This window comes from Mesoplodon densirostris, chromosome 10, assembly GCF_025265405.1.
Source record: "Mesoplodon densirostris isolate mMesDen1 chromosome 10, mMesDen1 primary haplotype, whole genome shotgun sequence".
In the NCBI taxonomy this organism is placed as follows: Eukaryota; Metazoa; Chordata; class Mammalia; order Artiodactyla; family Ziphiidae; genus Mesoplodon; species Mesoplodon densirostris.
In genome coordinates, this window is record NC_082670.1 from 67,409,643 (window position 1) to 67,544,647 (window position 135,005).

Genomic DNA, 135,005 nt, shown 5'->3' on the forward strand with positions numbered 1-135,005 from the left:
GTCATTATCTACCCTCAAAGGCTGGGTGAAAGCCTGGGGTACCCTGGGACCGATGCCCCTCTGGGGCTCAGGCTGCTCGTATTCCAACAACAGAGAGAGAGGGGTTTTTTTGCTTCAAAAGACAGCTGACATTTAACTTGCCCCCTGAAGTGCCAGGTGGTGGGCCAGGCCCCTTAGGCCAGGCCCCTTATGTTTATATTATCTATGGAATCATCCCAACCACCTGGGAGGCTTCCCCTCCATGCTGTAGTGAAGGGAGTAAAGGTCAAAGGGGAAAGGTGAAAACACCTGCCAGGTTTCAAACCAAGTCTGTCTAGGCCCGTCGGAAGGATTCGCAGAAGCCGCCTGCTTTGTGTGGCTGCTTTTCTGTCTCGGGCATCTGCTTTGCCAGTCCATCCTGGCCAGTCCTGGTCTCTGGGGGAGACAAACTTGTTCCAGATGGGGTGATGTGTTAGGGCTGATGGATTCTTCTGGGAGGCTTTTGTAGAGTTCAGGGTGTGGCCAAAGGGGGATATGCCCACCATGTCACGTGTCTTTGCTTAGGTGAAGGTGGTGGTCGGCAGCCCCCGCACACTGTCGTAGGCAAGTACCACCTGCTAGTGAAAAGTGGAAACAAACATATCTTCAAGTCTGAAGAAAACATGTTGTACCCAGGTTTCTTTTCAACCCATGGTGTGAGGGTAACGCGAAACTCAGGTCAGCTGGGGAAATGTGTCAGGTGAGACTCATGGGAGGAGGCAAGAAGCAGCGCCTACTGTATGCCTCACGTGGTCCGTGAGCTTTGCTTACCATCCAGGTGCTTTCAAACTAGGTGAAGGGACCAGACCCAGGGACAGATCATGGGTGGCTTTGGAGCAGCCCCTCTGTGGCTGAGCTCCTTGGCCATTTCACTTCTCCCCTGCCTGACCCCCACCATCTGGCTTTGGCCTCCACCACTGTACGGAGGCTGCCCTTGTTGGGGGCGTCACCCCAGCTTCCTACTTGCCTTCTCCGGGCGCAGGGCCTGAATCCTGACAGGTGTTTCCTTCCTCCTGAAAACTCTCTGCTCTTTTGGGTCTCCCCTCTCCCCTCCAGGTTTTCATCGGCCCAACCCCTTCTTACCTGCGGCTCCATGGGAGCCTTCGCGCAAAGTGCACTGGAGGGCATTCCTCCCCCACCAGCACCAGCCCTCTATCCCGTGGCTGCTAGGCAGGGCATCTCGACACAGCTTCACATGTGCTCATTGGTTACCAGACCTTCTCCACACCCGCACTGCTACAGCCACCTTGAAGTTAAAAACTCAAGTGTACAAGCTAGAAACCAGGGAGCTGGTTTAGTTATTTATTTATTTAGTGTTTGGAAATGATTTCAAGCTGCAGAAAAGTAGGCAAAAATGGTATAAAGAACATCCATATGCCCTTTATCCAGATCCACTGTGAACATTTTGCCCTATTTTCTTCATCATTTTCTCTCTCTTCCTCTCTCTCCACACACACACACACCCACACCCACACTTTATTCTTGAACCATGTTGCAACCATTGTTGCTCTTTACCCAAAAATATTTCAGTGTGTACTTCCTAATAGGAAGATTCTCTTGCTACACAGCTGTTATTAACTTCAGTAATTCAGTGTTGACATAACACTGTATCTAATCTACTTACTGGAATTCCAACTTAGTCAGTTGATGCAATCATGTTCTTTATAACATTTTTTTCCCTCCAGTACAGGATCCAGTCCAGGGTCACATACTGTGTTCAGCTGTCCTGTCTCTTTACCTCCTTTAATCTGGAACTGTTCCTCAGCCTTAGTCTTTTTTGACATGGACATTTTTGACTAATAGACTCCCTTGGCCCCCCCCTTTTTTTTCACTAGAACATTCCTCATTTGGGGTTTATCTGATGATTCATGATCTTTATTTTTTTGTTTTCATTTAATTAATTTGTTTGTTTGTTTAATTAATATTTATTTTTGGCCGCGCTGCACGGCTTGCAGGATCTTAGCTCCATGACCAGGGATCGAACCTGTGCCCCCTGAAGTGGAAGCGAGGAGTCCTAACCACCAGACCACCAGGGAAGTCCCGATGATTCATGATCTTTAGATTCGGGTTATGCCTCCCTGCCTGGAATATTACATAGGTGAAGCTGTGTCCTCAGGACATCACATCTGGTGGCACACAGTGTCCACCTGCCCCTCATTGGGGATGTTAAATTTGATCATTTGGTCAAAGTGTTGTGCAATTTCCCTGCTGTATAATTACTATTGTTTCCTTTGTTACTAATAAGTAGTCCTTGTCTTGTGGCAACACTTTCAAGCCATGCAAATATCCTGGTCCTCATGAAAATGCTCCCCCGCCTAGATTTACCAACCACTGACAGTTCATGCCTGAACCAACCTTCTCTATGATGGTTGCACAGTGATTTTCCAACTCCAGCTCTCCCTCCACACTTACCTTCTGGGCCCTGGTATTCTCCTGTAAGCAAAGCCCTCCCTTCACCAATCTGTCTATCATCTGTCTATCTGTCTGTCTGTCTAATCAATCATCTATCCATCTATGAAACAATCTATCTGTATGGACTCAGAGATCTCATTTGTTCCCAGTGGTTTACAATCATTCCTGTTCTTAATTATGTTTATGCTCAGACTGTCCCACGTTTGCCCAGTGGAAGTCCCGCACAGCTGGTCAGGAAGCGAGCATCTTTTTGATACCCGTCTTAGCTCTTGCCTCCCATGTCTTACCCCCCAACACACACTGTTTCAAACCCCTCGTGTAGACTTTGCGGGACCTCCCACCCCACCTCTCCCCCAGGCCAGGCAGCTTCCTCCTGTGACAGGTCTGCCTTTGTCCAGGGCGTGGATGATAACCCCATGTGCATGTGTGCCCTTGCTTCAGAGGATGTGGTTTTCACGGCTGATGAGACAGAGTGAAATGACGACCGTTACATCTGTTGTGTCAACTCTGTCAAAGAAAAGTCCTGGAACTTTGGTCAGGTGATGAATTGGTCATCCTATGGCTGGGCCAGGCCCCACCTTTTTAGTTAGGTAGTAGCCAGTAAAGGTTATGCAGAAACGTTTCTGAGCCTCGTGCCAAACCCCAACTCTATACATGTGATACTTGCCTAGAGGGGGTAACCCTCCCCCCCAGAACATGCAGACAGGTGGCAGAATCAGAGCTGGGCCTAGGGCCTTTCCCATCCTCCTCTACTCTCTGCCACCCCCCACCCCCACTTCTCAGTGTATTTATCAAAGAACAAACCACCTAACAATTCACAAGGAAGCTCCATTACAAGTGAAATATTGACAAAGATAAAGAACTTCTAGAACTTTTTTTTTTTTTGGCCACCCCTCACGGCTTGCAGGATCTTAGTTCCCTAACCAGGACTGAACTCGGGCCTGTGGCAGTGAAAGCACAAAGTCCTAACCACTGGACCAGAAGGGAATTCCAAGAACTTCTAAAACTTGAGAGAGATTATCTAGAAGACTTTGGTCTGGAGGCCTCTGCTCAGTGGAAGAATGAATGTCTCTGTGCAGCCATGAGGCAGAACAACAGTGTGGAAGGAGGAAGGGCTCCATGGCTCTAAATGCACAAATCCAGTGGCGAGGACTTATGGCACCAGAAACTTCCAGCCTTTCGTCTCACCACCTTTTGCAACAAAAAAACTTCTCGAAAATGCCATACTCTACACAACTGCTTGGCTGCCCCTCCCCTCCCTGGGTCTGGATGCCTAGGATAGGATGGAAATGGGGACAACAAAGGGGAGACTCCCATGAGTGAGGCCTGCTGTGTGCACTCTGCAAGGTGCTTCACAAGCATCCTCTTGTGAATCCATCCCTGGGGGGCAGTTACCATCACTACTTACAGGTGAGGGGGTGGAGGGAAACAAAATGGGAGGAAGTGGTTAGCACAGGAAGTGGGGAGCAGGTAGCGAGTTGATGGGGGAGCAGTCACCAGAGGAAGGAAACAGACAGAATGAGGAACACAGCAGGGTGGGGAAGAAGGGATCACCTGAATCCTAGGTAATTGTCCCTCTGAGAAAATCAAGGGGTAACTTTAACAACCTCAAAGAATTATGACCATGGAACTTTCCCAGACTCTTTCTGAAGAATGAAGGTTATTAGCTATTCCTTCTATTTTGGTAGTTTCCCTCTCAGATTACAAAAATAACACAGGTATTTCAACTCTGTAAATATATTAAAACCATTGAATCATCCAGCTTAAAGGGTTGATTTTATGGGCTGTAAACTATATCTCGATAAAGTGGTTTAAAATAAATATATCAATAGAATTCAAAAGGTAACACATATGTTTATCAGAGAAGACCTAGAAGGCTTAGAAGATACAGAGACATGGAAAGAAATGAAATCATAATCTCCTCCCTCAGTGATAAATACTTCATGTTCTAGTGTGTGTCATTCTTTTTCTATTACTAATTCATGCTTACAGAGTTGAGATAATGTTATATGTGCACAACTTTATAGTCTATTTTGTTTATCTTGATCACAAAGGGATTTTCTCTGTGATATTAAAAACTCTGCTGGCACGTCTTTATGATGGCTGTGTAATATTCCACCCCATGGCTCTGTGGGTTTACTTAACGGCTGCCTTGGGTATAGACCGTTAAGTGGTTTCTGGTTTTCCATGCTGTGGGAGACTTCTTTGTGAGCCTGTGGGTAGAGTTCCTTGCCGGGAGATGGGTGGTCCCACAGGGTCGTTGTGAAGTGCAAATTAGGGAGTATGTGGGAACTCCCCCGTGGTCCAGTGGTTAGGACTCCACGCTTTCCCAGGGCGTGGGGTCAATCCTTGGTCAGGGAACTAAGATCCTGCAAGCCTGGCGGTGCAGCAAAAAAAAAAAAAAAAAAAAAAAATTAGGGAGTATGTGTTAAGTTTCTGACATGGAACAAACACTTGTTAATGGCCTCTTTCCTCATTTCCCAAAACAACTGCTGCATTTGTCTGTCAAGCCAGAGCCTCCTGGAGACCATGGAGCTGAAGCACCCCACCGCCAGGGTCCAGGACCCTGTGTGCTCTGGTAGGTGTGGGAGGCCTAGTCATGGCCTCCATCTCCCCTGTGTGGACGTGCCGTTCGGTGCCCTGCCCTTTCTCTCCCAAAGCCTGCTCTGGGGAAAGCAGTGGCAGGGGGCCCCTTGATTCCTAGAGACATCCCCTCATCTTGCCCATCAAGTACACATAGGGATGGACACGACCCCTAGTTCCAGCCTCTCCTCCTCCAGGAAGATCTCTGGCTGTGAAGTCAAGGCTTGGTCACCGCTGTTGGTCACACAGGTCTCAGATCAGAAGCCTCCTCTTCAGGGAGATTTTTCCTGGCTCCCCGGCCAAAGGAGCCTGCTGCTGTCACATCCACCTGCTGTCTTTTCTTCATAGCACTTGTCATTCCTGAAAGTGTTCGTGTATTCCGCGTTTACTGTCTGACCCCCAGTACCCGCCCCCCAGTACCACTTCCCAGACCAGAACATGAGCACCTGTTCCTGTGGGGACCAGGATCCCCAGCTCTTACAGGGATCCCACTTGTTTGAACTATAGCAGCTCTGAGAGTCCTTCATAAGTTTTTAATCCAAATAATAATAAATCATAAATAATATTACAAAGAATACATACATTGAATCCCAGTATAAAAAATTCTGATAATACAGAAGCCTGTAGAGTAATTTTGCCCCAAATTTGATGCTGTCTTATACTGTTTACCAATTGCTCAGCAGTTATTAGGTTTTTTCCCCCCGGGGCTGAACTGTAAGCTCTTTAAACTACACCTCAGTGCTAGGCCTGATTGACTATTCAAAGCTATCAAGAGATCTACATCTGCTGAAGTCTATTTTGAGTGCAGGTTTTCCTCAGACCTGAGTGCAGAGCCCCAGCCCTGCCACTTGGAGGCTGACCCCAAGGCTTGACCTCTCCAAGCCTCAGCTTCAGCATCTGCAAATGGTATTCACATGGAATTCACTCTTCCTGCCTGCAGGCTGGGCTCCAGTTGGGTAAGCAACTTATTCCAGTTCCTTTGGGAGGTTCCTGGGTTTAGGACTGAGAGTCCGTGTCCCAGGAAACTCCTCAGTCCTGGGCCAGCAGGATGACCGGCACCCCTGTCCACCTTGCCCAGAGCAACTGTTCTCAGATGGTTTGGTCTCAGGTCCCTTTTACACTCTTACAAATTATTGAGACCCCAAATCACTTGTGTTTATGACTTCTTTTTTTAAGGGAACTTTATTTTATTTTACTTTTCTTTGGCTGTGTGGGGTCTTCGTTGCTGCACTTGGGCTTTCTCTAGTTGCGGTGAGCGGGGGTGGGGTACTCTTCGTTGTAGTGCACGGGCTTCTCATTGCAGTGGCTTCTTGTTGCAGAGCATGGGCTCTAGGTGCGCGGGCTTCAGTAGTTGTGGCTCATGGGCTCTAGAGCACAGGCTCAGTAGTTGTGGCTCACGGGCTTAGTTGCTCTGCAGCATGTGGGATCTTCCTGGACCAGGACTCAAACCCATGTCCCCTGCATTGGCAGGCGGATTCTTAACCACTGTGCCACCAGGGAAGTCTCACGACGTTTCTTTCTGCAAATATTTACCATTTTAGAAATTTAAACTGGGAAGTTTAAAATATATTTATTTAACTGATTCTAAAAGAATAATAATAAATTCAACACGTTAACATAAATAACACATTTTTGTGAAAAATAACTATTTTTGGAAGCCTAAAATATGTCAGGAGAGTGGCATTGTTTTACATTGTTCTAAATCTCTTTAATGTCTGGCTTAATAGAAATCAGCTGGATTTCCCTACCTGCTTCTGTATTCAATCTGTCCAGGGGCATTGTTTTAGTTGCAATATAGGAAGAAAATCTGACTTCCCCCAGATACGTAGATGGAAAAGGCAGGCATATCTCCATAGCCTTTTCAGATGATGGTGGATAGTTTTCTTTGATTCTACACCCATGTGTAACAACTGGTGGTTTTGTAAGGTTGATCACTGTGTAGAATCTGAAACCATGTCAATCAACTTTTCATCTTCGGTCTGTGTGGGAGAGAATGAGAGGGAGAAACACAAATAACACCTGGGGTTTATTGTGCAAATCGTTTTGGTCACAGACCTCGGGACAACCCGGCAAGCAACCCGGGAACACTCTCCAAGGCCCAAAGAGAGAGACAGGAGCCATGGGGCTGCTCTTGCCACCTGGGTGGTGGGCAGCTGTGTTCATCTCTAGGTGAGTCTTAAATGCCCCCTTTGTGGGGTGGCTGTGACTGTGTACCTGACCCAGGGGGATGCCCCCTCCATGGTCGGGGCTCCCACTCCCTCCTGGCCTGCCTGGTAGTTCCAAGTAAGTGACTGGTATTGTACCCATGGGGCCCTCTCGCTGGCCCTCAGGGGCCCAGGCACAGAGTGCACGGTGCCCATGGAAGGATACGCCTGCTCCTGTCCCTTTACCACCAGGCCGAGTTCTCCAGCCCAGGGCGGTGGGGTGGAGTGTGAGGAAGGAGAGGAAAGGGGACTGGGCCGCCAGCAGGCGAAGCTTGTACTGGTCTTGCTCTAGTTCTCAGGGGTGTGGGTGGACTTGCACCCTCTTTCCAAGCTCTGTGACCCTGGCAAGGCTCTGAGCTTCTCTGGGTTCCTGTCGGCTCATCCTTGGGTTAATATGAGGACTCAGTAACATGTAACAAGTATGTGTTATGCCTGACACGTGTGGGCCTGTTTGTACCTATTCCCAGGTGGGGTTTTTTGTGTGTGTGTGGTACGCCGGCCTCTCACTGTTGTGGCCTCTCCCGTGGCAGAGCACAGGCTCCGGACGCGCAGGCTCAGTGGCCATGGCTTACGGGCCCAGCCGCTCCGCGGCGTGCGGGATCCTCCCAGACCGGGGCACGAACCTGTGTCCCCCGCATCGGCAGGCAGACTCTCAACCACTGTGCCACCAGGGAAGCCCCCCAGGTGATTCTTATGTGTTGGAGTTTGGGAAGCAGTGGGCTAAGCCACTGCTTATTTTGAGGACACCAGCCCAGAGACATGGGGCAGGCGGCCCAAGGTTGCACAGCAAGGTGGTGGTTGAGTCAGCAACACTGACTCCCAGGGCAGTGCTCCCTCCCGACATCCGGGCACCTCTTTAGCCTGTGACCCAAGCTTGAGCACCCAGACCTCCCAGGTGTTGCAGCAGTCACTTCTGAGGTTAGGTTAGAAAAGATTCCATCACATGTGAGGGAATCTCAGGACCCAAGCTGACTTTGGAGGCCTCTGCTGTAGGCCTGACAACTTTTCCCCTCCCGGGTCCCTGGTTAATATTGCTCCTTCACCCCTAGAAATATGTTGCTGTCTGTGGGCCTGCAGGAGCTACTGTGAATCTGTGGCCACAAGGCAGGGCTTCTGGTCAGGGCTGCCTGACTAGCACTCCCACCCTGAGCAGGGGAACTGGATGGGCAGTTAGCGCATTGGTTAGCTGCTGCCATGTAACACGTTACCCCCAAATGTAGGGCCGTAACACAACAAATACTTATCATCTTGCAGAGTCTGCAGGTCAGGAATCCAGGCATGATGCTCTAGCTCAGGGTCCTTCAAAGACTGCAGGCCTCTTGGGGCTCTTGACTGGGTTGTGGGCAGGTGCCCACATGTGGCTGCTGGCAGTCTCAGGGCAGGGACATCAGTTCCTCACCATGTGGGCCCCTCCACAGGGCTGCTCACACCAGGTAGCTGACTACTGTCAGAGCCAGTGAGCGAGAGAGGGAGACCTTAGGATGGAAGCTGCAGCCTCTTTGTAACCTCATCTCAGAAGTGACATCCCCTCACTTTGCCGTGCTCTGTTGTCTAGAAGTGAGTCACTGGGTCCAGTCCACATTCTGGGAGAGGGGCTTCTGCAGGGAGGAGGAGGGCATTACTGGGGGCCCTCCTAGAAGCTGCCTACCACATCTGGGAAGAGGAATTCGCTTTGTTCCATAGGAAATACAACACCACCCATTAGGATTTTTGAAAGAATGAACATCTTTGGAGCCCAGCATCACTCCCCATCCCTCCCCGCCACCCATTGCTCTGTGGATGCGTGGGTCCAGGGGGCACTGACAGGCCGGGGCCACTAGTTGGGACAGGAGGAAAACATAAACATGTCATCTGCAGAACAACCCTAAAGGTAGGTGTTCTAATGATTACCATTTTACAGAGGAGGAAACTGAGGCACAGAGAGGTCAGCATGTGCCTCAGGTCAGCTGGGTGGTATGCTCCTTGGCCCTTTGTCCTGGTCCAACTGCACCCTCCCCATGTTCTCAGATGCTCTGTGGGGCCACACTGGGGGCTGTGTGGCCAGGCTGGGCTCGGCTGCCAACACCTTGTTCCGCTGGGGGTGGGCACTGACCATCCCCCCTCGGGAAACCAGGGGCCAAAGGGAGAAGTACCAAGGGTGGGGCTGATCACCCCTGCCTGGTGTCATCTCAGAGCTGAGAGCATTGGGCATCCCAGCACGCAGCAAGACCGCCTACGATTCAGCCCATGACACTGAAAACAGCCTCACGGTAGACACCTACCTGAATGAGACAGGCGAGCCATCTCTAGCGTGACTGAGATTCCATCTGACATGTCTCTGCCCATCAGAGTGTATTCTTGTTGGTTTTGTGTCAGTCTTTCTTTAAGTAGTGCTTTTAGGCCTGGGGAGAGGCAGGCAGGCCTTGCACCTCTTTTTAAAAATGTCCTCATTGAGGTTTCTGTATTATCTGACCAGCCGATTCAACTTGCTATGACCTTCAGTGCTTCCCAGTGCTCCGCAAATGAAATAGCAGTTCCTCAGCCTGGGATTCCAGCTCCTGCAGAGTCAGCCTCCAGTTCCTTTCCTGACTTTACACCCCAACTGTGCTGCTCCCTCTTCCCTTAAATGGCTTCCCCCCTCCAGACCTCTGCCTCTGCTTTCCCCATCTGCTACTTTCTTTTCTGAGGTCTCTGCTATCCACTTGCCCCTTGCCCCCCGCCCCCTAACGTGTGTTGTTTTGTTTGTTTGCTGTTGCTGTTTGTTTAGTAACTTTCTTGACAGAGTTCTGCAAAGTCTGTATTCTTTGTTGTACGTGGCCACTGAAGTCTCTGCTCAGTGTGCTTAGTGGTCAGCTAATGACTGGACAGGAATTTCCATAAACGTCTTGGATTGGTAAGTCTCCTAGCTTTTGCCAAGGGGCTCTGTGTAAAGTTGGGGTACACCCCCAAGTTGGGGTCCCCTGCATCGGCAGGCGGACTCCCAACCACTGCGCCACCAAGGAAGCCCCTGAGGTGCCTTTTAACGTGTGTTCTAGCTTTGCCTGGCTGACCTGCCTTTTAATTGGCTCTGACGGTATTTCTAGCTAATATATCTGCACTGCCAAAGGCATGGAGAAACCACAGGGTGTTGGTGGGGAGTGAGAACTGTTTCGGAAGAGCTAGATATTTGGATGAATGTTACAAATGAGGTGAAGCCTGATACATGCAAAACATGATGTAAGCCCAGGGAATCCCTGGGTGGAGGAGGGGCACCAGGCCTGAGGTGTGGGTCCGAGGAAGAGGGCTCAGCCGGGGCCAGGTGGGGGAAGTGGTTACACCAGTGTCAGGTGTTCTGGCCAGATGAGAGGTAGGGGCACTCTGAGGGAAGAACAGAGCTTAGCTTCAGTTCTGCTTCTTTCTCTGGGCTGCTCTGTGAGGCAACTTGACTGACAGGCCCCTTTTGGGACTTGGGGTCTTGTCTGTGAGGAGGTATGATATCCAAGGGTATGGAAGGGAGCCTTGGTGTGGTGGGCAGGAGCCTGTGTATTAACCCTGGAGCTTGGGAAGGGCATCTATGGGAATCCTCCCTCACAAATGTCCCTTGTTTAAAGGGCCTTTCTGGGGAAGCCTCCTTGCACCCGTCTGTCTTGCTAGATGGGGCATCTTAGAACCACAGGCTGCAGGTGGGGCTGGGTGGTGCAGGACGGTCCTTAGTTTGGTGAAGAGGGATCCTGCTTAGGGCTGCAAAGAGGCCAAGATACAGGACAGGCTTGAACTCTGGTTGGCATGGGATGACATGTCTTGAGTTCCTTAAAAGAGAGTCTGACAAAGCTCAGGATGTCAGGTTATTTATACATATACATGATTGTTGGCAACACCAGAAGCTAAAGAAAGGCATGGAACAGATTCTCCCCTAAAGCCTTCAGACACACACACACACACACACATTTTCCTGGCTTGATATAACTCATCATTTTGGTTCTATTTCTCTGCTTTAACTTACCATGAAAACATGTACCTGACTCACACATCTTCTCCCCCTCTTCTCATCCCCGCCCCACCACATCTGCCTGATGCAGTCAGAGCTGGAAGAGCCCCTGGAAGCTGGTTTAACCACCTTGCTTTACATTGGAGAATACTGAGGCCCAAAGAGGCAGTGAAGTCATCTAAAGCGTCAGAGCTGCGTCCCAGATCTGGTAAGTGCCATACCAGGGCCAGTTTATTCTAACTAGCCAGGGGACTGGCCTTCAGCAAGCCTCAGAAACTGAACCTCAGTTTCCTCATCTATAAAATGGGGATAATAATACCTGTTCACCGCACGGCACATCTGTGAAAGTCAAATGGGCCAAACAGCAAGAGGAAAATGGGTAGAGAATGGCCTGAGTGCCTAAGAGGACCCAGGTCTGTCTGGCTCCAGAGGTCATGCTTGTTTCTGGCCCTTTGTCTTCCCCCAGGGTGATGGTGAGTGAAGAGGAAGCCTATAGACCCAGGGGTCACAGGCTCAAACTGGCCAGACCAGTTGGCGGTAACAATGGGGACAGTGGGGTGTCATGGACAAACAGGAACAGGGAGGACCGTGGTAAACAGGAGTGGGTGCTGCCACTCAGCTCATCTAACTGAGATTGTGTAGGAACGTGGGGCCTACACTTCCGGATCTTCTGACCTTTCAGAATAAGCTAGAGGAGTGTGTGTGTTCTTCTACAGTGTAAAGCTCCTGGGTCTTAAAATGCGGCAATTAATTCAAGTTGTAAAAATCACTGTGTGGATCAGACACAGCAAGTCAGAGGTTAAACCTGTCCTTAGCTTGTCAGTTTATAAACAGTGCTGCCAACAGCTGAGATGCTACTGGCACCCCTGCCCCGCCCTGGTGCCATGTTCCAGCCCTGACAGGCTGCATCTGACTCTCCAGCATGGGTTTAATCATCAGTATTCATCAAAAGCTCCCTAGGTGCTTCTCACAGCACCCAGCATGGATGCCTACTGTGCTGTGTCCAGGAATGGCCAGAACCCTTCAAGGAGGCTGAGCTGAGGTTGCGACTCCTGGTTTCTCACACAACTTACCTCCCCTCTCCTGCAGCATCCTCAGCTGAATGCATGTCTGTGTGTCTGAATTTTCCAGGACGGTGAAGCCAGGTGAGACCATTAGATTCCAAATAAAAGGCATCCCAACAACAGCTGGACTTGAGAAATTTATCAAGTTTAATTCCAATCAGGTGAAAGAGGTTCATGCTGAGAAGACTCTTCTCATCACAACTAGCCTTTGCCTGATGCCTTGGAAAGAGGCAGCAGCTGTGACCGGCTCTAAGCCTTGGCTGAGCGTTTCAGCGTTTCCTGCTTTGGGATTAGCGTTCAGATAATTAGATTTTATTACTCATTAGATTTCAGATGATTAGACTTGATTACTCATATGAGGGCAAATTCAAGAGCCAGCTGGGTGAAAGTTAGCGTTCAAAGGCCAACACAAATCACAGGCAGCAGGACCCACTAGGCCAGGTCATGTGGAATCACAGGGTAGACTGTTGACAGCTAGAAACGCCCAGCCTGGGCCACAGAACCTCACCTCCCTGCCTTGAGTCATGGCCTCAAAGAGCAGGGCCACCACTATCTGCAGTCAGAACCAAAGGCGTCCACAGCCACAGAGTCCCTCCCTGGAGACACAGGCTATCAGAAGCTGCTGCCCACTTGCCCTGTGAGGAGGGACCACCCCTTCAGCCCCAGAGTGCATCAGCCCTTGGAAGCACCAGCCAAGTAGAGTCTTCTGCCAGAACTGGGCTGGGCCTGCTGGAAATACATTCTCTCCTCGCTATTGTCTGCCTGAAATCCCACCCCTCTTCCTTCCCTGAGGGGGGCCTACCTGAGGAAGAGCAGGTAGACAGGGCCTTTCCCTCGGATCTCTGCACACACTGGGCCTGGGCCTGGGCCTGGGCCTGCCTGCCAAACCAGAAGCAGGACTGAGGGCCAGGTGCTGTCTGTTCACCTTTGACTTTCGACAACTTCAGGCAACTTGAAACTATGGCACCTAAAACCCAACTTCACAGCCCCTATGCTTCCCCATGGTTGGTGAGCCTTCGAGGCACCTGTAGTGTAGTAGGCACGTCCAGTCTTCCATGCGGAAGGAGCCCCAGCCCCTTGGTGGTGGTGGATGACCCAGTGGTCCCTCCTACTTGATGACTGATGGTGCTGGTAAGTTAAAATCAGGAACCTTCAAGGGGGCCAATGCGGGGGTGGGGGGGGGTGAGGGAGGGAGGGAGGAAGATGGTGAACGGCCCCACCTCTCCTGGTGAGGGAGCCTGCCTACCTGCTCCCTCCATACAGCCCCTGAACCTTCTCCAAGGAAGCCACAGCCTCCTCACCTGGTCCCATCCAGACATTTCACTCTCACTCTAACACCTGAAACATCCCCCTCCTCCAGGCAGCATTGGGAGTGATCGGAGAGCACCCCTCCCCCTCATACCAGGCAGGCCCATCCCAGACCCTTACCCTGCTGAGCACTCTCAGCTCACATGCGGTGAGGACAGCCAGCCCTGTGCTCCCCGGACATGCTGCTGGACCCCAGGTCCCCTTTTCAGGAAAGCCTTCCCTTGGGAACCATCTTGGATGTGGCCCTAGATGTGGTCTGTGAATTTGCTGATCCTGTTGCTTCAGTTCCTTTCTCTCATGGCCAAGGAGGTAAGATCCATCCCTCTGTACCTCCCATTCACTCCCCCATCCCCAGGAATAAAGCTGCCTTTGTGACCCTGTGGGCCTCCACCTCGGGGTGCAGAGGGGGCAGGCCAGCCAGAGGGGTCCTGACTTGGACCAGACCCAGGAAAAGAAGGGTGTTAAACAAGGGTGCCCCTTCCTGACCTTTGGGGTAAAGAAGACATCCCAAGGGGTGCCCCACGTCTGCCTTGTTCACCACCTCATCTCACAAGTGCTGGTGGCCCCATAGGGCTGGCCTAGAAGCAGAGTTGTGGGCAGCAGCACAGGGACCCACCAGAGATGCCCTCTCTGGTAGAGTGTGTGTGTGTGCGCGCGCGTGTGTGTGCGTGTGTGTGTGTGCCCATTCTTTCAGAGAGACATGATGGGCACTGTCTTGGGAGAACTGGCCTAAAACAGTCAGGCCAGATTTCTGGTCAGTTCGGCCCATGTGGGTGGTTAGACTCTCTCCAGGACGGACAGTTAATGCAGTTCTCATAGGGGAGGTCAGAGTTCCGGTAGCTCTAAACAGGTTCTTCCTCCCGACCTTCCAGTAGGAATGGACCGATTTTTAGCTACAAGGCAGGACACCTCCGAGCTGACTCAGGGATTCTAGTATCTATAGAACAGGAGCTAAGTTTGGGTGTTACTGTCATAACTCAGGATTGCTTCCAACCTGGGCTCATCCCGTGTGTGTGTGTATAGCCTGCTGTTGGAGTCCTCTCCCAAACCAAGCCTGAGCCCTGAAGGTAGCTGAGCCCGCCATGCCTTTCTTCTAGTTTAGGCAGGCACCAGGGGGAAGCCCTTTCGGGGGAGTGACCAGGATCCTTTCAGCCTTTCCAGGTCCATCTCTTCTGATGCCAGTGTCCCACCCCAGGTTCCCAAGGCCAGCCCTGCTCTGTTCTTCCATCACAACCTCACAGCCTTAGTTCTCAAAAGCCAGGAGCCTGGGCCCCAACCTTCTCAAGAGAAGACAGATATCCCAAGAAAGGACAGAGGCCAGTTCTTTTCTGCCCCCAGGCTGCCCTATTCAGAGCTTCCTTTGCTGGGTGAGGCTGCACAGGCTGTGAAGGGTGCCCAGCCTCGGAGAATGGTTCCTGACAATCCCTCATGGGCAGATGAGCTCAGAGCAAGTTTCTCGTCTTCCTCTGTCACCCCTAGTCCACCCCCATCCCCGACCTGGTCCAACGTGGGGAGAGGGAGGACGGGTCAGAGGACGGCAAGGCCAAGGGGGTGGTGTGAAGGGAGCAGTGGGTGCAGGGGAGCAAGTGGTGCGCAGGAGCCCTGTGGCCACGATGCCGGCACGTAGGGTGATGCGGCTGCCTGGTGCCTGGCCCTCTCCCCACAGTATCATTCATCTATCACCTCCACAGAGTCCTCGTCCTTCCTCTGCTCTGACTGCTCCTCTGTTGTTTCTGTGTTCTCAGTGTCTGACAGCGATGCCACCTGTCGCACCCAGTCACCGTCACTGAGAGGCTTTGGATGACGCGGTCCGGAGAAGGGGTTGAACCAGTTCAGGGAAAAGTCCCCACCAAAGGTCTCTTTGACTGACTTCCAGCTGCCTGTGTGTTCCCTGGGCTGGTGCTTTCGTTTGAGGCGTTCAATGCCCTGGAGGGACAATGGGATAAAGAGGGTCAGCGTGGGACAGCCGTGCGCCATCTAACACACCCCAGGTCCCGGCACAGCAGAGCACCAAGGCCCAGAGCCAGGGGCTCCCAGAGGGTGGGGAGGGGCTCGGAGCAGCACAGCAAGCAGGGCCTGTGTTTCCCACCAACTGCCCTCCTTTCCTTCCACAGGAGCAAGGGTGCCCGGCCAGCTGCTGCGCAGTGACCAGGCTGCCCAGTGGCTAAGGGCCAAGGAGTAACATCTCAGGCCTCTGCAGGCATGAGCTGGGCCACCTGTCCGGAGACCACCCAGAAAGACGACCCCTCCCCAAGTATCCTGGGCCACTCCCCCTACAGCAGGCGCAGCAAACCCAGCACGAAGGAGGATGATGGGGTTAAGGGGGAGAGCAGGAGACACACGAAACGTGAGGTGAGGAAGCAAAGCTGTGCACAGCGAGTGCCAACATGCAGCGGGCAGCTGGAGGGTGCACGGGGCCGCTGCGAGGGGGCAAAGGCTGGCGTCGAACCTGCACATGCAGTAGACATGCCCTGTGGCCTCTCCTGAGCTGCCCACTCACCTGCCTCTGGGTGTCGGCTGCGCCAGGCCACAGAAGAGGGTGTTGGGAAGGGGGAGAAGCCAAAGGAGTTAAAGGCACAGCCAGGCCAGCTCTCCAGGCCCACCACACCCTCTGCAGAGGCTTTACCCCCACTGGGGCGCTGCCTCCTCCATCTCTTCTGGAAGCCAAGGAGATTTGTCGTGGGCTTCCCAGGCACAGGTACTGCTCACTGACAGCACTTTCCACCTTGGAATGACCTCTGAGTACCTAGTTCTAGGTTTTCTCTTCTTTTCCACACAAGATCCTTACATAACCAGCATAATTCTTTCTGTTGTGCAGAAGGAGAAACTGAGATACACGTACAGACTGAGATCTGGCCACACCTGGGCCAGTTCCTCTCCACCACTCTTTCTTCCCACACCATCTCAGAGGTTTAAGTTTCTTGGCTTTTGGAAAAATGGTAGGTTAAAGAACTTGATCTCAAAGTACCTCCTCATAAGATACTTCCTAATTACCGAGGGTAAAACAGTACCTTTACAGTAAGGAAACTTCGCAGATATAACTTTAACCAAATTGAAGTTAACATCACCAATAATGAAATGTATCAACATCACGTGCCCTCGGATATGGTGCCCCAAGAAGGACAGAACATCACTTCACTGGTTTTCCTGCCCAAAAGGCATAATCTCAATCTAATTATGAGAAAACATCAAACAAATGCAGATGTCAGGATATTCTACAGAATATCTTCAACAGGATAATAATCTTCAACAGGATCAAAGTCTGATGAAATTGTTTTGGAACCAGACAGAAGTGGTGGTTGTACAATATTATGAACGTACTAAATGCCACTGAACCACACACTTTAAAATGGTTGCTTTTATGTGATGTGACTTTAACCTCAACTAGAAAGAGGATCAGGGCCTCCCTGGTGGCGCAAGTGGTTGAGAGTCCGCCTGCCGATGCAGGGGATACGGGTTCGTGCCCCGGTCTGGGAGGATCCCATATGCCGCGGAGCGGCTGGGCCCGTGAGCCATGGCCGCTGAGCCTGCGCGTCCGGAGCCTGTGCTCCGCAACGGGGGAGGCCACAACAGTGAGAGGCCCGCATACCGCAAAAAAAAAAAAAAAAAAAAAAAAAGAGGATCAGGTTCATGAAAGACAGAGAAAGACTGAAGAGGAACTAAATACACAGGACAAATGATGCAATGTGGCATCCTGGAACAGAGAACGATACTAGTGGGACAACTGGAGAACTCTCAATAAAGTATATAGATTAGTTAATGGTATTGTATCAGTAAATTTCCAGGTTTTTATATTTGTGTTATGGTTTTATAAAATGTTTACATTTGGAAAGACTGATTGAAAGGCATATGGGGGCTCTTTGTACTATTTTTACTATTTTGTTTTGTTAAGTCTGAAATTATTTCTCAATATAAAGCTAAGAAAAATCTGAGACACGATTTATGCAATACAATCTTGAACACGGATTAATAATGAGAAGTTGGAAACAATCAAAATGTCCAATAACGATGGCTAAGTAAATTATTCTATAAAGCAGAACACTATGCAGTTATTAAAAGTGGCATCAACGACAAGGGCCTAATTTTCAAAATATACAAACAGCTCATACAACTCAACCACAAAAAACAAATAACCCAATCGAAAAATTGGCAGAAGGCCTAAATAGACATTCCTCCAAAGAAGACATATAGATGGCCAGTAGGCACATGAAAAGATGCTCATCATCGCTAATTATTAGAAAAATGAAAATAAAAACTGCAGTGAGGTACCACTTCACACTGGTCAGAATGGCCATCATCAAAAAGTCTACAAACAATAAATGCTGGAGAGAGTGTGGAGAAAAGGGAATCCTCTTACACTGCTGGTGGGAATATAAATTGGTATGGAAAACGTACCAATGCCTGCTATGGAAAACAGTATGCAGGTTCCTCAAATAACTAAAAATGGAGTTGCCATATGATCCAGCAATCCCACTCCTGGGCATATACCCAGACAAAATTATAATTTGAAAAGATACATGAACCCCTATATTCAAAGAAGCACTATTTACAATAGCCAAGACATGGAAACAACCTAAATGTCCATCAACAGATGAATGGATAAAGAAGATGTGGTGGGGAGATATACACATACACACACACACACACACATATACATACACACAATGGAATACTACTCAGCCATATAAAAGAATGAAATAATGCCATTTGCAGCTACATGGATGGACCTAGACAAATACCATATAGTATCACTTAAATGTATCACTATAACACAAATGAACATATCTAAGAAACAGAAACAGACTCACAGACACAGAGAACAGACTTGTGGTTGACAAGGGGGAGGGGAGGTGGGAGAGGGAAGGATTGGGAGTTTGGGATTAGTAGATGCAAACTATTATATATAGAATGGATAAACAACAAAGTCCTATTGTGTAGCACAGGGAACTATATTCAATATCCTATGATAAATCACAATGGAAAGGAATGAGAAAAAGAATATATATATATATGTATAACTGAATCACTTTGCTGAACAGCATAAATTAACACATCATTGTAAGTCAACTATACTTCAATAAAATTTTTTTAAAAAGTGGCATCAATACAGTTTTACATACACTGGAAAGTCCTGTCCACGTGGTGACAAGGGAAGAAAGCAAAGTTGCACCTGACATCATTGTGGAACCTGGGATTTGGGGATAGGATTTTATTTTTTTAAAATTAATTAATTAATCAGCTGAGTTGGGTCTTTGTTGCTGCGCGCGGGCTTTCTCTAGTTGCAGCAAGTGGGGGCTACTCTTCATTGCAGCATGTAGGCTTCTCATTGCAGTGGCTTCTCTTGTTGCGAAGCACGGGCTCTAGGCACCCAGGCTTCAATAGTTGCAGCACATGGGCTCAGTAGTTGTGGCACATAGGCTCTAGAGCGCAGGCTCAGTAGTTATGGCACAGGGGCTTAGTTGCTCCACGGCATGTGGGATCTTCCCAGACCAGGGCTCGAACCTGTGTCCCTTGCATTGGCAGGCAGGTTCTTAACCATTGCACCACCAGGGAAGTCCTGGGGATGGGATTTTAGGTTTGATTTATCTCTGTAGACTTCCCACATGTTCCAAGTTTTCACCAAGAAGCAGGTGTGACTTTTATAATCAGAACAGAAAAGCTGTTTCAGAAAATGGACCTTATTGACACAACTCTTGAGGGAACCTCACGTGGGTCTGGGGCACAGGATGCTGTGCTATTCACGGTCTGACCCCTCACCAGGCCTCCCTCCTTGGCAGGAGCAGCAATGGCCAGCTGAGTGACTGGCTTTGGGGATTCTGGGTTCCCTTCCTGGTTGATCATTCGCAGCGTGTTGAGAGAGGCATTCTAACCATGACTGCAGGGGTGCTGGGATATGGCCACATGGCAGACCAGGCTACAGAGGGGACACCCAGAAATGACAGACTGGCTGGGTCTGCACTGACTGAGCTCACTCAAAGCCGTGACTGTGGGTCCTTACAACCACCCTGAGAGGAGGAGGGTGTTAGTACTAACACTCGTTATAGGGGAAGACGGGTTCTGAGAGGCTGTGACAGCGGCTGAAGCTCATCCTGCTGGTTGTGCCTCAGAACCAGGATGAGAACTGGTGTGTTCTCTCTGCCCAATGCATTTTCAATCCTACTGCAAATCCTCACTCAAAGGCAGAGAAAAGCTGCAGAGGGAAATGAAGCAAAAGAGCCCACAGGACAACACAGATGGAAAGATATATCATGTTCTTATATTGGAAGAATTAATATTGTTAAAATGACCGCACTACCCAAGACAATCTACAGATTCAACGGAATCCCTATCAAAATACCAATGGCATTTTTCACAGAACTAGAACAAATAATTTTTAAATTTCTATGGAACCACTAAAGACCCAGAATAGCCAAAACAATCATGAGAAAGAAGAACAGAGCTGGAGGAATCATGCTCCCTAACTTCAGACTATACTACAAAGCTATAGTAATCAAAACAGTATGGTACTGGCACAAAAAACAAACAGATCAATGGAACAGAATAGAGAGCCCAGAAATAAACCCACACATTTTTGGAAAAATAATCCAAAACAAAGGAGGCAAGAATATACAATGGAGAAAGGATAGTCTCTTCAATAAGTGGTGCTGGTAAAACTGGACAGCCACCCATAAAAGAATGAAATTAGAACATTCGCTAACACCATATACAAAATACACTCAAAATAAATTAAAGACCTAAATGTAAGACCAGAAACCATAAAACTCCTAGAGGAAAACATAGGCAGAACACTCTGTGCCATAAATCGTAGCAATAAAATTTTGGATCTGTCTCCTAGAGCAAAGGAAATAAAAGCAAAAATAAACAAGTGAGACCTAATTAACCTTAAACACTTTTGCATACCAAAGGAAACCATCGACAAAACAAAGATGATCTACAGAATGGGAGAAAATATTTTCAAATTATATGACCGATGAAGGGTTAATATTCAAAATATATAAACAGCTCATACAGGGCCTCCCTGGTGGCGCAAGTGGTTGAGAGTCCGCCTGCCGATGCAGGGGATACGGGTTCGTGCCCCGGTCTGGGAGGATCCCATATGCCGCGGAGCGGCTTGGCCCGTGAGCCATGGCCGCTGAGCCTGCGCGTCCGGAGCCTGCGCGTCCAGAGCCTGTGCTCCGCAGCGGGGGAGGCCACAACAGTGAGAGGCCCGCATACCGAAAAATAACAACAACAAAAAAAAAACAAACAGCTCATACAACTCAGTATCAACAAACAAACAAACAAGCTGCTTAAAAAATGGGCAGAAGACCTGAATAGACAGATCTCCAAAGAGGACATGCAGATGACCAACAGGCATGTGAAAAGATGCTCAACATCACTAATCATCAGAGAAATGCAAATCAAAACTACAGTATCTGGGCCTCCCTGGTGGCGCAAGTGGTTGAGAGTCCGCCTGCCGATGCAGGGGATACGGGTTCGTGCCCCGGTCTGGGAGGATCCCGTGTGCCGCGGAGCGGCTGGGCCCGTGAGCCATGGCCGCTGAGCCTGTGCGTCCGGAGCCTGTGCTCCGCAACGGGGGAGGCCACAACAGTGAGAGGCCCGCATACCGCAAAAAAAAAAAAAAAAAAAAAACTACAGTATCACCTGTAAGAATGGCTATCATCGAAAACAGTACAGATAACAAATGTTAACAAGGATGTGGAGAAAAGGGAACACTTATGCACTGTTGGTGGGAATGTAAACTGGTGAAACCACTGTGGAAGACAGTATGGAGGTTTCTCAAAAAACAAAAAATATAACTACCATATGACCCAGCAATTCCACTCCTGGATATATATCGGAAAGAAACAAAAACATTGATTCAAAAAGTTACCGCAATGTTCAAAGCAGTGCTATTTACAATAGCCAAGACATGGAAGCAACCTAAATGTACGTCAACAGGTGAATGGATAAAGAAGATGTGGTATATATATACAATGGAATATTACTCAGCCATAAAGAAAAGAACTTTTGCCATTTGCAACAACATGGATGGGTATTATGCTAAGTGAAATAAGTCAGACAGAGAAAGACAAATACTGTATGATATCACCTCTATGTGGAATCTAAAAAATACAAAAAACCAGTGAGTAAAACAAAAAAGAAGCAGACTCACAGATATAGAGAACAAATTAGTGGTTGCCAGTCGGGAGAGGCAAAAGATGAGGGGCGATATAGGAGTAAGTTATTAAAGGTACAAACTGTTCTGTATAAAATAAGCTACAAGGATATATTGTACAACATAGGGAATATAGCCAATATTTTATAATAATTATAAATGGAGTATAACCTTTAAAATTTTTCAATCAAATATTGTAACATATAATATTGTACATCAACCATACTTCAATAAAAAAAATTTTTTTAATTAAAAAAAAAAAAGAGAGCCCACAGGATGATGATTTTCCCCTGTGGTGGCGTGTTCCCAGAAGAGCACTCTTGGTCTCTACTCAACCTCCTCAGCAAGCTCGTAAAAATGTTCCAGATGGAGCCTGGCCTGCCCACCAGATGAACCTCCTCAGCAGTTAAGTAAACATCCAGGAGTGTCAGCTCTGGGTCTGAAGAGGAGAAAATATTCCAAACGAATCTGATGCATAAGAAAGGCTGAGGGTCTGGACCCTCAGGTTCAGGAGGAGCCAGTGGGGTTTCTTTTTCCTGGTAGGACTCAATTTTGAGTTCTGTGTGGATATAAAGGCATCCTGAAGGCAGAGTTCTTAAGCTGGAGGCTTGCGGAGGCAGCAATGATACCCACTTTAGGCTCATGCAGACAAGAATGGTTGATCCCCGGTAAGTGGGCAACAGCCTAAACCAGCACCTCTTGCAGGGAGTGTGTGACTTGGGCCTTTTGGGCCTGGTCTCCCTGGTTGACACATGAGCTGTGATCTATAAACAAACTCACGAATGCCCCAAAATGAATGTACCAGGACTACGGCTCCCCAGGAGGCAGAGACCCAGGCACATGCTCTGTAAGGACTCAGCTAAGGCCCACGGAGCAAGAGCAGGAGGTCCCCCTGCTCCCTGCATCTCAGACGTAGAAAGTCGGAGGTGCTGCAGCTTATGCAAATGTGTCCTCCTCAGAGATGGCCAGACAACTCTCTCCTCATCAGTGGTTTCACATCTTTTTAGTGCAGCCCACAATAGGAAATACTCTTCTGTTGCATACGAGCACGCACGCGCACACCCCCCCCCCCCGAAGTTTCATGAAACAATACGTATTTTACAAGGTGTAATGCATTATTTTTTATTTCTTTAAAAAAATTCTGTTGCAAACCAATACACTGATCTCACACATCATGAACAGTTGTGCACATGGTCTGAAAGTACAGCTTCAACATAGCTAACATTCCCTAAAGCCATACAACGTGCCAGACACCATCCTAACATTTACATTCATTTCTCTCTTTGAATCGTCACACCAATTTTGTGATTTAGATTATCTCCCTGATTTTACAGACGAGAAAACTGAAGCTTAAGTAAATTACTGCCTAAGGTCACACAGGAAGGAAGTAGCTGAGCAGGGATTTGAACCAAAGACTGAGGCCAGGACCCAGGGCCCCATCACCCCATGACCTCAGCTGCAGAAATTCAGGGCATCCTTTATGTCCATGTCAGAGCACGTGTCTTCCCCCCGAAGGTTTTTGCAAACACTATTCTGCAACGCTTTTCATAATTCCTTGGATCGGCGTCATCAGCTCCCGTGCGCGCAGATGAGGGATCCCTGGGACTCACTCTTTGAGTGAGCTTTGCTAGGGTAATCACGAGGCTCAAGTCATTAATGATTTTTTCTTGAGGAAGCGGGGTGGGGGAATGAAGTCTTTGGTTTGGGAGAGTAGACTCGTCAGTGGCTTGTTTTTGTTTCACTGCGAATCCTTTATCCTTTGTTAGGTGATTCTCAGGCAGATATGTATTTAAAAGATACAAGAAAAAGCAACATGGGTGTTGAGGTCCATAGATGGAAACCAAAGGCCAGGACATTCATGTGCGTGGTCGCGCAAGGCTCTAATCACTCACTGGCCGCCGCTCCCACTGGGAGGACACTGGCTTCACTCTGTCTCATCTCCTTTTGGGATGGTTCTTCACCCAAAGGGGCCCTAGGTCCAGAAACCAGTTGGTCAGATAAGATGTGCAGAAAGATTGCTGGACAGACTAACAGTTTGGCTCTCCTTCAAACAAATATTTTCCTTGTTTTCTCAGCATTTATTGGCTGGGGAGGCCGCTGGTTATGAGGGAAGAGGGGCTCACAGTGGGCACAGCCCACCCAGCACCACACTGAGCCCCGCAGCACACAGGATCGCTTAATCAGCAGGGCTTTGTGCAACCCCTGCAAGCCCCAAGTGGATCCTCAGACTTGAACGTGTCACCATCAACTGGAGGGCTGTGAAAATCCAGATCACTGCCGCCCCACCCCCTCAGAGTTTCTGATTCAGCAGGTCTGGAATGGAGCCTGAGAATCTTCGTCTCTAATAAGTCCCCAGGTGATGAGGATGTTGCTGGTCTATGGACCACACTTTGAGGTGCACTGCCTCAGTACATCCTCAGCAAGATTCGCAAGAGGGAATCTAGTAAAATCTTCTTCTCTTCACGTATCTTTTTTTTTTTTTTTTTTTTTGCGGTATGTGGGCCTCTCACTGTTGTGGCCTCTCCCATTGCGGAGCTCACGCTCCGGACGCGCAGGCTCAGCAGCCATGGCTCACGGGCCTAGTTGCTCCGCGGCATGTGGGATCTTCCCGGACCGGGGCACGAACCCGTGTCCCCTGCATCGGCAGGCGGACTCTCAACCACTGCGCCACCAGGGAAGCCCTCTTCACGTATCTTTGACAACTAAGGTCCCCTTTAAGGTTGGAACCCCTCACTTCTACTGGCTGGCTCACCCTGGAGGCTTATGCACTACAAGTTTTGAAGTGAGAAAAACGTAAAACCCATTGGCCTAGCTGGGAGAGCCCAGCCCAGTCTGGGGTTTCTGTGTGATGCCAACCTCAAGTAAGTGTTTAATAGACATTGCTTAACCTATCTCATCAGGAAGGTGGCTTGTTTGTTTGTTAATTTATTTATGGCTGTGTTGGGTCTTCATTTCTGTGCGAGGGCTTTCTCTAGTTGCGGCGAGCGGGGTCCCCTCTTCATCGCGGTGCACGGGCCTCTCACTGTCGCGGCCTCTCTTGTTGAGGAACACAGGCTCCAGATGTGCAGGCTCAGTAGTTGTGGCTCACGGGCCTAGTTGCTCCGCGGCATGTGGGATCCTCCCAGACCAGGGCTCGAACCCATGTCCCCTGCATTGGCAGGCAAACTCTCAACCACTGCGCCACCAGGGAAGCCCCCAGGAAGGTGGATTTTAAAAGCTGGTAACTCAACATGCCTCGCTTTGGGTTCTTCCAAGGAAAAAGTATTACAAAGATGAAATGGTATGATTAAAAGAAGACGTAGCACATACATTTCTACCCGAATCCATTTTGTGCATGACGTCACCAAGCCCATGCAAACCTGCATAGATTTGTTTGCTCCTAAGCCTTCTGCATGGTCAGTCTGGTTGCTACGAACACAAACAGGAAGTTGACAGGCAGGAAGGAGTCACCTAATCCAACTGGCCAAGTCACCTTCCTCTTTATTTTTCCTTTCCACTCCTCAGAGCCCACATTCTGAAAGACTGTGGCTACTACTGTTTCATTTTCTCACGCACACACCATTCAGTGCTGTCAGGATTCCTGTGCCGAAGCAAAAGGCTAGGTCTGCCTTTGTGTAGAGGTGTCCTCCTTCACCAGACGTCTGGGAATACTGAGGAGGGCTCAGGGATGCCTGTTTCTTCCTGTCACTATGCTGCAGAGGACAGCCACATTCCTTAGTCATTGTGCTCCTGGCAAAACGTTCTCCATCTCAACAAGATGAAATAGGAAGAACACAGAGAATTTGGGGCTATTCCTATGTTCTGAGTACAGCATTTCACTCTAGCTTGAGAACTGGGGAAAATTCATTCTTTCAGACAAAGGGCTCATAAAAACCCAGACAGAATCATACAGGACGTCGGAAGGAGGCTCTCCCTCTGGGAAAGATATACGTGGTATGCTTAGGTACAAATGATGAGTTTCTATTTTTAGGATTTGAAAAAAATTCAATACATCTTCAGCACTATCTACTGTATTCCTTAGAAATTCCATGGGAGGAAGAACCAACTTGGGTCACTTTAAAAAATGCCCTTGAAGATGGGGTATTTTGAGGCATACAAATACTTAAAAATATTCCCTGAGTCCTACTCTCCCTTCTGAAAGCACATGGGAAACAAATGCTATAAAGTAGATTTAAAAGCAGCATTAAAAAAAAAAGCCCAGATCGAAGCCTTGACCATGGCGTAAATAGCACAGCAGAGGCAGGTCGAAGTTAACTGACCTAGGAAAGGTCACAGGGTTCCTTGGTTAAACATCCGAGGCGTGGTGAAGAGCTCCTCAAAGCGATGTCCCAGGGCGTGTGTGGAAGCTTCCAGTGATTTCCTCTGGCTCGACTTATGCTTTCTGCTGGGTGGGCAGAAGAAAATGGGTCTCTCTCCCAGGCCCAACCCTAGAAGCAAACTCCACAGACATGATGAGTTTTTCTGTAGCAACTGGGAGCCCACAAGCGTAAGAGAAGGGACTCAGGCAGCAGAAAGAGCCAGAGGAGAGAGGCCTGGTGGGGGCACCTTGTCCAAGACGGGGCTGTAAATGTCCTTTAGTGGCGACGCAATAGAAACCTCATTCAAGAGAGAGAGCATGCATACATGTCCTTTAAAAGCAATGAAAGAAATGCCCAAACATAGCACACTCACGTTGACTGGACAATCGGCTCTCCCTGAGGGGTAACACTGTGAGGGAAGGGAGCTCAGCCAGAACAGGTTTTGGAAAAATTTTATTGCATTTTGTTTCCATGTGGAAGCACTGACAGAATTGAAAAGAGGCAGCATGTTCCACTTACTTTTCTGAAAGATCATATATTAGCTAGATGAAGTCTCTCCCCACCCAGGGCTGATTTAATAAACCTCACCCCAAACCCACCCCGAGCAAAAGATAAAAAAAGGTTTGTGGTGATCGCTTCAAAAAACAAATCCATGTTGAGATGGTATTCGGATTTGCGACCTCTGCATTTGATGCGTACTCCCTGTCCCCTCACCTCCCGCCACTGTCTTCAGGCCCTTCCTCCTTCAAAGGAGACTCAACACACAAGTATGCAAATGGAAAAGCTACTCAGTTTCGGCGCCACAGGCTTAGGTGTGTCTGCCGATTCCAGTGGATGGATGGCCATCTCTCAACTTTAAAATGTTTGGCTGTAATGTTGCCCTTGCATCACGGTCAGCCCATGCAGGATAATGGTCTCCCAGGTTAAAATACAGACAAGACGTGGGTATGTGCACATTTATGGGTCTAAAATGTCAGAAAGTAAACCCACTGCAGGGATTTACAAAATGAGGAAGAAGGGGTTGACAGTGGAGCTGAGGCTGTTTCACTTGGCAATAACACTGCTTAACCGACACCTCGCTAGGAGAGGGAGGGAGGTGGGGAGGTCAGAGAAGAAGCAAACGTTAACTAGGGAAATGTAGCTCGCCTGAAGCTGGGTCATTTTCTTCTTCTTTTGATTGTATAAGGCATTTGGAACTGGAAAAACTTCTTCACATTCTTCCAAATACTCAGAGTTGGAATATAACTGGTGATTCAGAATACAAATAAGACCCCTTTCATCTCCATCCCCCACCCCACAAGTCATTCTACACACCCAGAGCCCATAAAGTACAAGGCAGGCAATTGATTTTGTGAATTAGGAGGCGAATCGTGTTCATATGGGGGATGAGGCCACTGTGTCAAGGACCCTTTTAAGGGCTCCAGCCCTGATCCTGGCCCTCTCAGGTCACAAGGAGTAAGCATCCATCTTCGGTGAGGTTTTAACTCCCATTTGGGTGCTCGCCACTGCCTCCTGGGCAGTGGGAGGTCATGGGCCCTCCTGGTTCTCCTATGAGTCCCAAACAGGTGTCCGGGCCGGTCCATCCACGCACAAGCGTCACGACTCAGTTAGTACAAGGGGGCATGGCCTGGAGACAGCGCCCTCCACATTAGTCATGCCAGACAGACAGCAGAGAGGAAACCAGAGATCAGAGAAGTGATTTTAAAAAGGAAAAAAGAAAAGCAGCTTCGGTCACCAAAAAAATAGAAAGGATGATCTTTTAAAAATAAAACATGGGGACATTTTTTTTCTCTGCAATGTTCAGCCATTTTACTTGAGACATTAAAAAAAATGTTTTAGAGTAGTTGTTTGGCTTTTTCGGTTTAAACGTTCATGAGAACAGATTGGATGGTAGTGCTGGGATGTGGTTTGTGTCTGAGTGGCAATGCTGGTCAGGGGTCCTTCAGACCACATACTGGTACGGGTCTGCCTTCCCTTGGTCTGGCGTGGCAAAGGGGCTGGCCCAGCCTAGAGAAAAGGGGTGGCCAAAAACAGCTTTCATGTTCATCCATTTTGTTTTTTTAGCCCATCTTCTCTCTTCCTTTTTCAATTGTTCTATTCCCTGAAAACAAGAACAATCATACTTTCAGTCAAGCACTTTACTGCTGTGGTTTTGGGGGAGAGATATCCATTAGCTCGAGGTGAATGGAGTAAATGCTTCCTTTTTAAAGCCATGAAGCTTATCTACATAGTACATTTTTCTTCTCTTTCTCTCATAAAAAGTGCTAAAGAAAAAATTCATAATTTTTTGGGGGGGTGGGCATATAGGCACGCATGTATAAGTCCCTCCAGGAAGGAAGGGACAAATGAGCAAAGTCAGCAGGCCCCTAAGCCACTGTTCCTAGTTGTGCAATCCAGTGTTTTGTTAAGTGAGTCCTTGTTGGGTCTACAGAGGTGCTTCAGGCCTGGTTCTGAGCTGTGTGTGTGGGAGCAATGTGAAGGCTGGGGCGCAGGAAGCCTCAGCTGGCGGGGAGCTTGAGATCATGATAGCCAAGGACGGCCGTTAATTTGGGATCGGTTCATGGTAAGTCTGAAGCTACTATGACCACTTTGCAGACAAAAAAAAGAACCAGGTCAAAGGACCAGCTCTGGTGCTGTTAGGCCCCCCAGCCTGAGAGGCCAAGGAGCCCCCTGCTTAGCGGGACTGGCGAGGCACAGTGGAGGAGGTGGAACAGGAGGGAGAGGTCACCACAGAGGAGGAAGGAGAGGGATTAGTATAGGTTAGAAGGGCCGCACGGACAGACCGCTCAGCCTCAGCCTCAGTCCCGGCCAAGGCCTTCCTGTGCTCCTTTGGGGAGAAGTGTGACCCAAGGCCACCTCAGCAGTTGTCACAGAGCCCGCACGACCCCCTGGCCAAGTCTCGCAAGAAAAATGTGGCCTGGGGGAGCAGGCTGATCCCTCCCTTTTCCCTTCTCCTGAAGGAGGTGGTCAGCGGGTGGGGCTGGAGGACAGGGGAGAAGCAGCCTGGCAGGAGCCTGGCCAGGGGTCTGTCTGCTGTGGTCTCTGTGAGGTGGAGGAGCAGGGGTGGGGCCTGAGGGGACAGCCCAGTCTGAGTCTGGGCAGTGGGAGGTCATGGGCCCTCCTGGCTCTCCTATGCGTCCCAAACAGGTGTCCGTTGGACACCTAGGTTCACAGCCTAGGGCCCTGGGACAATACAGGCCAAGGGCAAGTTGCCCTTTCCCATGAGCTGCAGGCCCTTGGCTTCTTTCTCCTTTCCTTTCAGTGTGACTCTCTTTAGGAATACCCTTGAGGGGGAAGAGCAACTAGGACCAGGGCCATGAGAGTTTTCCCTCCAGCTCCCCCAGACCATGGCTTGCGTGGCCTGGGGGGTGTCCCAACAGCGGGTAGGGCCAGATAGTCACCTCTGGGTTCCCTGCAGGTCTTACGCAGAGAAGTCTGTCACATTTACTGCATGGATACACAGCTGGATCTACACCATTGGCTACTATTTTTGCAGACACTCTTTTATAATGATGTGAATGCTTATAAAAGAGAAAAGGTGCTGAGAGGCACCCAACCTTCTAAACCATGGGGAATTGCCGCAGATCCAAATGGTGGTGCCTTGGCAGCCGGCAGCATCGTCCTTCTCTACATGCTGAATTTCCACACCCACAGGAATGGGGCCTCAGCAGCAGCAACAACTGAGTCTTCCTACGAGCCTCCATCTAAGGCTGACTATCCAATCGGCCAAAGTTCCCCCAAAGAACCCTAGACGATTGTTGAGAGCTGCTACCTGAAGGGGACCTTGGGAAGCCAGGACGGACTCATGACCTCACCCCAGAGCTAAGGGCTGCCCCTTCCTCCTGGGGCCCCTTACCCAGACCCCAAACCCGAACAGGGAAGAAATGCCCACATCACAGCCACGGACTGACCACCTGGAGGCTTCTGGACACCTTAGGAAGGTTGAGAGGTAATGGCAGTGGCACCAGGGGTATGGGCTCCAGCTTGGCCGAGCCAGCAGCTTTGAAGCTCCCAGAGAAGGAGCTGTGAGCAGGGCGTAAGGTGGGGGCAGGTAGAAGGCAGCAGACGAGGACCAGGGCCGGGCCTTGCTGCCCACTGCTCTGGGGGCCCAAGCTGGGCTGTCTCCTGACTCTACCCTCAGGACCTGTTCGTGAAGGCACCTTCTCTGGGAAGGCGACCCTGTCTGTGCCACCTGGGTGAGGGTGCCCTTTGTCCACCACCTGTCTCCAAGCCTGTGGCCACTGGATGGGAAGGGCATCCCAGTGCCTAGCAGAATGCCCGACCCAGAGCCGTGTACAAGACAGAACCATCACGGGAAGGTGGAAGGGCTCGTAACAAAAGGGAACCCTTGGCCGAGGCTGCGGGGCCCCATTCCTGGTGTGATGTGAGTGCCAGTCCCAAGTGGGGAGGAAGAAGATCCCGAGTCACTGCAAATGGAGGAATGTGCCCTGCACACCCAGGGCCTGGCCGCTGGGCTCCCAGGTCTGGCCTGCAAGCAGCCCTCCCCCGACCCCAGCTGTGGAGGTAGGCGGTGAGCAGGCTGCCCGCTTGCTTACCGTCTCATCCGTGCAGATGGAGTGCACCTGGGTCCCAAACATGACTGATGTGAAAATGAGGAAGAGCAGCCCCTCGAAGCACAGGAGGATGAGGAGGATCACTGTGGTGGGTGGCGAGAAGGAGCTGCACTCTGAAAGAGAAGGGACACGTGGGGCTCAGGGCTGCCCCTCGCCACCCCCAGGGCTCCTCTCTGGCTTCGAGGCCGTGGCAGGGGCCATCCTCTCCCACACCTGGCCGCACCAGCTCTCCCTCAGGAAAGCCCTCCTCAGGAGGCTGGACCTTGCCGGCTTCCCCTCCCTCACACACACCACTCCCTGCTCTCCGTCCCTCTTCCCGGACAGCACGGGTGTCTGCATCCTGGTGCCAAGCACAGTACCCAGCACAGTCTGGAAGGACCAGAAAGGACTCAGAGCTGAGGCACGAAGGCCTGATAACACCACAGGGAGACCCTCCTCTCCTCAGAGAGCAAAACGCAGGTTGCACAGGTGGAGGGGCCTCAGTCCAGGCCAGGTTTGGCCGTGGGTTTTCTGGGCATTCCTGTGCCTCTATCTGCTCATGGGTGAGAGGAAAAGGCAGGTCTGGAGGATCACTCAGTGGCTGTGGGATCTAAAGCTCGGCAGGGGGCAGTCTAAGTGCTGGGGCTTGGCCTGACCCAGTAAGCCCCACGGGGAAGGCCCGCTCTCAGGAGCATCTGCGTCCCTGAGACAGTCAGTCCTGAAGCTGGGGAGCTGACACAAGAGCCACCTGGCCCAGAGCAGACACTTTCACTCCCCTGGCCCCTACTACGACCCCATCCTGACCTGGGTGTGACCCGAGGCAAGTCCTTGTCCCTCTCCGGGCCTCTACTCCCTCCACTGGAGAGCAGTGAGGTTTGACCACATGTGTGGTTTTGTTTTAGGCAGCAGAATCCTTTGTCTGAGCAGAGTCTAAGTCAGAAACCCAGCCCACTGAAAAGCAGAGGTGCTGAGGGAGATGGTGGGGGGTGAGCAGGCAGAGGACCCCTTCTCTGGCTCTTCACCATCAAGGCAGCTTCTCAGGAGAGCCCTGGACCACCTTGGGAGACGGGGGCCCCACTTGTGGCACTGGTCCAGGCCCCTTGGTTGGCACTCACTACCCAAGGACTCCTGCCCTTGCCAACGGCTGCCGGGCCTGTCACACCCGGGCCGTGGCCCATGTTTCTGGCTCTTCCAGTGCTCTGCCTGTTGTCCTGACAAGGGGTCTGATCCTGCAGGGCAGAGCTGGGCTCCACTGGGCTTTGGGAATTCAGGGAGTAAGTGCCCCCTCCAAGCTGCCCTGCTAGCTCCCTCACAGGAATGTTAGAAGAGGAAAAGGACATAAATCTGGAATGAGCTTAGAGACACACCAGCACTGAATGGGTGGCAGGGTAAGAGCATCTTGTCTAAATGCCTTATCTCCCCACATTCTCCTCAGAACTTAACACCTCCACATGACTTCCCTTCTTGGTTCCTTGCTGGGCAGGGTGTGGTTAGGGTGGCCCAGCAGCCTGACGGGCTGGCCCTGGGTGGCCACAGCTGGGGCAGGTACCTGCCTGGCTTCTGGGCTGGTCAGGGTGGTGGGCAGGACAAGGCAGACAGGGTGGGCATGGATCCTGTACCAACTCCTGACTATGAGCTCTCACTAACAGCCTGACCTTCCCCTCTCTAGCTTGGGCTGGAACTGTGGCAGTCACGAAAATGGGGAGACATGGTGTTATGGACTAATTGTGAACCGCCCCCTGAAATTCACATGCCGAGGCCCTAACCCCCAAAGTGATATTATTTGGAGCCAGGGCCCTTGGGAGGTAATGAGGGTTGGAAGAGGTCATGAGGGTAGGGCCCTCGTGATAGAATTAGTGATCTTATGAAAAGCGACACCAGAGAGCTTGCTTTTCTCTCTCTGCCATGTGAGGACACAAGAGGAGAGGGCCGTCCGCAAGCCAGGAAAAGGGTCCTCACCAGGAATGGAATTGGTTGGTACCGTGATCTTGGACTTTCTAGCCTCCCAGACTGTAAGGAATAAATGTTTAAGCTTCCCAGTCTATGGTGTCTTGTTATGGCAGCCTGAGGTGACTAATACCCATGCGGTTTCTCTTCCCCTAGATGAGGTCAAGCCAGGCAGAGATGGGGGCAGGACCGGGGAGATACACTAAGTCCCCTACATACGAACCTTCAAGTTGTGAACTTTCAGAGATGTGAACGTGTGTTCGCATGTCCAATTACGTTAGTTGGATTATGTTAGTTGGGTACCTAGGCTAACCTTGTTGGACTTTACGAACAAATTGGACTTATGAAAGCGCTCTCAGAATGGAACTTGTTCATATGTAGCGGACTTACTGTAGAAGGGGGGCAGATGCAAACTACAGAGGCAGGGAAAGCCTCTTAATATCTGGTTGGGAGCTAAAGATACTGTCCTTTTCACAGCCTCACAAGTTCTGGGGGAAATAATAGCAAGAAAAAGCCTAAGAAGTCAGTGTGTGCAGGAAGAGCAAAGCTCCTAAAAAATGATGAAATGAAGAGGGGAACCAATCAATGGAAAAAGAATGAAAATACGATGTTTCTGCTCAAGATGTGTCTCACATATGTATGTGTGAAAGATGGAGCCCAGCAGGTGGTCTCTCTTAATTCCTCCAGTATCTGTAGTAGTCTTCCCCTTATCCTTGGTTTTGCTTTCTGCAGTTTCATTTACCTGTAGTCAACCTCAGTGCAAAATCTTAAATGGAAAATTCCAGAAATAAACAATCCATAGGTTTTAAAGTACAAACTGTTCTGAGTGGCGTAATGAAATCTCACGCCATCTTGCTCTGTCCACCTGGGACGTGAACCATTGCTTTGTCCGGCATGTCCATGCTGTAATATGCTACCTACTACCTCGGTTACCAAATCAACTACCGTGGTATCACAGTGCTTGTGTTCAAGTAACCCTTATTCTACTTAATAATGGCCCCAAAATGCAACAGCAGTGATGCTGGCAATTCAGATACTCTCTTACTGTGCCTAATTTATAAATTAAACTTCATCATAGGTATGTATGTATAGGAAATAACATGGTATATATAGGGTTCTGTACTATCTGAGGTTTCAGGCATTCCACTGGGAGTCTTGGAACATATCCCCTGCAGATAAGGGGGGACTACTGTATTAAAAATTGTTTTCTTATAACTTATTTTTATTCTTCTTTAAAAAAATTTAAATTTTATTTATTTTTTCAGCATCTATATTTTTCCCTCAGGATTTATGCAATCTTGTGGTTGGAGTTCCTTCCTCAGCATTTGCACATTTAAATGAGATACTTCAAAAGCAGGAAGAATTTGTCTACAATCTTAACGTAAATTGGTGATTAAGCAGTTAAAAAAACAACCACCACAAAAAAAAAAAAAAAATTAACAAAAACCATCCATGTCCTAGCCAGAAAGTTAAAAATGGATTTCTGCAAGGTTGGAATAAAATGACCTTCAATTAAAGCTCCTCACTTAAAGACATGGAAGCAAAAGCTCTCTCTGCAGGCACAGCTCCACTCCAGGGAATGCACCGCCCTGCTGGGGGCCTGCATTTTCCCTGGGCCCACTCAGGCTAGAGGGTCTGTCCAACTCACTACCTTACCTGTGGAACTGACTTTAAGGGGATGCTTTTTTTCATGAAGAGATATTCGGGCCTCTGCTGTTTCTTCCCTGATAGGTCCATAGGCTTGCAGGAGATCTAATAAAATGAGGTTGGCCCCTGGCACCAGGATAGAAACAGAGAGCCCACCCTGCTTGGGTCACGCACCCCCCTGCATTAAGGTGGGAAGCCCTGGCACATACTCACTTGTCCAATCTTCTTCAAAGCAATGCAGGAAGTGGAATCCCACCATGATGAGGGCGTGCAAGGAAATGAGAGCTATGTACATCTGAAACAGGAAAGCAGTGCAGACGCCATTGTTGTGAGAACCTTCTGGCCGTGCAGGCTCCCGGGACGGGGTGCTCGGAACCTCCCATTCAGGAACACTTAGGCTGAGGACTGAGCAGGAGGGGGGCCAGAGAGGCATCTGGTGATTTCCCCACTGGTCCCCCACCCCCAGCCCTGGGTCTGAGGTGAGCGGCCATTCACTGGGAGCGTGTGGGACAAGAACAGAAACAAGCACGTGTCACCAGGTGTGACCTGGGCTGCCCTGGGGGCTCCAGGCCGGCTGCTGCTCCTCACTTGAAAGGTCAGGGCGCTGACTGCCATTGGCCCCTCCAGCCCTCAGGCCAGATACACTCTGCCTACCTGCAGCTGAGGGAGGGTTGCCGCCTTCTTTAACTACTTAGGTTGGACACTAGGCATGGAGGCCCAGAACAAGGCCCTTGCTTATAGCTAATCAACTTAGGTCAATTTTCTAGATGCTCAAGTGAAGGGCACAGGAACGGGCACTTGCTGAACCAAGGAGAGCTCTGGCAGAAAGGTGGAGGTCTGTGTGGCCAGGCACTATTCTGAACAGCAGCAAAGAACACTGTGAGTGCTGACAATTTTCGAAGGAACAGAGCTCTCCATTGCTTCACAGAGGGTGGGGCAGAATTCGGAAGCTGACTTACTGTAAACAGGACGAAGTACTTCTGGTTGTTCTCGCCAACACAGTTATTGACCCAGGGACAGTGGTGGTCCATCTTCCGAATGCACCGCTTACAAACACTGAAAGAGCCGCAAGGCAGATCTTTAGGGGGGTCCTCACGGAGGCGGGAGGGTCGAGGGGACTCAAAACCCATGCTGCTGCACCACTCCCGGCAAGGGGCCTCTAGGGCGCCACCCAATGTTTTGCTGCATGTGTGTTGCAAGGGGCTTGGAAGGCAGGGCCAGGACCTCCAGGATCACAATCATTCCAAACAAGGGACAGTTATCCACCTCCAAGGCCTCTTATCTTGTTTCACATAAAAACAGGCTGGAACTGACATGGCTGAGAAAGAGACTGCTCTCCTGAGGTAACAGTGGGCTGAGAATTTGGTTTACTGAGAGGACACAAAGAAGAAGCACTTTCAAAAACTTGACAGGATGAGATGGGATACAGCTGCTCCTAATTTCCCCCCAAAGACCAAAAACCTGACCAGGGAACCTCCCAGCGTGTGGCTGACAGAGAGAGTGCTAGAAGAGTTCAGAGTGGGGTCACGAGTGGTTCCTCACATGGCGGCAGGAAGTCCCCCTCTAAGGACCTTTCAACTCTAAGATAATAATATCCACTTAGCCCAAAACAGCAGAAAAGTCATTTGAGCTTAAGTGTTGATCAGAAATCCCACTAATTTGCAAATTACTAACTTGTTCTGGGATAATTTTTGGACTGAGACTGTTTGAAGCTTTGTTATTTGATAGCAAATGCCTTCCCCACCCCTTTTTGGACCATACAAGTAAGAATCTGAAACAAGAGCACAAGGCTAATGGAGCCTCAAAAGCAACTCCTCCCAAAGCTCAAGTCCAGGAAGACCCATTTGCCAATAGATGGGCTCATCAAAAATTGTTTCTTTATCAGTTCATTAAAATAGGCTCCCTAACATTTATCTTGGGGGCAGTATTTGTTCAAAACAGTTTGAAATACTATAAATACAAGCCTGGAAATAATAGAATTATATATAATTCTGACAGTCCCTTAGTTTACACCAGCTTTTCTTTCTAGTAGTTTCCATAACCAACTTTATCTCAGGTTCTTACTAAGGTGGGCTATGGTGGGTGGACCCTGGGGGAAGGGTTGGCTCAGGAGCCTGCTGAAGAGAAGGCTGCCTCGTGCTCACACACAGTGCTGGCTGAGCTCTGGCTGACCAACAGACAGGGCAGGGATGGTGCAGAAGGAGCTGTTCTGGCCATGGAGGCGAGCTGTTCCTAGACCGCAGGCCAGGAAGCACAGACCACTCTGAAGGAGGGTTCACCTGCACCCCAAGGGGGAGGCGTGGGCTTTTCTAAGCATGGCATGAGCTCTGGTGGCAAGGCAGACCTGGGTCCCCCCCTGCCCCCCACAGGACATGAGTACCGTTATAAGAGAAAGTGAGAACAGATGCTGGCTCAGGCGAGGGGTGGGGTCATTCTGGTCTCCACCCTTATTCTTCCCACAGCTTCAAGGGGTCATGATAACACAGGTGTATGGGGAATGGGCACATTTCAGAGATGCTGAGCCAGCTCCAGAAATCTCCTTGGGAGCCAGAAAGGCGGGGTAAGAAAAGGACGCATGAAAGGGGCATGGAGGGCAATAAAGAGAAGGCCAGGTACCAGCAACTCCACTACTTGATCAATCAATCTCTCTCTCACTCTGTGTATGTTACCAATTTGAATGAATGAATGAAAGAATAGGTAACACTTGTTCCCAGTGTACAGTCTTGAAAGTATAGACAAGTAGGCAGTAAAGCTCCCTGCGTTCTGGGCCTCAGCCAACACATTCCCACCATGGAACCACCCCTGTAGCCCATGTCTTGTATGTCCTTCCTCAGCTCTGGGGTTTCTTAATCCCCTCCCTGTCTGGGGAACTCCTGAGAGTAACCACCTCCCTGCTCTGGACTCTTGAGCAGTTTTTCTTCCACTTGTACTTCTTTGTAAAAGGGGTTTCAGGTGGGTGCTCTGAGGCAGTGTTTGCTCAGCAGCAGAGAGGTGCCAAATGGCCTGACATCCTCTGAAAGCTGTCTAAGAGATTAAGCAAATCTGTCCTCTGCTCTCCCCTCCCAGCCTCTCTGAAGAGGCCAGGTGTGAACCCTGGGAAGCTGGGTTTCACAATGGGCTGTTTCACTGGGCAGCCAAATTAGAACACTACTCATCCTTCTGGGAGCAGGCAGGAGTACAGCCCACTGAGAGCTGCAAAAGTTGTCCAGAGTGTTGGTCTCTGAGTTTCCTATTTGCAAAGACAGGAAATGCCAAGATGGCGCCTCTCCCTCCAGCTTAGAGTTGTTCAGAAGCGGGCTCCTGGGGCAGGTGGTAGTGCACGTGGGTGGTGGAGGTCCGTCCACGCATGTGGCAGGAGGCGCTGTTTAGAGGCTAACTGACCCACGGCTCACAAAACACCCAGCCTGAACGGCTCTGGGGCTGCGGCCAGGAGAACACCAAGGGCAAGGCCTGGTCCCTCAGTGGGCCAAGTGAAGGATGCTCCAGGCCCACGGGGTGACTGCCCACACCTGCCTGGCTATTTCATCTCAGGCACCAGCCCTCAGGGGGAGGAAGAAAAAATGTGAGCTTTCCACAACCCCTGACACCCCACTGGGAACCAGGCACCTCAGAGTCAGTCTTCTTCCCAGTCCCCACAGCACAGTGGGCTCACTGGTGTCCCCTCCCTAGACGCAGCCGGACAGCTCAAGCACAGCAGCCAGGGAAGGCTCCCAGAGGGCCCTTTCTCCACTCTTGCCTCCTGGCGAAATCCACCTTCCCTGGGCTCCTGCCTGCACTCCTCTCTTGCACCAACTCCAGTGTCTCCTGTGTGAGACGCTGTGGACACAGACATGTCCTAAGCATTCAATGGCAGTTGCTGAAAAGACCAAATGTCCTCAATGGAGGTATCTGGGGTGTTCCTACCTTCAGGGTTTCACAGGCCCCTCCCATTTTTGTTTGTTTGTTTGTTTTTTAATTTATTTTTGGCTGTGCGTGGGCTTTCTCTAGTTGCGGCAAGTAGGGGCTACTCTTTGCTGCGGCGTGTGGGCTTCTCATTGCGGTGGCTTCTCTTGTTGCAGAGCACGGACTCTAGGTGCGTGGGCTTCAGTAGTTGTGGCACGTGGACTTCAGTAGTTGCGGCACGTGAGCCCTAGAGCATGCAGGCTTCAGTAGTTGTGGCACACAGGCTCAGTAGTTGTGGCTCACGGGTTCTAGAGCACAGGGTCAGCAGTTGTGGCGCACAGGCTTAGCTGCTCCGCAGCATGTGGAATCTTCCCAGACCAGGGCTTGAACCCGTGTCCCCTGCATTGGCAGGAGGATTCTTAACCACTGCGCCACCAGGGAAGTCTCCCTCCCCCCCGCCCCCGCCTTTTTAAATCCTGGTTTTACAAGAGGGAGGATGCTTCTCTCCTTTTCCTCCAGGTTCCCTACCATTTTCAGTCCCCAGAGCACTTCCTTCGCAAGCTTGGAAGAGCCCAACAAGCTCACCGGATTGTGTGTATTCAGGTTCCCTGGGACTCATGTTCCCTCTCCAGGGAGGTACAAGGGCCCTTCCTTGGCACTCAGCCCCCAAGGAGCAGGCTGAGGTCCTCTTGCCCACCCTAAGTGATGGCCCTGTGACTCTCCCTACAGCGGCACCCACCAAACTGTATCACGGCAGACAAGTGCATCTGCCCTGCCTGGGCGGGAGGCCCCTGGATCAGGGGCATGTCCCATCCACCACTACAGCCCAAAGCCAAGGCTGGGGTCCCGCTTTAGCAAGGGTTGGAGGACTGAAGGCTCTGACACTATAGATGGGGAACTGGGCTCCACCACCTCAGGCTGGGATGCCACAGTAGAGGAAGAGAAAAAAACATAGCAAGGAGGTACCAAGGGGACCATGCTCCCCATATAGGTTTTCATCTCACACCTCATTCACTATGATTAAAATTATAAGCAAAAAAGGCATCTATAACATTCTGGCCCCAGCTCAGACAATGTGGGGTAAGGCAGTGCCCAAACAGGGTAAGGCCAGTGGAAAGAACACTTCTCTCAGATCACCACTTCGGGCTCTGGGCAAAGAAACTTAGCTTCTCCAAACCACCCTCTGTAGAACTAGCCCTGCTCTCTCAGGGTTAGAGATGATGTGTGTAAAATGCTTTAAAAGCAATGCTAGTGCAGTATAAATTTATCAGTAACTGACAAACAAGCTGGCAGGGGCCCTAAGCAGTCCCCAACTGTCTCATCTCAGTGTGTGTGTGTTTGTTGGGAGGTGGGGAGGGGTGTGAGGCTTTGCCAAGGTCAGAGGTCTCCACCGCCTGTGCAAGAAGAACCTAACACATAAGCCTAACACCTTGGCTGTCCCCGTTAGCATGACCCACCCACCCCAAGAATTTCCACAGGCTTCCATGATCCTCAATGCCAGGATGAAAGGAGCCTGCTTGGAAGGAAGACCCAGCCACGTACCACCAGGCTGGAAGGAACACCTACAAGTGCAAGGTCAGGGAATATTTGTGGTACCCATCAGAGCTCAGGGAAAAGTTTTAAATTCCATGACACTACTGGGAGGAGAGGAAGCAAAGAGCTGGGCACAGACACATGCCCCTTCACCTGAGCAGGAAGACTGACACCAACTTTCTCTAGCAGGGCAGCAGGCCCCTTGGCTCACCCAGTCACAAACCCAGCTCTGTTTGGTGTGCTGGGGATTCTGCTTATCCAAAACTATGGGTCCCCAGATGGCCTGGGTCACCACAAGCCATCACAAAGGAGCAGGTGTCAGCATACATTTCCTGACACAGGAACAGGCGACGCACAGGCATCCTCACTCAAGTTCATCTGAATCAGCAGCTCTTGTTTTGTTCAAGCTGATTTGTTTATTAGCACTCAAGAATACCTCCCTTGGATCATCCTGGGGAGAGAGGTGAGGAGGAGGTGGTGAGGAAGATGCCAGGCGGCGGAGGTTGCCAAGGGCTCAGGGAGGAAAGAGAAAAGAACCACTGTGGTCACCCAAGTTCTTTCTATGAAGTTCACACTTCCCTGTTTCTGGTTCAGCCTATGTAAACCCAGCACATCCCCAACGCTCACACATTCCTCCACTAACAGATAGATATTCATACTTAATCCTCACAAGCTAAGGAGGAACAACCCATTTTACAAAGGAGAAAGCTGAGGCTCTGAGAGATGTGGTGTCTGGCCCACAGTCTCCAGTGTGGCAGGGACAGCGCTGCCTTTCCAATGCTGACCTCTCCAACTTCAAGGCAGGAGCCTGCTCCACCACCCTGGAGGAATGTGCCCGGAGGAATCACATCACCCAGGGGATGAAAAGAGCTGGCTTCCCGAGCCTCGGGGTGGTAGGAAAAGGCTAGACTGATGCCTCCATCTCAGGCACAAGAAGAAAGCTTTGAATTAGTTTCTAATACAGATTTCAGAAACAAGCTGACCCAGACACAGAAAACCCCACAGGAGATGGCAGTTCCCATGGTCCCTGCCCAAGCTCCTTGGCCCTCACCCTTGAGAAGTGGCAACTCGCTGGGGAGGTCTCCAGATCGCTCTCTCAGACAGACAGAAAAAGATACAGAAAAATATGCATATGGTTATATCAAGTTACACAAGTCATCCCAAACTAGAGTTCTAGTGGAAAGAGCCCCAGACTTGGAGCCAGACACACCGGGAACCAATCCTGTCTCTCGTAGTCACTGGCTGTATGACCCTGGAGCAGCCACTTAACCGCCTTGAGCCTTAATTCCTCATCTAGGGAGGCTCATGACTATGGCAGAGCTATCTCTGGGGGTGACCATGGGGATGACGATGATGAGACAGGGTGGGCTGAGGTGCCTGAGACACAGCAGGTATTGGGAGCTGACCGTGGCATCTGGATGTTGAGACCGACTGCCCTCCTCCAAAAGGTGGGCAGTGCGGTCCGCACAGAAAAGCCACCTTTCAGCCACTCGGACCTCGCACAAAACCCAGATGCTTCCACAGCCTCAGGATAACGATACCTCCTGACATTAGGAGCCAGTTCATTCCTCCACAGCCCCTCCCCACCCTGAACACACGCTAGTGTGAAAAAGGGACTAAGCGACAGGTTCGTTATTTCTGTAATTTAGCATTTAAAGTTCTCATCATGATGAAGTGCAATATTTAGCTGGAGGTTTTTTTTGTCGAGAAGACTCAAAACAACAAAGAATTCTGAAAACCAAAAGGGGAAAACCACCACAGATAAAACAGGGAAATGGCTTTTTTGGCTGAACTCTACAACTGTCGGACCTCTAGAAGTTTTGTTTTAAAGAAAAGTCTTTCTTTTCTTTCAAGGACAACCCCTTCATTTCCCTATAAAATTTAAGTGAAATTGCACCTGCCCCCTAAATGTGTCAGGGGCTAGACATTCACAGAATGATTTCCTAAAGCTTTGTCTCACTTGCCCTTAATAAAGTAATAAAGCTGTGCGGTAGGAAGAGCAGGACTCCCCTCCATTTTACAGATTTGGAGACAAGGGTGGAGACAGGCAAGGGCCTGGGCAGGGCCCTCCGGCAAGTGTGGCGGAGCCAAGTGTCCTGAGCCCGAACCAAACACCCTTTCCTACCCTTGCCCTCCTGTGCAGGTGGGGATGGAGAGTCAATGTGGACACTCCGTGCCTAGAGCAGGGCACGTTCAGAAGTCCTGTTGCTGATGGCACCCGTGGAGGGAGGGCGAGGGCGGGGGCGCAGGGGGTGAGGAGGGGAGCCCAGGCGGGGGCAGTGTACCTGCAGTGGTGGGCTCGGTCAGGCTTGATGCTGCAGCATTTGGGACACTTGTACACCACCTGCCCAGGCTTCAGCTGTAAACTCTCGATGAATTCTTTAGTGGCATTTCCTTTGGGCACCGCCCCCTGTAAGAAAGAGGGGTGTCAGGGTCAGGCTAGGGGTTCCCTCAGTTCTGACACTCCACAGAGGCGATGGTCATTTGAAAGCAGCAATTCCACACACGGGGACAGGATATTTTCATCCCAACGACATGTGGGTTCTGTTCAGAGTTACGCCAATACCAATAATAAGTTATTGACAAAGAATTTCCCCAAAGAAAAGTGAATGATTTTCTACACTGGACAGTTACATTGTTCCCGATGATCTTCCATTTTCATTTTACTAACATGGTTCTCATTGAATGCATCCTTTCCTATGTAAATATTACAGTGAGGATTTGACTCATCAACTACTATTTTGATTTACATTAGATTTCCCAGTGACAGTTTCGGTCTTTGTGAATTTTCATTGGTGAGCATCACATTTAATAGTCCAGTTTTCCCAGGTCATAATTCACAGCTCTGAATGTTATTGGATTCTGTTTAAACTGGAATCAAGTTTTATTTTATTTTTTACCAGTACTATTGTTATGGATTGGTAATCTGTGTTTAGTTCTTATGAATCCACAAGCAACTATGAGCCACTGCCCTAAGATATTCAAGTGCTCTCCACACCAAGATGCTGAAAACCAGACGTGACTCAGGATAATGATCACCTCTGTGGTGGTGAGGAGGCTGGGAGTGGAATGAAGTGGGGGTGGAGGGGGATGGGGCATATAAAGAGGCTAACCTGTCTTTGTAACGTTTTTGTTTTTGTTTTGTTTTGGGTTTTTTTGTGGTACGCGGGCCTCTCACTGCTGTGGCCTCTCCCGTTGCGGAGCACAGGCTCTGGACGCGCAGGCTCAGCGGCCATGGCTCACAGGCCCAGCCGCTCCACAGCATGTGGGATCTTCCCGGACCGGGGCACGAACCCGTGTCCCCTGCATCGGCAGGCGGACTTTCAACCACTGCGCCACCAGGGAAGCCCTCACTGAATTTTTAGTTCACGGTTCTCTGGCACCTGTTGCCTCCATACCACAGAACTGCTCCCACTAGGTCAACAAGCAACTCCCTGTGGCCAAATCCAAAGGTCAGTTCCCAGCCCTCATCTTGCTTGGGTCTCCTCACGCCCACCACTGCCTCCTCCTGTCACTCTCTTGTGACTGCTCCATGCCCTCTTGGTCTCCACCTGCCTCTAGGGCTATGCCTCTCTCACTCTCCTGCCCATCCTGGACATGGGTGATCCTTGGGGCTCCACTACTAGCCCTCTTCCCTGTTCATCCTGCATTCCCCAGACACTCTTCCTCTATCACCAGCTCCAGCTCAGACCTCTTTTGGGGATGAAGATGTTTCTACCTGGTTGTTCAAAAGGCATTAAAACAAAATAAAACAAACCCCCAAAATTCAACTTGGTAGAACTGAACCCATTACTTTCTCCACAAACTGTACTTCCTATTCTCCCCTCCCTGGCTCATGAGACATCATCTACCCGGTCACCTGGGGTGGAAACCCAGTAGTCATCTCCAGCTCTCCTAACCCTCTGCCCCACACTCCCACCCACTCCACCAACTTAATATGGCCCCAAATGATGCCTTGAATCCAATGTTCTCCCCTCCATGCCACTCTCACAGCCTTAGTTGAGCCCCATCATCGTGTGCCCCAGACACTACAGTCCCCCAGGACTTCCTGCCTCCAGTCTATCCCTGTATCCTGCAGCCTCACCTCTATCCTTTCTCCCCACTATTTTCCAGAGTAAACTTTCTCAAATGTGAATCTGATCACGTTATTCCCCTTGCCTAAAAGCCTTCCCCGGCTCCCTAGAGCCTTCACATGGTACAGAGTCCAAGCTCCTGGGCAGGGCTCAGGCAAGGCCACCAAGATCCAGCCCTGAACCACCCTTCCAGTGTCACCTCCCTCCCCTGACAGTCCCACCCTGTGGACTACCTGGAGTTTCCCAGAGGCTCTGTGCTCTCCAAGTCTTCCTCTTGTGCTCTTAGGGACCCATATGAGCACCTCCCCTCCAGCCTGTCAGGCACATCCTTGTCTCCTGCACCTACAACAAACCCACTCAGGGATCACATCCTCTGCCTTCTTTCTAATGGCCCCAGGCTACACCCAAGACAGAACCCATCACTCGGTCTTTGTGCTAGATAGCTTGTGTTTGTCTTATAACACGTATCATTTAAGTATACACTGATCTCTCCTACATGATTGTAAGTTCCTGGAGGACAGAGACAATGTCTTTAATTTGTAGCCCAATGAATTGCCCAGGGCCTGGCATGGAGCAAGTCTTCAATAAATCCAAGCTGAATAACAGTGATGATACAACAGACATTTATTGATTGCTTATACGCCAGGCACAGTTCCAAGGGCTTTACTGTACTTTGTCAATTAATTCTGACAATAAACCTATGAGGCAGAGACTATGATATTCCTCATATTATAGATGTGGTAACTAAAGCAGAGAAGTTAAGCAACTTCCCAAGATCACATGACTAACAGGTGGCGGTGGCAGGATTCAGACCCAAGTGTAGAATCTATGCCTCTATCAGAAGACAACTTACATATTTTATTATTTTTTAATTTTTTAATCTTTTTGGGTGCATTGGGTCTTTGTTGCTGCATGCGGGCTTTCTCTAGCTGTGGCGAGCTGGGACTACTCTTCATTGCGGTGCACTGGCTTCTCATTGCAGTGGCTTCTCTTGTGGAGCACGGGCTCTAGCTGTACTCTAGAGCCCTACTGAAGCAGCCTTCAGTAGTAGGTGCGCAGGCTTCAGTAGTTGTGGCACATGGGCTCAGTAGTTGTGGCTTGCGGGCTCTAGAGTGCAGGCTCAATAGTTGTGGCACACAGGCTTAGTTGCTCCGTGGCATGTGGGATCTTCCCCAACCAGGGATCGATCCCATGTGCCCTGCATTGGCAGGCGGATTCTTAACCACTGTGCCACGAGGGAAGCCCCCAAATTACGTTTCTATTTCTATTAAGTGACTGAAGAGGGTTTTCTTTTTAATTGCCCTGATGCCATAATATCATTCTCCTGCGAAGAACTGTATAACTACACAAACATTAAGACTGAAATAGGCCCAAGATAACAAGGCCTGTTTCAATTAGTATCCGGGCTAATATGATGATGTAAAAAGGACACACTTGGAAAGGGGTGGAGACAGGTTCCAAAGAAGCACCAATGATTCCATTTATTTCAAGCAACAAGTATGAAAACTTGCTTAAACTGTTTCAGGGGCCATGGGATCACAGCATGAGCACACCTGCTGCTCTAGGCAGAAACTCTCCCTCTCATAGCTCTGCCAGGAACAGGTGACCAGGAACAGGTGACCAGCCCCAGGCCTGTGTCAAAAGGCCACCTGTCTCCTCCACAGAAAAGTAGGGGGTTGGTAACCCCCAAATTGGTCACCCTCTCCTCTCTGGAGCTAGAAAGATGTTCCGGTCAGTGTTTATGGATTACTCAGTGGCAGGTAAGAGAAACTGCCTGGCACCAGGCAGAGTGCAGCACCCTCCTCAAATGAACCCTGAGGCAAGTCCCTGACCTGATCCAGGGAATGTGTCAACACCTTTGGGCAAAGTGTGCGAGGCCCTTCTCTGGCTGCACGCAGCACCCCGCACATTACACGGCACACTGCAGGATGACCCGGTGCTATTCGTCCTATGCTCCCACGGACCTGACATCATCCTGCCATCGTACTGGCTCGAGTAAATACTCACTGATTCTGTACACAGTTGTGCTCAGTAAGGTCACGGAGAGAGACTCCAGAAGGGATTACCAACTGCATGTTGAAGTGAGTCCTGTTATTCCGGTTTGGGCAGCTGAAACTCCAATCACTGGCCTGCAGTGGTCTCAGATAGTCATGTGAGGTCTGTTTATAGCAAGGTGTTCACAGGGTGGGATTCAAAGGCAGGGAGGGGCACTGGCAGGCAGATAGATGAATTTTCTTTCCCTTAACAATGTGGTTAAATTGAATTCATTTATATTCCTCTTGTTCTCAAATCTCAGATTTGAGATAATTTACAATGAGGTTAATAAACGATTAGGTCCAAAGAAAGTAGGGGCAAAAAAAAAAAAAAAAGCTGATCATAGGGTTGACACAACTGCTGTGATCGTGTAGTGCTTGGCTTTGGGCTTTCAGCAGCCGGGACAAAAAGAAACAAGCTCTCAGCTTTAAGCACCTTCTGGGAGACAGGCGTTGTCCCAGATCTAAATTTTAAATGGAATCCTTCAGGATTCCTGAGGGGGTTCCCCGGATGAGGAATTAAAATGTATTTATAACTGGAAAAGGTCAGGTGGTGAATTGGGATGGGGCGGGGAGACAGAGCAGGTATCAAGGTCAGAAACAGTTCCTGAGCCCAGGTTGCCTTCAAGAGGCTGCCTCCTCCAGGCAAGCGGAGCCACTCTCGACCTCGCGTCGTTTCAAGTGTTTCAGGAACACAGAAAGCTCCTTTGAAGACATTACACAACCTCAGAGCAGGCAAGGAGAGGGCAGCCTGAAATCAAACACCAGTCTGACTCGCGCGCCTGCCCACACGACGCCACCTCCAGGCCAGCACACCTGCCAAGTGAGGTACGGCGCCCCTCTGTCCACCTGCCCCCTTCCCTCCTCTTACAGGCCTGTCTATCCCTTTCACCCCATTTCTCAAATGGGAGTTCCACCTCCAAGTCATTTCTTTCTTCCCTTTCCTGCTCAAACTCTTTGTGGACCCACTTACTACTATGTTGGAGTAAATGACTGCTAAATGGTCCAGAAAGCTGTAGTGGTTGCAACTGTTCTGATGTTACATTTGGAATAAGAATTTCAAAGCTGAAAGGGCTACCAGTAACTGTCTGGGGGAGACTGCAGGAGTTTTTTGTTTGTTTTTTGTTTTTGTTTTTGTTTTACTAGTAATATTAACAAACCAAAATGATATACAACGCATACATTGTTATACATTGTTTATAACTTCCGGACATAAACTTTTCTGAAAAATTATACACAACATGAATTCTTGAGATACAAAACATTACAATCCTATTAGGGAACTCCTTAGAATCCTGCAGTGATGCCTTTTTAAAAACAGACTCTACCTGCAATGTTAATAAGGAACCCCTAATTGACTTGCTTTCAGTGTGAGATCTGGGCTCCCCAACTCCATCCCTTGGAAGCCCAGGGTGTCTCAGGGGTCCCTTCCTCTGCAGCCCCACCTCTCTCTGTTTTGTGTGCTGGGTTTTGTATAAGATGTCACATGTTGGCAGTGGGGAGAGGCAAGTGGCAGCATGAAGAGTCTGAGATGGGGCAGGTCTGCAGGGCATGCTTTGAGTTGCTCCCCTTACTAATGGTAGATATTTGACAGACGCTTTATTTTTTTGCCCCATTTTCTTTCAGGCCAACAGCAAAACACACCTATGAGAAGCTGTACGGTGTTTGGGATATAGTCTGTGGCTCTCATTTGGGATTGGAAGCCAAGCAACATACAGTGAGAATCACTCTCTCCTGCATCCAACTGCAAGGGGCCAGACTGAGGAAGACCCTGGAGAGGGCACAACATGGAGGTCAAAGAACACATGTGTGTGAGGGTAGCAGGAAGGCCAGGGCAGAAGCCTCTTCTCCCTCCCCCCGACATCCAGTTCCCTGATTCACATGCCTTCTAGAAACCAGTAAACTCCACACTCTACTCTGATCCCAACTCCCCACCAGCCCCAGACCTGGCTGGCTACTGCCCAGCTAGCACTCCTGCTTACATGTAACAGAGACACAGTTTGGCCAGAATAGAAGTCTTGATTTCTCCTCCAAAATCTGTTCTCCCCAGACTCTCCCATTCAATAGAGGGGACCAGCAAATCTCCCAACTACTCCAGCCAAGACTCTGGAAGGCACACTCTCTGATCCCTCTCCCCTTTTGTCACTCTTCTGAATGGCGGTTCTCAGACCTGGATGAATATGAGGGATACCTGGGAGCTTTAAAGCACCCCAATCCCAGGGCCCCATCCCAGACCAATTAGAGTAGAATCTCTGGGGATGGGGCCCAAGGCATCAGTACTTTTCGGAAGCCCCTCAAGGGATTCTAATATGCAGCCAGGCCTGAGCATTAGGGGCTTAAAATATATTCCAAATCCAAAAGTTTCTCTCCCCCAGCCTCACCGCTCCCACCTTGGTCTGAGCTGCCACCACATCTTGCGTGGCCCACTGCGATAACTCTCATCTTCCTGCTTCTATTTGCCCCACCTCAGAACCCTATCCCAAGCACAAGGCAGTGTCTTTTTTTTTTTTTTTTTTTTTTTTTTGTGGTATGCGGGCCTCTCACTGTTGTGGCCTCTCCCGCTGCGGAGCACAGGCTCCGGACGCGCCAGCTCAGCAGCCATGGCTCACGGGCCCAGTCGCTCCGCGGCATGTGGGATCCTCCCAGACCGGGGCACGAACCCGTGTCCCCTGCATCGGCAGGCAGACTCTCAACCACTGCGCCACCAGGGAAGCCCAAGGCAGTGTCTTTTTAAAAATCAGGTCACATCATGCCTCTCTGATGGCTTCTCACTGTACAGTAGAGACCAAGGTTCTCACGAGGCCGACAGGTCGTGCCCGGCCTGGCTTCTGCAGCCCTCCCCACCTCTTCCAGCCCCTCTCGCCTCCACTCACCATGCTCCGGTCACCCTGGTCTGAGTCCTGTTTCTCAAAGACGCCAAGAACGCTCCTATCTCTGGGCCTTTGTACCTCTCCTCTGCCTGCAAGGCACTGCCCTCTGACCTTCACCTGCCTGACCTACCCCTTCATGTTATTTAGGCCTCAGCTCAAGTGGCATCGCCTCAGGGGTCCTTCTCAGATCATCTTCATTTAAATAGTCCTCCTGGGACTTCCCTGGTGGTGCAGTGGTTAAGAATCCGCCTGCCAATGCAGGGGAAACAGATTCGAGCCCTGGCTCGGGAAGATCCCACATGCCGCGGAGCAACTAAGCCCGTGCGCCACAACTACTGAAGCCCGCGCACCTAGAGCCCGCGAGCCACAACTGCTGAAGCCCATGTGCCACAACTACTGACGCCTACTCACCTAGAGCCCATGCTCTGCAACAAGAGAAGCCACCGCAATGAGAAGCTGGCGCACCTCAACAAAGAGTAGCCCCTGCTCGCCGCAACTAGAGAAAGCCTGTGCACAGCAATGAAGACCCAACGCAGCCAAAAATAAATTAATTAATTAATTAAAACAAAACCAAACCACTATGAGCTTTCAGGAGTTCCCTGGTGGCCTAGTGATTAGGATTCTGGAAAAATAAAATAAAATAAAATTAAATTAAATTAAAATAAAAAATAAGTAAGTAAATAAATAAATAGTCCTCCTTCGCCCCAGAAAAGTCACTACCACAGCCCCTGGATCACACGGTTTTGCTGTCTTTAAAGCCCTTTTCGACTTCTGAAATTACCTTGTTCCATCACGTCTTTACTGCCTGACGTCCTACGCTAGGATATGGGCAGCAGTAAGGCAGGGATTGTGGTCTGTCTTGCTCACAGCTGTATCCACTGCTCAGAAGGACCCTCTCACATAGTAGGTACTCAATAAACACGGCACTCATTTTGTCCCACTCCTCAGTGCCCCCAGGGCTCCTCCTCACTGCTGCCACGGTGATCCTTGTAAAATGACAATCTGATCTCATCACTCTTTTAAAATCCTCAGGGGCTCTCGCCGGCCCCATTTTCCAACTCCTACCCCACTTCTTTGGCACTCTGGCCACATCACCAAACCAAACCCATTCTCCTAAGTTCCTACCACTCCAAACAACCACACTCCTGCATTCCTGTGTCTCTGTTTATGCTGCTCCCTCTGCCTGGACTGCTGTCAGTGTCTTCCTGCCCTATCATCCTCCACCTTCCCTACCTATGTACACTGTTCTGACAAGAACTGGCCTGGGCATCACCTCCTCCAGGCAGCCACCCCTGCCTAGACTGGTTAATTTTTGTTCTTCCACAGCAACTTGTGCTTCCTTCTGCCACAGCCTTCATCAGACAGAGGGCACCTTGAGAGAAGGAAGAGTGCCTGGGGCTCAGCAGACACTAAATTATAAGCTGAGGCAAATAATGTCTTTCACTCTTGTATCCCCAATAGCAAGGGCACCATAAAGATTTCTGAATGAACCCTTAATTTGTTTCCATATCATCAAATTGATGCTGCTGAGGAAAACTGTTTATACCCTGTGTTTCAGGGCACTTATAACCATGTACTTCATTTCCTTCAGGTGACAGCTGTTCAACAATCCTACGAGCAGCTCTAACACTGGGCCAGCAGGCCCCTGCCTGCCAGTGTGTGTGATCTCTCCAGGCACGTGCGTGAGAAGAGGCGCCATATGGGCCGGTCACTGACTCGTGATTGAGCCGGGAAAGTGGCTTTCCCTAGGGACGGATTAATAATCCACCACCTGAACCAGCAGGAAATGGAGCCCTCCGAGAAGGGAACTAGCTCAGAACTCAGCATATGTACTGTGCTTTCCCCGGGACTCACAGAAGCGAAATCTGTGTGGCCAGTGCATTGCCACTTGCAGTGCTTTCCCTTTCTTAATTTAAACACACTCATCCCACGTACTGAAACAATTAAGCCATAGGAAGTCTCTATCAAATAAGGCTCTCTCTCACTTTTCCCATACAAGATAATGAGCAGGAACGGAGAATTTAATACTCAACAGCCACTTGCACAGCTTGGTATATTTAGCTAAGTCATCAGGCAGAAAACCATGGCTTTACCCACAGATACTCACCAAGAGGCACTTGCTAGGGCCTGAAACAGGCTTATCCAGCTTTTCAGGGAAAGATGAGCCTCGCCCAAACAAGGTAAAGGCCACTGTCCTGCAGGTTCCTGGAACTGGATAGGGCTTTAATTTCAGCTTCACCTCGCTCCAGTCCTATCTGCACTGGGAGGCCCCATCCTGATCCAACCCCCAGCATGCTTTCCACTAGGATCATCTGGCCCCAGCCTCGTGGTTTTCTCACTGTGCCTTTCTAACTAGAGGCTAAGCCTCCTCTAGATCAAACTCCTCCCGTGGTAGGCTCAATTAATGCAGACACCTACGTACAGAAAGCATCATTCAACCAAGACAGGCTGTGGTACAGATGGGGTCCCCTCGGTGGGGTCTGAGTCCACTTTCCCACCCCAGCCCTGGCCCTCCTATTCTCCACATTCCCAAGGTCAGGGGGCACATGCAGGCTGCGGCCATGCCAGGGCCAGAGGAGGAGAGTGTGGGCTGGTCAAAACAAGCCCAGACATACTCACGGGGTCCGTCAACATGGCCCGGCAGTGGGAAGCCAGGGCCAAGAAGGCCAGCAGGTTGAACATAATTCCATTGATGATGCTGTACACGTAGTCTCGGGATGGAATCAGCATGACAAAGAGGACCACAAACTCCGCATAGAGGACCAGAAACCAGGTGACAACGGCACAGGCAATGCCACAGCCATCGCGGATAAACCACATGGTTCCCACAGGACTGGGGTGGGGAGGTGGGACACACTTCTCCGGCTGGAGGTATTCTGGCTTCCGCTCAATGTCTCGGAAGTGGTGGGTGGGGATAAGCATCATAAGCTATTCTGTCCATACTGGCATCTGGAAGAGAGAAAAAAGAACCCAGAAATTTGGTGTGGTCTTGTCATCAAGGAGACTTGACAAAATCACCTTTCCAAAGCGAGCCATGAGTATCTATGTGTGAACTTCTTGCAGAAAAGCTGCCTAAACCTTCTGTTCATTTCCAATGTGAGTTCTTGTCCCTACTTCTGAAAGCTAAGCTAGCCTTGGTGAAACAGGGCCACCTTGCCCAAAGCCTTCACATGACAGATCAAGAAAGGGGAGGCTTCAAGGGGCAAATGCCTCGCCTGAGGTCAGCCGGAGCAGCAGCAGCACACACAGCACACCAGCTGGGAGGCGGACTAACAGATATGTTCAAATTTTGACCTCAAAGACAAAGGGGTGGGAGGGGGAGCACCAGGCCCTCTGGGAAAACTCTCTTCATCAGTAAGATGCTGCCGCTACACTGTGGACAAAGCCAGAGACTCGTGTTGAGGCTGGTTGGGATTGAGTAGGAGGAAAGTAGTGGTAACCTAGGACTAGGGTTAAGCTGCAACCATGAAGACCTTCTAACTTACTGCACTGCATTAGCCAATAATAAAGGCAAAACACTCATTAGGATGGGGAATGTTCTTGAAACAAGCTAGGGTTTTTAGCCCTATGGCCAGAATGGTTTATCTTCCAGGAATGAGAGACCCTCTGAGTTCTGCTCTACTCATGGTGATAGGGAAAAGCGTAGGAATGTTGGACAATGAGTCCAGAGATGTTTCCACACCACCTGCTTGTGGGGCTTTGTGAGTTCTGGTCTCCTGACCTAGGAAAACACCCACATTCCAGCCCCAGCCCCTCCTCACAGTTGGTGTGAGGGTCGAGGGAGGTGGAGGTGCCTGTTACTTGTGCTGTTGACCGCAAGACCCTGCACATATCACAGGCGGTGCACACGTCTTCTCTCTAGGAAAGACGTCAGTTACTTCAGAAGCAAGTGCTGGCAACGTGTCCTTTCTTCCTCACAGCTGCAGCTGAGTCTCTGGAGAGAGCAATGAAATCACTAAGACGCGATAACTGAAGTCTCTCTGTCCACGGCACACGCTGCAAGACATGGCAGTCCAGATTCCCCTGCTCCAGTTCTTTATCTTAAACTCTGGGGCCTGTCGTTTCACCAACCAGGTTTCTCAGAAACCACGATGGCTCTAGTTCTCTGCCAGATGTAGGGGCCATGGGAAAACCACCTGGAGCACAGTCTATGATGCAGGCAAGCAACATCTCAGTCTTTTGAGAACTCAAGTCACTTCACAGCAGAGGAAATCACTCAGAAGCAGCACTGGCTCTGTGTGCTTTTCTGAAGACAGCAGCTCTGAAGGGAAAGGGCAAGCTTTCAACGGTTGTACTGGGTTATCCTTACCTTTTGCCCAATTTTCCTCCTTCCTCCACTGCCCTCACCCCCAACAAAGAAAGAGGATCTGAAGTGACTACAGTAGAGTCATGAAAAGTAAGGATGTGTCCAGAAAGCTGAGAAGGCAGATCAGTAACTACTACTCAAATGACAGACATTCTGGAATCAAAACTTGCACTGACTAATAATGAAAGAATAAGGCCAAGGCCTCCCCTCCCACGGTGGCAGAGAATTAATGTCTGAAAGGCAGTTAAATGTGTACTGTGTGCTTGTCCAAAGGAACACTGACTCAACAAATACTCAGAGTGACTATCACATTCAACCAGAATTTTCCAATAGAGCAACCTTGTGCTCTTCACAAGATAGTGGCAATTAGTGTTGCCAGGGACAACCTAGAGGCATTAAAAGATGCAGGGATACCTCTGAAGCACCAAAGAGAAGGACAGCAGGAGACTGAAAACTGGGGACATCTGGGACCTGACCTATGGCAAGCAAATTCTAAAATTCTAAACTCTGTACAAACAAAACCAAACAAACGAAAAGCTGAAATCCCATTATGACTCAAAAGCTGATGGAAACTCAACATTTTGACAACCTCCAAATGCAAGCATTCTCTTGGTTTTTCCTGCTGCCATACTGATTTGTATGCATATCATCTATGTCCCCACGGTTGCTATTTAAGTTCTAAACCAATAGTTTTATTGGACCACAGCCATACTATTCGATTACACATATTATATTCTCTGTCTTTTTTGCAGGGTTGAATAGTTGTGATGGAAAGACCCATTAGCCTAAAGTATTTCCTCTGGCTCTTTACAGAAGTTTGCTGGTTCTAGCTAGTTGTCACCCACAAAATAAATACAGGCACACCTCGTTTTATTTCTCTTCACTTTATTACACTTCGCAGATACTACTTTTTTACAAATTGAAGGTCTGCGGCAACCCTGTGTTGAGCAAGTCTATTGGTGCCATTTTCCCAACAGCATTTGTCTCTGTCACATTTTGGTAATCCTCGCAATATTTCAAACGTTTTCATTGTTATTATATTGTTATATGATCTGCAATCAGCAATCTTTGATGTTACTATTTGATTAAGCTTAGTGAGGAAGGCATTTCAAAAGCTGAGACAGTCCAAAAAGCTAGGCTTCTTGCACCAAATAGTTAGCCAAGTTGTGAATGCAAAGGAAAAGTTCTTGAAGGAAATTAAAAGTGGTACTCCAGTGAACACACGAATGATAAGAAAGCGAAACAGCTTTATTGCTGATGTGGAGAAAGTTTTCGCGGTCTGGACAGAAGATCAAACCAGCCATAATACTCCCTTAAGCCAAAGCCTAACTCAGAGCATGGCCCTAACTCTCTTCAATTCTGTGAAGGCTTTGAGAAGTGAGGAAGTTGCAGAAGAAAAGTCTGAGCTTATTAGCAGAGTTTGGGTCATGAAGTTTAAGGAAAGCAGCAATCTCCATAACATAAAAGTGCAAGGTGAAGCAGCAAGTGCTGACATGGAAGCTACGCCAGCAAGTTATCCAGAAGATCTAGCTAAGATAATTCATGAAAGGTGGCTACACTAAATAACAAATTTCCAATGTAGACAAAACAGCCTTCTATAGGAGGAAGATGCCATCTAGGACTTTCATAGCTTGAGAGAAGTCACTACCTGGCTTCAAAGCTTCAAAGGACAGTCAGACTCTCTAATGCAGCTGGTGACTTGGAGTTGAAGCCAATGCTCATTTACCATTCTGAAAATCCTAAGGCCCTTAAGAATCATGCTCAATCTACTCTTGCCTGTGCTCTATAAATGGAAATGAAGTCTAGATGACAGCACATCTGTTTATAACATGGTTTACTATTTTAAGCCCACTGTTGAGACCTACTGCTCAGAAAAAAGATTCCTTTCAAAATAGTACTGCTCATTGACAATGCACCTGGTCACCCAAGAGCTCTGATGGAGATGTACAACTAGATTAATGTTTTTTTCATGTCTGCCAACCCAACATTCATTCTACAGCCCACAGATCAAAAAGGCATTCTGAGTTTCAAGTCTTATTTAAGAAATACATTTCATAAGACTACAGCTGCCATAAGCAGTGATTTCTCTGATGGATCTGGGCAAAGTCAATCGAAAACCTTCTGCAAAGGATGCACCATTCTAGATGCCATTAAGAACATTTGTCCATGCCACTCTCTGATTCACTTTGTTATAAAGCAGAAACTAACACACCATTGTAAAGCAATTATACTCCAATAAAGATGTAAAAAAATAAATTGTGACTGGTGGGAAGAGGTCAAAATATCAACATTAACAGGAGTTTGGAAGAAGGTGATTCTAACCCTCATATATGACTTTGAGGGGTTCAAGACTTCAGTGTCTCAAGGAAGTCACTGCAGATGTGGTGGAAACAGCAAGAGAAGTAGAATTAGAAGTAGAGCCTGAAAATGTGACTGAACTGCTGCAATCTCCTGATAAAACTTGAATGGATAAGGAGTTGCTTATTATGAATGAACAAAGAAAGTGGTTTCTTGAGATAAAATCTAATCCTGATGAAGATGCTGTGCAGATTGTTGAAATGACAACAAAGGACTTAGAATAGCACGTAAACTTAGTTGATAAAGCAGCGGCAGGGTTTGAGAGGATTGAGTCCAATTCTGAAAGATGGTCTACTATGTGTAAAATGCTTTCAAACGGCATTGCACACTACGGAGAAACTGTTCTTGAAAGGAAGAGTCAATCAATGCCACAAATTTCATTGCTGTCTTATTTTGCCACCTCAGCCTTCAGCACCACCCTGACTAGTCTGCAGCCATCAAGGCAAGACTCTCCAACAGCAAAAAGATTATGACTTGCTGAAGGCTCAGATGATGGTTAACAATTTTTTTTTTTTTTTTTTTTTTTTTTTTTTTGCAGTACGCAGGCCTCTCACTGTTGTGGCCTCTCCTGTTGTGGAGCACAGGCTCCGGACGCACAGGCTCAGCGGCCATGGCTCACGGGCCTAGCCGCTCTGCGGCATGTGGGATCTTCCTTCACCAGGGCATGAACCCGTGTCCCCTGCAACAGCAGGTGGACTCTCAACCACTGCGCCACCAGGGAAGCCCGATGGTTAGCATTTTTGAGCATTAAAGTATTTTTAAAATAAGGTATATGGGAATTCCCTGGCAGTCCGGTGTTAGGACTTGGCACTTTCACTGCCATGGGCTCAGGTTTGACCCCTGGTCAGGGAAGTAAGATCCCAAAAGCCATGTGACACAGCCAAAAAACAAAAGCAAACAAACAAATAAGGTATGTTCATTGTTTTTTAGACATAATGCTATTGCACACGCAGTAGACTACAGTAGAAACATAACTTATATGCATGTGATTTGCTTTATTGCAAAAAAAAAATTCATGTGACTTGCTTTATTGCAATTTTCACTTTATTGCGGTGGTCTGGAACTGAACCTGCAACATCTCCGAGGTCTGCCTGCTTCCCCTGCAGAACAGCTCAGTGTGACCTAGATGGTCAGTAACGACTCACCCCACCCCAACCCACATCTGTGGCAGTGTATCCTCCTGTCATCTGCTGCCTGAGGGTCATCTCACCACAACCTGTGTACTCCATTGTTCTTCAATTATCATAAACTGTGTGGTTTTCAGAAATGGATAATCACTGAAAATAAATTTTAGAGCAATGCTCTTGTTTATATACTTCCAGTGATCACATTATGCTCATGGTGTATCTTCAGAGTAGCTGACTGTATTCTATCTGTCCTCTGACAATTGCTCATTCTTGATTGTACATATGGCAATGAGTTGACTAAACTTGAGTTGTGTTTCATAGGTGTGGTTTTCCTGAGGAATAGGCCCTTCCACATAAGCAAATTTCCCACGTAACTGTAGCTTGTTCCTAAGCAGAAACACGTTTTAACAATTTGGATGGTTAAACTGGAAATATTAAAAAGTAAAATAAAAACAACAAAAAAGGGATATTATAGCTCTTCCTGTCTTAAGTACAATAACCATCCATTTCTTCGTAATGATTTAAAGTCATTACCAGGAACATCAGTTAATGGAGTGTGTTAGGTAATGATGTCCTCGGGGGGTACAGAGATTCACTGGGCTCTCGGCCTCACACCAACTGGCCTGTGCAGACTATTATAATTGTAATTCTGGCATCTCCTTTGTGTGGTTCTTTGTCTTCTTCCTCCATTCCTGGCTGTCGAATTTCTGTATCTACAGCTACCAATCTTCCCAACATACCCTCTATTTACTACTGCTAATTGGCTGTGGACTGGAAAAGCAAATAAAACTAAATCTTGTTAGATTTGTTTGTAAAAGAAAGGTATTCATTTTAGGTAACTGGCCTTTAAGGAACACCAGCTATGTTCTCCTACCACACAGTCCTTGAGGGCTGGGAGCCCTGTCTTTTCATTAGCCAGTGCCTGGCACGTAGTAGCCACACACTATCTGTGTTCATTACATGAATACAGGAGTAAAATGCCATGAGCTTTGTGTTCCCCAGCCCACCTCCTGGAGCCCTTGTTTGACTACTTTCAGGGCTGTGGTCATATTTTAGATGGCGAAGGGTGCCCCCAATAGGATTGTGAAATAGGTGGACTATGACTCTTACTCAAGTTTCCAGATGTTCCACACTCAGACCACGTGAGACCAAAGGGTGGACAGAGGAGCTGTGTTTTCCCACTGCCCCTCACTGGTGAGTGAGAGCCTGTGATCTGGGAAAGAACCCAGCCAAGCGTGTCTGGCAGAGCCAGACACTAAGGGCTGAACCGAAGAGCATGTTCCAATCCACGCTTCAGAGTTTCAGACAGTCCAATCAAAACCAAGGAAGGCACACTGCTCTAAAAAATGTACTTAACCCCCAGCTCCCCCAAAAGCAATGGAAGTAGCTTTCCTTACATTAGCCAAATCTGAAGAATATGGGGGAAAACCCACCTTGAAACAAACTGTACAAATTCCCTTCACTCTGTCCCTAGTGATAACAACAGAAAAGGCAAATATTGACCTCTTTTCCTTTTCGAATTAGGGAAATTCCAATCCTTGGGGTTGAGGCTCTTTGCCAAGGACCCACTCCTGACATGAGTCCTTGCGTGAGAGGAGGTGCGCAGAACTGGCTGCTCAGCCTCTGGGGCAGGTCCACAGGGAGGTTGGTCGGTCCCAGAAGCCTCAATACCACTCTTGCCAGCCCGCTCATACCACTGTGGGGCAGCCTCCTCCAGTTTCCCTCCCTACCCTCTTCATCCCATGCCCTTGCCCTGTTTGCTTTCTCAAGCCACCTCTCTTCAATTCAACTCAAAAAGACATGCATGAAACAGCCGCTAAACACAAGGAACTGTGCAGGGCACTCACACCCAGGGATGACAATAATGTGCGTGTGCTGCCCTGGTCAGGCCCTGCCCTTCCCTCTCTGAGCTCCCAATCTGGTAAAACTATAGGAGAAAGAGATTCGCAGGATCAGAGGTGTTCTGGAGCTCCCTAGAGAAGGTGATCCTGATGATAAGGCAGAGATGGTGTCCAGAGTGACAACCTGAGCTCTGTGGGGAGCAGAGTGTTGGAAATCTAAGAAAACCATCTAGTCTTCCTTCTTAGAGTTTCAGAAGCAAAAAGCAAGAAATGACTGAAATTAGTGCTAACTTCCAAAAAACGCCACTGCTTCTGGTCCAGAGAATTGCCTCCAGATCCACCTATAACACACGTGCTTCATTATGCCTGACCACAATCATGCCCTTCCACTAATCCAGATAAGCAGACAAAAATGTATTTAGTGAAGTGCCATCTAGAGTCCTGTGAGCCCCAGGGACTGGGGTTCTGGATCGGCCTTGCAGTACATCACTTATGACTCAATTCCCATGCTGCCTATCCATGGCTGGGCAACTGAAAGGGTTTGAAAGTGGTGATTCTAAGGCCAAGCTCAGAGGCCCCATTCCACTATGGCCCATAGATGGTTGCTGGCCAGGCTAGCCTCCTGGCCTGGCCTAGTGTTGACAATTAGTGATGGGCAAAATCCAGCTACAGTGACTGTAGTTAATCATTACTTGTTGAGTGGGGGGCAAACCCTTATAAATCCATCACCTGGCCTAAGAAAATTGACCAAAAGTCCATGCTTCATGAACAAGGGTCAAAGGCATGACCATCACATATAAAAGTTCAGTACTGGATGTATTAGAACCCCCAAATCCCACTGTTCTCAGTCCAGCGAATGTCCCAAGAACCCCAGATCCTCTCAGATTGCCAGCTGCTTTCCTGAGAGAAGATACTACACTAAAGTCATGGGTGGCTCAGCTAGATCTAAAACCAAGTCCTTAAAGGCATCTCAAAGGACTTTGTGAAGATTACTTTCCTAAAACAGCACACCCACTCACATTCTCACATCCACACATGCATTCATGCACAACATACAAGCAGATCTTGGAACTGTATAGATTCAAAACTTCTCACGTTTTAGGGTGATGGACTTCAAGTATTCACAAACCAGCCCCACAGATTTACGATGAATAAATGGCCCATTCCCTGGAAGCTTTGGAAATAAATCTGATCTAGGAAAAAATGAATTTATCTGAGTTACAAATCTCTTAATTTGTGTAAGGATCCAAAAGGATTGTAAATTTCATACCCATTTTTAGATGATTCTCAGAAAAAGAGAATGAACCATGAATCACTGTTTGAAATGTTTCATAAAAAACCAGAATGAGTCACTCAGCTCTTTCCAAACGGTAAGGGTGTGGTCCAAAGGAAAGGTGCCTTATCTTACCCTCTGCACCACACCTTGCCAGGCAAGGAAGGTGTCCAGACAGGCAGAGCTGCTGGCCTGTGCTAGAAGATCTTGACCAAGGAGTCTACATTGTGTCTCTCTCTACAAGAGGGTCTGTCTCCCTCTGCCTGCCTGCTGTCTCTGTCATACTTAACCTTCAACAAAAAAATAGGAAAAAAGAAAGGAAGGGAGGGAGGGAGGGAAAGAGAGAGAGAGACAGAAAGGAAGGAAGGAAGGCAGGGAGGGAAGGAGGGAGGAAGGAAGGAAGATATAACATGCCCAAACCAAATCCTATATATATTAAAATTCACTGAGGGAACCAGCAAGTGGTCAGTAAGCGAAATTTGCCTTCTTCCTATAAAACCCACTCATGTGCAAACTCAGACTCCTAACAATGAGTCTCCATTTCAGAAAAAAGTTTGGGGATTTGGAAGCTCATGGAGGCTAACGGTTCCTCCATTTACTACAACTGACGATTATAGTACTACAACTGGCTAGTTTACCACCTCCTAGCTTTCTAGATCTATTAAAAAAATACACACCCACATATAGGATGACATATGTCACAAACACTGGGGATCAGTAGAAACTACCATTCGTTTGGGTAACGCATTCATCCTTTTTTATGAGCGTGCTTTATCATATGTTGCAACAATGAGAAAAAAATTAAAACAAGACCACGCGTAAGATTAACTGGTAAAAAACAATCACTATCTGAGTCAGAATTTTAGAGTGGGAAGGAACCTTAAAGACCATCTAATAGATTTTAGTCAAACTCTTCTGCTTTACAGATGAGGAAATCCAAGTGCAGCTGAGATTTTGCCTAGAACATGCAGTGCTGCTATAGGAATGGAGATGGGCACTATCGTTAACTGAATGCCCATTAAGACTGAGGATGTACACAAAGCAGCCCCTCTAAATTCTCACAACAACTTAGCACAGTAGCTTTTATTATTCATTGTAAAGATGGAAAAAGTGAGGTGTAGAGGGTCTTAATAATATTCCCTAGATCAGATAAAGCCAGGATCCAAAACCAGCTGTTTGCCGCCACAGACCACATTCTGAGCACCACACATGGCTGCTTTTTCTTTCTTTCTTTCTTTCTTTTTTTTTGCAAGAGGGGGACAAGGAGGAATGACCAAGCAGGAAACATGAGTTCTGCTTCCTGCTCCCTCGCACACAATTCATGGACCTAAGGAGAGGTCACTTCAACTTAGTTTTAATGTCTTCATCTCTCAAGTAAGGAGGCCTAGTTCTCCAAACTTCGTGACTTTTTTTTTTTTTTTTTTTAAGCGGTACGCGGGCCTCTCACTGTTGTGGCCTCTCCCGTTGCGGAGCACAGGCTCCGGACGCGCAGGCTCAGCGGCCATGGCTCACGGGCCCGGCCGCTCCGCGGCATGTGGGATCCTCCCGGACCGGGGCATGAACCCGTGTCCCCTGCATCGGCAGGCGGACTCTCAACCACTGCGCCATCAGGGAAGCCCTGTGACTCTTTTTAAAAAACCTTAGAAAAGGACTCTAAGCAGACTTTGCTTCCGCTCCTGGGAGTCTATAATACTCATTCTTTGGGGGGGAAAAAAAAAGAAGGAGCATTCTTTCTTCTATGAGCCATTTTGCTGCTGGTGGCTTCCTCTTTAATGGAGCACAGCACCCACCAGGCCACCTCACACACTTGGGCCCTCAAAAAACACAGCCTTTCGGGAAGAGACCATAGGGACTAGCTGACCTCTTCCAAACTCTGGTCCAGCCTCTTCTACAGATGGGTAAAGAAATGAAACTCAAGGAGTCAGCCGATTTCCATAAAATGGTTAGCGAGCTGGCTAACTTCCTATCTAGGTCTAACGGACGGTATCCTCTTGTTGCTTATGCGGCCATCTCCCTACATTAACTCCTCCTTCCAGGAAGTCTGCAACCCAGCAGGAAACTCTTTAAAAAGGCAACAATATATCACTGATTTAGCTACCCAATTAATATTTGTCAACAAGTGTTATACTCATAGTACATGGAACCCTTTGTAATCAGGTGCATGATCTCACCTGACACTGAACTGCCCCTGGCCTCTGTCAGGGTAGGTTCCAAGATGGGCCTTTTGCTTGGCAGCTGCCACAGTGCAGGGCACACCCAACATGGAGCGGGGCCCTGACTCTTTTCTGAAGGTCTACTATACTGGGCTGTAGGCTAGACGCACCTCATCCTGCTCTATCCTCATAGCTACTCGACCTTATAGGATAAGTCCTCACTTTCCCACCCCCTTTTAGAGGTGAGGAAACAGAGGCATGGAAAGATTACCCTATGTTCATACTGCTAGGAAGCAGTGGAGACAGGCTACACTCCCAAGCCTGCTCTCATTCCAGAGCCTACCTTTAACTACTCACTACAATCATTAACTTTGCCCATTAACTAGAAACAAAAGGGGGAAGGGTGCTGACGTTTCTACCAGTGACCTTGGCTTACTTACTGTTTGAATTTCTTGCCCACACATGGTCACCCAGAGATGGCACTCTCGGGTGGGCCACATGCAGTGCTGTTCATAGACCACAGACCTGAACTTAAAGATTTTGTGCTCTAAGCTGGGGCCCTGGCTGAACACCAGCCACCATTCAGAAGACTGATCCTGCCTTAACTTAGGAAGCAGGAGGGCTGTGAAGCTTCAGCCAGGAGAGTCACCCTAAGATTGAATCCCTAAAATCTGCTTCTGCTGGGGAACACTTCCTGTAGGGCCAAGTTCCAGCACGCTGCTTTTTCTGAGGGAAAGCCCACCCATGCTAGGCAAAGGCTGAAGATGGCACCTGGCCCCACACTGTGCCATGTGCAGATATGCAGCCACTGTGACATCACCCAGGCAAGAGCATGGTTTTCTTAGGGACTAAAAGCAAAAGTGCTTAGAGGGGTCTGAAAGAGGAGTTAGGGAAGGAGAAGAGAGAACCAGTTACTACAACTGTACCAGGCTTCAAGGAGGGGAGCCATTTTGCTTTCAGGTCCCTGCTGATCCCACTCACCTCAGGCCCTGTAAGTGGCAGTGCAAGAGCAGAGTCTTGGGAGGAACCTGGGCCCAAGGAAACAAGACTCTACAAGTCCACAGCTCCCGCCTGCCAGGCGAGGCATTTGTTAGAGGCCTTTGGAGATAGATGGGAGACTAGTGCTAAGCAGAATGAAGACTGGGCTTGGAGTCAAGAGGCCAGAATTCTACTCCCCACCCTGCTGCTCACTAACCTCATGATTTGGGGCGAGACAGTTACCCTCCATGGGCCTCAGTTTCCTCACCCATAAAACAAGAGGGAACATTGAGCTGATTGCTAAAGTCCTCTGCAGGGCTGAGATTCTGATTCCTCTGTTCTCAGAAACAAATTCAACATCTTTGTTAATTTCTTGGATTTTTTTATTATCAAAAGTATCCTTTAACTTTCTTTCCCCATTCTTTGTTAATATTCAAAAAGAAACAGTTGTCTGTTAGCAATTTTCCTGAGCATGTTCAATTTTTTCAATGAAGTATGGCATGCAATTACCACTTCCTTTGTTTTTTCATTTAATGTTTTGCAGAGAGGGAAAAGCACTATCAAAATACATCAAATATTACAAAGTGGTAAAAGAGAGAAGTCTTAAAGTCCAAAGTTAAACATGACCATTTTTCAATGCTTAAATGTCTCTATATCCAAGATCTACTGTGACTTCTATAACCTGGTAAGATAGGCATTTTCGTGTAAAATTAGGTTTAGAGAGGTTGACTTACTCAAAGTCACAAAGCAAGTTAGTGGCAAAGTCTAGATCACTGGAATAGATGCCCAATAGTCTTTCCACCATAGATCATTATCTTCCTAGCCAACCTGCCTTTCTAGATTCTCTGCTACTCTTTCTTGGGTTAGAAACGCACACTTTGTACAAAGCAAAGTCAAAACTTATTGCAACAGAACTGAGGCCAGAACTGTACTTGTCCCACTAAGGCCATTGTCCTAAGGTGAAAAATCAATCCTACCCCAAGGCGTTCCATCCCCACTGACCCTGAACAGGAGATTTTCATGTCTCAGGTAGACCAGAAAATCCAAAGAGTTCAATCAATGGAATGTTACCAGGAATGCTACAATTTGGAAAAAACTATGAAAAGAGGGAGTTTTCCTGGTGTTTCCTCACATTGCCTGGATGAATGACTGAATTAGGTGGGACATGCAAGGTAGTCTTCTTACCTACACAGTCAAAAGTCAGCAATAATCTGGCCATTTGTCTCTGGAAATCTGCTTTTGAAGACGAAGGCAAATGATTTTAAAATGCAGAGAACAGGAAGAAATTCGAGGCAGCATGGCATTAGCCTTCTTATTTCCCCCAAAAGGTCAATAGCCAGACATCACACCTTCACTGCTGCTTCAGCTTCTGTTACTTTCTATGACTATCAGGGTGTGTACGTGTTTAAATACTTCCAGATTTGCTAATCAGGACATGTGACGCCCTTTTCTCACACATGCCCTAATGAAAGACATAGGAAGCACCCTGCCGTTTGCTCAGAAAGAAACACACGTGAAGACCCTTCCTCTAAAGGAAAATAAGCTTTACCTATGTATTCCCATCAATTTTTCTATCACTGGAACCACAAGTTATGATGTCTAGAATGACAAGACAGACAGACCTGCTGGCCTGACTATGACAGGTTATTTATACCGAGTATTCTTTAAGACAAGGCACAGGCAGGACAAATGCAAAGTGTTTAAAGGAAACGGATCTGTAGGGAAAACAATAGCTCACTTTTACGTTTCTGGGGTGCTGGGCTAATTGTGAGAATGCAAAGGAAACGGCCTAAAACTTGGCTACCTCTGTTTAAGACTGGGAATAAAATGTTCCCTTGCTGGGCTTTTAAGAGGTCTCTTTTGAGAGCTCTCTGCAACTTCAGCACCACGGACTCAGCACTGCCCCAAGCTCTCCTATAACTGACTTTTTTTGCTTTAATTAACCAAGGCTAGGTGGGACAGATTTACTCCATCTGTGTAATGTTACTGTTATCCGCCAGTGGTTAGGAGCAGCTCCTTACCTGTTGCTCTTGATGCCTGGCCTGCACAAGTAGCATCTTATTATAGGCCGGCCTCTCATCTAAGTACCATGTGTCTCAATTGAGCACTTTATTTTGTCTTGTTCATGTACTAGTTCAAGAGCCTGGGCTCCGCAGTTATAAGAAATCTTAAACTCCTTTTAGGTAGGTGTGTGTTTTCAGTTTCTTATCTCTTCAGGCCCACGAGAACACTAGGGACACACAGGCATGCAAACAAATACTTCCTGATTGTTTGAAGAGCTTCTAGATGTCTATTCTGGGAATAAGCACGTGGTTGGAATCTGGGTCTCCATGCCTATCTCAACCCTCTGTACCTGATCCATTGGCCTTCTCTGCCGTTGAGGGATCTCAGGTACTTTGAGTTAAGCTCTACTTGGTCTATATGTAACCTTTTCCCTTACCTAAAAGAGTTGGCTGAAACAGACACATGAGCTTCCCATCAGCACCACGTTCAATGTTCCTCTAGAAAAAGGAAGAGATTCCTTGCTTTTGGAATTAAACCTAACTATAACTTATAGGGCATTACCAGTTCCATAACAAACACAGGCCTCCTTCAAATACTCTGGTGAATGAAATGAAAGGGGACAGCTACATAAGGGGATGGTTAGGAATGCAGGTAGGGGAGCTAGGTTCTCTGGTCTCAAATCCTGGCTCTACCACTTACTAGCTGTGTGACCTGAGACCTTGGTCAAGTCAGCCTCTCTGCACCTCAGTTTCCCAATCTGTAAAATAGGATAATAGTACCTGCCTCACAGAGCTATTGTTAATAGGACTGAATCAGTTAGTCTTTGTAAAGTGCTTGGCACATAATAAGCACTATTATGCTTAAGTTACTGTTAGATAAAATTAATAAAAGTACAGAGATTTAGGGCCTCCCTGGTGGCGCAGTGGTTGAGAGTCCGCCTGCCGATGCAGGGGATACGGGTTCGTGCCCCGGTCTGGGAGGATCCCATATGCCGCGGAGCGGCTGGGCCCGTGAGCCATGGCCGCTGAGCCTGCGCGTCCGGAGCCTGTGCTCCGCAACGGGAGAGGCCACAACAGTGAGAGGCCCGCATACCGCAAAAAGAAAAAAAAAAAAAAAAAAAGTACAGAGATTTAGAATAGACAGACCTATAAATCAGTATGCCTCCAAAAGAATCTGACAGTGATGGGAAAACAAGCAGGTTAACAGAATAACATGCCATCCTTGGTGTTTCGATTTTCTGGCAAACATACAATCTTTGAATTGCTTCAGTAAACCAAAAAGAACTCTGGATTTATAGGTTTTTGAAATGTCTAACGTATTATCACAACAAATGTGATAAAAATATTCTGGCTGCATTCAAGCAAAACAATTAGTGAAGGTGTCATTGTTTTAGTAGAGAATTTTAAATGAACATTCTACTGTTTACACCTCTTATATCTACTTAGTCTAACATGTCAGACATTGTTCATAATGTTATTTAGCAAATACTGCCAACCCTTCTCCAGCAAAGAATCTTAGTCAATTATCAGGGGAACACTTCAAATGTATGTTCTATATTTTAAAAGATTCATTGAAAGATGAATCTTGGGCTTCCCTGGTGGCGCAGTGGTTGAGAGTCCGCCTGCCGATGCAGGGGACGCGGGTTCGTGCCCTGGGCCGGGAAGATCCCACATGTCGCAGAGCGGCTGGGCCCGTGAGCCATGGCTGCTGAGCCTGCGCGTACGGAGCCTGTGCTCCGCAACGGGAGAGGCCACGGCCATGAGAGGCCCATGTACCACAAAAAAAAAAAAAAAAAGATGAATCTTTATATAAAGATGATTCCATGGTATCTAAACTCAGTATTTTCTTTCGGTGTCTTTTCTCATCTATTCACTGCCACTTTTTAAACCCTCAATCTTCTTAGATATCCTAGCTACTAAAATTCCACATCCAGGGTCTCTCCTTTCTGAGCAATCTCTAGCACAAGATACCATTTCTAACATCAGCAGTCCCTTGTTATCTCACCACGGAGGTCCTCTCTAGAATCCAGGCATCCAACCACACACAAAGGCATCTATGTGCCACAACAGGTGGGGGCACCTGTGCTTTCGTTAGGGAGGAAACACTTCCAGTTTCACTTCTCCTAGTTTCCCTGGAGGGCAAAGTTCAACACTGCAGGATGTCTTCCCTGTAGGTGCACCTGCAGAGAATTATGTCGAGACATCAGAAACAACTAATGTCCAGTCTACTAAGAAGTGATCATCTATTTTGGGCCTCAGCAGTTTAGTGCTTAAGAATGTGGGCAGGTACTTCCTCTCCATACCCTCCTCGGACTGACCTCTCTATCCCACTGTGTTCACTGGTGCCACTGTCATAGCTCTTAACCACCATGTTCTGTGGTTATGCTGGCCCTGGGTCCTTCCCCTCTGCCTGGGGAGCTTCTCTGGGCAGAAGTTGCGCTCCACTTGTCTTAGTGTTCCAAAGCCAGCACAAAGCCCATCTATGCTAAGCTCCCAAGAGTTATGTGTGAAACTGTATTTGAGCTACTATCGGAGAAAACCCAAATGTTCTTTGGATGATCAAGCTGTCATGGGTTACTTTCACTTTTGAGCACAGGGAGGTTCCTCAAAAATGGGGCATTTGGAAAAGTCATCAGACCCCCTCTTTGTTTCTGTCGTTTTGGGCTAACTTTCCCCCATTTATCCACGTGGCCCCTTTAAAATTTTTTCGTGCCCTGTCAGCCCCGCCTTAATGGGCTCCTTCAGTGACCCCACATTCACCTTGCAGGTATCCTTTCTGAATATTCAAGGCCCATATTCTTACTTGGCCACTAGCGGGGCTGGCATTTTTTTTCGTCCACGGCTCCCAGCGATCACCAGTCACTGCTGGGAAGCGCTGGGGACGCCTGGGCGCTGCGCCCCCCAGCCAGCGCCGACCAAGACTCTCCCCCCACTACTCTCTTTGGGACAATGCTCCGGCAGCCACACAGGGCAAGGGGATCCTACAAAGGTTCCGGGTCAGCGTTCGGTCAGCCAGCCCCAGAAAGAGAGCGGGGGTGGGGGTGGGGGAATCCCTGGGGTGAAGACGCCTCGGGACTAGTGGGCATTCACTTCTGGCCCAGACCCTTCCCACCGGGAACGACCTAAAGAGGTCTTTATCGCCTCTTTCTTTTCCACCATTCTAGGGACCAGAGAAATGCAAGACAGGGGGCAGGAAGGAGAGCAAGGAGACAGCCTCTCAGGCCAATCACGACGTCCGCCTCCCCTCACTCGGAGTGAGTCTGTCTCTCTCTCTCTCTGTCTCTCTCTGTCTCTCTCTGTCTCTCTGTCTCTCAACACACACGACCTGCTACTTCAACTTCAGCTCTGAGCAAACTGCGCCGCACGTCTCTCCTACTACGAGTCCTCCAGCTCCGGCTCCGGCCCCGGCCCGTGCCTCTCGTCTCACCCCAGCTTTTTCACCCAATTCCAGTTTCCTCACCCAACTGACCGTGAAGCTGGAGGCAGTTCCCCAGTCCCAGGCCCCCGGTGGGGCTCGGCTGCCGCCGCCGCCGTCGCTCCCCCTGCAGCCCCCGACCCGCGATCCGGCCTCGGGCTGCAGCGATGGCTCCCCGGCACGAGGCGCCGCGGCTCCCTGGACTCGGCCAGACACAGGGCGGCGCGCAAGAGAAGCCCATCGAGCTCCCGGCGGTGGTGGCGGTGGTGGCGGCGGCGGCTGCTGGAGCGGCCGCCGCGCGGGCTGATGACGCACAGGCGCGGAGGGGGCGTGGTCGGCGGGGGAGACGCTGGCAGATGACATCTGGCGGCGGGGAGGCTCGGCAGCATGGCGTTTGTGGCGCTGAGTGAGGCGGAGAAGGTGTACATTGTGCATGGCGTTCAGGTAGCGGCAGCAGCGGTACCGGCGCCGGCCGCCGGGTTCCCCTAGGACTGCGGCTGACTGGGTTTACCTTGTGATTAAACCACTCTGCGGCCGGCGTGTGCAGCTCGAAGCCGGCAATGAGGGCGTATTTGGGACCGGGCGGCGAGAATCCATTTAGGATTGTATGCGTACTTGCTTCTTTCTGGGTCTACAAGGTTCCACACCCGGGTAGGAAGCGGTGGGCAGTCCCTGATTCTGTTAAAGACCCTCTCAGCCTTTGAAGGCTGAGCTGTCCCACTTTTGTTAGGTACATATTCTATCATAATTTCTATCCCATTGAATCTTTGTAACAGTCCTGAAGGTAAGTATTATCTCTACTTTACATATAAGGAACTATGCTCAGAGAGGTTAAATTACTTGTCTGAGGTCACAAAGTAAGTGTGTGGTGGTGTTACCCGAAAACAGGGTTTGCTTCTTGGTGGGTGTCGAGCCAAAAGACACAACCAAGCCAAAGATTGGAAGAAGGAAGGATTTATTAATTGCAGCAAGTGAGGCGACACTGAGGATCTTTTCCAAAGCAGTGTCTATCCAATTAGCAAAATTGGAGAATAAGCTAAGGGCACATGCATATTCATGTAGGGGCTTGAGCAGAGGAGAACTTAGCATAGAATTGGGGCAAAGGTTAACAGACTCCAAGCTTTAGTTGATTGGAGTCTCCGAAGGTCAAAAGTCAACATCATCCTTCCTCAGGTTGAGACCAGCTTGGGGTCTTATCCTGTGGTTACCATACTCTAGCTGGGTGGGGGCCTTAGTTCTTATAGAACAAGTCAAAGATCTGTATCAGATTGTTAAGTATATCCCTTGAGGAAAAACTAGGGCTCTGTTTTATCTCAACTGTTATTTCTTCACTGCTTTTCCTTTTTTCCTGCATTCTTTACTTCCCTCAAGATCATTGATTACAGAGACCTGTTCAAGGGCAAGCATTATGGTCAGGCTTAGATCACAAAAATGCTTAGGCCTAAAATGGCTTCTCTTCTGTCCAGAAAGCCATGCCTGGTTCTCCTTTTCTGGGCCCCGCTACCCTCTCTGATTACAGTGGACCTGGGATATAAATCCAGATATTTCTGATTGCAAAGCCCAACTCTACTTGCATGCCACTTTCCGTTTTTTAAAACAGGGATTCAAAGGCAAAGGCCAGAGAGACTCCCCACTTCTACTTCTCTTTCTTCTGTCCTCTGAAAGCATGTTGGGGAAATAAGAAGGGGGAGGGCAAGTTCTGAACCCCACCATTTTCCTAGACCTTAAATAATATATTGACATATATTGCTGTATTGTTATCTTTTTAAGTAGTACTTTTTCCCACGTTGGTTCTAAGTTTCTTTAGAACCCTATTTTGCATTTCTTTGTACAACTTTTGTTTTACTAACTTGTATCAAACTGGTTTTTATATTCAGGAATTTGGGGGCAGATGTCAGAATTTCCAGAATTAGCATTTAATCCTCTTTTGGGGTTTGCTTAACTAGCTAAATATGTGCTTCTTCCTCCATGAAGAGACATTGCTAACCTCCGTCTTAGCCCAGTAATTCTGAAACCTTGAAGCGCCTTTTACTCACAAAATACAGCTTCGCGGGCTTTACCTGGACCTTCTGAATCAGAATCTCTGGGGCTGGTACCTGGGAATGGGTATTTTCATAAATGCTGGGAGATTTTGATGCAGTCACCAGACGTTGGGCTATGGGCAAGCCTCTGGCCTGGTCTAGCCTGGAGTCTGCTGCAGAAATCTTTGCCCCCCTGCCTGAGGTTGTTGCAGGAAGGGGGACCCCTTCCAGGGCCCGAGAGTGGGCTCTTGTCTAACACTCGGAAATGAATTGTCTGAGGGGACACACGTGCTGACAAAGCAAGTGACTTTATTGGGAAGGGGCACCCGGGCAGAGAGCAGGAGGGTAAGGGAACCCAGGAGAACTGCTCTGCCACGTGGCTTGCATTCTCAGGTTTTATGGTGATGGGGTTAGTTTCTGGGTTGTCTCTGGCCAATCATTGTGACTCAGAGTCCTTCATGGTGGCGTGTGCATCACTCAGCCAAGATGGATTCCAGCGAGAAGGATTCTGGGAGGTTGGTAGGACATATTGACTGGTGTCCCCTCTCCTTTTGACCCTTCCCGAATTCTTCTGGTTGGTGATAGCTTGTTAGTTCTGTGTTCCTTACCAGGACCTCCTGTTGTAAGATCACTCATGCAAATGGTTACTATAAGGTCTGGCCAGGGTGGGCGGTTTCTGTCAGTGGTTCCCCTAACAAGGTCACATGACCTCCTGCGTCTGTTTGAGTGAGGACTTGGAGTCAGACTGAGCAGGGATCCTTTCCCGGCTCCACCATTCACAGTAAGAGTGATTCTTACCTGAGTAGCTGAGCTAGCGCCCCCTGTGTAAAATGAGAACATATCCATCTGGGAGCAGAAAGGGATTGTGAGGAATGATGAGAAAAGAGAATATGGACCACCTGGCATGTGGGCAACCCTGAAGAGAAGTTGGCTCCCTGTCAAGATTTTTCCATCGGAAGTGTGGCTTTGTCCGGAACCATCCATACTATATCCGCAGCCTTCCTAGTGACCCCATGTGGGGTTCCGCCTGTGGCTGTTGAGATTTAAGCTCTTTTGATTTGGAGGGCTAGAGATTGTTAAATTGTCTCAGGACAAGGGGGATTTGTGGCCAGGCCTAGAAAGTCCCTAGGCAGCTCTGGGGTACTGCCTTTTCAGGGCTCCAGCATGGATCACGTAGACTGTGTGACTCTGCCTGTCTTTATGTCTCTGGTGACAGCCCTACTTCTCTCTGCTGAAGTATCTCACTTCTCCACAAGCCACTTGCTGTCCAGCTGCCCTCCACCCTGGTACATGCTATCCCCCCACCTTTACTTCTGTGAGGCCTCTCCAGCCTCCCTCCACACCATGACCTGTCAGGTCCTCTTTAACTCCCTTTCCCTCCCAAGTATTTCCCAGATCAGAGGTCAGATTCCAAGGAGAGAATCAGTTTCACGCCCAAAGAGCTGGCCACTCTCTGGATTGTATGCCTTTGGGTCAGGCCCTTTGCAAGGTGAGTGGGATCCCATCCTAAAGGAATGCAGGCCCACCCAACAGGCTTGGAAAGTGGAACGAGGACAACATCTCGTTTTGCCTGCTGTGTCTGGGGCCTGGGCCTGCAAAGCTGGCCCTTTCCAAAGTAGGGTGGCTTTCTAGTAGGGGAGGCCATCTGGTCTCAGTTCTCCTCCAGGAAGCTCTGCGCTCTTGGACAAGTCAAAGCAAGGTATGGGGGTGGGAGGTGGTTAACATCGCCTCAGAGGACTACTTTGAGTCTAAATCCTCCCAAGTATGTTGGATTAGGAGAGCCAACTGACAACTCCCATTAGGAAGTAGGACTGGGTTACCCGGGTGTGAGGAACAGCAACTCTGGGTTGGGTCATCTGTCTTGCCACTCTGTCACAAACAGGAGGTTAAAGTTGGCGCCTCAGTGCCCTTACTTGTAACCTCTCTCCGGGTTGTTTTTGAGGATTCAATGAGTTAATATGTGCTGCCAGAAGCAGAAGAAGGAGCTGCTGAGCAGGGACTCCTGTGTGCTGCACTGTGCTGAGGATTCTCCTATAACTCTGTAGGGTCGGGGTTATTCCCGCTTTCTAGACAAAGAGACAGACTCAGAGCTGTTGAGGAACTAACTTGCTCAAGGTCAAAAAGCTGGCGTGGAACAGCGGAGTTTTAAATTTAGGTTGGTGGTGACTCTGTGCCACACCCAACCAGCAGGGTTGTTGTGATCACACAGGTAACAACTTGAAAGTCATGAGGAGCCATCCTAGCATCCAGAAGGCCTTTACCTAGAAAGTTGCTCAGTCCCCTCTGCTGAGAACAAGGTTCCACTCCCTGGTGTGGTCCGTCACCTGTGGACATCTCTATTGATTTTTTTAAATGGAGCTGTCACTTCAGGGCAGCCCATGTTTAAGTGTTCACACATGGATTGATTCCTTAGCTCCTGCGTACTACAGATGAATAAAAATTGTGGTAGGGCGCCAGGCTCTGAGCCAGGCCAAGCAGGTTTGGAGATTTCCTAAGCCTTTTATGAGGAAAAGTGGATTTTTAAAAGTCCTGTGTGCAGTGATTCATGGACTTTGTTTTCCTCCTGTTGTGTGCTTTTTTCTATGAAAAAAAATTATACTTTACGCGTCCCTGGAAAGGGAAATTTGTAGCTTTTTTGTTTATCTCTTACTTGTCACCGGAGCCTTCCTGACTGAGCCTTCCCCAGGAGGCAGAGACTGATTTAAAGGCTGGAAAGGCAAGCTCTGGTGAGGCCACCCCTCCAGCCACATTTTGGAACAGTGGGTTGTCACTACAAAGGGTTGTGACTAGAGTGAGTGGTAATTTAAAGCAATAGTGGGACGCCCTGTAGCCTTGCGGCCTCCCTGCTTTCACAGTCGTCGTCACCATCATTAGGACGAACTGGTATAACCAGCCAGTTCATCCTTTGAGGGGGGCCTGTGCTGCCTCCTGTGCACAGTGAAGAGACTCTTTAGAATGCAGGACACTGTGTGGAATTGGGGTTAAGAGCTCTGGCTTGGAATTCAAGTGCTATTTACTGGCTATGACGTTGGGCCAGCCATTTAGCATCTTTCAACCTGATCCCCATTTGTAAAGTGGAATGAAAATTTGCTCTCTTACATTACAGGGTTATTGCAAGGATTCAACATGTTAAGTGTATAGTGTTCCTAGCACATTATCTGGTCGATAGTAAATGCACATTAAATAGTAGCTACTATTAGTTCTTGCAAATAGTTGTGGCTCTCTTAATTTATAGATCCACAGAATTAGAGACGCACCTTTGAGGCCGTTGAATTCAATCTCTACATCTACAAATGAGGAAATTAGTCTAGAGGGGAAGGGTTAGGGTTAGTCCTAGGTCAAGCAGCTAGTTAATGGCAGGACCAGGCCTGGAGGCCATGACTGATGCTCCTAGTGACTGCTCACACTTGTGCCATACCTACAATCCACCAAGGACTCATTGTAAATGCTGTTTCTGGGCCAGGTGTTCACTTCCTAGCAGGGCACACCTGGGGGATGGGGCAAGCCGAGATTGACCTAGGATGCTTTCATGTGGGTGGGGGTAGGTGGGGTTGTGAAGAGACACAGTTATATAGTTTTGGGATCCTCCAGGGAAGAGAACTCACTCTGTAGAGTTCAGGAGACTCATTCTCCTAGACTTGAAATTCTGTTGCTTTTCAAGAACATGTCTCCCCAGGCTTCAGATAGGGATTTCCTCCAGGGAGGGGATGGCTGGGAGTCGACGGGCTGCAAAAGGACTTCAACCTGATTTAGGATGTTTATTTTCTCTCCTTTAACAGGAGTTTAAAGAGTTGAAACAAACAGGACAGATGGTAGTAGTTGGTACTGTGTGGTGGGAGTATTCAGTGTTTTCCTTTTCTGTATTTTAATTTCTCAAAATAAAAATGTCAATCAGATATGCAGTGAGCCAAGCAGTTTAAAGATAAATCTCTGACAGATACATACTTCAGAACAGTGGTGGCTTGTTTGTTTGGTTTTGGTTTGTTTGTTTTTTGTTTTTAACATTTTGAGAAGCATTAATCCCTTTGAGAATCTGATGAGGCTAATGATTTTTTTGCTGAAAGACCTTTCAAAAAATGTTTGCAGAGAATGAGGACAATCTCTATGAGCTGATATGGAGTGCTTTCCTGCATATGTATTGTTAATTGTTTAAAAAAAGAAGCTATGTGTAAAAGAGTATCTGTAGTATGCCATATTTTATATAAGAAAATAAGGGATATTAAAAATACTCTTATCTGTTCATTTGTGCAAAGGAAGTACATGAAAGATGGACTGGGAACTAAAGAGATTAGTGACCTGCCTGGAGCTGGTGGGAGGGGGTAGGAAGGCAGAGTGGTGGGGGGGATGAAAAGAGGGATGAGGGGTGAGTGACATTTCTCTGAGCACACCTTTTCTGATAGCTTTGACTCTTAGAGCCCTGGTGATAGTAATTAAAAGTAGCCAGGATGTGGGGGACCCAAAATGGAACCCCAGCAGTTACAAATGAACTGACGGGTACAGATGAGTAACAGAGGCACAGGAAGGATGGGGAAAGACAACTGGAAACAATATTTTGAGAGGGTGCTGTAAGGCTAAAGGCAAAAAGAACTCTATACAAATACTGTATTAGTAAATTTGTTTTTCACAGGCGTATGGCATAGTAATTCTGAAACTACTTTATGTATATACAGAGATTTAACAAATACATAAATACATTGTAGATAATGAGAGCCAGGTTTCTCCCTGTCTGAGAAAGAAGTTACAAATAAGACAAGGAGGTAGGTTAGAACCAGCTCTCAGTATGAACGCATGACTTTTTAACAGATATGTGGATAGACACAGAAATAAATATAGGTGTGTGTATGTGTGTGGGTTAGTACACATACGTATATTTTCTAGCACTGTTCTACTGAGACGATCTAGAAGCAATGATACCCCAGTAGCGATGAACCTACTTAGCACCCAGATCCTGGTTTTTAAGTACTATTCTGCAATGAAAGGAACCAGGGCTCCTTGGAACAAGGGCTGATCCCAGGGCTGGGGCAGGTAAAATACAAATGGCTGGAACACCTTGTGTTGTCAGAAGTAAAGAAGTGCTCAGAAGAGATTGGAGACATGTTGAGAGAATGCAAGAACCAACCCAAAGGAGCTCCCAGTGGCCAAATCTGGGACACTTTGAGCAACAAGATAAATAATGGAAGTCCTGGATTACAACCACAGCATAAAATAGTTATCTATGAGTTGTACCGATAGAAGTAAATAATTGAGGAAGTAAATAACTGGGGATAAGGCCAGGCAGTACGTAGGCCACGCTGAAACCCATCCTCTGTAGCAGGGGTTGGCAAACTTTTCCTGTGAAGGACTAAATAGTAATTATCTGGGGGCTGCAGGTCATGTGGTCTCTCTCTTAACCCCTCAGCTCTGCTGCTGTGGTATGAGAGCAACCACAGAACACCTGAGCGAGTGGGCACGGCTGCGTTCCAGTAGAACAGCTTATGAAAATAGGTGGCCCGCAGGCCTAACTTTGTTGACCCTGTTCTAGAGAATGCCTGTTTTAGAAGATCTTTTAGAAGCTACCAGTTAGTTGTTTTTAGCTGTTTACAGACTAGATCTGATTGGGTTTGGGGGGTAGGAGGGCTACAGCCAAGACAGTTGTACCTGTAGCTCTGACAATCCATACTTCTTGTGACTTCAGAATTGCAGATTTGGAAAGAGACAGCTTTTATTTTGTCTGTTCAGATTTTGTTTGTGTGTGCCTGTTCTGTATAGTGGTACGTAGTTTGGACTTTGTGCTCCGACAGACCTGGGTTGGAAGCTGAGCTTTGCTGTCCCTAGCTGTGGGACCTTGGATGTGAGTCGCTTAACTTCTCTGAGTCTCCATTTCCACATTTGTAAAATAGTAATGTTATTACCTATGAGGACAGAATTTTTGGATGAATCACTAAGAGAAAAGGAGTTGTTGTACCACATATTTCTCTGTGGGGGGAAAGGAGTGAGTCAGTTGAAGAGTCTGTTAGAGGTTTAGGATTATAACCTTAGGATTTTGATTGTTGCACTCAGGAGGACCTCCGCATGGATGGCCGTGGCTGTGAAGACTACCGATGTGTTGAAGTGGAAACTGACGTGGTGTCCAACACCAGTGGGTCTGCCAGAGTCAAGCTGGTGAGTACTGTGGCCACAGTCTGTGCCCAGGTGGAGGAATGGGTAGGCTCTAGGGAACCAGTTGCAGGCCCCTCTGGGCTTTTGGAGTGCATATTGTTCCAAGGGAAATCTAAGACCCAAGCCAAACTCTGGGAGGGGGTCTGTATGCATCTAAAGGACCCCTCACCTTCTCAAAGGGCCACTTTCCAAGTCCCGGCACTGATGCTAAGCGAGTCCCCTGGAGGCGTACGTCTGGGAGAGGAGGGGGTGGTTGGGTGCCTGGCTGCCTGCCCCAAGTGAGGACCCTTCTTGCATGTGTCTGCAGGGTCACACAGACATCTTGGTGGGAGTGAAAGCAGAAATGGGGACGCCGAAGCTGGAGAAACCAAATGAAGGTTACCTGGAGTTCTTTGTTGACTGGTCAGTACTCTGCAGATGTTTTTAAAGAAAAATGCTTTAAAAGATAGAAGATTCAGAGAATGAACCTCTGGTTTCTTGTTGAGCCCACTTTTATTTTGTACTTAATCATCATTCACCAGCCGGCAGGTATTTACTGAGTTCTCCTGTGTACCAGGCACTGGAAAATGTGAAAGGAGGCCTTGGCTCAGGTCCTGCCCTTGTCCTAATCAGCTGGCCCTCGCTGGGCTTCATTTTCCCTGTCTGAAAAAGGAGGGTGTCTGCCAGGCAGCCCGGCACATGGTAGTTATGAGAGTCAAATTAAATGATGTCCTGTTTCTCTTCCTGCTCTAGTTTTGCAGAAGACTTTTCATGACTTGCTTGGCAGAGCAGGGGCTAGAGCCAGCCAAGCAGCCTGACAGGCCAAGGGGGTGGCAGCTGGGCAGGCAGTGTGGGTACTGGGAAAAGCAGAGACTCCGCAGTCTCTGCAGCCAGCCTTGTTGCTGGCTTCCTTCTCTGGCTAGCTGTGTGACCTCAGGCTAGTTACTCAGTCCCTCTGTGCCTAAATTTCTTTATCTAAAATATTGAGATAATAATACTGTTGTGAGGGCCTCCCTGGTGGCGCAAGTGGTTGAGAGTCCGCCTGCCGATGCAGGGGATACGGGTTCGTGCCCCGGTCTGGGAGGATCCCATATGCCGCGGAGCGGCTGGGCCCGTGAGCCATGGCCGCTGGGCCTGCGCATCCGGAGCCTGTGCTCCGCAACGGGAGAGGCCACAACAGTGAGAGGCCCACATACCGCAAAAAGGAAAAAAAAATAAAATAAATAATACTGTTGTGATGATGAGGAAGCGAAGTAATGAAAGTAGAGTGAGCATCCAGCACAATGACTGGTTCAGTGGGCTTTCAAAAGTGTTCTTTCTCTCCCTCGTGTTACCTCCCCTTCTAGGGGTTGGGGCTTTTTGTCGGGTTGCCAGCCCAGTCTCATCTTCTATCTGTAACTCCTCTTCTAGCTAGGGGGTGACAGCAGACCTTCTTGAGGTGGGTACGGTTCTGTCGGCTCACGGTAGGTGCAGGTATATAATGTTGGTACTTTACTGGGAGGGGTGGCAAGACCACCCCCCACATTCAAACATTTCCTGAAAGGACTCACAGGACTTAGCATAGAGCATGGAGTTGTATTCAGAGCTATGATTATCACAGAAATGCAGCAACACGTGTGTGATGATTCTGCCTAAGAAAACCCATTAGAGATTCAGCACCCAAGATTTTGATTGGGGCTGGTCACATAGGCACCCTCTGCTTTACACATACCAAAGTTCCAGACTCCCAGAAGGAAAGCAGGTGTTTAGCATAAACCACGTTATTTGCACAGTCTAGGCACAGGAGACCCAGTTTACTGTTGACTTGAGAGCCAAGTGTCCAGATGCCAGCTGAGGACCAACCTTGCAAGCAGACCCTTCTAAAGGTAGCAGCCTTGCACCTGCAATGTCAGCCCTTTTCTGCAAAGATGCTAACCCACATTTGCACAGCGAGTTACAGTCTTCCAGTCTTCACTTCCAAACACAGAAGTTGATCCTCACAACACTCCTGTGAGAGAGATGACAAAAGGGGTTCAGAGAGGGTAAGTGACTTTCCTGGGATCACACAGCTAGTAATGCCAGCTCAGGTCTATCCAGTGCTGAGTCTTTGCTCTTTCTACTTCATGTAGCCTGCAGGAGCCAGCTTTAGAGGGATATCCTGCTTAGAGTTTTCAGAATGTGTCTGCGTTCATCTTTCTGGCCAGTTTTCCTTCCAGCCCATCCCTGCCCCGGCCCCGGCCCCTCCAGAGCAGTCTCCTCTTGTTTCTGCCCAGCTGCTCTCAGCAGTCTGAGTTGTCCAGTGGAATCGGCCCATCCTTTAAGTTGCTGTGCATGTTGGTGAACTTGTTAAGGCCTCCAACTTATCCTTTCCTTTGCTTGTGGAGGAAGAAAAAAATGCCTCTCCTGCCTTGATCTGCCTGATTCGGTGCAGTAAACAGTCACTGAGGAGCAGACGCCATGTGTTAGGGGCTGTAATTTGCTTTCCTTTTCTTCCTCTTCATTATCCTTCTGCCTCATTCATCTTAGGCAGACCAAAGGCAGTCAGCCCAACCACACCAAAGAGAGGGTGTTGCACTCAGACGCTTGGTATAGGAGACACGTTTCATTGTGGCTCTGTCTGAACATGACTCCAGTTAGCCTGCTGCTCTTGTCCTTTTCTTGTCCCAGCTGTAAGAGGGTGGCTCCAGGGTGAGATGAGCCTTTGAGCTGCCTCTTCCCAAGATCTGGCTTCTAGAAGTAAACCTCTGTCTCCTGGCTGAGAGTGGCTGCCTGCTGGTCTCTTTTCCCCCTTTGTAAGTCTCAAGAGAACCTCACCAGGCCCAGAAACTCCATTTCCCAGGGAGTTCTCCTGAGCCTGTTTCTCAAGGTGGCACCCTTCGGCGTCTTTAAGTGGCTCAGTGTGATCAGCCCAGCGGGTAGAATCACCATGAGAGATTCATAAAACCCCATTTTCCTGCAAAGAAGAGCGGAGGTTACCAAGCACCACTGGCCGCCACCTTTATCAGAACCTCATTTGCATATTCAAGGAGCAACTCATAATTGTGTAAACAAATAAACCCCTTTATTTCAATCCAATGAATAGGAATGGCTTCTGGGCACCTGTGGCTATGCCCAGCCATAAGGGTGCTGCCCCCAACCCCATCCAGGCCCCAGGTGTGGGGCTTCTGCTGGAGAGCTCAAGGCATGCACCCATCCACAGGCCGAAACAGAGTTGTTACCCAGTGGGAGGAAAGTAATTGGGCGGGGGGTGGCTCCTGCCTGACTGAGCCCAGCTTGACTTAACTACTTACTAGCAACTTTCATGTTTTAATTATTTAAATTACCAGTGGTAATTACCAGAGAGGTCACAGAAGACGAATTGCTTTTCTGCTAATTCCTTCTACTTCTATTTGTCTACTTGGAATAATATATGGAGCCTGGGGTAGACATCTTCTCCCACCCCAATGATTTTCCCTGGGTCTTAGAAATGATGCCCTTAGGAAAGGGTACCCATGACACAGACTCTGATCCCCATACCAGTGGAGGAGGAAAACCTTGGGGTTCCTGAGATCTGCTCCAGAGATGCCTGGCAGCACTTTGACTAAACTGGGAGCACACTCGGACCTTCTAACTCCTGTCTCTATGTCTTTGTTTTGTTAGCTGTAGCCTGAGAATAGGCCATTTTAAATAAGAAGCTTGAAACTTTGGGAAAAGATGGTTTCCATCTAAAGCCCAGAAGGTAAGAATTTAGTGAGCTGGTGTTTCACTCTGGTTACCACCAGGTGGCAGACCATCAAGTCACTTCTTGGCTCTCTGGCCACCATGTTCATGGGTTTAGGAGCTGTGTTTGGTCTCTCAGAGAGGCTGCGGGTTGTAACTGGAGGAGGTGAGGAGAACACGTTTCATTCATAGACGTTTCAGCGTGCCTGGCACTTGTCACTTCTCTGGGATCTCAACTACTTTTAAATGTGACCACTTGTTTTTTTTCACTAATATTGAACTGAAAACTTAAAGCCCTGAATTGGTGGGTGGAGCCACTTGATCTCTGTTCCTTACCTACTGCTTGAAGGGGGCACCATTCTCGGCTGAAGGGCTGGGGGTGGGGGCAACGCAGAGAGGCAACCTGCAGAAGTCATTTGAGGCTCGCTGTGCTCTGAACGTCTCCAGAGCTGACGATATAATTCTCCCAGGAACTTCAAACAAGGGCTTACGATGCAACACTCAGAATGTGCCACTGTTCCCATACCCATTTATAGGGAAGCTTTTGCAGGCTCAGAAGTGAGCACATATGCTCCCTGAGGAATTGGGACCTACCTGGGGGCTAGACGACTAGAGGGGTAAGGCCCGGAGTCATCCTTGGCCCAGGTACCTACTAAATCACTTTTTCTTTTTTTTTTTCCTGGCCTGGCCTGGCTGTAAGTCTTCACAGATTTGCAGGCTAGATTGACAGCAAGGGAAACAACAATGGGCCTAGTGTCTGAAGTCCTGTTCCAGGTAGACATATGGCCTTGATCTCAGCCTAATCCAGTTAAAACAGAGATGTGCCAAGCAGGAGGAGCACAGTGGAGGTGATAAGTCAGGAGGTCGGAGAACTGGGAGGGGCAGCGTTCCCAGGATTTTTATGTTTATCCAGCTCAATAAGCGATTTCCCAACAGCCCTGGAAGAGGGGCTGGGTCATACTTTATGAAGGATCTGAATTGGTTTTGGTAATTGTAATTATAGAAACCACTTGTTTTATGCCAAAAACAAACAAACAAACAAACAAACCAAACCCAAGTATATATTCCTCTACTGAAAGAAAATATTGTGATGCCTGCGAACAGGAGTCTAGGATTACCAGCCTGCATTCTCTCGCTCTCGTTTTTTGCTTGGCACTTAATAGAGAAGCTTTTTATTTAGGACTCCCTTGGTCTGCATTTGTTGACTCCAACATTTGTGGTCTAGTAATAAGTCCCAAGACCAGAGCACCCATTCATTACCTTGAGGCATAAGACAGACCCAAGGAGCACTAACCTGACTAATGTTAGGCTACAAGCCAAGCATGCTGAATTACACATTCAGGGAGAGTCCAGAGCAGGAGCTTTCCATAGTCTCATGAGCATCTAAACCTTCCTTTCTCTGGCCACCAGCTATGCTGAAAGAGTTAACCTGTATTTTAAAAAAGAGAAAAAAGAAAAACCTTTTAAAATGGGAAAATTTTCCACTTTAAACCAGCCCAATGTCAAAAAAAAACCAATGGGGGGTGGTTTGGTAGGTAGATTATTTAGCCGATTGTCCTGGGAAGTTCTTAAACCATCCCTTCGGGCTGTAAAAGCGTTAGTGCGTCAATCCCCAGTAATTAGTCCCTCCCAGGAGGATGTGGCCCACTGTAATCAGGGGAAGGTCAACATTTTAAGCATAAGCATCTCTGCCTGGATTTGTTTACACAGTGATCTATTTAGATGCGTTTTTAAACACTTAAAGGATGGGACTTAATATTAATGGCTTAGCGTTTAAATTAGAAACAGGTTGTCTTTTGCTAGCCGGGCAAAATAATCAACCTGGTCTCTAGTGACTTGATTATTTTACCATAAATGAGCTTCTTTTCATGGCTTAGTGCCCGAGTCTGGCAGAGGCAGTGAGGTTGCTATGATAGTACTGAAGTTTCTCATAGGGGTTTTAAATTGGGGTTCTGCTGGCTCGTAGTAGGAAGGGAAGACTATGAAAGTAGCAAAGTTATTATACAATGATACACTCTCATTGTTTTAGGATTCATCTTACAACTGTATTAGAATGGACCAGACAAAAGGGACACTTAAACATATTAGGTGAGGTTTCTTTCAGCATTACACAAACGGGGTGGGTACAGCCTTGAGCCTTCACATAGGTTTTGCTTTGCCTGGAATCCCCTTGCGTGTCTATGGTCTGACCAGCTTCTACTCATCTTCAGGTTCAAAGCCTCCTATAACCCTCAACACTGGTTGACATCCCTCTTGACCCCCCACTCCTCCTGTTTGCCCACTATCGTGTGACGCCCCCCAGCAATTGGAATTGCTGACTTAGGGTCTGCATTTGTCTTGCTCGGTCTCTAGGTCTCCAGTGCTTAGCACAGGGCCCGGGACCTTCCAGGTGGATGAGTGGATGGACAGATGGATGGGGACCAGAAAGCTTCAATATGTGATTTTGTAGAGACCATACTGAAACAACTGATTTCTTATCTTTCTAGGCCTTATTCATTACAATAAAATGATTACTGGAATGTTTATATATCTCACAAGTGTATTAAGGATTTGTTTTCATTAAGCCAGAACCCTCAAAAATTTCCTGTTAAACACTTTGAGTAGCGCTTAGGGTGGCAAATGTCGATGCTTGTTCATTCTTTGTTGAGGTGATTTGGCATAAAATTAAAGAGGCTAAAAAGGAAAAAGTTTTCTCTAGAAAAGTAAAGTAAAAGAGAGAACCTAATATTTAAATCAGCCAACAGTCTTATTTTCCTGCTTTTCAGTACCATGATCATCTAAAGTTAATGACATAACTCTGGCATACTGTTATATATATATCTTCTAAATCATTCCAGGAAAGTTATTGTACCTACATTGTGGTTTTTGCTTTGAGAGTATCCTATCATCATCTAGGGATGGTGTATATAATGTAACCCCTCTGTAGGACGGACTGATTCTCTAGGCCTCTCTGGGCCTACCAGAGAAGAGTCTTTATTATACCCTCAAGATACGAGTGTTCGTTATTACTGGCTGAGGTTCATCTTACCAGCATTCTTGTTTCTCTTTGGATAAATATGGCTTCTGTAGAAGTCAGTGGGAACTCCCACCACACACACTGACACATCCAGGACATGGTCCTGGCCTGGCTCATTGCGTGTGTGTCTGGAGGCTGGAAAGGTGTCAGATGTACCCTTTCCTCATTTCAGTGACTTTCCTCATAGTGCTGGTTCTTCCAGCATCCCCCAGGGACACTGGAACAAAGCCTGCCCTTTTGTTCTTTGCATTCGACAAGACTCACCCCTTTTCTGTTGCCCTTCTATATAGTTCAGCCAACGCTACCCCTGAATTTGAAGGTCGGGGAGGTGATGACCTTGGTACAGAGATTGCTAACACCCTCTACCGGATATTTAACAACAAGAGCAGCGTCGACCTGAAGTCGCTGTGCATTAGTCCTCGGGAGCACTGCTGGATTCTCTACGTGGATGTGCTGGTAAGTATCACATTGCTGTACTGGCCACAGTCTACCTTTGTTGGAAACCAGTTGGCCTACTTTCCTCCCACTGCTTTTTCCGTCTTCAGTTGGATGCTTTCCATTTCCAGGGTGAGGTTCGTTGGGAAAAGATTGGTCTCCTGTAATAATTTTTAAATTAAATACAACATAGTAGTGCACGTATAATGCCATCTTACAGTAAAGTTACAGTCATATCATGGTAGCACCTAAAATTATCCACAGAGGCTGTCAGGGGAGAAGAAAACAAGAGATGCTCTCTAGATGGTGCCCAACAGAGTTGACGGGCAGAGTTTAGACAAGAAGGATAATGGAAAGATGATGAGCTCTTTACATGCATTTTCATGTAACCCTTACAAATGTTTTGTGAGTGGGCACTTGTTTTCCCCATTTATAAGTGAGGGAACTAAGACACAGAGAGGTCAAGTAACTAGCCCAGGAGGTCTCAGCTCGTGAGTAGTGGTACTGGGCCTCAAAGCCAGGTCTGTTCAGTGCCAGAGCTGGCTCGTGACCTCACCAAGCCATCCTCCCTCGAAAACACCCTGTAGCCCAGCTACTCTGAGTCCCTCGTTTCCCCAGTGAGGCCCCTGAGGCCCTGCCTCCTCCCTCCTCCAGAGTCTGCGCCTGCAGGAGTCTTTCTAGTCTAGCCCTCCATTTCCTTCCTGGTGCTTCCCTCCCAAATACTCGTCTGCCCAGTTTTTGGCACTTGGCAGTAACTTTTCTTACAGCTGTGATTAATTTTGCCAGTCTCTTGTTCATGTACAGGCTCTTGTTGGGTCTATTTTATTCCTTTTCATTTAATTTTATGAACCTTGAGATCAGTGGCTACATTTTCCACTTCATATTGAAGTGGAAGGGCTAAGCCAGTGACCAAACAGTTTCTTTAATGAATCTGAAGATAAAGCCCATCTTGTGGACTGATAGTGAACTTCATGCAAGGAACAGCCCAGCTGTCTCTAATTGTCAGCCCTGCATGAAACAAGGCAGGGCTTTCTGGATACTTTTAAATTCATTTGATAATAGGTGGGCACAGCTAACCAAAAGAGAGCAGTGCTTACCATTGTCTAGCAGGTTAGGGCTGTTCTGAATGCTGATGCTAATGGGTAAAAATAATGAAATTACAAGTCCATTTGCTTTTTCTCATCTCTGGTAAGCGGGATGTATTTGTAGTTTGATTCCTACCAAGCAGGTAGTTTTACACGACCTGGTTTTGAGGAGGCGGGAACTGGCAGCCTACAGTCATTACTGATAAGAGTCAGGCTTCATAGCTGCCCAGGGAGGTGCAGCCCTGCACACTTGTGGTTTGGTAGGAGGCTGGCCCGGTGAGGGGGCCTGATGCTCTTTTGATTCAGGCAAGAAGCCTGTTCTCTCAGTGCAGGCTCTTGAAAAACTGGTGAACATCATAGGGACGTTATCTCAGCTTAGAACCAGCATGTTTCTTCCATGAGCAGGGATATATGGTGAGCAGGAGTGTCTCGGGTGCATTGTGTCTTGGTCACCTGCGGTCCTTTCTTTCTTTTCTTTCTTTCTTTTTTTTTTTAATTTTTGGCCACACCCTGCAGCAGGTGGGACCTTAGTTCCCTGGCCAGGGATTGAACCCACGCCCCCTGCAGTGGAAGGCAGAGTCTTAACCACTGAACTGCCAGGGAAGTCCCAGGCCTTTCTTCTTAAGACTCTTTGCATTTGGATTTCTTCTCTAATATTTTTTTTAAGGTTTTACTTATTTTGGAAGAAGATGTGAGCTTTTGAAATGTTGTCATCTTCAGAAAAGTTTTTAATGAATTAGAAAAGCATTTTAAAAATTACATTATTAATGAGGTAGGTTACTTTCTGTCATTCACATAATTGCTTTCAGCCTTGGTAGGAACGTTCTTCATGCATGTGAGGTAGGAGATAGGCTTTTGTTTGGGGAGTAAGTTTTTGTCCTACATCTAAAAATACATTGAATACATTGAGTCCACGTTTGAAGCAAGATGGTGGAAATCCAGTCCTATCACTGGGATTGCAAAAGATGAATCTCCTGTGATTGATTTTTACCGACTGGTCTGGGTAGTCCTCAGGCAAAGCCCATCTTTCAAACAAATATTCACTGGGCAGCCTTCCATGCTTTCATACTTTTACTGCAGGCACAATTACTTGAAACCTATTATACTCAGATGATCCACCTGTTTCCAGTATTGGTTTTTTCCCCAATTGCATTATTTTATGAGAGTAGAAATTTACCATCATGGAAACTTCATTCATCTTTGCTCTTCACAGTCTTTAATGGTATACTTTGTACCCCAAGTGGGATAGCTTTGGACTTCATTGCACTGATGATGTACAGGCGACCTTTGGTGGGGAGGTGGGTCACAAGGCTTGTCTTGCGAGGGTTCCCAGGAGTGGTGATGAGACCCACATGTGGTCTGTGTGTGGTGCCAGGAGGTGCTCAACACGGGTGTCTGAGAGGACAGTGGGGGGAAACCCAGGAGGAGCAGGATCTTTGTGGGGAGGCAGGTTTTCTACTTGGTACGCTGTACTTCCTAGCAGTGTGGTTTGGAGGTGTACCTTATGAAAAGAAGGCCCTCATCCTCAGAGGCTAACAGAATAAGATGTCCTGTTCCCCTAAAAGAGCCGTCGTAGTATTTGTGCATCTGACGGGAGGTGCATCTGTGACCAAGTGTGTCTTCCTTCCCCTTCCCCAGCTCTGCTCCTGCCCCACCTGTTACAGGAGGGGTTTTCTCCTCAGCGAAGGTGGACACCTATGACCTCTCTGGGACCACAGTCCAGTCTTTGTGTGACACTAGTTGTCCGGCACCTCCCCGTTTCCTCCTAGCTCGAGTAGGCCTGTTCAGACAGCCCTGTCAGGCTGCTTTGGGTCTCCACATCCCCCCCACTCTCCCCCTGCTTCTTGGCTGTGCCACTGTGTTTAGCAGAAAGATTCTAGCTAGGCTGGGTCTGCTTGGCAGCAAGAGAGGAAGGTAGGGTCTCTGAGCACCTCTTATGTGCCAGGGATGTAGGGATGTGATCTCATTTAGTCCTCATGGCCACCCTATAGAGAAGCATGGCTTTGCTTCACTGAGGGGGAAACCGAAGCTCAGAGGACACCTGGCCAGCAAGTGGCCGAGAAGAGTGTCAGACACACGCTGCCCGGCCTGGGTTCCTTGTCATGCGGTACCCTGTGAGGAGCCAGGCAGGCAAGCTGAGGCCTGGAATTGGGTGCCTGCCCTTCGGGGGCCCCTCAGCAGATACTTAGGGTTCAGCATTCCACCCTCTCGATTTCATCTTTTGGTGATAAGCCAGAATGTTGAAAACCAATGTTTGTGTCCGGCCTTAACGGGACGTGGTGCAGGACAGTAGAAAGGGCTCTGACTGGCCATCAGGCCCCTGAGCCCACCCATCAGGGAAGCGTTGGCTGAGGTGCTCTCCAAGTCCTCTCCAGCTTGGAGGCCTCACAGCTGCTAGAGCAGACGTCAGCATTTATCTAGCACTTTCCTTGCATAAAGCAGATACTGTGGGCAGCAGAGTGTAAAACGGTGGTCTTCACCCCTGGCCAGTCATCAGGACCACCTAGGACCCGGAGTAAAAAGCAGCTTCCAGGGCCTCACCCTGCATTGTTAATAAGCTCCCTGACCCTGCATAGCCAGGGTTAGGAACCTGGGCTGTCAACAGTGAAGATGGAGAACATGCAGATGCACTCAGACAGTCTGTGAGGACAACAATGGGAAGATGAAAGAGCAAATTAGTATTTATCTTAAAACACTTAGCTGATGCCTACTGTGTGCCAGACACACTTCTAAGGGCTTTACAGATACTAAGTTGTTCAACACTTCTGGGAGATAGTGTGGCTTTCACCCTCCATGAGGCGCAGAGATGTTAGGTCCCACCCCGGGTTATTCAGTTACCCAGCAAAGATAGGAATCAAACCAGACTGTCTGGCGCAAGAGTCTAGCCAGAGGTGGGGGCCATGCTGTAGTCTGTACTTGAACCAGGGTACAGGAGAGCTAGTCCAGTTGCTAGACAAACAAGATGCAGTTACAAGCCAGTTGGTAATACAGGCTGGGGGATCATATTCTAATAAGCAGTAATTATTCCAGGCTGTAGGAGAGATGGTGTCTGCACTGGAGGTTTGCCCAGAAAGCTTAAAGATGGGAATTAGAGTTTGCACTGGGTATGAATGAAGTGTGTGAGACATGCCAGGTGTGATTGTTGATTCTTAGTAGAGTTTGGAAGGCCTGGGTTTAGGGCCTGCCTGTCTTCCATAAATAATCACCAGTCTCCTCCTTCCCAGCAGCCCTTCCTCCTGGGCTCTGAAGATAAAGGAATGAACAAAACCAACAGGGTCCAGCCTCAGGAGTTGACAGTTCAGATGAAGAGGAGATAGACTCTAAACAAACACACACGGAAGTACACAACTTTTCTTTCTACATGTGACTTCCTCTCCTCTCTTCCTGTTGGCTTTATTCCATAACTCAGGCCAAGGCTTCTTTAAAATAAGGAAGAAGGATGTGTTGCCTTCCTCTTAATAATGTGCTGTAACCCTCCCCGTTGAATGAGCACATGAGTACAGTCTGCACTTTTGCTCATGGGCAAAAATGTGTGAAAGACCTTAGTTGTTAACTATGCTTAATATAGAACAGGGAGTGTTAGGTGTTTGAGCATCAGATGTACATTGGTAATTACGTGCAGTAGTAACTGCACTAATCAACACGGCCCTGGTGGCAGCATCAGTGGCACCATTTTTTACTTGTTTGGAGGCCGGGCATATGTTAGCAGAGATGAGAGTAACACTTGCCAAGTGCAGCTGAGAGTTACCTGGGGCAAAACGCAGGTGATGAGTTCCTCCTTCAGTGCAGGCCTGACTGGCTGAGGAGCTGCACCACAGGCTGAGGCCTCTGAGTGGTGGTACCACAGCCAGGGCAACAAGGCAGCGCATGCGGTTAGGGTGAAGAGCCAGTGTGTGTCAGTGAGCCAGGAGAGCAGCCACGCGTTCTTGTCTTTGTAAACACTTGGTTGGCACTTCTCAGGAACCAGTGTCCTTTACTTGGGATAATACTTAAAGTAACAAATGATGCTACCTTCTTCTTCTCCCCCTCACTCCCTGTCTCCCTTAGCTGCTGGAATGTGGTGGAAATTTGTTTGATGCCATCTCCATTGCTGTAAAGGCTGCGCTCTTCAATACAAGGTACGCCTTCCTGGAAACAGCCCCCCGGGCCCCTGGAGAACCTGAGCAGACACCTGTGATGGACCACTGAGGGCACTACTACTGAAGCTCGTAGGAGAAGATAACAAGGGGTTTCAGCATTGACAATGGTGGTATTTAATTTTAAGCATCAGAAAACAGGTTTTATAAGTTATAACTAAATATATTTCTGTATTTATTTTTTTGGATGATTATTTTCATAAGTAAACATGTACCATATAGAAAAATATTAGAAAACTACAGAGCAGCAAAAACAGTAGAAACCAGAGACACAGTCAGTTGTCCAAATACTGTCACTAGGTAAAGCTCCATGGAGACAGGGGTTTTGCCTCTTTTGTACCCTGCTGTCTCCCCAGCACCATAAACAGTGCCTGACACATACTCCTTGATAGGACACGGGAATGTTCTCAAAGCAGGGTAGCAGCCTGCTGTTTGGTTGAAGTTAAGAGCAGGAAATGATGATGCCACTGTGGTTCAGCTTCCCAGACAGGCTGTGTAGCAGAGGACATGGCACTAAGCTTTCTTGGAGTTGACATTCCCTCTGACTGTTTGATGATACGGCCTTTTCCTTCTCTATGCGCAAGGTTCTTTGAGGAAAGTTTGCAGCATTTGAAAATAAATATGTGGAGGAGGGTGTTCATTCCATGAGAGAGCTTACGTTATGGTAATGGGGGGTCCTGGGGTACTTGAAAATGAGGATTAAAACTTCTAGGGATATAGCCTAAGGAATTAATTGGATAAGTGAGCAAAGATATTTTTCGAAGATGTTTATCACAGCTTCTTTGTAGTGATGAGAAGTTGAAAACAACCTGAATGTCCCAACATAGGGGATTGAAATCTACCCAGCAGCATATTTAGTATGTCTGTAAATATATATATCCCCAGATGGTCATTGTGGTTATTTTCCAGTGCTCATATCATGGGTGATTAAAAGTTTATCTGTATTTTAGAGTTTTTCTGTGGTGAATTTAGACTACTTGTACAAGTTAAAACAAAACAAACAAAAACAAAGTTAAATAAATGTAGGTCAGAAATTGCAGGATGGAATATTTGCTGAGAATGAAAGCTATAGAGTCCCTTCACCCTAACTGTGCCACTAGACTCCTGGCTGACACTAGTCAAGGGTGGGCCTGGCACTTGTGGCCACTGTGAGGGCTCGAGTACCAGATGCCATCAGCGGCAGCCTGGGCTTGGGCTCCATTGGAGAAGAAAGGAAGTCGCCATCTGTTGTACCTCAAGCCTCGGAAATTACTTCCTGTCTGCCAGCTGGTTTCCATGGGCACCAGGGCAAAAAGGGAGAGTAGAACCAGATGAGGCTGTTTGGCTGTGGGGGAGGTGTTGGGCAAACTGTACATCAGGATGGTAAACCCAGCTGCTCAGGATGGGGAGGACACCTGTCATGGCCATAGCTGCAAGTCTCATTCCCAGAGCAAGAACAGCCCTGTGGGCAGCAAGGGATGGGGACTTGGCAAGGCACTGGGTCCCTCTAGTGTATGGAGAGACCTTTTGTACAGCCAGGGCCTTTCAGAAGGGTAGAGGCTATCCTCTCGACAGTATCCTCTAGCCCTTCTGCTGAACCATATTGTGGCCAGAGGGTTGGGAAGGGGTGTGTGTGTGTGTGTGTGTCTGTGTGTCTGTGTGTCTGTACGCTTATTTTTTACCATATCAAAATTCAAACTGGTTACCTGATTTGTTCAAATAGGATATTACTTAGTACTTACACCCTGGGGGCCCCTGACATGGAGACTTTATCCAGGGCAGACCCTGGCAGGACTCCTTAGTCCTTGTGCACATTCTCTGGCTGAAACTCCTTTGCTCTGGACGTTGGCTTGTATAGGGATGGCCAGCAGGCTGAATCATAAGGGGCTTTTGTTAGAGGCACAGGGAAAAGCACCAACACTGTTTCTGTAACAGTAGCTGGCTGGACCACCTCTTCCTTCCTGGCTCCACCCCACACTGGAATGAACTGACTTTATGGCTTAAATATATTTTTAGCACCCAGCTCAAGAAACAGAACACTACCAGCCCCCCAGAAGCCCTCCCACCCTGTACCCCCATGCAAGTCGCTATACCCACGGAGGATAACCACAGTCCTAAAACAATAGATTGGTTTGTGCTTGGTATAAATGGAATCACGCAGTGTTTTCTCTTTTATGTCTGCCTTGTTCACTGAGCATTATGTTTTGAGACATCTGTATTGTGGCCTGTAGTCATAGTTTGCTTTTTGTTGTAGGGTGTTCCACTGTGTGAATATGCCACAGTTTATTTATCCATTCTTCTGTTGATGGATCTGAGTAGTTTCCAGTTTTGAGCTATTGCAAATAGTGTTAGTAGATAATGCAAAACAGTTTTCCAAAGTGCTTTTACCAAATGATACTCCCATTAGCAGTGTATAGAGTCCGAGTTGCTCTACATCTTTGCCAGCCCTTGGATTTCTTTTTGTGTTTTTAATATTAGCCGTTCTGGTGGGTATATCTTGGTATCACATTTTAGTTTTATTTTGCACTTCCCTGATGAATATTTAAGTTGAGCACCTTTCTGGCAATAAACATAGCCAGTATGTTTATTGGCTATGTGAATAGCCTCTTTCATGAAGTTCCTGTTGAAGTCTTTTGCCCATTTTTCTGTTGCGTTGTGTGACTTTCTCTTATGTTTGGTAGGAATTCTTTATGTAATATGTTAGTTTATACACACACACACACACAAACACACACACACACACACACAGAGAGAGAGAAATATTTTCTCCACTCTGGATTATCTTTTAGTTTCCAAATAATGTCTTTTAATTAATTAATTATTTATTTATTTAGGCTGTGTCGGGTCTTAGTTGCAGCACACGGGATGCGGGATTTTTAGTTGCAGCATGTGAACTCTTAGTTGTGGCATGTGGGATCTAGTTCCCTGACCAGGACTTGATCCCAGCCCCCTGCACTGGGAGCATGAAGTCTTAGCCATTGGAGCACCAGGGAATTCCCCAAATAATGCCTTTTGACAAACAGAAGTTCATAATCTTAATATATATTATACACACACACAGAAGCATATCTTGTTTTACTGCACTTCACTTTATTGTGCTTAGCAGATACTGCATTTTTTACAAATTGAAGGTTTGTGACAACGCTACATTGAGCAAGTCTATCAGTGCCATTTCCCCAGCAGCATTTTCTCACTTCATGTCTCTGTGTCATATTTTGATAATTCTTGCAATATTTTGGACTTTTTCATTATTCATATATTTGTTATGGTGATCTGTGATCAGTAATCTTTGATGTTACCATTGCAAAATGACTACGACTTGCAGAAGGCTCAGATGATGGTTATCATTTTTTAGTAATAGAGTCTTTTTATATTAAGGTATGTGCATTGTCTTTTTTTTGTTTGTTTTGTTTGTTAGATAAAATGCTATTGAACACTTAGTAGACTGCACTATAGTGTAAACATAACTTTATATGCAAAAAATTTGTGTGACTCACTTTATTGCAGTAGTCTGGAACCAAACCTGCAGTATCTCCAAGATGTGCCTGTGTGTGTGTGTGTATTCAATTATAATATAATTGAATCTGTTATTTTTTTCTCCCCTTTACAGTGAGTACTTTCTGTCCTATTCAATAAATCTTTGTCTACTCCAAGGTCATGAAAATGTTCTTAGTTTTTCTTATAAAAGCTTTATTGTTTTATCTTTCACCTTTACATCTGCAGTCCATTTGGTATGTGTATGGTGAGAGGTAGGGATCGGGATTCATTTTTGGATATCTGGTTGACTACGCATCATTTTACATTTTATTTTTTAAATTTATTTTTTTATTGAGGTATCATTCATTTACAGTATTATAGTAGTTTCAGGTGTACAACATAGTGATTCAGTATTTTTATATGTTATACTCCATTTAAAGTTATTATAAAATATTGGCTATATTTCCTGTGTGGTACAATATATCCTTGTACCTTATTTATTTCATTCATAGTAGTTCATGCCTCTTAATCCCCTATCTCTTTCTAGCCCCTCTCCCTTTCCCTCTCCTCAGCATCATTTTTTGTTTGTTTGTTTTTTCTGGCCACGTGGCATGCGGGATCTTAGTTCCCTGACCAGGGATCGAATCCGGGTCCCCTGCAGTGGAAGCGCAGAGTCTTAACCACTGGACCGCCAGGGAAGTCCCTCCCTAGCATCCTTTTTTAAAAGACCTCCTTCCCTCACTGCACTCAGTGTCACCTGTACACTTTTGGCAGGGCTGACAGGGAGCTCAGGCATAGCATGACTTCATCTTGTGAGGCACAGGGATTCCAACTCAAGAAAAAGAAGTTATCATCCTTCCTTTCAGTTAGTGGGAATTTTAATTGTGCTTCTGCTTCTAGGATACCAAGAGTTCGTGTTCTGGAAGATGAAGAGGGCTTGAAGGACATTGAACTGTCTGACGACCCCTATGACTGCATCCAGCTAAGTGTGGAGAATGTCCCCTGTATCGTCACCCTGTGCAAAGTATGAGCTTATATCTCATGGTTTTTGTCTTCCCTGTGGATCTCCTTCAACCCCAACCCGTTAAGGTTACCTAATAGATTGAGAAGTTATAGTTTCACAACCCATATAGAAGTAGTCTTAACACAAATTGAATAATTTTGTTATATTAGAGACCACTACCACGAGCAGCTCTTCCTTTTCTTTTTAACTGGAAGATAATGGCTCTGGTCCCAGGAGCACACGAGTGGGTTCATATAACAGTAGCCAGAGTTTGCTAAGCTCCTACCTACCAGGCATTTCACCAAAACACCCTGAATGCATATTTCCTTTAATTCTCTCAACTCTATGGTGTCTACGCTGCTTTAGTAAAAGGGTGGTTGAAAGGTCGACACTGTCCCCTCTGTGGCCCTAATGTCCACATCTATGAAATAAGGGGGGTTGGAGCAGGGCCTGGGTGTCTAATACATCAAGTGTGGTTTTTACATTAGCACTGAGGCCTGTGGAGCATAACACCTGGCTGATGCTGGTGTGTAACTGGCACCTCCCAAGGCTGTGCAAAGAGGCCTGCTTTGGCTGAGATTGTCGCTGATTCCATGCAGGATTCGTTATATAAAAATCAGACCGAACTGGTCAGGTTTAATTCCACCAGAATCGCTTCACCCAGGCTCTGGTGAAGCATTGGGATGACTGGAGCCACCTGCCCTTGACTCATTCTTGAACATGTCCCTTAGCATGGGCCCTCTTGATTCATCTTTGTCATCAGTGAAACTTCCAGGGGCCTGTTAGAAACCCCCTGGTTGGCCTCTGTCTTGGAAGGTCTCTGAATTATAATTCCAACCACCCTTCCCCCTACCCCATATTTCCATTTCATGCTTCTGTTACACTGGTTACACAGTAGCCTGTGATAGAGTGATCGAACGGTACTTCAAATATTTTCCATATGAGCAGAAACTAAAATAAGACCCAAATGGGAGATACAGGTTCTTTGCTGGTGTAGATATACCCTCCACGAGGCTCTCAAAAGTGGGGATCTGGGATGTGTGTTGCCCACGCACGTGCACTGCTGCCTGACTTTGCAGATTGGCTATCGGCACGTGGTGGATGCTACTCTTCAGGAGGAGGCCTGCTCCTTGGCCAGCTTGCTGGTGTCCGTGACCAGCAAGGGAGTTGTGACATGCATGAGGAAAGTGGGAAAGGGCAGCCTGGACCCAGAGAGCGTCTTCGAGATGATGGAGGTGAGACTGGTTCTGAGGCAGGTGCTTGGACCTGGCTGGGAGTGCTGGCTGCTTCCTGCCCCCTTGGTCACGCTGTGGGAATTCTCCCCATTGAGCCCCTTCACCCCAGGCTCGGGGCTTGGAGAGCAGCTGGTATGAGCCAGACGTCGCTGAGCTAGCTGAGGGTGGTGGCGGTGAGGGCTCTGGACCAGGAAGTAGCGACCTGCTCAGAAGAGTCTCTTATCCTTTCCCTCTCTCATCCTCAGTTCCACATTTCTGAATGAGAATATTGGACTGATAATGTGAAGAGTCATTTGTAACTCCAGAGTCCCAAGTTTCTGTGATTTGATGAGGGAATTGAAATCCTGGCTGACTGCTTCCTGTCCCTTGAAGGGAGTGAGCAGAGGTGGAGCCAGGGGGCTGAAGGATGGCCATCTCCCCATTCTTCGTGGGTCTGGAAGTGTTTAAGTGGAGATGAATAGGAAAGGTGGGAGATCCTCTCGACTGGCGGATTGCTCCCCTCAGGTCTCCTCAGGCCTGGCAGCACCACTAGGGTGCTTTCCAGCTGCTCTGTACTGATTGGTCGACAGGTCTGTCCCCCACATTGGCCTGGAAGCCCCTCTGCTGCAGGGACCAGGTCACGCTGACCTGTGTCTTTCCAGACCTTCCTTGCCTCATGTCCACCTTGACTTTCCAGAAGTCTTTGAGGACTTCGAGACTGACTGACTGAATTGCCAGGAACAGAGTTAGCCAGCCCCAGTTTTTTGCTTTAGTTAACCACTGCCTCACAACACATGCCCAGAGATCATCTATACTCTTCTTTCATTTCTAGAAATAGTGACTACTCACTAAGCACTTAATGTCTGTTTTTATTTTTGTCATCTTACTTGAAAGCAAGAAATTGGCCTTGTGTATAGTGTTGAGGGCCCAAGCATATGCTCTGAAGACAGACTGCCCGGGTTGCAAATGCGGGCTCCGGGCCACAGTTCCCTCATCTGCAAATGGGGATAACAACAGTAGTCGTGCCTGCTGCTGCGGGTGTTGTGAGGGGTGGGCAGGCTGAGTGGAGGGGAAGCACGTGTCAGAGCGTCTGACGTGTCGTCAGTTTGCAGTAAGTGTCAGCTCCTGCTCTGTGCCCCATTAAGCACCCTGAGTTCAGGTGTCTCCAACTGTGCATGGCAACAAGGGTTCTTCTTAAACAAAAGCTCTTAAAAAGCTTTATAATAAGTTCTACCAGAGGCCTCTAGATGAGTGGCTCTCAAATCTTGTTTTCGAAGGCACTCCCCCCTCATCCCCCGCCCAGGAGAGTTTGATGAGAATTGCAGTATCTAAACAACAACAAAAACAATAAATAATAGTTAACGTTTATTGTGTGCTTACTACGTGTCAGACCCTGTTTTTAGTGCTTTAAATAATATCGTGTCATTTACTCCTCAACAACCCTGTGAGGAAACTGTTGTTACCCTTATTTTTATAGACGAGGAATTAAGGCACGTAGAGAATAAGGAACTTGCCTACAGGCTTCACAGCTTGTAAATGCGGGAGCTAGGGTTCAAACCTGGACTGTGTGCCTCCAGCCAAGAGCTATTTTAACCTCATAAACCAGGTCAGCCGTGGATTGGTGGGAGAACCAGACTGCTGTCTAGTGAGCTGGGCTTCATCCTCCCCTGCGGCTCGGGAATGAGGTCTGCAGACCCTGCTCAGAGGGACCATGGCCCTGAGGCCCTGTCTCACCATTTGCCTCACACGGGAAGGCAGCATTCTGGAGATGCCGCTCGTGGTAAAGCTTAGAAACTCAGGTTGTTGTGTGGCTGCCACCCCCAACCTCTGCAGTCTCTTTCCTGCAAGTCCAGGTTCAGACTTCTCAAGTCCTGGTGTCCTGTCCGTCTCATCTCCTCTTCTCCTCTCCCTGCCTTCATTCACATGAATAATCAGTTCCTCTACTCGATCAACTTGGACACTTTTTCTTTTTCCTAATGTCATGATAAAAATCTTTCCAAAGTCATTTTGGACCTTAACCCTGACTTTGCATTTCATAGAACTGATCACTCCCCAGCCTGTAGACTGAGATCTTCTCTTCATATGAGTTTTCAGTAATTCTTAGAGTCTCATCCCTTGTTATAGTCAGGGGTCAAGGGAGAAGGCACACAGCCCTAGGGAGAATCCACCTATGACTCAGAGGATTGGGGTGGGGGTCAAGGCCTGGGTGCCTTTCTCCCTGACATTGTTGGGAATGGAACCAGTGGCACAGGTGAAACTAAAACTGCTATGGGAACGTGGAAGGCTTGATGAAGAGACTTGCAGTTGGTTCACTGTATTCTTAAACTGATTCATGGGCCGGAAAAGCCGTTGCCTAAAGAAAGATTTTTGTTGCATAGTTGGGTTTTTTTGCCAGGGCCCCCTTCTTTCTGCTGTGTAGGAAATCTGTGGGTTGTCTGACCTCTTGACCTGTCTTGATTCCAACATTTCACGCCTTTAGCATCTCTGCATGTCAGTAACATAAAAGACTCTATCCAGGTATTGACTTTGGTCCTATCTGAGCAGGTCTCCTTTGGTGGCAGGTGAATTAGAAACTGCTTATTAACATGGGTCCTCAGCACCATCTGTTCCTTCATCAGACAGATTTTTGGATTCTCTGTGGCCTCCCCATGCCTTCTCACTGCAGCACAGTGGCTGTAACCAAGACCTGATTGGGTTGACAGTTTTGCTGCTTCTAGTGGCAGCAGCTAAGGACTGAGGCAGCCTTTGTTGCTTGCTGCTTTGGGGTTTGCCTTCTTCTTCTTTTCTTTTTTTTTTTTTCATTTTTCAAAATGGAGGTTTTTCCAGAATGCAACTACTATGTAGTTGGGGTTTGGGGTTTGTTTGTTTGTTTGTTTGTTTGTTTTGCGGTACACGGGCCTCTCACTGTTGTGGCCTCTCCCGTTGCGGAGCACAGGCTCCGGACGCTCAGGCTCAGCGGCCATGGCTCACGGGCCCAGCCGCTCCGCGGCATGTGGGATCTTCCCGGACCGGGGCACGACCCCGTGTCCCCTGCATCGGCAGGCGGATTCTCAACCACTGCGCCACCAGGGAAGCCCTGGGGTTTGTTTTTATATTGACTTGTTAATTAAATAAAAGTCCTGTAAGGCAGATGGAACGCGTGCAGCTTTACAATGGCTAGCTGGCGGGGAGCTTCTCTTGGTCAGAGTGTGTGTGCCTCACAAGCGGGCCTGTGCCCTTTTCCGTCCCTTCTCTGTCCTGCAGACCAGCAAGCGCGTGGGCAAGGTGCTGCACACCTCCCTGCAGAGCGTTCTACACAAGGAGGAAAGCCTGGGGCCCAAGAGACAGAAAGTTGGATTCCTGGGATGATTTGCACATCAACCCCCAACTGCCACGTGTTTGTTTTCTACTTTTCCTTTTAAGCTGAAGTCTGTATACATTTTTCTTAACTATTATGAATTTAAGGCAACATTTGTACATGTAAAATTAAAGTCTGTTTTCTGGTTTGGCTTGATATGGCTAGAGTTCCTTAGCTGTAAGCCAAGATGCCATTCGGTGACCCCTCGGAGAGTCTGACCCTTGTCTAGTGAATGATAGCTAAGTCCAGAGGTCTGCTCCAATATGAGGGCTCTGGTCACAGGCCTCCCCAGGGAGACTTACCACCTGCCACAGGAGATCAGAACAACAACATCAAGACCTAGCAGAAAAATGGTTCAAAGGAAATGTTTATGATATGTATATTGTCAATCTTTCTCCCCTGTAGAGCCTACAAAATAAGAATCACACACAAAAAAATGTAAATTCGGGCTTCCCTGGTGGCGCAGTGGTTGAGAGTCCGCCTGCCGATGCAGGGGACACAGGTTCGTGCTCTGGTCAGGGAGGATCCCACATGCCGCGGAGCGGCTGGGCCCGTGAGCCATGGCTGCTGGGCCTGCACATCCAGGGCCTGTGCTCCGCAACGGGAGAGGCCATAGCAGTGAGAGGCCCACGTACTGCAAAAAAAAAAAAAAAAATGTAAATTCGCCTCGTGTATTTGGGGGCTTCTTGGTGGGGGAGATGGAGGAGGCACTCAGCTCCAGGTACGGACCCAGGGCTTCTGCCTGGCTGGTGAGCCTTCCCGAGTTTTGGGGGAAGCCCAGTTCTTGCTTCTTGCCCTCTAAGAGATTCCCAACCTAGCTCCCCTAGAGTCTGGGGCTTAACATGTACTTTGGTCCTTAGCCAACGTTTCTTATCACCCTTGTTTAGAACTTGCTTTGTGTTTTATAGCCACTCCCTGGTGTTTTGTAAGATTTCCATGTTATATCAGCATTAAGAGGGCTGCTTCAGCGATGTTGTCATTTGATTACTCAGCTCACCTTCCTACTCTGGGGACAGAAGGAGAGGCCATTCTCAATGGCGCCAGAAGGCTCTTTCTATAAGCCTGTGTTCTACTCACAGTGCAGTGTGTTGGAATTAAGTCTATTCGTGGGTTGAGCAGTCTTTTTTTTTTTTTCTTTTTGCGGTATGCGGGCCTCTCACTGTTGTGGCCTCTCCCGTTGCGGAGCACAGGCTCCGGATGCGCAGGCCCAGCGGCCATGGCTCACGGGCCCAGCCGCTCCGCGGCACATGGGATCCTCCCAGACCGGGGCACGAACCCGTATCCCCTGCATCGGCAGGCGGACTCTTAACCACTGCGCCACCAGGGAGGCCCGGTTGAGCAGTCTTTATTTTTTCTCCAGGGGAACTGAAACTCCCCAATCAATCTTAAAGAGAGCCCTGGGGAAGGAGCTGATTCATGAAAGAGCATATTTCAGCCGTGGCATTTACTCTCTGCATTTCAGTTAGACAAATAGGGTAAGGAGTTAGGAAGTTATTGCCTAATGGAAAGAACATAATGCGAGCTGAAGCCCTTAAGGACTGACTCCAGAGGTCCTGGCGTGGGCACTTCCTCCCGGCACGGCCAGGTATGTCCTGTGGAGAGAAGCAGCTGCCTAGACTTGGACCTGGAGCTGCTGCCCTGTTGAGAGAATAGCCTGGGTTCTCTTTTTTCTTTATTTTTTTCCCAGTGATTGTCCTTACAGGCACCATGACAGTGCTCCCAGGGAGGCCGCAGTCAGCCTGTCTCTCTCCCCCTGCACCTGGCTGACTGACCGTGCTGGAACATTTAACAGTGGGACTGCACTGATGCAACTAGAATGTGAATAACGTTTAGAAACCTTCAGTTTTGATGATTAAAGACATCAGATAGTTGAGACAGACAGGTGGGGCCTTCCCAGGCCAGTTATACAACAGCTACCCAACTGGGCCTGCTGGCTAAGCAGTTACGGTGCAAATGAAGGGAAGAAGTAGATGTTAGCGTCTGTGTCTACCACCCCATCCGTACCTTCCCTTGAAGGCCACCCCACCTGGAAGAAGCGTGCATCACAAATGAAACAAAATAGCAAATGAGCAAGGTCTCTCCAGGAGAGGCTTTCTTAGAATTGTCTGATGGTTGCAGCTCTCAGAATAAGAGAAAACTGAAGGCAGAGACTGGCAAAGACTTGGAAAAATATTGTCCTGGGGAAATGCACTGCTTCATCCAGCAGAACCAGAGCTGTCTTTAGTGGCCATTAAATAAACGTCAGGGAGAAAAACTAAAGTCAGCCAAAAGGCAATCAACAGCTTGTGGGTGGGGAGGGTAAGGGTGGGCATAGAAGGAATGAAATGTTATAGAATATTCAAATTGGTTTTATTGTTTCTGTGATTCCTTGGTCTCTCAAATTGTGTAAATTCAAGCCTGCAAAACACATGAATTTAGAATACTGACAGCAGTTTGCATTTTGCTCAATAAAGGCTGTGGTCTCATATAACTGCCAGTCTAGTGTAAATCTGTGCTATTCGAAACTTTTTGGAAATAATCTGGCAGAGGGTATTAAAAGTCTTAAAAATTTCATGGCCGCTGACCTAAAACTCCACTTCTGGAAATGTAACCAAAGGAGAGTAAAAACATGAAGTATAAAGTTCATGCCAGTATCACTGCTTGTGCAAGAATGGCAGAGCTGCAAAGGAGCCTGAAGGTGCATCCTTGGCAGGTTCCTTTGCCAGAGACAGGGCTTTCCTCAGGAAGAAAAGGACTCTGACCTGGGGTAAAGACAGTATCTTGGTCCCTCATTTTCCCCGGAATGCTTTAGGCAGGCAGAAGAAGCCTCCACCCCTAGCTAAAGGAGAGCAGCCATTTCCCAAAAGAAACACGATACCAGTTCCCATGCAAGGACCATACTGAGGCAGATGTCTCACAAGGTGATACTTGTCAACCTCTGCCCCACCTTCCCTCATTGGCTCCAGACCCATAACTAGGGTCTGATTACAGCCCATCCTGAGCAGGGAAATGCAGTCCCTGCCATGGGAAGAAAGATATTACTCATCAAAACAATTGCAAGACCTGGCTTGGCAGGTACCAAGGAAATAGAGGTGGGAGTGGATCTGAGGGTGTTGGACCAGGGCCAGGGCTGAAAAGGGGGTTTAATGTCCTAGCAAGGAGGTCTGAAGCTGTCCTAATTCACTGCTAGGATAGCCCCTGAAGTTGGACCTGGCCAGCACCTGAAGTAAATGAGGAGATAGCAGAACTGAATAAACTGAAAAAGCAACAATGCTTCTTAGATCTGTAAGAGAAGTGAGGTCACAGGGCAACCACTGCTCCCCAAATCAGAGAGACCAACAGGCAAATCCAGAGAAATTAATATAGCTATATGAAGCTTACTTTAAATATGAGACATATAGATTAAAAATATCAATAAATGGAGAAAGAAAGATAAACCATGGTAACATTAATCAAAAGAAAGCTAGAGCAGCTATATTAATTTCAGACAGAGGAGACTTCAGAGCAAGGAAAGTTATCAGGAATAAAGAGGAACATTACATAATGATAAAGGGGTCAGTTATCCAGGAGGACATGAAAATCTGTAATGTGTATACGCCTAACAACAGAGCATTAAAATACATAAGGTAGGACTTCCCTACTGGTGCAGTGGTTAAGAATCCGCCTGCCAATGCAAGGGACACAGGTTCTATCCCTGGTCCGGGAAGATCCCACATGCCGTGGAGCAACTAAGCCCACGCACCACAACTACTGAGCCTGCGCTCTAGAGCTTGCGAGCCACAACTGTTGAGCCCGCGGAGCCACAACTACTGAGCCCGCGTGCTGCAACTACTAGGCACAGGTGCACCTAGAGCTCGTGCTCTGCAACAAGAAGCCACTGCAATGAGAAGCCCACACACCATAATGAAGAGTAGCCCCCGCTCGCCACAACTAGAGAAAGCCCACGCACAGCAACAAAGACCCAACACAGACAAGAAAAAAAGATGTTTAAAAAATAAAAATACATGAGGTAAAAACTGATAGAACAGCAAGAAGAAATACATGAATCCACTATCATAACTGGAGACGTCAACACCCCTCTATGAGAAATGGACAGATGGAGCAGGCAGGGAATTGGTAAGGACATATTTGGACTCAGCAACACCATCAATCAACTGGACATAATGGACATCTATAGACTGCTGCGTCCATCAACAGCTGGATACACACATGGAACATTCACCAAGATAGACCACATTCTGGACTCTAAAATGCACCTTAACAAATTTAATAAAATCACAATGATCTGCTCTCAGAACACAAAAGAATTAAACTAGAAATCAATTACAGAAAGAGAGCCAGATAATCCCAAAACACTTGGAGATTAAACAACAAACTTCTAAATAACACCTGGGTCAAAGAAGAAATCTCAAGTGAAATTACGTATTTTGAACTAAATGAAAATGAAAACACAACTTATCAAAATTTGTGGGTTGTAGCAGAAGCAGTGCTTAGAAGGAAATTTATAGCCTTGAATACATATATTAGAAAAGAAGAAAGATCTAAAATCAATCATCTAAGCTTCCACCTTAGGAAACTAGAAGAGCAAATTAAATACAAAGTAAGCAGAGGAAAGAAATAATAAAAATTAGAGCAATATAGATATCAGTGAAATTGAAATCTGAAAATCAATAGAGAAAATCAATGAAACCAAAAGCTTGTCTGAAAATTTCCAGAGAAGGGAGAGAGCTTTAGAAGGGAGCAGTCTGTCACCAGTCATTTCATTCCCTGGGGGATCTGCAGATTCTGGACATGGGCTCTATGAGTTCCATGGGGGGGAAAAGAGAAACTAGCAAAACTTAACTAGTGAGGTTATGCAGGGCTAGTGTGATAATTTGGAAACTTCAGGATCCCTAAATGCACAACTGGGTTTATATCTCAAATTTTAAGGCCATTTGTGGAGGGGTCGAGGGACAGGTGTCAAAAAGGCAGATGGAAATCTATAGTATCCTACAAAACTAATCAGATTTTCTATTTCTTCCTGTGTGAGCTATTATAGCTGAAGACATCAGGTAAGTGCAAAACGGCCACACGCCCAGTTTACTCTTCCCAAGCTTACAGGTCAGGTCATTTACTGTCTCAGCCCTGGAGTGGAAGGAGTAAAGCGGTGGCCAGAGGCCATGGATCTCTGAGGGCGGTGCAGCTTCTCTCACCAGTCCTCCTCTCCCACATCTCCGCAGGTGGCCCAGCTGCCTCACACACAGGGTCTCCACATGCTCCTTACAAGAATCCCATTGTGTAGGCAGAGATTATTGCCCTATTTTATGAAAGAGGAATCTGGGTCTTGAATAACTTGCCCCAGAAGACACAAGTGCCAGGTGTCTGAGCTCCACTTAGAATCCAGGACTCCCAGTTCTCTTTCCACTAGGATACTGCTGACCTTTAGGGACAAAACAACAAGGAATGTGGCCCCATGGTGCCAAGAACTTGGCTAGGTGGGGTATTGCCTCCCCCAGTACTGTGTGCCCCAGGGCCTGGCACACAAGGACAGAGGCAATACTTGTTGAATGAATGACAAGGTTGTCAAAAAGGGTTCAGAAAGGAGTAAATGACTTTCCTAATGACGGTCATTGAGACCATGGTAACAGGCCATTTGTCTTTGGTTCTGACTAAGGGCCAAGACTGCCCTTGCAATATTCTTGGAATGTGCACCCTGGATGTTCACCTTTGAAGAGAGTGTGGAAATTCTCTGCTCCATAGGCGGGGCCCCATTTCTGCTGATACAGGGCCAGTGGAGCTAAAAGGAAACAGCTGTGCAGGGAGAGGGTAGGGGTGGGGGATGGTTCCATGCTGGGCCAGAAGTTTTCATGTTGTTTGGGCTGACATGGGTGGGGTGGCCAGAGCTTGTTTTATATACTCAGACTTCCAACAGCTTTGGAGGGAAAAAGAAAAAAAAAAAAAAAAACGCTTGAAACCTGAAATGTGCCTTTTAGAGCTCTCTTCAGATTTTTCTGCCTCTGGCTTCATTGTCAAAATGATTCTTTGTGCAGGGAAACTGATGTGAAAAGACTGGGCCCTGAGGGTGGTGTGTTAGCTCACAGACTTTTCCTTGAGGGTCGGTCATTCGTGAACATTAACCCAGCATCGTTCTCCCGGCTGAAACCACCCCCACTTGCTGCCCTACCGGCTGGTAGAGGCCTCCGAGAAGGTGCCACCAGATCTTTTACGCTGGGAAGATGAAATCCAGAGACCACCGGGGCTGCTGGTGAGTCCACTGGAGGTGGCTGCAGTGCTGGTTCTCACCTGGCCAGGGAGAGCTGGGGGTGGACAAGAGGACCCGGGGGTTCAATGGCCATAAGCTTATTAACACTGGCAGCAAGTGAGGCATGGTGGCTACAAAGAGGTGGGTTCTGAACAGTGTGTCCATTCGGACCACAGGAGGCACAGGCCCCTGCCCATGGCAGACTGCTTGAGAAAACGCACACCACAGCGAGAACAGTGACAAGCAGAATTCTATCCAAAGGTGATTTGGGGAAGATAAAGAAGTCCAGGAACCATATCTCAGAGGAAAAGTTGGGAGGAAGCGGGAAAGGAACACGGAGAGGAGACAGTCAAAGAGGGACAGGAAGGCCAGTTGCAAACATTTGCTGGCCTCTTAAATGACTGCTCCAGAGGCCGGTGCCAGGGACCACAGGGTGATGTTTCGGAGGCCTGCCTGCCTCACCACAGGGGGACATTATAACAAGCTGAGCGTCTAATGATGGAACCAGCTGCTTTGCAGAGTAATGAGCTGCTCGTCCCAGGAAGGATTTAAGCAAGCACATGGAGACATCTGACAGGGTCAATGGAAAAGGACAGCCCATATCGAGTGGTGGTTAAACCGGGTGGCCTCTTCCCATCTGCTTTTTATCTCAAAGGTTGAGGGACGGTGGGCCACTTGCCTTTGTTGAGGCCCACCTCAGTCCCACTGGCACAGAGGGCCCCTCACATTGCACTCCCAGGGCCTCACACAGGCCTGGGCACATTGTGACGTGAATGAGGGACCAACGGGGCAAGAACAGTTCCAGGCGGGTCCTGACACAGCCTGGCTCCTGTGTGGCTCCTGTGTAATGACACCTAGAGCAGGGGGCTCCGGGTTTCTGAATGGCCACAGCAGAGCTTCTCTGGGACCTCCTTCCCAGCATAGCCAGGGCACAGCCTCAACAATCAGGCCTGTCCTAGCCTCATACTTGGAAACAAACTCCTCCCATTTCCCTGCTGCCAAAGAGCTGAGGTGAGAAAATCAAGAAAGCAATGGAGGGCTTCCCTGGTGGCGCAGTGGTTGGGAGTCCACCTTCCGATGCAGGGAATGCGGGTTCGTGCCCCGGTCCGGGAGGATCCCACGTGCCGCGGAGCGGCTGGGCCCGTGGGCCATGGCCGCTGGGCCTGCGTGTCCGGAGCCTGTGCTCCGCAATGGGAGGGGCCACAGCAGTGAGAGGCCCGCGTACCGCAAAAAAAAAAAAAAAGCAATGGAGTTTTAAAAAGAAAAAAAGAATTTTAATTTTCTCTTGCTATGTGCTACCCACCCAAAGTTCCAGGAAGCAAGGCTCCCTGCCTGTTAGGTTGCATAATCCTCAGCCCTAAACCGTCCCACTGAGGGGCCGGCTGTGGATATAAAACCCTCTCCCACTCTTGAGAATGTGAGGGATGGCCCCTGACAGAAAGGGCCACACAGAGTGCCTACTGCCTGCCCCAGGCTCCTGCCCTTGGGGACCACAGGGGGAGGTCAGCCAGGCTGGGCTGCAGGCACATCCCTCCCCAAATCAGATGGGGCAAGGCGGAGTCCCTGGAAGAAAAGCCTGAATTACATAGCACTGCATTTTCTTTTGGAACAATCTAAAGCTCACAGAAAATCTGAAACTACAGTACAAAGAATATTTTTCCCCTGAGCCATTTTCAAGTGAATTGTTGACCTGATGCCCAAAGGTTGTGCTTTAGTGCATGTTTCCTACTGACAAGGCCACTCTCCTCCATAGTCACAACACACCATCCAAACTGGACAGTAACATCCAAGGGGTACATCCCTGCCACGTGCTCCTCAGACCCACCAAGTTTCTCCAGTTGTCCCAAGGGCGTCCATGAGAGCGGAAGGGTCTGGTCCAAACACGTTGTGTTTGTTGCTCTGTGCCTGCAATCTCCTTCAGTCTGATACAGTTCCTCAGACATGTCCTGGACAGTTCTGAAAGTTGCTGGGCAGTTGTTTTGTAGAAAGCCCTCAGTTGGGCTAGTGTGGTGTTTCCTTGGCAGGAGTCTCACGGAGGTGACGCCACATTCTCCTCACCGCAGCCCATCAGGCGCTCAGGTGCTGCAAGGCTCTCCATTTGGCCCATTACTGACGATGCTTGCTTTGGTCACTTCATTCAAGTGACATCTTCCAGGCTTCTCCACTGCGAGGTGACTCTTTCCTCTTTGTAATTAATAAGTATTTTGTGGGCAAGTAATCTGAGACGATGAAAATACCCCATTGCTCAGCAGACTTCCAGTGTATTCGCTTATTTATTTATATCTGTGTATGCTCATGATTTCCTGTTTTGCTGTTACTGTCACTATTTTGATGTTCAAACTGTCCCTGATTTTGGCCCCAAGAAGCTCCTTCAAGCTGGCTCTGTGTCCTGGCACGTTCCCATCCTTCTTTAAACAATTCCTTGCTTTCTGGCAAAACAACTTGTTCTGGGCTCATTTTCTACTTTTCCTGCCCCAGCCCTGAAATCAGCCATTTCTCCAAGGTGCTCTGGTTCCTTTTAGTGGAAAGCTGTATTTATTACAGAAGGTGGCACTTGGATGCCAGGAGTGCTCGAGGCTTTGGAGGCAATTCTGCTCCACCCAGACAGCTGGCAGGCTGATGCACACATTTCCATTGACATTTATAGATTCCTCTTTAGGTGTCAAAGTCCACAACTGCACACCGATAGCTCCAATTTTAATCCTACACCATAGGATTCATTCTAGTTTTCTCTCTATATTTCTACCTCCCTTTTCTGACAATGAGAAACCTGGCTCCCATGGTCTTTAATAAATGTACTTATTTGATGGGTGCCCCTGTATGTAACCACTCTCTCACCTCTGCCACCACCCGCTCTCCCATGCGGACCACCTCTTCTCCTCGCTTGGACTCCAACACTCCATGTAGGACCTCTGCTCCCCTGGGGGTGCCCCCCTCCACCTTGCTGCACCCTGACACCCCACACCACGCTGCTCCTCACGGGGACATTCTTTTCTCCCCCTGCCCCTCTCCCACCGTGGTCACCTCTGCTTCAAACAGGATAGTTGAGAAACAGAAAGTGAAAAAAGGAGAGGACTCCCTTGTATTTTTAACCAAAGATACATCAAGTGCATAGAGACAGAACCACAAAAGAATCACAGCAAACATTCTAGACAATCCAGCAGTCAGCCCCAGCTCACTCTGTAAGGAGAAATCATTGTGTGACCATTCTGGAGTCACCCCGCTTGGGACCAAATACTGGCGCTGCCCCTTACAGCTGGGTAGCTTGGGTTCCCTTAACCTCACTGAGCCTCAGTTTCCTCAACTGTAAAATGGGGAAATGACAGCACTTCCCTCATATTGCTGGTGTGAGGCCTCCACAAGGCCAGGGAAAAGTATGACCCAGCGCCTGCCCAAGGTAACTGCTCAGCAGATGTGAGCTATGACAACTAGCGTGTATTTTTCAGAATCCTAGAAAATAATGACTCTGTTTTAGAAGGCGGGGCCAGGATGCTGGGTGGGTGTTCCCTGGGCAGCGAGGCTCTGTGGCCCCAAGGGCTTCCTCCTTTTGCAAGCTTTTTTTTTTTTTTGGCACTCCCGCAGCCAACTCTGGGAGGGTTTCCTGGACAGAGGTCGTCGTGGCAGTTGCCTTAAGACGTGCAGCCCAGGCCACAGCCACTAGTGCTCTCTGACCCAGGTCCACTGCAGGCGGCAGCAGCAGCCCCAGCCGGTGCAGCAGCATGGAGCTTTGGGGGCCCTACTTGCTCCTCTGCCTCTTCTCCCTCCTGACCCAGGTCACTGCCGAGACACCTACCTCCAAGGTCAAGAAGGCTTCAAATGTTAAGAAAGGTAAGGAGGGGGGTGGAGCCCCTCCCCATCCTCCAGGGAGCTGGTCGCCCTCTCCTTTGCTGGTCCTCACTCTCCTTCCCCTGCTTCACTTTCCTTCTCCATGAGTCCAGGGAACTTCAATGAAGTACCCCCTGGGACCTGGGAGAGTCCTCCAGCAGCAGGGGCAGTTGTCAAAACTCTAAGAGTCACTGGCTCTTAGAATCAGAAAGAAGCTTCCAGATCACCTAAACTGACATCCACTCCCCCACCACCCCAATATTTTACAGAAATCAAACCTTTGGCTCAGAAGTCTGGAGATGTCTGACTCTCATCAGGAGTGTTGGCAGGCTTTGCCTTGTCATCTCCAAACCTCAGGTTTCTCAACTGTAAAATAGGGATTGTGCCATTTGCTCCAGATTGTGCCAACACTGGTTGTAAGGATCTGATGATAGAAAACATGTGAAGTGTCTGGAACATAGGATATACTTGATGCACGGTGGGGGCGGGGAAGGAACAAGTTAATTCTTAGTTCTATAGTGTATCACAGCCTCGAGGAAATAAAAATGTTCAAACCCAAACTCGGATAGTGGAGGCAGTTTTGCTCTCCCTCTGTTGCCTCTGGGTTTGGGGTGTCCTTGGGTTGCCTTGGCCTCAGCAAGGCCTGCCCTTGGAGCCCTGCCTGCAGTGAGGTCACCGCGGGCTGTTTTGAGACAACATTAGTGAAATGTCATGGCAATGAACTGGGGCTGTCACCCCCTACAGGCCTCCAAGGCGAGGAGAGAGAGTTCCAGGGGATGAGTGCTGATTAAGCAGAGAAACAGGTGGCTGGGGCCAAGAGCACAGAAAAGGCAAGGCAGAGGGGCATGGGCCGCCCTCAGGCCCCTCTCTGAGCCTCTTCTGTAAATGGACAGCTGCCCACTGGTCACGGACAATGTACATAAGGGCACATTAGGACCATGGAGACCCACAGGCCTGCAACACAAAATGGGCAGATCTGGGTGCTGATAGGAAATAATCCCCAAGGTTCAGTTCATAAAGTAAACAACAAAAAGTTCAATACTTTGAATGGATACTATGCTGACATTGGTTTTGAAAAAGGGACTTATATAAAAATATATACTTACTTGTATATGCATAGAATTTTCTGGAAGGATCCACAAGAGTTAGTAACAGTGATTACCTCTGGGAAGAAAAACTAGGGAGCTAAGGGCAGACTTGATTGGGAAGGAGACTTTTACGTTCTGAACTGTTTGGGTTTTTTAAAGTTATATGGCTATATTACCTTTTACAAAACGTTCATTAAAAAAAAGAAGACTCACAGCATGCATGGTGTGTCCACGAACGTTAGCTGAAATTGCCACCCAGGATGTTCTTTATAAAGGATACACAGTTCCAAAGGCAAATAACAGAATTTTTGAATGTGGAAAATAGTTGCTAATTTCTCAAGTTTACCAAAGATTTAGTATGTATTTATTTAATCATGTAAATCATGTATTTGATCATACGGACAAGAAGGTCAAACCAGACAATGCCCTGGTCCTCTGCAGCTGTCACACTTGAACCCTAGCTCCATGTGGTCCCCATGGAGGTGGCCCATGGAGGTCCAGGACTCTGGAGGCCCGCAGAACAGCTGACAGAGCAAGAGTGGAGTGTCCTGTCCAGCCCTGCCTCTTGCTGAAACCCACTGCAGCTTGGTTTTTCTTCCTTCGACCTGCTGCCCACCTGCACCACACATGCTTACAGAGCTCTTTCTCCAGGTAGGGGCCAGTATACGTGTTGAACACTCTAGCAGACAATCAGCATCCCTGCTCTTAAGATGTGAATCAATTTGAGAACCACGGTGGTTCTCCCTCAGGCATCATCAGCATCATCTGGGAAATACATTAAAATGCAGGCACCTGGGACCCACCCCCAGAAATGCTGGATCTGGGCCTGGAATGGGCCCCAGCATCTGCCTTTCCCACCAGTCTCCAGTGATTCCTGGGAGCAGCCAGGACTGGAAATCAAAGGAACAACCTAGTACAACCTAGTCATAGGGGCCAGTGCACAAAAGTGGGGGAGGGTGTCTGGAGGAGGGACAGTTGTGCCCAAGGAGACCCCTCAGTGCCCGCTGAGTGGTGGAGAACAAGCTGGCAGGATGGACGCAGGGAAGAGAGGACAGAATGTGCTGTGGCCCCATGCTGGCCCCCAGGGTGGGATGAGAAGGGGGAGAGCCCAGGCTGCTTCTGGGAGCTCATCTGCCCCTGGTGTGGGGTGTGGTCTGAGCCAGCAGTGTGGGGGTCAGCCAGACGTGAGGCAGGGAGGGCTTGGGCGGCTGGAGCTCCAGGGGCCACGTGGCCACACCTGGCAGAGGAGCTCAGGTGGGGAGGATGGCCTCACAGGGGTCACAGGCTCTTAGAACAGGGACCTGAGGGCATCCATTTCAATAACATGCATCAGGAATCTGAGGCTCAGAGGTAGTGAGGGGTAGCACAAGGGCTCCGACTCCTAGACCAGAGCTGTAGGAACACCCAACTCCCACGCCTTCCTCAGTGGAGTTCTGTTAGCACCTTGCTCCTTGGCCAGTCCCTGGAGGGCCCCTCGTACACTCGGGCACCTTGGTGCAAATCACAAAAGGCTCCCCGCTCTGAGCTGACAAATTATAGAAGAGCATCCCTTTCTCTGGTGTGGTCAAACAGCACAGCCAGGGCAAGGCTTAGGGGCTGGACATGGGCCCCACCTGTCCCCTCAGCTGAGTGCCCTTGTGCAGTACCCAACTTGCACAACTTTACGCGGTGCCCTGTGCTGGTGCATCACGGGACTGAGTACAGAGCTGCTGTGAACCACTGAGGCAGAGGCCCACTGTGAGGCACACATAACCCAGTCAGGCTAGTTTGCCAGCCCCAAACACTCCCTTTTTCGCCTTGCTCATCTGGGTGTTAATTTCCTCATATTTGGTAAGTTACATCATGAATTTCTATATATGCCAGTATGTTTCTTGCTCACGTTTCCTGCGATTCCCCTGCAAAGGAATCTGGGGTGGACAAAGGTCTGACTTCACCCCTCATACCGTGCACTTTATGCAGGCACAGCCAAATGGACCATGGAAGCGCTTCCCCACCCTCTACTCAAGCTTGAGCTCAGCCTTTCCTGAAGCTCCTGGGATTTCAGAAAGACTGGGGTCCACCCACTTAGCTCTCAACTTACACACGTAGAGAAAGACATTTCACATCTGCCTCTCATGCATAACTGGCTCTGAATGGGCCTTTGTGCTCAGGAACGCTCACATTAGGAAACCTGCTGCCATCACAGACGTGGGGAGAACAAGCTTGGAGCCGTGCGGACTCGGGTTCGGGCTGCTGGCTCTGCCAGTTCAGGCAAGTTGCTTCGGTCTGGCCTCAGTTTCCCGTCTGTGAATTGGTGGTGGTATAGAAGAGACACAGTACCCACGTCACAGGGCTGACAATGAGCCCAGCGCTGGTCACATGCTCTCTTTCTCTTAGTCTTTATTCTTCTTCAGAATCCTTGGAGGTGGGGCTATTATCATCCCATTTTGCAGATGAGGACAGTAGATTCAGGGAGGCTGTGGAACTTGCCCAGGTCACCCACATGCATGCAACCTCAGAGCCTGTACACACGTTCACCTGTGCTGCTGCACACAGCCCCAGGCCGAGTGCATGCCCTGCTTGGTCCGTGTCTTGTTCCTCCAGCCTGGGGAAGTGAATCTGGGAGGTCTCAAGGGCCGCTGGCCCTGCTTCCTGTGCTCTGTTCTCCTCTAGAGCTGGGAGGGTGGTTGGGTGTCACCGAAGGAGCTGTCTGCACCCTCCACCCCGCTCCTGCCAATCCCGACCCAATCTGATCCCAGCAACTCTCCTAAACAATGCAGTACAGGTCTCACTTTAGCAAGAGCAAGAGAAGGATGGTCCCCCGGCAGAAGGAAAATCACGAGCGATCACTTAGACTACCACTGGCAGGGACAGGGAGAGAGTATGCCAAGACATCAAGGTCAAGGGGAGTCATTTCCCTCGTCCCCTTGTGGCTGACAGTGGTCCAGCCCTCCCAGTCCCTGCCCTGCCCCAATCCCTACTGCCTTTCTCACGTGTTTGTGATTGTCCCCATTTCCTTCTGACTTCATCCTAGATGCCGTGAGCCCGAAGATGCTTGAGGAGCTCAAGACCCAGCTGGACAGCCTGGCCCAGGAGGTGGCCCTGCTGAAAGAGCAGCAGGCCCTGCAGACGGGTGAGTGCATGTGGCGGCCTCTCCAGGCAGGGGTACATGAGACAGAGGGGCTCAGGCCAGCAGCCAGCAACCCACCTGTAGCCTCGAGCCAGCACCAGGGCCCTGGTGGCCCCTGTAGTCCAGGGCACTGGATTCAAGGAGCCCCCTCCTCAGCCTGCTTCTCTCAGGAAGATCCCCTGACGTGTGAAAGCAGCAATGTCCCAAAAGGACAACAAGCTCTCCCACAGGAATCCATTACAGCCCACTGGAAGTGCAAGCCCTGCAGTGCTCATGGAGCAGAGGCAACCCTAGTGAACCCCAGGAGACCCTGCGCTCAGCCAGCCCCCACAGCCCTACAGGGCGTGAGCCTCATTCCCTGTGCCAGCAGCTTTCTGAGGCTGCCACTCTTCATCATCATCATTATGCTGAGGCAGGATTTATCACCCCTATTTTAAAGAGGGGAACTGAGGCATAGAGAGGTTCTGGTTTTGCCATGCCCACCTGGCTAGTTAGTGCAGTTCAGGATGGGAATGGAAGCAGCCTGCCTGGTGCGTGCTGGGTGTGAGGAAAGGTGGGCTTTGGTCTTCCTGGCCCTGCACAAACCAGCTAAACCAGGATGGACAAAATACATGGCTGCGGAGCCCGGGGACACAGCTTGTAGCCCCCTGCCCTAGCACTGCCTGGCCAGCCTGCCTGGGCAGCCTGTTCTCTTTCTCTCCACCAAGTTCCTTTCATATTGTCTCTATTTTCCACACATCTCAAACTCACCTACTTCTTCGTGACCTTGCCCTGGAGAACACAGAATACAGACTAACAATAATACTTAACACATGGGGGAATGTTTAAAATGAGCACAGTGTTGTTCAGGGCCTCAGTTTCCTCATCTGTAAAGTCGAAGGGCTGGGGGTGGACTTGCAGGGCAAGCTCTAAGGTCTTATGTCTAAGCTTTGTGCTTGTGCCAAGACCTTGCAACCCAGATGCCACTTGCCTCCTGAGGTGGGTGATGTGGTGGGGACCTCCCCGTGCAAAGTCCATGGCATATGGAGAACTAAACACCCCCTCCATATCTGCTGATTCCCAGGAGGTTCACGGACTCCTGGCCTCCTTGGGGACCTTCTCCCTCTCATCACCCTCTCCTTTACTACCACTACCTGCAAATCACCTTGTCAATAACCCCACACAAAGCACTCCTGAGCTCTCCTGACCTAACTGAAGAATTGAGAGAATCAGAGGTTAGGGGAGCAGCCCTCCCCTCCCGCCATCTGCCCCTTCCCTCCCCCAATCAGCAAACACACATGAGGTCCTCCCCGCAGCGAGCCTCTGCCAGGCACAAGGAGGCAGAGGTGACCCAGCCGGGGTCCTGCTCTGGGAGCCTCAATATATTCATGAAATCAATGTATTCACTGGAACCTGCATGTGTAGGAAGATAAAGAAGGATTCCAAGCAGAGGGCACGGTAGGAGCAAAGCTATGGAAGGCCAGCAAGAATTAACGAGATCGGGCTTCCCTGGTGGCGCAGTGGTTGGGAGTCCGCCTGCCGATGCAGGGGACAAGAGTTCGTGCCCTAGTCCGGGAAGATCCCACATGCCGTGGAGCGGCTAGGCCCATGAGCCATGGCTGCTGAGCCTGCACGTCCGGAGCCTGTGCTCCGCAACGGGAGAGGCCGCAACAGTGAGAGGCCCGCGTACTGCAAAAAAAAAAAAAAAAAAAAAAGAATCAATGGGATCATGAATAGGCCAGAGTGACAAAATGTCAGTAACGATGGTAAGGCACTGAGAACTGATACTTACTGAGGACTAACTGTTGGAGGGAGTGCTGCAGGTGGGGTTCCCAAGAAGCGGCCCCGAGGTAGAGTTTAGCCTGCAGGAGGTTTATTAGGGAGCACACCCAGGATCAGCACCTGGGGAAGGGAAGAGACAGAACGACGCAGCAGTGGGAAGAGCGCCCTGCGCGTCTCAACGAAAGCCTCAGCCAACTGCAGAGGGAGCCCTGACGACGGAAGGGCCCTTCAGAGCTGTCCTGAGTTGGGGCAAGAGGGCTCATGGGCCAGTCACTGGGTGCAGGCTGCTCTGGGAAGGGGGCACACCATGGGGGAGGGGGCTGTCTTCCGCTGATGCAATCCCCAAAGGGGCTGAGAGTTTGAGTTGTCTCCCAGCAGCACTCCCAGCAGCTGGGGTAGTCAACCCTTCACCCCAAGGGGGTCTTGGTGGCGTGTCAGTGTCCCCAGCAGGAAGGAAAGGCAGTGTGGCGCCAGGCTGGGAAGGGCAATGAAACCCGGCCAGGATGAGTTGCAGGACAGCACACGGTAGGGCTGGCTGCCTTGGGACGGCATCTGTGAGTAAAGACACCTCTGTGATGCTGCAGGCCCGGAGTTCAGGGTTCCAGGGGTGTCAGGTGCTCATGGGGACATGGAGATGCGTGTTAAGTGAAAGCAACTGAGTGAGAGAGTGAGTGAGTGAGGGGATGGGGGTGGGGTGGAGTGCAGACCCGCCCCTAACACTTTTGGGGTCAGCAGCAAGAGGACAAATGGAGGCATGTACCCCAACTGCCTAAACATTTAAGTTACAAACCCAGCTGAAGAACACACTGCTAGGACTTCCCTGGTGGTCCGGTGGTTAAGACTCCACGCTTCCAATGCAGGGGGCCTGGGTTCGATCCCTGGTCAGGGAACTAGATCCCGCATGCCGCACGAAGATCCCGTGTGCCACAACTAAGACCCGGCGCAGCCAAATAAATGAATAAATATTATAAACAAAAAAACCCCCAAACTGCTAAGTAAAAACATTCTATGCTCCTAAGCTGACCAAATATATACCTTCATCACAACCTTTGAGACCAGATTCAAAGTTAGAATCTTGGACTCAAGTTCCATGCCTGAGAGAGCTAGCCCCTGGCCCACCGCCTGGGCCATCTCTTCTGTCCCAGGGGCTTGCCCGTCGCAGCTCCGTCCTCCCAGTCGCCGCCCCAGAAGAGGCCCCTGGCAGACTCTGGGAGCTTGCTTGGGCCCCTGGGGCAGGGCTTTGGGGTCCTGGGTACCTGCAGTGTGGTCTAGGTTCTGGGTAGGGATGTCCCCTGGCCCTGCAGCTTCTTGATCTTAGGGAGGGTGGGGCTGGAGGAAGATCAGAGTAGATGGCTCCGCCTGGGCTCCCCGGGAAGCCCACTCTGAGATGGAGTTCATTTATTAGGGAGAGACTGGGGTCCCAACTGTGAAGGGAGGGGTTGGAAGCAGATTGGGCAGAGGGGGAGCTGAGTAGCAGCACAGGCCCAAGGCCAGCCTCTGCCACCCTGTGGAGCCTCCAAGCTAAGAGGTCCCTTCAGAATTATCCTGCTTGGGGGAGAGATGACCCTACCTCTTCCCCTGGGCACTGGATGGGGCACCCAGGAGAGGGGTGTGACCTTGAGGGAGTGGCCGTGTGCAGCTGAGGGGGCTGACCTCACTCTCAGCAGCAGGGTCTCCACCACCTCTTGAATGGGGATCTGAGATGTGCATCAGTGCCCACCACAGCACGGCCCTCTGGCCTGGGTCTGGAGCCTGTCCAGGGAGGACAGGATGTACAGGGATGGGGTGGAGGATGGTGTGACTGCCCCTGGCGGTTGGCTCTTGGCTCCGGAACCGGAGACCTTGGGTGACGTCCATTTCCCCCCCTCCCTCCCAGTCTGCCTGAAGGGTACCAAGGTGCACATGAAGTGCTTTCTGGCCTTCGTCCAGGCGAAGACCTTCCATGAGGCGAGCGAGGACTGCATCTCGCGAGGGGGCACCCTGGGCACCCCGCATACGGGCTCCGAGAATGACGCCCTGTACGAGTACCTGAGCCAGAGTGTGGGCAGCGAGGCCGAGGTCTGGCTGGGCTTCAACGACATGGCGGCCGAAGGCGCCTGGGTGGACATGACTGGCGGCCATATCACCTACAAGAACTGGGAGACAGAGATCACCGCACAGCCCGACGGCGGCAAGGTCGAGAACTGCGCTGCCCTGGCCGGTGCGGCCAACGGCAAGTGGTTCGACAAGCGCTGCCGGGACAACTTGCCCTACGTCTGTCAGTTCGCCATCGTCTAGCGGGCCGAGAAGGGCAGGGGCGGGGGCGGGGGCAGAGTCCGGGGGCGGGGCCATGGGAGGGTGGGATCCTGAGCCCCGGAAGAGGGGCCGTGGGACCTTCCCGCCCCGCATCCCCGCCCCCGCGCGCTGGGGGCCTCCTCTTGCAAATAAAGTGGGTGCAGCTTGGCAGAGAGTGGCTGCGGTCTGTGCCGGGTCCGAGGGGGTGGGGAGTCCAGGAGCCCGGCCGGGAGCCCAAGGAGAGGTCGCTTAGAAGGAGGCGAGTAGGGAGGTGGTGAAGGATGGCGAGCTGGGCGCAGAGGAGGGGGAGGAGGAAAAGAAGAGCGGGGGACGAGGGAACCCCTGACTGCTGCTGCCTTTTTAAAATTAAATAACTTTATATTTCATTGGATTTCCCACTTACAGAAAAGTTGCAAGAATTCCCGTATACCCTTCATCCAGATTCCACAAATACTAATGTTTTCCCGTATTTGCTTATCCTTCTATTTTTTCCTGAACGTTTGACAGTGAAATGCAGACGTGATGCCCCTTTACCCCTAAATATTTCAGTGTGTTTCCTGAAAGCAAGGTCATTTTCTCACGGAAGCAGAGCACCGTTATCAAGGTCGGGAAATAAACACTGTTACAATATTGTTATCTAAGTTACAGCCCTTATTCAGATTTCCAGTCTTCTTACTGCAGACTCCACTTCATCGTGTTGGAATCCAGCATCCCCTCCACAACTCCAGAGGAGTAGGGACACCCCCACCTGACACCCTCCTGTTGGGGATTCATTTCTGGGGTGCACTGACATGCTGAGTCCTGTCGGGGTGAGAGCACAGGCTGCCCACGGGGGATATCTGCATCCGCCTTCTTGCCCAACAAGGGGGCTGGTTCAGGAGCCAAATATGACAGTGGCCAACATTGCCTGACTGGTGTGTCCCCCTCCTTCCCGCTCCTCACAGGAAGTTCCACCCTAGCAATACCAGCTACTACTTATTGAGCCCACAGACTCGCAGGCACTCCACCCAGGACAGGCGTGTTATGATCCCAGTTTTGTAGAAAAGGAAGTTGAGGCTCAGGGAAGTTAAGTGACTTCCGTTGGTCACACAGCTAGTAAGCAGCAGAGCCAGGATTACAAAGGCCTTGGCCTTTCCACCACCGTGATACTTGTCTCATATTACTGGATCTTCCCTGAGATAAAACATCAGAGAAGTGGCCTAGTGACCCCCAGAGGCTACTGGCCAGCTCCTGGTGTGACCTGGCCCATCCAACCATGTAGGCCCAGCTCTACTGACACCCTTAGGGGAGGTCTTCCCTATCACATCAGCCATGGTATCATCCACTGTGTGGACTTTGCCACATCTTTCCTCCCTGGTTGTCTTCTAGTGTGTCTTGCCTTCAGTAATAAATTGATGATAGTTTGATTTGATCAAGGGGAGTGGGCTGGGCTGGGGTAGGTAGCTTACAATGAACTGTGTGTGCACTTTGTGCCAGACAGCCTGCTTGGCATTGTCACAGAAAGCATCTCGTGTAATTCCACAGTTATAGGAAGAGGTAATGATGGATGAGATCCATTATAGGTGCAGAAACTGAGGCTCAGAACAGTAACGTGATTTTTTTCAAGACGGCCTAGTAAGTGAGAAGCAAAAATGTGATGCAAATCTCGGTCTGGCAGCTCTGAATCCTGGGCTCTTTTTACCCCACTCAGCTATCTAGCAGGATGTAGGTGGCCACGGATTTTGTGAAGTTCCCTGCATTGGGTGGATGCCCGCAAGAGGGCAGCAGGACTCTGTATGTGAGCACGGGTCCTGGTGGAGAGGTGCCACCGTGGCATTGCCTGCTTCCAGCAGCAGGTGGAAGTATGAGCAAGAGAATCGTTACCCATCTTTAATCAGCTGGGAATGCTCTTACACTTGAGACAGAGACTTGTGGACTTCAAGCTGGCGTACACCTGTCCTGGGATCCTGTCTTTAAGCTTTGATGTGTTTTTTTATCACAGATTTTTTGCATTAATTTTTTTTTTTTTTTCAGTACGCGGGCCTCTCACTGTTGTGGCCTCTCCCGTTGCGGAGCACAGGCTCTGGATGCGCAGGCTCAGTGGCCATGGCTCACGGGCCCAGCCGCTCCGCGGCATGCGGGATCTTCCCAGACCAGGGCACGAACCCGTGTCCCCTGCATCGGCAGGCGGACTCTCAACCACTGCACCACCAGGGAAGCCCTGCATTAATTTTTATTTTTTAAAACATTGTGTTCAAATATTTTTTATCATAATTACTGAACTTTTAGGTACTTCCTTAAATTTTGTACCCCAGGGAGTGTCTCACTCACCTCACTATTCCTGGCCCTGTCTACAAAATTTGAATTTTCCAAGGCATATATAAACAATGATAAGGTATTGGTTTCTAGACCTTCAAGGGAACTGCTTTCTACATCTTCAACTTCTCCATTCCTCTTTACTAGAGCTGATGGTAGAGCCCTCTTTCACAATTATACATTTCCCTCTTTACCGTGTGTTGCCCTGGTGTGTAAAAAACTCTGAGGATGCACAACAAAGGGATAATTTGAAATACTGCTGTAAGGAGGCAAAAGACTGGGTAAAAACTCCTTTTGCAAGTTCAGTTGTTTCCAGTTCTTTGCCTTCAACAGCCTTGGAGAAGAGCCTAATGCTCACAGACCATGCAAAATAGACTCTGATGACAGAGCGCTTTTGACCCGTACTTTAGGAGAAGTTCAAGTATTAAGTGACATCACTCTTTTCAGTGACACCAGCCTACTTATCTGAACAAGATTGGAGTAATATTGATGCTGAGCCCTGCTTTACTCTAGGATACATGAACCAATGAAAGAAAAATCCATCCATCTGATTAAGAGATTCCTATTTAATCATGTGAGAGGGCGGTTTCTGGAAGGGTCTTTCTCTGTCTGCTTTTTGGCCCTTAACCATTGTGCTGGAGCCATGTGCTCAGGCTCCAACTGAGCCTTGCTCTCTCCGCCCTGTCCCATCACAGCTGCCACTCCTATTCCTAATCCTTTTGCATTTGGCTGTTCCTACCACCTTCCTCAGCCTAGCTCATCCCAGCCAAGGGAAGGGAGAGTCAAGGGGAGGAAGTACAGATGGAGACCCCCAGTGTGGAGATGGGGGTGCCCTGAGAGACCTGGGGCTGGTAATGGTAGCCCTTGCTATGGGATCCTGGAGAAGGCCTGTGGGGCATGTTGGTCCCCAATTTCTTCACCTGCAAAATGAGGTTTAGCTTAGATGATCTCTTAAGCCTCTTGAGTCCAGGATTCTGCCCAACTATCCTTGGGAATGTCTTTTGTAGAATTCTCTCCAGAAAAGAAAGCTGTTTGGTGGTTGTTTCCTCTGCCCAAACAAGCTCCCGCCCCCTGACACTTTACTTTCTGCAGCGATCGTGGGCCCTGCTCTCTCTCTCTCTTAAATCCCAAACAGGTACAAATTCTGATGCCTGGTGGACACCGCCACCTGGGAGTCCTTAGGCACCTAAGTTAACATGCTTCAAAAGAGAACTTGGCATCTCCCACTCAAGTCTGCTTCCCTTCCTGAGATCACCATCTCCATGGGAGGTCCCCCCCTTACCAGTCACTCAAGCCCCAGGCCTGTGAGGCACCACAGGTGCCTCAGTGTCTGTCATGCTTGAGATCCAAGTCATCAGGACTCCTGGTGATTTTACTTGCTGAGGAAGTCTCAGATCACCTCTCCTGTTCTGCTGCTAGTAGGCCCAAGGCTCCTGCTTGACCCTTAAAAATAATATCCTTCCTGGTTCCCATTTCCCGCCACATCTCTCCCAGCCTCCCTAAACCATAGCCTTTCCTGTGTAACCACTAGCTAGCTATACAGCAGAGAAGGCTGGTTCAAACTTTGGTCAGAGTCGGCCCCTGGAATGCGAACTTCCCTCCCACACACGTACACATATTTGCTTAAACTGAAAGCATTAATGTGTCCTGGATGCCTTAAACCTCTAGGCACATTCTTCTTTTGATTTTGGCTTTGCTGAGAGACAGTGGAGATATTAATAAAAACAAAGAAAATGAGCAATGTGTGCATTCCTGATGTGTGCTGGGCACTGACCCACAAGCCCCTTACTATGTCCTGACAACAACCCAGGAATTACCTCATTTAATATTCATAATAACCTAGGAGAGAGGTATTATTAAGCCTATCTTACAGTTGAGGAAAATGGAGTACAGAGAGGATAATTTTTCTAAGAACATCCATGGATGGGGCTGGATTTCCAGCACAGGTCTGTTGAGTTCCAAGGCCCATGTGCCATCTACTATATACATTCAGTTCTTCCTGAATCGTGAAGAAAGTTTTCAGATAATTCATGATGTGATTGTGAAAGTTTTGTGAAAAGGAGTTGACGGTGATGTGCATTGGTGGGTATTTGAGATTGCTGGTAGGGAATCCTGTAAAAACACATTTTCTACCCAGATTTTGCAGGGCTATTTCTGAAGCTTAACGTTAGATTCTACTTTACCTGCTTTCATGGGTGACTCATGAAAAGCATGGTTTATGAGTGTCTCTTTCAGGCTAAAAATCATGACACAATCTACGAAGAAACTAACCATCTTCTCCACTAGAATGTACTGCTATTTCATACAGTGTGAGAACACAGCCAGGGGAGAAACATCTCAGAGATCAATGCAATCTCCAGATGAAAAGACCGAGGCCCAGGGAGGTTAAGTGACCAGCCAAGGTCAAGCAGCTTGCAAGACAATGAGCCCAAGAGTCTCACTTTGTTAGTAGAAAGAGCTTTGTGCAAACCACTTCTCCAAACAGCCAACTAGTAAGTACTGAGTGCTTTCCATGTGCCAAGCACTCTGCCAGGAGCTGGGCCATGAGACCTGGATCCTGTTCTTGAGGTGTGCACCTGCTTGCTGAGGGACTTGGCATTTTAAGGAGCTCAGAAACAGAGGGATGGGGCTGGTTTTTGCCCCTAAGAGTAGCTCTCCTGTTTCGCATTGTTGGGAAAACAACTGTGCAGTAGTCGTAGGAAAATGTCTTTCAGAATAGGACAGACAAGCCAAATAGCTAGGTCAGAGACAAATTGGAAAACTAGTGTTTCCTCCAGTTCATCACCAAGTTTAACCAGGAAAACCTTACACCAGGTTGAAGTTACTCATTGGTAGTGAAATAGGGTCAGGAAGAAACCCTGGATTTGGACTCCAGCTCTGCCACTTTCTAGTTCTGGGACCGTGGGAGAGTCACAATCTCTGAGCTGTGGTTTCTTCGATGGCATGGCTTGAAATGGGAGAACAGAGCATCAGAGCCAAGCTCATAGACATGGATGGAAGCAAACTTCTTAGCCTCTCACGTTCACCAACCATGGCTGCCTTAACTGTGGTTACTGCAGTCTCTTCCAATCCCCTCTGAATTATTCTCTCCAAGGCCATGGCAGAAGGCATCAGAGACGGGCCTGGAATCCATATCTGTTAAGCTGTCACCCACTCTGCTTCCAGAAACCAACTCAACTTTCTGGGGTGATGAGAGGATGTGCCCTCGGAGGTGAGAGCAGAAAACCATCCCTTGGGGATGGTGGTGACCCAGCTTAGGATGAATCTCTGGGGCTGTTTCCCCATCTGTAGAGAGGGCATAATGCCTCTCTCACACCACTGTTGTGAAGACTAAATATACGTAAAGCCTCTTGCCCACTGCTTGGCACACAATTTTGAAGACCATGAGAAAGCGGTACTGTATTAAAAAGAGCTTTGGAAATAAGACTGCCGTACATAAAAGGTAATAAAAAGCCATGGCTTTTACCTGGGTAGGAAAAGCCACAATGAGCTCAACTGTGACCTAATATCATACTGAAAAGACAATTCTCTTGGAAAGATAGTCTGGCAATGTAGTTGGAGCTGAACTAATACGGACCAGGTCAAATTGAAGGCTAGGTCAGTGGTTCTCAACCCCAGCCAGACATTAGAATCACCTGAGGTACTTAAAGAAAAAACCAAACCCAACAGCCAGGCTTCACTGTAGACTGATTAAATCAATCAGAATCTGTGGGGAGTGGGACCAAGCACTGGGAGTAGTTAAAGCTTTCCAGGTGATTCCAAGCTATAGTGATTGAGAACTACTGACTTAGGTGAAGCTACCTAATCTTAGGTTAAGATTTTGAAAGAAATCCATCAGTTCCAGAATATCTCCCCCCATGGTCTGCCTCAGTCTGAATTTCCTACCATTCTAAGCATTGAACAGTGGTACCCTGCACAGTAACCAGGATTGGCTACAATCAGTTTGGTTACTGTTCTATATTGATTTTGACAGGAAGTAGAGGTTCATATTGAAGGACTTGGTATAGTAAGTTAATTTCAGTACAAATGTTTATCAGTTAGGATTAGAATTTTTTTTTTTTTTTTTTTTTTTTTTTTTTTTTGTGGTATGCGGGCCTCTCACTGTTGTGGCCTCCCCCGTTGCGGAGCACAGGCTCCGGACGCGCAGGCTCCGGACGCGCAGGCTCAGCGGCCATGGCTCACGGGCCCAGCCGCTCCGCGGCATATGGGATCCTCCCAGACCGGGGCACGAACCCGTATCCCCTGCATCGGCAGGCGGACTCTCAACCACTTGCGCCACCAGGGAGGCCCTTTTTTTTTTTTTTTTTTTGCGGTACGCGGGCCTCTCACCGCTGTGGCCTCTCCCATTGCGGAGCACAGGCTCCAGACGCGCAGGCTCAGCGGCCATGGCTCACGGGCCCAGCCTCTCCATGGCATGTGGGATCTTCCCGGACCGGGGCACAAATCCAGGTCCCCTGCATCGGCAGGCGGACTCTCAACCACTGCGCCACCAGGGAAGCCCTAGGATTAGATTTTGTTGCATATAATGAAAATCCAAAATAAAAGAGCCTTAAACAAGACAGACGTCTAGAGGCAGGTAGTCTAACACTGGTATGGCATCTCTATGGTCATAGGGGACACAACGTTCCTTTCATTTTCCCACCCTACTGTTCTAGTGGGGGCTTTCCATCTTTGAGGTCACTTCATGGTCCATGATGGTTGCTGGTGCTCCAACCATTATTATCCACATTATATCCACATCAAGTAAAAGCAAAAGGAGAATGGACAAAAAAAGGTCCAGCCAGCTTCTTTAAAAAGCCTTTTCTTTTTCTTTTATCTCATAGGCCAGAACTTTGTTAAATGTCTATCGGCAAGGAAGGCTGAGAAGTAAAACCCTATAGGTAGCTTCCTCTATACCCCAAATAAAATTAAACTTTATTAAGGAAGAAGGGGCAAGTGGTAGGTGACCAGCAGTTTGTGCCATAGAGCCATTGCAGATCCAAAGCCTGAACGTGGGAGGGAACTAGAGGCTAGGAGGCAGGAGAATTAAGAGATCTTGAAGAAGGAATGGTGATTCATTCATGTGGTTCCCAAAAACTTGCTGCCATGGGTCTTTCAGTAAGGGAAGCTTACTTTCAATAGCGTAGCTGGGTCAAGCCTTCATTCCTTTCAACAAGTTCCTAGTTTCTAGGCATGGCCATCTCAGCCTTAGTTTTGGATCAGTCGTCTCATAGGCCAGCCCTTTTCTTGAGGAGCCTGGACCTAGAAGGCTATTACACCCCAGGTGCCTTCCTGCCTGCCTACACCTGGATGGTAGAGTCATTATTGCTGGTCCTGAGTCAAAAGCCACAGGGCATATCTTGACAGACCTTGGCTGAATTCTGTGAAGCTTTTTCTTTTCTGCTCCTCTGAGGAGTTAGATGCACCCTGTGTCAGTTACGGTACCAGCAGGAAGCAGAATCCAACTCAGGTAGTTCAAAGGACTATAACGAAAGGGGTACAGGCAGTCGTTGTTTTGCACAGCTCTGATATGCATGAATTTCAATGATCAATCATTTCAATTATTTTAGTTAAGTAACACCAGTCCCCCAACAAGATGGTTAAAATTTCAGTTACATTTGTATATGAACTGTGAGCAATTGTATAAAGCTGCAGTTGCTAAAGTATAATTGGACGGCTAGCTCATCAGTCCACAAATCACTATGTAGATAACAAATGCACAGCATGATCATGACCAATCATGTCACCACTTTCAAAGCCTGTTGGTGACTGGTCACTGGACATCTGTTACTCAATTCATGCACAGACAGCAAGTGTGTGGTTGTGTTGCTTCCTTGTTTCCCAGTGATAAATCCATGTGACTTTTTACAAAATGGTTAACTGAAAGAGAGAACTGGCTAATAAAGATGAAAATGCAGCAAGGAAATGAAAAGTGATAATACTGGAAGTAAAATTTGAATAGCATATTGACGGAGTTACAGAAGAAAGAGCTGACTATGGGAGTGTTGACACTGCTGCCATTGGAGACTGGATATGCAGCTGGAGGAACTTAGGGAAGGTGAACTTAATACATAAATGAATAAGTGAAGAAAATGATGGAAGTGATGAAGATGTCCCAGAGGAAGTGATGCCAGCAAAAACCTGCTGGTTCTAAAGGAACTCTCAAAGGTATTCTGTGACACTGAAAGTAAAAAGGATAAAATAGTGGCAGCTGATCCAGACTTAGAGTATGTCAATTTGCCAAGGCAGAGGAAAGATGTTCACTCTCTATCAAGATATACAACAAGGAGGAGCAGGCAAGCACTGTTCAAAGCGTTCTTGGTAAGATTTTTACGAAGAAATACTTTTTATCCTCAATGTTTCTAATGCTTCAAATTAGTTTATTTAATATTAATTTTTACTATTTTTTCTCTTACCAATAGTAAGAGGGCTTTAGTGTTTTGACAAACGTTTTGAAAGGTCACAGAATAATCATATTTTTTTCCCACTGATTATTAAGGTTGTTTTGCACAGTCATTTTTACAGTCCCAAAACTACTGTGCAAAGTGAGGACTCCTGCATTTACAGAGATGGGGCGCTATCAGCAAACGAGCAAGGGATGGCAGGGCATTCTAAGGCTAGCCACGACAGAAGGCACACGGCAGAAGGGCCAGGGGAGCAAATAGTGCATCTGGAGCCATGAAGCAGGTACACACGGGAAGAGATCTCTGTGTGGAGGGACACAGCCACAGACAGAAAATGCAAGCACAGAGGGGACTGGGAGAAACATCCCACCCTCCTGACTTTGCAGGTGCTTTTCACTGGGTGAATCCAGCTGAAAGGCAGCTTGCAGTAGGACCAGACAATGCAGTCAGATCAGACTAGGGCATAAAAGAGGGTGGAGGTGGGTGGAGCTTGGAAGGGGGGCATAAGTACACCTAACACTGTGCTGTCATTTTTATGTCCATGTCCTACAGTTGAGGACCGAGTTACCTGCCTCTCTGATGCTCAGTAAAAACTAAGTGAACACAGATGGGAATCTAGGTTTTCATTCTTTCAATGTAAAGCCCCTTCTAACGTCCACTGTGCTCCAGAATTCCCTTAGTGTTGCTTGTCATATTGGCTGGGACAAAAACACAGAGAGTTAGAGGACAATTGGGAGGAGAAAAAGCAAACTCAATGTTTAAAAGAAAAATTTCTATTGACAGCCCCCCAAACTCAGTAGATTTTAAGCAAGATGGGCTAGGAAAGTGTCAAGTTACATTCTAAATACCACTGACAGAATGTCAGGGCAGGCGTGGGTACATCTCTCTCTCTCAGATGTGACTGAATATAAAGCATGTTGCTTGGGATCAAGTTTTAAAGCATCTTACTTTCTAACAGAGCTTCTACAACTTATATAAGCGATTTTGTGTGTTTCAGTTATGTCTTTGGAAAGCTACTGGAGGTCTGGGGCATTCATTAATCAAAAAGTTGCTATTTAAATAGGAAAGACGCTCTGGTTGCTCTTCTTCAGAATGCTTGATTGCTACGAATGGTCTACTGTTAGGAGATGACTGTACACATTGCTATTGCTCTGGGGCTAGTCCATCCAGGAGGTCCCAGTCCCTGGGGTCTACCCACTAAGCCCACTTAAGTTACTCATGCTGCCAGCTTCCTTGCAAAAGGATGGAGAGCATCAACAGGGCAGAGTTTCTCACCCTTGGCACTACTGACATTTTGGGCCATATAATTCTTTGTCATGGGGGCTGTCCAGTGCACTGTAAATATTTAGCAATATACCTGACCTCTACCCACTAGGTGCCAGCAGTACCAGTGTTGGAGCAGGCAGATAGCTAGATAGGAACAGAGAAAGGGGGACACAGGCCAAATGATAGGAAACCAAACATCTTGTAGTCAACAGGGGTCCTTGGGCAAAGAAAAGCAGGAACCTCCGGACTGACGGGGAACCATACATTTTGGGGTGACAAGTGTCCTGGAGGCAGGCAAAGAAAGGTGGGAAAAGGCAGGAATTTCTGCTGTCTGAAGGTAACCTTTTGCTCATTATGCTCTCATTACAATAAAATTAGCCTTGCAGATAAGAAGTTTTATCTAATGCACCGAGGCCATGATACTTCCGATCAAGACTAAATAAGGGGCTTCCCTGGTGGCACAGTGGTTGAGAGTCCGCCTGCCGATGCAGGGAACACGTGGTTCGTGCCCTGGTCTGGGAAGATCCCACATGCCACGGAGCGGCTGGGCCCGTGAGCCATGGCCACTAAGCCTGCGCGTCCGGAGCCTGTGCTCTGCAACAGGAGAGGCCACAACAGTGAGAGGCCCGCATACCACACACACACAAAAAAAAGCATAACCCTGGGACTTCCCTGGTGGTCCAGTGGGTAAGAATCCGAGCTCCCAGGGCAGGGGGCTCGGGTTCAATCCCTGGTCAGGGAACTAGATCCTGCATGCATCCTGCAACTAAGAAGTCCGCATGCCGCAACTAAAGAGCCTGCATGCCACAACTAAGACCTGGCGCAGCCTAAATAAATATTTTAAAAGAATAAGAATAAAAATAAAAGCATAACCCTGCCCCCTCCTCGCAGTTACCCTTAGAGGCTTATTACTGGTCCACCTATACCTCACTATCCTTGTCTCGTCTCTGTGTCCCTATCTCACTCTTACTTTCGCACCTTACTCTGCTGGAAATGGGGGGAAAGAAATCTGTCAGGCATTTTCCAACCTTGTCGCTAGGTCCTGCACTTCTCATTGTGCAAGGCGTGTCAGGAAAACTTTCCGGCCCTTCTCACAAGCAGCTAGGGACCCCAACCATAGGACCTTTGCATCCTTTGGGTTTGCCTTATCCACCATTTAATTAACCATCATCAGGTTCAATTGTGTGGAAATATAAAATACAGCCTTACTTAGAGTTTGCGCCCTGGCCATGGCAGCTGAGTTCCTTCAGGAGTTCCCTCACTCTGTGGGTGGTCTGTGGGTGTACCCAGGGGTGCTGGGAAGGGGGACCCATGGTGGTAGGAGGACCCCTCAGGCCGCCATTCTTCTCCACCCAGCATTCCGCAGGCCCCCTCCATGGTCCCTCCCATCCCCACTCCTGCCTTGTCCTGTAGGGGCGGGTCTGCTGCGCTTGCCTCCCCAGGCTTGAGGGATCCTTAATGGCCAGTGCCTGTTTTGGGAAACTTACCACCCTTTTAGAGGAAAGATGCTTCCCTGACTAAATAGGTCCTAGGACCATGAGGATGTCCATTCCAGGGGGACATACCTTTGAACACAGGGATTAATACTGCCATAGAGTCTATAGAGAAGCCTTCAGGAAGGTCGCTCCTCCTGGGTTCCACGGACGCCAGGATAGGACACAGGCCCCAGGATGCTGGGGCCAGCAGGACTGCCATATGGGGGAGTAGCTAACCCCCATTTTGGCTAGAGTTGACAGGACTAAGTGGAAGGGGACACCTGGAACCCCTCCTGCCTTAGGGAGTCCCTACAGGCCCTCCGAACCCTAGTGCTCCTCTCTGTTATAGGAGCAGCCTCTACCTGAAGGAACGATGGGAAACACCTCCTCCATCTCCAAGGACTCGACCCTCCAGTGCATTCTGAGTCACTGGAATAAGTTTTCTCTAGATTCTTTAAAATGCAAAAAGCTTGTTTTCTTTTATGAAACAGCCTGGCCCCAATATAAACTTGAGGACGATGAGGCCTGGTCTGAGAATAGAAGCCTCAACTGTAATACCATCCTACAGTTTGACATTTTTGAAAAAGGCAGGGGAAATGGACAGAAGTTCCTTATGTTCAGGCTTTTATGGCCCTAAGAGAGAACCCGGAGCTATGCAAGTCCTATGTTAGGGAACCTGCCAGCTGGGACCCATTCAGGCTACGAAAGCCCTCTCCAGTGGCATCCCTGGAGGAACAGGTGCCCCAGACAGAAAACCCAAGCCCCAGTGCTCTTTAACCACCTTCAGCCCCTCTCCTTCCCTATGAGTCTCTTTACCCTCCTGTACCAGAAGTGCAGCTGGAGCTTCTTTGCCCCCTTCAAGAAGTAGTACACCCCCTTTTCTTTGTCTGACCTCAACCAGTGCTGTACTCGTTTGGGCAGATTCTGGGAGGACCCTAGCCAGTTCACCAAAGAATTCCAGGGACTGATGCTCTCCTTTGATTTTACCTGGAAGGACCTAAATATTGTCCTTTCCCACTGCCACACCACTGAGGTAAAGACCCGTATTTGGGCACAGGCTGAAACATATGTTGGTGGATTACACGCTGTCCAACCACAACAATACCCTGTGGGCATGATGGCAGTGTCTCTAATGGATCCCAATTGGGACTATAAACCAGGCCAGGCTGGTATCACTAGAAGGGACCACATGACCCTTTGCCTCATTGAAGGGATGAAGCGATGCATAATTAAACCTGTTAACTATGATAAAGTTAAAGAGATCACCCAAGGCCAAGATGAAAATCCAGCCTTATTTCAGGCCCGACTGGTAGATGCCCCTAGAAGGTATACGAATGTGGACCCATACACGTTTGAGGAATACACTGTATTTGCAACCCACTTCATTAGCCAATCAGCCCCTGAAATCCATTGGAAGCTTCCAAAGCTTGCCATGGGGCCCCAAACCCCTCTCAGCCTTCTAACTGACACAGCCTTTAGTGTCTTTAACAACAGAGACCAGACTGAGCAAGAAAGGAAGGAACAGCGTGACTTAAGAAAGGAACGAGGGCAAGCCAGGCTTTTGGCAGCTGTCATGACAAGACCTCCTGGTCACCCCAAAAGTACTCCCAGAAGACCCCCCCCCACCAGGAAAGGGAGCCTGTTTTAGCTGTGGGAGCCCCAAACACTAGAGCAAGGAATGCCCCAGAAACACGTCCCAGCCTCCACCCAAGACACCATGCCCACTCTGTAAGAAGATGTGCCAGTGGAGGAGGGAACTGCCCCCAGCTCTGAAGGGAGCGAGGAAATTCCCCCATGCCGGTCATGGCAGTGGTTGATTGACGGGACCTGGGACCTCCCAAGGCTCCCAAGAAGACAGTCATCAGTGGGTGACCACTAACGTGGCACATAAGCTCGTCCAGTTTCTAGTGAACACAGGGCTACTTACTCTGTCCTGACTTCTCATGCTGGGCCCCTTGCCCCTGAAACCTGCTCTATTGTTGGGGTAGAAGGAAGACCAAATCTAGAACGTTTCACCACCCCTCTCACTTGCACCTGGGGAAAGACCCTTGTCACACAAGTTTCTTGTCATGCCTAAATGCCCCAGCCCATTTATTGGGAAGGGATTTTCTCTCAGCTTTGGGGGCAACTCTTACTCTCCCTGAAAACCAAAACCAAGGCCTATTTTTGGCTGGGTTATGCATTATGGACAGCGTAAAATATTCCCCCCAAATTAAAAAAACAAAAAACAAAAAACCTTACAGATCCACAGGTCTGGGATCAGGGAATCCCAGGGAAAGCAAAGTTTGTCACTCCTGTAAAAATCACCTTAAAGGAGGCTAATAACTTCCCTTCCAGGCATAAATACCCTCCCTTTCCAGTAAACTCTCCAAGTTTCTCTGCTCTTTTGCTTCTCATGAAATCATGTCCCCTTTAACCACACCCATCCTAATGGCCTTCCTTGTTATTCACATTGGCACAGCTCCACCTTACAAACATCCACTCGCAGACACCATAAATGCCATTGCTAAAGTTACTAACTCATCTGCCTGTTGGATCTGCCCCCGCAGCTGTACCTCCCCAAAGGACCTACGTCTTTTAGGACTCCCTGCCTCCATGAAGGACATGGTGGCGCTAACAGCAAAATATTCTGGGTTCTCATTTACCACCCAGTGCGGTAAGGAAGGAAGGACTGGGGCAGGAACCAACTGGAGGCCAAACTCTCTGGAACAGACACCCTCCTCCAAATCAGAGGGAAGGGTATTTCAGCTTTTAGGTAAAGCTAGCCTCTGTTATTTACTGCTATTAGCCTTCAGGGACAAGAATTAGGATGGCTTAATGAAACACAGTACAATCACACTCTACTTTTTATTTATTTATTTATTTATTTATGCGGTTCGCGGGCCTCTCACTGTTGTGGCCTCTCCTGTCGCGGAGCACAGGCTCCAGACGCACAGGCCCAGCGGCCATGGCTCACGGGCCCAGCTGCTCCACGGCATGTGGGATCTTCCCGGACCGGGGCACGAACCTGCGTCCCCTGCATCGGCAGGCGGACTCTCAACCACTGCGCCACCAGGGAAGCCCCCTCACACTCTACTTTTTAGTAATCACAGTTGGGTGACAGACACCAACCAGACTGCCAATATCCAACATGGGGGGAACATCACTACCTGGTGGAAGAACCTAGTGACTGGAATAAAGAAAACTAAAACTCACAATAAAAGCATAATATTCAATAATAGTTAACAATACACAAGAGAAGACCAGCATAGGGATTGGACAATATTCCAGACTAATGTTTAATATAACTAATAACTGTATTCAGATATACTCCAACGTCTCCCTGTTACAGCTGCTGTATCGAAACCTGAGGTGTCGAGGGAAAAAAACTCATGGCTTCAGAAAACTCCAACTTCAAATGATGATGTGGCAGGGATTTCAACCCATCTCACCCGAAGATGAGGACTACCACCAGCCACTGGATCTACTCCCCACTCTCCATCTCCACCACTGTAAACAACCCCGAGATCCCTATCTCTGACAGACAGCAAGGAGATCTGGACCCACAGGTAGGGACAATGCCCGTGCTCACTCGAAGCAGTTACAGAAGATGGACCATCAACCCTTTGCCCCTAAAAAGATTTTAAGGGTTCAGACTCCTTGAAGTGGGAACGTTAGAGCAGGCAGATAGCTAGATGGGAACAGAGAAACGGGGACAAGGACCAAATGGCAGGAAACCATACATCGTGTAAACAACGGTGGGGGGCAGGGGGGCTCCTCCGGCAGACAAAGAAAAGCAGGAACCTCTGGACTGACAGGAAACCACACATTTTGGTGTGGTAAGTGTCCTGGAGGCAAAGAAAGGTGTGGAAAGGCAGGAATCTCTGACGTCAGAACGTAACCTTTTGCTCATTATGCTCTCATTACAATAAAACTTTACAGATAAGAAGTTCCCATCAAGCACCAAGGCCATGACACTTCCGATCAAGACTAAATAAGGACGGGGGTGGGGTGGGGGTGGTGGTGGGATGAATTGGGAGATTGGGATTGACATATATACACTAATATGTATAAAATAGATAACTAATAAGAACCTGCTGTATAAAAAAATAAACTAAAATTCAAAAAAAAAAAGACTAAATAAGGACAAAAACTCCTCCTCCCCTCAGCAAAGTGGAGCTAGCGTGAAAATCAGGGAATATGACCCCAAACCCCTCCCTCCCTCCCTCCCCCTCCCCTCCCTCCCTCCCTCTCCCCTCCCTCTCCCCTCCCTCCCCTCCCCCTCCCCCCCAATGAATATCCCGGCCCTTCATTTCTACACCCCACATAACCCGGCTTGCCAAGAAAACAGCCCAGCTACTCAGCTCTGAAAGCCTACCATCCCTTAAATAAATCCTCGCCTTGCTTTCTTGACCTGTCTCCTCTCTGAATTCTTTCTGCAATGAGAGGAGAGCCTACTCTCCCGCAACACAACACGGGCTCCAGCTGTAACAGCCCAAAATACCTGCAGACATCGCCAAATGTCCCCTGCGGGGCAAAACCACCCCCTGTTGAGAAGCTGAGAAGCAGTAAGGGAGAGGGTACCTGGAAAGCCCTCACAGAAAAGAAGCCGTGCAAATAAAATAGCAGTTGAGCCAGACCTTGTTTGTTTGATGCTTTAAATTCCAATTTCTTTCTTTCTCTTCTGTAGAGATAAGTCTGTGCCTTTATTGGCCAGCCCGGTACTTGAGGGAAATGAAGCGGGAGGAGTGCGTGGCCCCCATGCCCGGACGGGCGTGCTACAGGCTTGTAGGTGATGAGAACTCGCCTAGGTAGTGGCCAGTCATCTCAGGGTTGGTTTTCACCTGGCTGAAGGTCTTGCCGGTGTAGACGCCCTCCAGGCTGCCCACCATCTTGGGCAGGATGATCACGCCGCGCTGCACGTCTCCACCACCTCAGGCTCCTCCGTGGGAGGCACCGCCTTCTTGGCCTCGCGCAGGCGCTTCAGCAGCCACTCGACAGGAGCTTCCTCCGCAGGACGTAGTGCAGCCGCCGCCGCTGACCCGGGCTGTACGGCTGCGTCACCTACTCGCAGGCCGTGTCCAGTAGCTGGTCGAGGTCCACGCGGCCGCAGGTGAACTTGCGGAAGGTCCACTTCTTCTGCTCTACCTCCGTCACCTTGTTGGCACTTCCTAAATTCCAGTATCATCACTTAACACGACTTATAAGGAAACCTAAATTCCGGTATCATCACTTAACACTACTTATAAGGAAACCGTATTTCCCAAGCCAAAATTCAGGACATATGACCTAACAGAGGCTTAAAACAAAACACGTCTATGAACGTATTTATTCTCCAGCACTCTACAGTTTAAGTCACACTTGTATAGGTTTTTTTCCCTCCTCTCTTACCCCTTTTATCCTTTACAGGCATTTCCCTTAACGAATCTCTTGCATGTCTAATCCTGTCTTGGCTCCTGCTTCTCGGAGGAGTTGACCTGTTTCAAGAAACATATGGCCATCGAGGGTGCCGCTCAGATGGCTCTAACAGAACCTGCCGCCAAGAGCAGGAGCTGACTGACAACCTTGGCTGCCACCTGGGGTTACAGGGGCCAGTCTTTCACTGGCTGCCTCTGGGCAGTGACTGAGCTCGGCAGGGGCACCAGCACGGAACCATTCCCGCTAGAGAGGTGACCCCTCTAAGGGGAAAGTTTAGCCTGGGCATTCCCCAGAGGCCTGGCCACGATTTTCTCAGAACTGTGCTGTGGTCTGAGGTTCTTCCTACCCAGTCCTTCCCCGCTCTCTTTACACAGGGTCAGACCCGTACTGCAGAGGGCTCTCTTTGCAGACTGCTGCTCTTGAGCCTTCACAGGTGTTTCCCCCAATCGATCTCTTGCACTTCAAATCCCATTTTCCTGTCTGCTGCTCAGAGGATCTGACATGTAATGGATTCCCCTCACTAAAAAAAAAAAAAAAAAAAAAAAATTATATAGAACAATGTACTATGTAGCCAAACTGTATCCGAGGTAATCGAATAGTTATATTACTTAAAATCAGGGATGTACCAGAAAATTGGGATGTACAATCATCCTATGTTTCCTAGAAGAGTGGATTATATTTCTTTTTTTAATTAAATTTTTAATTGGAATATAGTTGATTTACAATGTTGTGTTAATTTCTGCTGTAAAGCAAAGTGAGTCAGTTATACATACACATGTATCCACTCTTTCTAAGTGAGGATTTCTGTACTAAGAACGGCCACTTCTTATTGCCTTCCCCACCCCTCTACCTGGAACTTCCTCCAATAATTCATGGGACACCTGCACACCAATGTTACCCTAATTCCTTCCCCTGCCCCCTCAACATGACTTTGGAATATCATTCTATCCAGGTAGAGGAATGGAACCCTGGATCCATTCAGGTGACAAAGATATGAATCCTCTAAGCTAAGATACTATTTCACCCCCCCAAGGAAATCCCTCTCCTCCTTCTCGTCCCTCCCTCCTCCTCTTCCTCTTCAAATGTGAGGACCTCTATCCCACCGTGAAGATATGAGACTAGGATATAAAGAAGGTTGGAACTTGAGGATCAAGGCTTGGCCTTTGTAATGACAAAGAGAAAAACAGTCCCTACCATCAGGCACTCATAGCTAGGCTGCAACATTCTGCTGTCGAACAGAGCCAGTCTCACAGATCACCAACCTCAGACAAGGCTGACAAACACCATTCTGTAGTCATGTCTGAGCACAGACAAATACGAAGCCACTGTGCAAACCACAGAAATCACCCAGCCGCAGCTAACACAAACGACAGCTGTCCCTTCACCAACCATGGCTTTAGCTCTGCTGCCTTTGTCTCACCTTTATATAAAAACTGAAATTGCTGAGCATAGAATCGATCCTGCTTCCTGATAACATCCAATCCAGAGCAAACCCCTGCTTCCTTAAAACTTCCCCCACATCACTTAACACAAGCGCAAGTTCTATTCCAAGTCCCTTGTGCTAAGAGGCCCCATGACTCCTCATCTATGCATGTACACAGCCTCCTTCCCTGCAACAAATCAGTAAATCCAACTTTGTTCCTAGTGGTCTTTGGCTACAGGGCATAGACAGGTGGTCCACAGGTGCTGGATCCAGCCAATGAAAGAAAAAGAGAAGAAATGAAAGGCAAGACAATGATGAGAAAAAAGGTCTCAGTACAAAGAGTCGAGGTGTAGATGAATCTCCTGACTAGGGTTCCAATTCTAACTCAACTTGCTCTGTGCCCTTGAACAAATCATACACAAGTGGAAATACATTGAACCTTCACAGGGCTGCAAAGTTAAGTCTGATGTCTGAGCAGTCATCAGTTTAGAAATGCACAGGACACCTGTGAGAATGGCTATCGTCAAAAAGAATACAAATAACAAATGTCAGCAAAGATGTGGAGAAAAGGGAACACTCGTGCACTGCTGGTAAATTGGTGTAGCCACTGTGGAAAACAGTATGGAGGTTTCGCAAAAAAACTAAAAATAGAACTATTTTATGACCCTGCAATTCCACTCCTGGGTATATATCAAGGAAAAATGAAAACACTAATTTGAAAAGATACATGCACCCCAGTGTTCACAGCAGTATTATTTACAATTGCCAAGATATGGAAGCAACCTAAGTGTCCATCAACAGATGAATGGATAAAGAAGATGTGGTATATAAATACAGTGGAATACTACTCAGCTATCAAAAAAGAAATTTTGCCATTTGCAGCAACATGGATGGACCTGGAAGGTATTATGCTAAATGAAATAAGTCAGAGAAAGACAAATACTAGACAAATACAAAGACAAATGATGTCACTTATATATGAAATCTAAAAAAATACAACAAATGAAT

At 48.5% G+C, this 135,005-nt stretch overlaps 3 protein-coding genes and 1 pseudogene across 10 annotated transcripts; 2 read left to right on the forward strand and 2 right to left on the reverse strand.

Moving 5' to 3' along the window:
• Window positions 1–12,350: 12,350 nt before the first annotated feature.
• ZDHHC3 (zinc finger DHHC-type palmitoyltransferase 3) lies at window positions 12,351–68,273 on the reverse strand. 8 transcript variants are annotated; one of them, XM_060109552.1, is made up of 8 exons: window positions 68,038–68,273; window positions 52,291–52,790; window positions 51,149–51,478; window positions 41,839–41,963; window positions 35,098–35,194; window positions 34,352–34,433; window positions 30,548–30,678; window positions 12,351–15,461 (listed from the first exon to the last, which is right to left on the reverse strand). In XM_060109552.1, the coding sequence occupies exons 3-8, from the start codon at window positions 51,452–51,454 to the stop codon at window positions 15,204–15,206; spliced, it is 999 nt and encodes a 332-aa protein (XP_059965535.1). In that variant the 5' UTR covers window positions 51,455–51,478; window positions 52,291–52,790; window positions 68,038–68,273; the 3' UTR covers window positions 12,351–15,203. The 8 variants fall into 8 exon arrangements, with proteins under 8 accessions (XP_059965535.1, XP_059965533.1, XP_059965534.1 ...); XM_060109556.1 differs by lacking the exon at window positions 52,291–52,790 and adding an exon at window positions 25,953–26,120 and having other exon boundaries at window positions 15,444–15,461; XM_060109555.1 differs by lacking the exons at window positions 12,351–15,461; window positions 52,291–52,790 and adding exons at window positions 22,809–24,940; window positions 25,953–26,120.
• Window positions 68,274–68,346: 73 nt separating this feature from the next.
• Window positions 68,347–97,925, forward strand: EXOSC7 (exosome component 7). The gene is made up of 8 exons (XM_060109982.1): window positions 68,347–68,427; window positions 76,044–76,145; window positions 76,450–76,544; window positions 83,106–83,271; window positions 88,383–88,453; window positions 92,828–92,951; window positions 94,010–94,165; window positions 97,388–97,925. The coding sequence occupies exons 1-8, from the start codon at window positions 68,371–68,373 to the stop codon at window positions 97,490–97,492; spliced, it is 876 nt and encodes a 291-aa protein (XP_059965965.1). The 5' UTR covers window positions 68,347–68,370; the 3' UTR covers window positions 97,493–97,925.
• Window positions 97,926–107,303: 9,378 nt separating this feature from the next.
• Window positions 107,304–115,996, forward strand: CLEC3B (C-type lectin domain family 3 member B). The gene is made up of 3 exons (XM_060110788.1): window positions 107,304–107,529; window positions 111,628–111,726; window positions 115,361–115,996. Exons 1-3 carry the CDS (start codon window positions 107,421–107,423, stop codon window positions 115,759–115,761), a joined length of 609 nt encoding a protein of 202 aa, XP_059966771.1. The 5' UTR covers window positions 107,304–107,420; the 3' UTR covers window positions 115,762–115,996.
• A 15,866-nt stretch (window positions 115,997–131,862) lies between these two features.
• On the reverse strand, window positions 131,863–132,569 carry LOC132497944 (small ribosomal subunit protein uS19-like; annotated as a pseudogene).
• Window positions 132,570–135,005: the final 2,436 nt, after the last annotated feature.

Excerpts from the sequence above, each read along its gene's own strand:
- EXOSC7 (XM_060109982.1), top strand. The coding sequence starts at position 68,371 with ATGGCGTTTGTGGCGCTGAGTGAGGCGGAGAAGGTGTACATTGTGCAT. Across the intron at positions 68,428-76,043 it reads ACATTGTGCATGGCGTTCAG|GAGGACCTCCGCATGGATGG; the intron begins GTAGCGGCAGCA and ends TGTTGCACTCAG. Across the intron at positions 76,545-83,105 it reads CTGGAGTTCTTTGTTGACTG|TTCAGCCAACGCTACCCCTG; the intron begins GTCAGTACTCTG and ends CCTTCTATATAG.
- CLEC3B (XM_060110788.1), top strand. The coding sequence starts at position 107,421 with ATGGAGCTTTGGGGGCCCTACTTGCTCCTCTGCCTCTTCTCCCTCCTG. Across the intron at positions 107,530-111,627 it reads GGCTTCAAATGTTAAGAAAG|ATGCCGTGAGCCCGAAGATG; the intron begins GTAAGGAGGGGG and ends ACTTCATCCTAG. Across the intron at positions 111,727-115,360 it reads GCAGCAGGCCCTGCAGACGG|TCTGCCTGAAGGGTACCAAG; the intron begins GTGAGTGCATGT and ends CCTCCCTCCCAG.
- ZDHHC3 (XM_060109550.1), bottom strand. The coding sequence starts at position 51,454 with ATGATGCTTATCCCCACCCACCACTTCCGAGACATTGAGCGGAAGCCA. Across the intron at positions 41,964-51,148 it reads GGGCCATGTTGACGGACCCC|GGGGCGGTGCCCAAAGGAAA; the intron begins GTGAGTATGTCT and ends TCTTTCTTACAG. Across the intron at positions 30,679-34,351 it reads CTTTGAAGAAGATTGGACAA|AGTGCAGCTCCTTCTCGCCA; the intron begins GTGAGTATGTGC and ends CTTCTCTTTCAG.